We start from the raw sequence: 144,179 nt of genomic DNA on the forward strand, positions 1-144,179 counted from the left end.
CTGTGCTTTTGAATACAAATATACCAAAGTCACCTCCAATGTACATTTTCCATCACTTAGCGGCAATAAATAGTGTTGATAGGGAAGCATTTGTCACTTACTGCCTTAGCAAGCATTAGCATATAGGTGTTCATGGCATTTTTAAACTATAAAATATATAGAAATTCATAAAACTTATGAGCACATTTTAATAAATGGTTGTAAGGGGAAAATCTGTAAAACCATTCTTAAGTCAAGAATTAGAACTTTTCAGAAAAATATTGAATGCTTCGTGAGTTTGTCATTCTTGTGCAGAGTTTGTATTATACTCTCTTCTCTGGATCATTCCAAGTAGTGGAACGTATGCTTCCTGGCTCTGTGTGTTTTTGGTGTTGTTCTTGGCTACTACAGTCCCACTTGGTCATTTCATTCAATTGCCAGAAGTACTTATTCTGACTTAGTACTTCTATTATAACTTTGCTAGGGAACTTTTTTGTCCACCCAAACACTGGGGTTATCACATTTAGCTAATGCATTTCTTTGAGAATATGCTCTAAACCGGCGCCGCTCAAATTATGGCCCATCAGTGCTGAGCTGTAAACTGTGGGTTACTGGCCCACCGTGCAATTGAGTGTAGAAATTGAGAGAAAGCTCTTAAAATATTTATGGCAATTTGTCAAAGAAATTTTATGACCTTGAATCTAGTAATAAAAGACAAAATAGAAAATTGTATTTTGTATGTCATTTTTATTTTTCTAGACACTCATTTTTATACTATTTTACAGAAGTATATATCCATGAAAAATTGGAAGTAAAACAAAATGAAACAAGCAAACATCTGGTCCTTCATCAGGATAGTTTGGGAAGCGCTGCTGTTAGGAAAAGAAACCGCTTGCAGACTACATTTCACTCAGTGGCTCCCGTGAGAAACAGGCACCCTGAACAACCAAAATTCTTCACTTAGAACAATGGGAATTTCCCAGCACAACCTGAAGACCTGGCCTTTCCAACCTTGTCTTTTTTGAAGACTCAGCTTCCAGAACAGGATGGGCTGCTTTTTCTGCTTATTTATACCAGTGCCTTCCTTGCCTAATAACTACCAGCTCTGTGCTATTTACTAATACCATAAGTAGTGGTTAAAAATTACTAGATTTACAAATACCCACAAAAACAAGGACACTTGTCCTAGCACTGCTTTTAACAGCAAAAACTATCAAAAATACATAAATACTAAAGAACAAGCATTAGTATACTAAATTATGATGCACGCAATTATGGTACACCTGCAACCATTTGAAATGCTGTTGTAAATGAATCACTATGGATACTCTACATAATGCTGTGCTAAGGAAAAAAAATCAGGTTACAAAGGAGTATATTTAGTCTGTTAAGTTTTGCTCAAGAAAAAATATGGTTCAGATGCAGAGAAACACATGCATGAAAATGTTCTCAGTAATTATCCTTGGGTGGTAGGAGTATTTGTAAATTTTTTAGTTTTTTCCTTTGTGCTTTTTTGTGCTTTGTATTAAACAAGCTTTTTGCCGTTGTTTTACATGTTTGTTTAAAGTATACAAAAGAAATTAGATGACGGGTACAGTGGCTCATGCCTGTAGTCCCAGCTACTCAAGATGCTGAGGTGGGAGGACAGCTTGAGCCCAGGAGCACGAAGCTGCAGTGAGCTATGGTTGCACTCTAGCCTGGGTGACACATCGAGACCTCGTCTCTTAAAAAAAAAAAAAAAAAAGTGGAATAGGAAAATCACGTAACCATTGTGAGAGACTGAGAGTCAAGTAATCCAAGGGAAAAATGTAATGAAGGCAAAGAATGTGGGAGGCTGAGTGGAGAAGAGGAAAATAATCCATGCAATGGCATCAGAATTTTGGAAGCTGTTAAAAAAAAATGATTACTGGGCCCTACCCCAGACCAGATTAATGAATTGGGGGTGGGGGCACATTTGAGGTGGGAAGGGAGCCAGCAGGCATCAATATTTTTGACACTTCCTCAAGTGATTCTAGTGTTCCTCAGGTTTCAGAGCCCCTGGGCAGATGCCAGCCAGCCTATTCTACCAAACAGGCCCTGGTGGCTGGCTGGCTTTCAGGAACGGGAGTTACATTATTCCAAAGCAGAAAGCTAAGAATAAAAACAACTGGATTCCCCTCTGACAAAGCACTTTATCCTCTCAGTGTTGGTGGCATAATCCTGAGGATTATTTGTGTGTGATTACAAGTTTTGGAGACACCAGTGGAAATAATCTAAGCATTCTGAATATTAAAAGCTAATTCTTTAATGAGATAAACCTATGATCTGGAAGTTGAATGGAGCGATTGCTTTGGGGGTATACAGAGCTGCATCTAAGTCAATCCTCTTGAAAATGTTAATTAGCACCAAACAAAGAACAATGGAAGATGTCTGCTTTTTTCCTTGGAGACCAAGATAGGGACAAGTCGTTTTGCATGTGAGCAGAATGTGGAAATGGCAAAGAGACTTAAATAACGAATTTTAATAGGTTTCATCCCACTGGGAGAGACACTTCTGATTATCTATGACCTATACAAATTATCATGGTTCTCCCCACCGGCCTACCATAATTTTAATAACTAATCAAACTGAGCCTGAAGGTTCTGTGAAATGCCAAATATATACAAGCGCTCTTGCTAGTTACAAAGCTAGTACTTGCTATCTGACCTTTTTCAATTTTTCCAACTACTTATTCACACCCCAGCCACAGGTTTAAATGCTCAGTGTTGATTTGGTTCTTATTGATCCTAGCCTGCTACCTGTTTGGGCTGAGAAATGACCTTCTGTGGACATCTAGGGAGGCCTGCCCTGCTGTGAGAGGAATTTCAAAAGAAGTTTGGTTAGAAATTTAATGCAGATCTAAAAAGGTTGCTAGTGAAGCTACATGTAGTGGAATGAGATACGATAAGTCCCTGGTGAAGGGCCAGGCCCAGGTAAGCACCTGAGCACAACAGGGTGAACCGATGAGCTGGCATAAGGTTCATAAGGGCAGAGCAGGTAGAAATGGGTGCTTCAGGCTCCTAGGCGATACTTCTCTCTCTCTCTCTCTCTGAGTTTCAATCTATTTCCTCACTCCAGCCTTGCTCCCCAGATTGTAATTTTACATGTTTGGAGCCTAAGCTGAAAACCTCATCAATATCCTATTCTTTCCTCCTGCTCCATGATTTGGCTTTTGCATACTTGCCTCTATACTGGTACTTTTAAAACCTTAATGTGCTTACCAATCACCCGGGGATTGTGTTAAAATGCAGACTGTGAATAGGTCAGTAGGTCTGGCATGAGGCCTGACATCTGAATTTTTTAATGAGCTCCCAGCTGCCTCTGCTATTGTGCCAGACCACAGGATGAGTAGCAAGGCTCCAGTTGCTAGATCCTACCCCCAGAATTTGTGATTCAGATGTATAGGGTGTGTCCAGAAATTTGCATTTTTAATAAGTTCCCAAAAGATTGGGAAAGGTTGGGGTCCACACATAGAGAATCACTGCCTTAGGCTGCAGCTCCCAGCTGATTTGGGAACCACTCAGAAGGACAGTTTGCTGCCCCTGACTTTGAACAAGTGCTGGTCCCTCCTGCCCTCTTGGCAGTTTATTCGGGGATGAGATTGAAAAGATAATCATCTTTGTACTCTTCAGGTATCTGTAAAATATAAAGAAAAAGAAAGCCTACCGAAGTAGAAGAGAGTCTTTCAATCTTTCAGGCACTGAAATGCTACAGTTATAGAGAAGAAAAATATAACAAAACAAAGCAAAACAAAATCACCCAACCACTCCGATTAGAGCCTGGAATTAAAAACTGATGGATGGCCGGTCTCCAGCTACCTTCATCTCTCAGTCTGTGTTATCAGTGTCTGCTCCACAATCATCCTGCCCTTACCTGTGCCTGATCACAGACTAAGGGTGCTGCCTGGTGCTATATGGCAAAAACACCACTTTGGTACCCACTGCCACAGAGCCCAAAGTGACAGGACTCAAGGTCCTGTCCATAGCAGGGGTTCTTATGGGCTCAGACTTTCACAGGCATCAGAATCCCCTGCAGGATGTTAATACACAGACTGTTGGGGGAGGGGCCTGAGAATTTACGTTTCTAAAAAGTTCTGTTATTCAAGTGACTGGTCCTGGACCACACTTAGAGAATCACTCAAATTAAAGGACACCCCTGCTTTACTTGCTTGAGTTTTACACCAGTTAAGAAATGGCAGTCACAGAAAAAGAAACTAAAATGTTAGTTTTGCTGATGAGACTGATATTGGAGGATATGACCTAGACAGAGGTTGATGATCGCATGCTTAAAGCTTAGCCCCAGAATTAGATATACGCTTGCAGCCATCCACACGCAGCTCCAGGTCCCGCAAACATCCCCTTAAGAGAAAAATCCCCTATGGAAAATGTAAGGCAGGGAGAAGCAGAACAGAACATACACCCTGCGGGCAGCTAGCTCCTGAAGGGAATGGAAAGAGAAAAGCACAGAGGTAGACAAGCTCGATTCCTTCTCTCAAACCCATCAATCAGGCCAATTACTCCTCACTCCCAAAGAAAGCTGGAAATGAGGAAACAGAGAGAGAGAAAGGAGGAGCTGATGGATGTCCTTCCCTTAGAAACAAGAGTGGGCAATGAGTACCCCTCCCTGACCCCATCCTGGAACCTAAGGCCCAAGCTTGCCAACCCACCCATACCCCAAAGGCAGGGCTAACTTTTCCCCCAGAGTTCATGTGGGGTGGGGAACCTGTGGCCTCGGGGGCACATGTGGCCCTCTAGATCCCCAAGTGTGGCCCCTTTGCCCTAATCTGAACTTCACAGAACAAATTTCTTTATTAAAAGGATTTGTTCTGTAAGATTTGGATTTGGTCAAAAGACCACACTCAAGGATCCAGAACAACGTGTAGCCCCAAGACTGCAGGTTCCCCACCTCACTAAGAAGATGATTTAGATAGTGCCTAGTGAAATGCTTAGTGCAAAGTAGTTGCTTAGTTCAAGATTAAGAAAAAAAAAATGGCAGTTCACACTGGAAGATGGGAAAGGAATCTAGAGATGTCCCGCAGTGGCTCCTTCAGAGCATGGTGGCTTTGGTCGGCTCCAGGAGGGAAGACAAGCTGTTAATAGTGGGCAAGGGGAAGAGCATTTTAGGGATGGGGAACAGCACAGGCAGCAGCTTAGTACAGAGGTTAAAGAGGCCAGTGAGACAGATGGCCAGACTGGGAGGGTGATCACTTGTTCTGCTCACAACCAGTTCTAGTCCTGAGCCAATCACCTGGCTCAACAGGGCCCCAAGCTGGAGGCTTTTATAATATATCTATTGCTCATTCGGTTTGCAGTCACTGAGAACACAACTGGTAGCAATTTCTCTGCCTTTTATATATAACAACTCGATTGATTTGAATGTCAGGGCATCTCTCAAAGTCTGGAGAGCAAGCAGTCCATTCTCTGCTGGAGCATAGTTATTTATCTTTCTTTAAGTCAATGATTCTCAACCTTGGCTGCACATTCAAATCACCTGGGAGCATTCAAATTAGTAGCAATACCTTGGCTCCACCCCAAATCAATGAAATTCAGATCTCAGAGGTTGGAACCTGGCATCAGTAGTCTCTTTAAAAGCTCCCCAGGTGATTCTAACATGTAGCCTGAGTCAGGAAAGGCTGTTTGAGGTCAAGGTAGCCTGTTCCCTCATGTGGACATGGCATTTCTATCATTGATTTTTCTCAGCAGTGATTAGGAAGCAATTAACAACAATTAACCCGACCGTCAGTATCCCATGGATAAGCATCAAACCTGCATGGGGATTATAAAATGAAATAACCAGCAACAACATGTTTTTCAGATACAAACTGGGACACTAGATTATATGCAAAATAAATGGTTTGGCAAACAAGTGGCTATCTTTATATAAATGGTTAAATTTTAGTCATGTTACTAAATTATGTGAGTTATTTTGCCAAAAAAATTATGGATACAGTAACAACTTAATAAAAACATTGCTGTGACTAAGTTTGGTAAGGTCATTTAATGTAGATTTATCTTTTTAAAATGATTAATAGTTAATTGGATATTTTGTTGCTAAATGGTAAGCTGTTTCAACAAATATAATGGAGAAAATTTATTTTAGTTAGCAAGACTGGGAAATGAATCTGTGTTAGTGTCCAGTTTCCATTCATTAAATCATTAGTTCATTTAACAAATATTTTTGAATCTCCTCCACTGGGTACCTAGCATTGGACTACAATATGGTTACACTATTTGTGACTAAAGTAGATTTGGTCTCTGACCTCCTGATACAGGTACTTACAGTCTAATGGAAGAAAGACAATAATACAAAATAGGTGTACTAAGTGCAATACAGAAAGCAAACAAGATATAGTGATTGGAGAAAACTGGGGGCGGGGGGCCTGGGGCAGGGGTGTAATCTCTACTGTGATAGAACCTGAAGGTTCTCTCCACCCTCCTGAGCCAAGGCTGCAGTAGGAAGTGGAGCCAGTTGTCACACTTGGAGGGCTGTGAGGCAGAGAGCCTCAGGTAGGGAAGGACTTAACATGTAAGAGGCTCTGAAAGATAAACATGCTAAACAAGGAGTTGTCACAAATTTACATTCATGATCATTCCTTTTTTTTTTCCAAGTTTGTTCTTTATATCTTTTTTGTGTCTTTTTTTCTTTTTAATATCAACTGAGGTCAATATTTATTGAGTATTTCCCATATGTCAGGAGTTACAATAGGCTGGGTGGATGTAAGAAAGGAAAAAAGAACCAAAAAAAAAAAAAAGACCTCATAGGTAAAGAATCTTGATGTAAGAGAAGCATGGCATATACCAAGGTGTGTGGGTTCAGAAAAAGGCAAAAAAGGGTGTCTGGTGCTGCTTGGGGACCTGAAACATCAGGCAGGGATTTATCCATGAGAAGGATCTTGTAGACCCCAGGGTATCATGGTGATGATCCAATCTTGTTGCATTGGCAAGCAGTTGAAGGTGATGAGGAGAAGCACATTAATTAAAGTAGAAAACAAGTAGCTATGCCTTGTTGATGGAAAAGGAGCCAAATTCTGTAAAATAATTTTAAAGAGATTTATTTTGAGCCAAATTTGAGGACCATGACCCAGAGCCATGCCCAAGGAGCCTTGAGCAAGTGGATTTGATATGGCTGGGTTACAGTTTGGTTTTATACATTTCTGGGGGACAGGAATTATGCGTAAAGTCATAAATCAATACATGGAAGGCATACATTGGCTTGGCCCGAAAAGGTGGGCCATCTCAAAGCAGGGGCTTACAGATTATAGGTGGGTTTAAAGATTCTTTAACTTGTAATTGATTGAAGATATGAAGCTTTGTCTAAAGGCTTGGGATGTTTTAAGATAAGGAGGTCTGTGAATCAGAGACAAACCACCTGACATACATTTGTTGTGTAAATTGAGGACCTGCAGATTTGTCTTGCATACCCTTAGGCCTGTTAATACGTTACAAAGGATGTCTCCAATAATGGAGGAGGTGTGCTGAGGCACCTCTGGTCTGACTTCCCTCCTTGGGGCAGGCAATTTAGTTTTAGGATATCCCCTTGGCCAGGAGAGGATCCATTCAGTCAGCCAGTGGGTGGGGGAAGGCTTAAGATTTTATTTCAGTTCACAGCCCAGATAAGAAAACTGGAGAACCAACTCAATTCGGCTCTCTATTCTAGTCTTCTAACCCGAGTGCTTCTAGTCATCCAACCTGAGTGCTTCTAAAAGAGTTTACAATCAAAAGTAATTTCACAATGGTTCTCAATTCTGGCTATATATCAGAGTAAGCTGGGGAGCATCAAAAAGCCCTGGGGTCTAATCTCCACCACAGACAAATGAAATAGAGTCTCTGGGAGGCAGGGCCAGGGAATGACAGGGAACACTGGGAATACATTTAGCAAGATTATAAGCCAGTGTCCCAACCTTACAGGGCTTCACTCTCCCTAAATAGTGTCAATTCAATATGGCAGCATGGCAAGATCACAGTGTCTCCTTTCTCCATATTATTTCCCCCAGACTGGAAAACTCTACTCAAAGAATCAGTTCAAATATTATCTCTCAAGTGAAATATTTATTCATACTCCTAAGAGAAATTAATTATTCCTTTTAAAACAATTGAGGAACGCTCTTTTGAGGCATGGCTGCTCACATTGGCTGTCATGTGACTACTATACATATCAGATGACAAAGTCGTCAAGGGTTTAGCTGCATTCAAATGCAAAGCACCTGGCCTAACACATACACTAGATCAAGTCTCCTGAATACAGGAAGGAAAGAAGAAAGGAAGAAGGGAAGAAAGGGAGAAAGGAAGGAAAAGTTAGTAAGAATAATTCAACTAATTTGCACATTAGGGTTTGCCTTTGTCAGCTGGGGGTGTTCAGGTACCAAAGACCTCTGAGAAGGGGTACCAGAAGGGAAAATAGGTGTGCTAGGAAGACTTTACTTATATGAGTGGTTTCAACATTTTTAACTTATCACTTGATCTTTTTAACTTTAGAATGCTTAGTAGGTGGCCCAATATATACATAACAAAATTTGGTAGACTTCAAAGTGTGGTCCCCTGACCAACAGCATTTTGGAATTTCTTAAAAATGTAAATTCTCACAACCTACCCCAAACCTATCACATCAGCAACTCTGGGTGGACAGCCCAGCTTTCTGATTTTACAAGTCTTTCCAGGTGTTTTTTTAAAGTGTGCTGAAGTTTGAGAACCACTGGCATAGATAAAGGCAGAGTACTCTGGTTGAAACAATGTAAGGTTGGCTGGTCAATAGCTGTTAGCCCTGTTCCCTGTACACAAACACACACACACACACACACACACACACACACACACACAGTTCTATGAAGACTGTCTCCATAGAGTCCCTATGTCCCCACAGAACAAAATTGAATAAGCTGACTCTGCAGGTTTGAGTTTCCTTCTGTGTTATACATAATTCTCAATGTCACCTGACTCCAGAGTTCCAATGGTCTTTCACATGCACAGTTTAAGAGGAGTTATTTCTGTTGATTATTAATAGTTTTAGATCCAGACTTTTGCCAGTTCACACAACTCCATGTCTAATGCCAGGATCTGGGGGTTCTGAAACAAAAAGAGTCAATTAAAGCAGTTACCAGTTTGATATGTGCCAGGCAGTCCAACCCTGTTCACTTTCTACCAAAGAATTCATTCCTAACATTGTAACCTTCATGACTGGTCCCAAAGCCACACACAATTCTGCAGGTGCCACTGACATAGTGTTAGGTCCGGAGCCGAGAGAGACACATGAAGCCTCATGTGGAGCAAAATGCTGTTTATTTTGAGCATCTGGGTGCAGATGGGTGGTGGCCTAAAGAGCATCCACCCCAAGGGAGGGGAAAGCCTTAGGTTTTACAGAGGGTTTCTCTGGGGGCACTGAGTACCTGGGCAAGAACAGCCACTGTAACAAATTTTTTTTAAACAACCGATTTCTGGGAACCCTGCGATGGTTTGATCCTGCAGAGATAAGAGAGGAGGGTAGCTTCGTCCTTATCAGGGGGGATGGAAATGCTGGCACAGCTCTGTTGTACAATCTGTGGTCTTTCCAGACTACTGTGGCTATTGTTTTACAAGCCTAAGTTTTCCATTAACCGCATTCTATCCCATGCATACTTTTTGGGTTCCCACCTGGAACAAACTTAACACATAGCATATGCCGAACACATCCCCAAGCCACCATTTCAGCTAACCGTATTTTAAACAGTTGAAGTCCTTATTCTGAGAAGCAGTCTAATCTGAGTTTTTTTCCCTCCTCTACTTAAGAATTCATAGCTGTGTTAATTTAGCATCCCTCCTCATTACATAGCTTCTGAGTAAGTTATATAGTAACGATGAATGATAAATCAGAGGGCCAGGCCTATATTGCTCATGACATTTTAATAGTATTAATCTGAGTTAGCTTTTAATTGTCCGTTCTACAGTCTTTAACGCTAAGAAGATATAGATGTTTCCATTATTTGAATTGTATTTCAAATAAATGTATGGGCTCAAATTTTCCCTTTAACCCTGTGGGAAAAAAAGAGGCTAAATTAGAGATGTCTTTACATGAAAAATGAATTATTTTACAGCAAAACCTTGATTAATCATTCTGAAAAATGGCAGAAACTTTGACTGTATGTTGTCTGTACTTAGCTTGTCAGAAAATGACATAAAGGACAGGGAAATAAGTTTCATTATGAAATTTAAAAAAAAAATTTAAAAAAGCATTCAAAGCAATCCCTTATGCCTTTCATAAATGTAATCTAGTTAAGTGAAAATGGATGTTCATATAACCTTGTGGTCCTTTTAGTTATCAAACAAAAAGTCGATTTTCTTCAAAGGCTTCATTTGCAAGACAAGAAATGGACTAATGTATTTTCAAAGGACTTTTGACAAGACTATGGAGACAAATTGGGTTAATTTTGCAGTTATTGAAAAGACCACTTTCCATGTATTCTACTTAATCAAACTTTAATTACAGTAACTGTATATATTGATCATATTTAGGAGAAAAAGGGAGTTACCCAGAAAAGTGAAATTTCCAGATAATTGATGCTTTCTGTATTAAGTCCCAAAACATTTGGGTATTAACCATTTTGTTTGTACTTAAACCATTTGTGATCTGATTAAACAGAGAACAATGACTGTCTTTTGATGTTCCTGATGGCGGTGGTATCAGTTGGTATCATTTATATGAGCACAGCTAATATAGTCTACAAAGCATTCTTATTTTTCAGACAGCAGAACTCAGTATATTTCTTTGTTTCTACACTAAGTAGTTCCAGACTGATGGGCTGTAAATCTTTAAAAAAAATACAGAAAACTCTTTCGTTTTATCTTCCCCTCCTACTATCTCTGAGTGCCACTACTGTCTGGAGCAAGACTTTCTACAAAGTTATTTGGGTCTGAGCCTGAAAGTGGCTCTGTCTACTCTACTTCATAACTGGAAGGTTGTGGGGACAAGGCAAGTAATTTGGACCAGAAAAGCAGATCACAGAAGATTTATAAGTGTTTAGGCAGCAGTAGGTCAGAGATCAGGAGAATAAATTGAGATCAGAAGTGCAAAATGAGAGTCCCAAGTACATGCGATCAGACAGAGCCTGGGAAATTGCCAGGATCTGGGGGGTAGGAACAAAATGAAGTCAAAGTGCCAGACAAAATAGTTAGCAACTAAGAGATTTCTGGAAATTGAAGCAGATGGAAGAATTTGAAAGGAAAAACAATATTTGGAATCAGATAGAAGGAAAGGACACCAACAGAGAGGCAATTGATATGTTAGCTTCAACATTCCTTATTTCGTAAATCCTGAATTCGCCCACTTCTCACCATCTGCACCATCACCACACTCATCTGAGCTCTCACGTCTCTTTCATAAACTCTAGTAGTGCACAAGTCTCTCTAACTGGTCTCAGGGTGCATGAGATGCTGTTGCTGGCCCACCCAGATCCTCTGTACCAGGCAGGAGTGCACATGCCCCAGCAACTGTGAGCATTGGCTGCTAATGGCCGGCAGCTGCATCCTGCCTCTAGGAACCATCTTCAGCGCATAGGGAAATACCGGGGATGCCGCATCCTCCCCTTGGCATGTATCCCCCAGCCAATGTGTGATCCATACAGGGATACGAAAGGCCAGATCCCTTGTCTTGAGGTGAGACAAATCTGTGGTGCCAGGCATGCTCCATAGTTCTTGTGGGATCAGGCTGAGTGAGATTAGATGTCAGTTAAACTGAGCCTTCACAGAACTTCTAAACTGGCAATATTTCACTTTCCTCAATTTCTTACCATTTTTTTTCTTTTTCTTTTCTTTCTTTCTTTTTTTTTTTCCTGAGTCCTCTCTCAATTGCACGAGTACTTCTTTTGCAAGCCCTGCTTCTGGGAAACCTTCTATTAATATAAGAAAGACTGACTTCACATTTGCTACCCAGCAGCACAAGTAAATATAGTTATTTAACTTAGGATAATGACATCTGATTTGCCAAAATTGTATTTTTAATTTCATTCTAGGGAGAAGAAATTTGATATCATTAAAATGAGTTAAATTTGTATTAAAAATGAAAAAAGGGTACAACTCAATTTCTGACTTTGTAGAGCTTGAATATTATGTTTCTTATAGGTTTTGTTTTGAAAACGTTTGAGAAACTCTCTGAAAATCAAAAAATACCAAAAAAAAACTGTGAAAATTAAGATATTTAGAAACAAAAAAGACTTTTTTGGAAAAGAAGTAACATAGGGGAACTCAAAATTCTTATTGATTATTTTGACTTTTTACTGAGTACATCACATACGTTAGTAGATTCTTATAATATTTCAATGTTTTGTTATTTTCCTCATGTTGCAGCTAAAAACATTTCGTCTCAGATGATTTAAGAAACTTGCTCAAGGTCATGTAACTAGTTAAGTCTTAAGTCAATTGAACCAAGGTCTTTGACACCAAGCTCTTTGTATGTTCCCCTCCACCAGCATACAGATTTCAAAAGGCATTCCAAGGAGGGCTAATTGGGCAAAATGCTTACATAGCAGGAAAACAAAATACTACATATTATATCTCTATTGGGAGACATTTCTCCCTGGATCTCTCATGTTTCTTTATAGTCTGAGTCTTCTGAGCAAAAGTATTCATATTCAATTTAAGAATGTTTTTATGAGGAGACATTCCAGAATAGTAAAGAAGCTTTTCTCCCCTCCCTGATGAGATCTGCTTGTATTTCTGGGTGATAGAGACAATATCTCTCTCTGTAGGGCAAGGAAGATGGGTGTTTAGCAGGAGATTGGGAATTTCCTACGCTCAGTGTTCTCAGATGTGACTCAGACCCCTCTGTGTGCAGTACCCACCTCGTCCTCTCCACATCACCCCCAGGGGACTCGAAGGGGAAAAGGAACTGATGACAGCATGGATCTCACGTTGCCTGCTGTGATGAAAATAATAAACTGTCTAAATCCATTTGAGCTCACTGGCTCCTCACCAGCCAAATCTGTGGAAGTATGAAAACCAACCCAATACCTTCCCACCATGCTACAGTTTAGGAACTACTTGACCACTTGACAATCCCCCTCCCAGGAATTCAAAACTCAGGCTAAGGATTCTAAGATGACTTCTAATAAGCAAACACATTTATTTGCCATTTTACCAAATGTAACTTCTTTTCTTCTACTGCCTTCCCACAGAGACAGAAAGACAGGCAGAAGAGCTGGTTTGAGGTCTCTGTAATAACACTGTGCTAGCTGCTACTTTCTCTGTTTCATTTGAAGGTTGATTCTCCCCTTTCTAAGCACAAACAGAAGAAATTCATGAGGCAGATGCTTCGCCTCCTCTGAGTCACTGCTTTTATTTGCTTTTCCTGTATCTACCACCTTCCTAGCTTTAATTACATGGCTTGGCACATTCTTGAAGTAAGGATAAATTCATAACAGAGATTTTCTTCTCTTAAACAGCAGCTCTGGAGGAAGCCTTAATCATTAGATCAAGAATCCACTTGGATGTCTCTGCTTCTTATACATCTTTTCTTTTGCTTACTCTAATTGCTATGCAGTAGTATCTAACTTCTAAAAGAGAGTCTGACTTTCTCCCCCCTCCTGTTGCATTCCTTGGTATAACGGTATAAACAACCAAGAAGCTGAAATAATGTGCTGTGAATTCTTCTAAAAGCCGGTCTGAGAATTCTGCAAGAGGAACTACCAAGTAATAAAAAAGAACTCAGCTGGAAATATGCATGGAAAAAATAAATTGGAAGATGGCTTTAAACGCTTTTGAGTGGTCCCAAGGAATATAAAAGGAAGCAGAATACAGAAAATGATAAACAAAACTTTCAAGACTGACTCAGTAAGTAGCTCTTAAAATAGCTGTGCGTTTCCCTCTGAACACCCAGCAGGTTGCCAATAACCAGACAGACAAATCGAACAATTAGATGCTATGAGGGAGCATCAGAACAGATCCATAACAAAACATTCTGAGTGGAGCCTAAACCGGTGTCTGGATAAAATAGTGCCAGGTACGAGATATTATTTCTGACCTGGGCAAAATAGTGAAAAAACTCTGTGAAATATATTCCCTTACGTCTATGATGTGTCTGATGATCGGATGAGTACTAGCAATACTGAGATGGGAGACACAGGCTTTCCCAAAATGTAGAGGAGGAAACAGGTGAGTAAAATAGTTAACAGAATATGGCTCGATAATGGTTATGAAAGTGATACACATGTGCCCCTGGAGATTGGGGAAAGGCATTTCACTCAGATATGGGGTGACTGAGTCCTGATGTGAGCCTTTGTGGACAAGCAGAACTTTTCCAGGTGAAGAGGAAAAAAATCAGCAAATAGAGACTCTGGGAAGATGCAGTGGTGTATTCAAGGGCACCAGGCCATGAAAGGGCTGGTGCTGAGGGAGACACTGCAGGCCAGTCTGGCTGGCATGTTGCAAACACACGAGGACAGATTGTGAAACGAATCTGGAGCCAGAGAAGTGGCGAAATCATGAAAGGCCTTTTGTGTCACGCTAAGGGACTTGGATTTCATCTGGAGAGTTAAGAAGAAACCACTGACATGATTTATAGTCAGGTCTCACTGTTTCTCTTTTTTCCTCCTATGGCCTTCTGTGGGCGCTACCACTGGTCCGCTGAATGGCCAATTCATAATTTATAGATCAAAGTGTGCACTTCTGATAAAATAAATTCAAAGTTGGTTAAAATTTCATATATATATAAATTTACAATTTTACAAAGTAAATTTTTCCAATTTACAAAGATTTTTAACAAGCCAATGAAAGACAACTGCATGGTCAATTATCTATGACAATAAGTTCCAATCAGGAAAAATTTGGTAGGGTTAACAAACAATCCTTAAAACCAAAGAAAGGATCATGTTTAACTGGAATATTTATAATGCCACATATCCCAGTGGCGATGGGAAGGGGAGAGCAAAAATAGGCAGCAGATACTTTAGAATTTGGTGTGTGTGGCCTCTAGCTTTACACAAACTGACGAACTTCAGCTAAGTTTGAGTATGGCAGTCCTGGAAACTCCTTATCCTATAGATTATTCTTTCAAGCTATCTCATCATTGTCAGCCTTTCTGATAAGATCCTGGATCCTGGCTACAACTTGGTTCCAGAGTACTTTTTCCTTTATATTGTCTCCACAGACATGGCTCTTTTGCAGGGAGAAATTATTAAGTCTGGGACACTGCAAAGAGCACATAAACAAATACTAAAAACTGTGTTTTGTGAGAATCAAAGGCTTGCTTTCTTTATGGAACTACTTTGGGTAAATGCTGCTTAAATAGTTACTTGGATGCCTTGAACTGTATCACTAAATGGTACTTCAGTGAACATCAAAAAATGGGAGGACAGTTCATTTAATCTAAAAAGCTGCATATTTTTATATTAGTTATACTGTAGTACTTGACATATCTCACTGTGTTTTTCATTTCCTTGCAAATGCTGGCCTCTTAAATTGCTGTTTTTTTTTTTTTTATCATGTTTCTGTTACATTCAGACTTCTTTCTAGCTGAGATATTCTAAAAAGAAAAAAAAAGAAAAAGAAAGAAAACAGTTTTGATTTCAAATTTACTGGCATTAAGATTTATCCATACAATTAGAAACCTTAAAATTTAGGCGTTAGAATTCTTTCAGATTTTTATAGCCCCAATTTTCCTCAAGTCTCTACCATTGCTTAAATTTGTCACCCAGTAATGTGTATGTATCAGTAAATTAGAAGTGTTGGTATTTTTATTTATGATGAAAAGTTTTATTTAATTAATGATATTTGTCCCCATGAAGGCCAATAGTGCAAGATTACGTATGTGTGTGTGTGTATAAAAAAAAAAGAACATGAGTTCATAGCATTTATTTTGATTTAGAAAGGATTGTTGCCACATATAAATAACATCTTGATGTGCTAAGAAAGAAAACCACAGTTAGATTGAGTAGGAAGTATTTCCATTCTGTACCTGTTAATGTAATAATTTAAATTTGTGATTTATTAATGTTATTCTAGAGAAGAAAATACTTCATTTATGCTGAGTATTATAAGAATATTGGGGAAAAATTCCTATCTGCTATAACCTTGAAAGGTTAGGCTTTTGTAATATAACAAACACACCATCTATACTGAAAGGGAATTCTATCTTTTGAAAGAACATGGTTTCAAATGATTTGTCTATATTGGGCCAGTCATTTCAATCAGGAATCACTGACCCTATATATTCAAAAGGTTAGTGGCCTGTAACATGGAACATTTTCATTTTTTTCCTTCTGATTTTTATTATTTCAGAAGAAGCTAACATCTGGCCATCAACTTTTAAAGATTGTACTTTATACATTTGATCTATTTTTACCATACCATAATTGTATTGCTGTGGTGGTAAAATTGTATGTGTGTGTTGGGGAATGTGTATAAAAGTTTGATGTTAAAAATACCATAGTGTCACTCAATTTTTTGAAGGAAAATTTTCTGAGCAAAGGTTGTCAAAAATAACCTGGATGGAATTGGAAAACATTCTTCTAATTCAAGTATCACAAGAGTGGAAAAACAGACACCTCATGTACTCACCATTAAATTAGAACTAATCAATAAGCACTTATGTGCGCATATGGAAATATTCATTGGAAATTGAGCAGGTGTGGGGGGAGGAGAAAATGGGTAAATTCACACCTAGGTACAATGAACACTATCTGGGTGATGGGCACACTTATAACTGACTCAACCGGTACAAAAGCAATTTATGTAACCAAAACATTTGTACCCCTGTAATATTCTGAAATAAAAATAAATAAAATAAAAATGTGATCTTGATACAGTCCAAAGAGGTTATGAATTGAATTATTTATCTACTAGCTGATTTATTCTCTCTTTTGTTCATTCATTAATTAAATGAGCATTATGTGAATAACAGAGCACTGCTAAGGGGCAACCACAACAAACAGGACCAGTGGAGCCAAGACAGTGTGCTTCAGATTTGTGACATAAGAGAGGCTAACAAAGACTCTCCCACTACAGTCAAAAAATCTCAGATCCATTATAGCAGAAATATAGTATATTTCACTACTTTTCTAATAACAATATATTTTAGTACTTTTCTAATATTTTAAGAGATAAAGAGAATTCTCCAATGACCTAAACACACTCACAATAATAATTAGCTAAACTAAAAATAATAATAAAAATAATATTAAGCAAATTTGGAAATTCCAGTTTACTTTGGGGCATTTATTGCTGTAAATGCTGAGATTGGGAAACTAACCCGGGAGCCTCACTTAAAATGTTAGAGGTGAAACTGAGATGTTTCCCTTTGGTTTGGTCCCTGAAAGAGGAATAGAATAGTCTCAGGTCAGCAACAACCTTTGGCTCTCAGTATGACTAATCAAAAATCCTAACTGGAGGAAACCTCCGTTTTTGCCTTTCAGGAGTCATATAGATTAAATTCAATCAAATGTAAGCTCACAATAAAGATCGTGTAATATATAAACTACCATGAGTGTCTGTAGAAATATTGGCAAACATATCTATACTCTCAAAGCCTTAAGAAATTGAAATTATTATATATAGAATATAAAAAATACATATGAAATAGTCAAAGAAAAGCTAAAACACAAAAATTAGCATGGAATAAGAAATTATTGTAAATATTTGGAAAAGACCCAAATAGAACTCTCAGGAATCATCATTACTGAAATTAAAAGCTCTATGAGTTATTATACACCTATTACAAAAGCTAAAATAAAAAATAATGATACTACCAAAGGCTTGCAAGGGTTCAGAGAAACTGGATTTCTCATACACTTCTGGTGGGAATTTAAAATGATACAGCCACTCTGGGAAATTGTTCTTCATCTTCTTGTAAAAATTAAATATACAACTAATATTTAACCCTGCAGTCACACTTTTGGGCAGCTATCCTAGAGAAATAAACACTTATGCTCACACACAAACCTGTCTACCAACATTCGTAGCAGTCTCACTAGAAACAGCTCATATGTCCTCCAGTGGATAAATGGTTGAACAAGTCCTAGTACCTTCATACAATGGAATACTACCTGGCAATAAATAGGAAAAATTTGTTGTTACATGTAACAACCTGAATGGATTGCAAGAGCATTGTGCTTGGTGAAAAAGTCCATCTGAAAATGTTACATGTGGTATGATTCCATTTATAAAACATTCTCGAAATAATAATAGTATTTTTAAAAACCCATGAAGATGGAGAACAAATTAATAGCTGCCAGAAGACAGGGGTGGGAGTAAGATTTGAATATAAATGAAGTTCTTTGTGGATGATGGAATACTTCTGCCTCCTGATTGTGTGGTAGTTACCTGAATCAGCATGTAGGATAAAATTGCACAGCACTACACACACACACACACACACACACACACACACATGGATTTATATAAAAATGGTGGAAACTGAAAAATGTCAGTAGTCTATTTAACAATATACAAATATCAATTTCCTAGATTTGATATTGTACTACAGTTAAGTAAGATGTCACCATTGGGGGAAAATAAAACTACTGACAGTTTATGGGACTCAATATACTTTTATCGAAACTTGCCATGGATCTAAAACTACGTCAAATTTTTTTTAGAAGCCAAAATAATTTTTTAAAAAGCATCTTTGGGATATATCAGGACCATATTTGTACAGCCTATACCCAGGTGGGATAAAAACAACTATAAAAAAAGAGTTGTAAACTGAAAGATTAAAAGATAGATTTGAATAAAATGATCAAAAATAAAGAAGATAAAGAATGTGAAAGTGATGTTAAGAGATGTGAATGACAGAATTAAAAGTTCCAACGTAGGCCTACTTGGTGTCTCAGCAGAATAGGGAGAATAGCAATATTAAAAAATAACAAAAATTGATGGTAAGTCCCCCAAAATGATGAATGATATGAGTCTCCAGATAGGAGCAATAAAAGGATAAGTGTGCTGTAGAAAAAATGTAGAACACCAAAGGGAAGAAAATGAGATATTAAAAGCACTCAGAGAAAAGGGAGATCTCTAAAAGAGCAAAACCATTTAGACCAGTGGTCCTTAAAGAGGGCTGCACATTATAATTACCTGAGGTGATTTTAAGTATCAGATACCATATTCACCCCAATTAGACTAGCCTTTCTGGGAGTGGGTCCAGATAGCAGAATTTCTTTTAATACCCACCATATGATTCTGCTGGTTAAGAACCACTAACTTAGCTTGAGAGTAATCTTTTTTTTTTAATGTAACCAGGTAGGACAGAAGCTGTTGTTGAAATCACAAGGGGGTTTCAGTTCTGGTCCAGTTTCTCATCACACAAAGATCCAATTACTGAGACAACAAGGATTGCCAAGGAAGAAATAAATTTTGTAATATGACAGACACCTTGTTGGGACAATGAGAGAAGAAGCTCTCTTCAGTCTCTCTCTCCCACTAAGGGAGGTCATAGGTTTTTAAAGGAGGGGCCATGTTCCTTGGGGAAGGTCCTCGTGTAACTAACAAGGGGCTACAGGCATTGGGGGCAGGTTGTGGGTGATGGTGAGTCTTGGTGTCAGGAAGCCTTCCCTGGGCCTTCAGAATCTCAACTCCTTTGTCTTGCAAAAAATCCACTATTTGTGGGAAACAACTCAAAAGTTCCAATAGTTAGTTAAGGGAAAGGATTACAAAAATGACATAGGGGTTATTAAAATTTGTTCATAGAGTCAGTTACAAAGCCAGTGGAATATAATCTTCAAAGTTCTCAAAGAAAGAAGAAAATCAATCCAGAATTATATACCAAGAAAAATGATGTTAAACTAAGGACCTTTTTTTAGTAGACAAAATGGTGGCTTTTTAAACACAGAAAACTTGTATAAAAGGAATTTCTAAAGGATATATTCCAAAAGAAGAAAAATGATTACAAAATGCTTGATAGTTTAATAAGAATGGAGAATAGAGAAATTGGTAAGTAATTTAACATGCATTATCCTTAAAAATAAAAGATCACAATGATAATATTAATCTCTATGTGAGATTTAAAAATGAGTATATGCTGAATGATATTTTATGTGATTCAGAAGGGGCTGATCAGTGTTAAAGCATTTTAAAGTATTCAAATCATTTGGATTTGAAGTTGGATAATTTGGATCTGTCAGGTTTCGGGATCTGAAATGTTGGTTCTGGGCGCACTCATGGCTGAAGAATGACCAGACACACCACAGTAAGTCAAGCACAAAAATGAGGTTTACTAAAGAGAGAAAGATAGGACTATAGAGCAAGAGCAAGATACAGGTTTACAGAGTGAGATACATATGCCACAGATGGCAACCAGGCCCACTGTCATAGCAAAAGAGAGAGAGCAAAAAAAAAAAAAAGGTTGGTTATAAGGTCTCAGTCTTGTTTTACAGTGTCTTGATTGGGACCTTCTCTGTGGCTCAGATGTCACCATGGAACCACTTTGATTGGATAGTTGGGAGTTATATAACTGAGTCTTACTATGCATGTGCATCTCCCATGAGCATCTCTGAAAGCTGGTTGTTCTAGTTCACTTTCTGGACTCTATCGTACCTACGGGTGCTTGGCCTGTGGGCTAGAGAGTCCTCTGAATTCTTGGCAGTTGGTGCGAAGTTCTGATTGGCAGGTTTGTAAGGTATCCCCTCCTCCTCCAGGTTTGGCAGTCGTTTGGGACAGGATTAAGGTGGGGCAGGACCAAGATGGGCCTGGGGCCCACCCTTGTCCTTCTTCCTAGGTGGGGCAATTGCACTATGGCAAGGCACCCACTTTTGTCCCTAGGAAACCTAGAATTCCCCACTATCTACCTAACATATCTCTGAAGTTAGAGAAGTTAACCTATTGATTGACTTTAGATGTTAATAAGTTTGCATGATAAATCCTCAGGGTTTCCCACTGTCGTAGTCAACTCAGTCTCTGGGTGGCTTAAACAGCAAAAATTTATTTTCTCACAGTTCTGGAGGCTGGAAGCCTGAAATCAGAGTGGGTTTCCAGGAAGGGCTCTTTTCTTGGCTTGCAGATGGCTGTCTTCTCACTGTGTGCTCACGTGACCTCTTTGCACACGTGCGGAAGGAGAATGAGCAAGCTCTCTGGTGTCTCTTCTTATAAGGGCACTAATCTCATGGGACTAGGACCCCACTTTCCTTCATGACCTCATCTAGCCCTAATTACCTCCTAAGGGCCCCATCTTCATTTATCATCCCATGGGAGATTAGGTCTTTAATATACAAATTTTGAGGGAACACAAAAATACAGTCTATAATACCCACTAAAAGAACAGAAATAAAGGGAAAACGTGATTTATCCCATAAAGATAAAACAGGAAATGCAAAACAATGAAAAAGTATGAAATAAAGAAAAAATTTAAATTAATGGTATAATGTTTCCTTGATCTTATAAACTATCTTGGGAAGGCATATTCTAATAAGCAATTAAATAAATGTACTGCCTAAATGAGTGACAGAGATGAGACAGCAATGACATCCCTATGGGATAAAGAGAACAAGGATGATCTCTTGGAAAAGATGGCTTTGGGGCTGGTGGCCTGAAGAATGGGTTGCATTTGAATAGGATGGGAAGAATATGGAAAACTCTACAGAGCAGATTCCTGGCATCTGACGAAGGGGCCTGGATCAGTTTTTTATTACTGCCAGACCAGGTCAAGCAAACTTAGCAGCTTAAACAACACAAATGTACTATCTTAAGTTCCGGAAGGCAGAAGTCCAGTGTGAGTCTTACTGGGCTAAAATCAAACCATCAGCGGGGATGTTTTCTTTTCTAAAGGCTGTATTGGAGGATTCTTTTTCTGCTCATTAGAGTTATTGGCAAAATTGAGTTCCTTGCAGCTATAGGGCTCATGCTTCCGCTGTGAAGTGAGCTCCATTCCTACCTTCTATGAGGCTGTAGCATTGGTTGGCTACTGGCCCTCTTCCTCCAATAGGAAAGCCAGTGGTTTGAGTCGTTTTCAAGTCACATTTCTCTGACAGTTCCAGGAAAGGTTCTTTGATTTTAAGCGCTCATGTTATTAGATTAGACCCTCTTGAATATTTTAGGATATTCTCCCCATATCAAGGTTCATAACCTGAATCACATCTGCAAAGTCCCTTTTGCAACATAAGGTAACATTCACATTTTTCAGGCATCAGGCTGTGGACATTTTTGGTGGCTATTATTCCACCTACCAGAGGGCCATGTGGCAGAAACTGAGGGTTCAATTTAAAGGACCTAGGATAATGCAAGTCTACCTGGGATCTGTCTTGAAGAAGGACTCCAAAATAGGCAAGACCATGATACATTTCAATATTTGATAAAATAACAAATATTCTATATTTTTATATTCAGATAAAGTTTTTCTCTGAACCTGGTAGGCCAGGTGCTATGAGATTGTAATGGAAACCACATTTTAGATTCTGGATGGCATCATACACCACTATAGGAGTTTAAATTTATTCTGAAGAGCAATGAGGAGCCTCTAACATATTTTTATGTATTAAGAGCAAGATCATTATTAAGAGTCACATGTTAAGATCATCTCTCTGCCACTTAGAGGATGGATTAAGAGCTAAACTCTAGAGGATAGAATTAACAAATCTACTTTGAAGGCTTAAATTGGAGTAGGTGACATGAATGAGGAGAACACCTGAAGAGGAACTAGGGTGTGGCAGAGTAAAAGTCTGTAGTCACAATCAGAAAACTTGGGTTGGATTAGTGTGTTATTTTGTTTCTGCAGTGGGGTGCTGCTTGTTAAATATTCAGGAAGTCTGTGAGCTGGTGGTTAAACTGTTGGCAGCTTGATGATACCTGCAGTGGAAATGTTTACACCAGGAAATCTGCAAATGCTCTCCCGGTTTCCCTTCAGAGCCAGAGGCCCAGCATGCTAGTGGTGGTGTGATACTGAAAAAGCTCCAAATCCTTCATTTTTGATGCAGGGAAGCTAGTGTAAGTGCTGCTCACTTCGTAAGATTGATTTAAGGCTTAAGATGAAAATGAGGTAGTATACATGAGGAAGCAAGGTGGTCAGAAGTTGCTGAATTTGTTTTGATGCTTTTGCAGTCAGAGAAAAGTAGTATTACTAGTGGGGTCCTATGACTAGAACCTTAGTAGAATTTCATGTCATTAACAATTTTCAGTAGCTCAAACATGTTCTTATTACTAGAGTATGACTCAGTTGGAGTTCAGGAGATTGACAAACTTCTTTTGATCTTTCAAGTTTATATTCAAGCAAGAGATTGGAAAAAGGAGGCAGTGGAGATTAAAATGTCAGTGTCATTCTCATGACTGATTGGCAAATGAAGTTTGAGCTCTTTAACCAAACGTGTTAGCTCACTCCACCCCTGAAATAGACCAAAATAACCACCCACTCTCAATTGTGGGCATTACTATAAAACTATAGTCATCCCCAAAATTGAGTGAAGCCTTCCCCTGTGTGCAGAGCAGGATGGTTCTAACAGACTCCACGCTTTGTTATTGGGCCGGTTCTAAAAGACAAAGAAAGACTACGTGATACCAAAACATTCATGCAAGTTTCCTTCCTCTAAAATCAGCAATCATATGGAAAGCATCCCTCCCTCCCTGGGGAGAGTGAGCCAGAATAAGGTAGCCCTCTGATTCCAGCAGTGGTTCAGTGCTGGCTAAGGGGACCTCATATCCCTAGGAGGCTCATCGTAATAAGGAAAAGGGGGAATTTACCTCATGGAAAGGAAAAAAAAAAATCTATACTATTGTACTGTTAATTTATTTTTAGGAATGACATTAAATTTTATATCAGTATAGGAATCCATATACATGTTAGTAGCAGTTATTCAACTACATGGAAACATGAGAAATGAGGATATTCACACCATGTTGATAAAAGAGTGAATTGATCCCGACTTTTGCAAAACAAAAATAACACTGTATTGCAAAACCAAAAATGTTCTTTCCCCTTAATTTAGTAATGTCACTTATAGGAGTTTAATTTATATTTAAATAACAAATAAATATTAAAGGAGGACATAATACCTGTGAGTGTATATAACGGGGAGCACATGAACTACAAAAGATAGAAAAATCATTTGCATAAAGCATAACTTTGGCCTTGAAGAGCAATGCCATTCTTCAGTTCCAAATTTCTTTTATAACCTGCGTCCCACCATAGAATTTTTGCTGTTTTTCTTTAATCTGTAGGTCACTTCTCTACAAAGAATAATCAAGATTTCCAGGAACTACTCACATATTCAAAAATTCTGTAAAAAGTGTTCTGTCTTGGCCATGTCTCTTTGAGAGCCTTTAGCAAGAAATAGGTGATTATAAACGCAAATGAAAAAATACGACTGTAATGGTGGAAGATGTTTTAGTGGCAGACACAATAAAGAACTTTGAATATGAATGTTATGTTTAATTTATGTAGTAGTCTACACACTTACCCACTATGTTGTGATTATGGCCAGTAAGTGTCATTCTTCAGAGCTAATTCATTTAGAATATGCTGAGAAAAAAATCCTGTGAGCATTAATAACTGAGGAAAATTGAACTCTTGAACTTTTGCCAGAGATTTGGCTCCCAACATTTTATGTGTTACCCAAGAGGAAGCTGACAACTTGCTACATCCTGAAATTGTTTCAGTTAAGTTTTTGGTTGCATAGGACATTAGTGATTAGCCCAACTGCAGAGGTATGCAGTGCAGCCAACTCATGCCAGTGCTCAAGTAGACAGCAGTCACACCTCAGAAGTAAGTCCTTCCTCACCGGGGCTGCTCTCAGAGCAAAGGCACCTGAACATCCCTCATTGTTTGCCTATCAGAGTCATCACCTGCTTCCTGATTCAGCAACCATCACCAGCCCTTACCTGAGAGAGTCCATCCTCCGAAGAATAAAAGACTTGACAAAGCAAAGTCAGCGTGTGGCTGCGTCTTCAAAGAAGGCAAAAGATTTTGTGAAAGCAACAGTTTGGATACAAAAAGGAAGATTAATTATTTGTAAAAGGATCTCTTTCTAGTCAATTTAGTAAAGGAGACTGCATCCTAGCAGTGGGGAAACTCACTTGTCTAACACCATTTTGAACCTCTGAGTTGAATGAGAAGGGGGAACATATGATTTTCAATACTAAGAACACTTCCCCAAACTGCATATTTCCATAGTCATGCACAATCTTAATCTAATTTAAGGCTAATAAACACTAGAAATTTCCAACTTTTAAAAATTATAAAAGTCCCGTGGCCTGAGCATATGGTAAACACTTAATAAATAGTTGTGATTTTTTTTCAAGGAAGCAGATTAATTTTCGTAATATCCTTCACTCTCAGACAATACAGTAGGGTCAATAAGAAATATCAAGTAAGATGGAAGAAAACCTTTTCTTTTCTAGAGTCTAAATAATTTCTCCTGGGAGCATTTTTTTTTCTCCCCAATTCTCACATTGTATCAGGATTCCCCTAACGTTCTTTGCCGAGATGTAAAATCATCTTTTAAAGCTGAGATTCATAAAATTGTTTTTTCATAGTATGTAGCTCCAAATCTTTGTCCCTTTTATTTTATTTTCTTTAAAAAACAAAACAAGATATATTGACTTAGGTCTTATCAGACAAAGAGAAGGATGCACGTGCCTTGGCTGGTAAACAATTGTGTCATCCTCATTTACAGTATGGGATGTTTCTCCATAACTATCGTACTGTGGGGATTAATTTTCCATATTTCATGTGTGTTCCTTAAGTTTTCCACCTCATGCCTTATTTTCAGTTGAAGCAAACATGGATGAACTGACTTCATTTCGTTTGAAGAGGCAGGGTCAACCAGAGCCTTAGGACCATCTCATGGTGACTCACCATTAATTGCTTTTCTTAATAATTTTTTTTAAGCACACAGTGACCTAGATGCTAAGATTCTGGAACCAGATGTAGCTGACCCAGTAATATTTCCACTTATGTTCCAATATGCCAACATTATCTGGGTGTGAGCAGATACTTAAGTAATGAGATTTGAGCAACACCTTCTGAAAAGGGTCATCCTCTTTAGCCTGTAATAGTTTATGAAATTTCTGGGATTAAAACCTGGCTTAGAGAGAGTAAGTTGCTTAAACTCTCAAAGCCTCCATTTTCTCATTTGTAAAATGAAAATAATACTTGCCTCATAAGGTCTAGTAATGATTAAATTAGAACATGCAGTGGAAGAAGTCACACAGAATGGCTACATGCTCTATTATTTCTTTTATAGAATATTTCTGGAAAGGCAAAACCTCAGGCACGAATCAGATAAATATTTGCCGGTGACTGGCAATAAGGACACAAGACTGACTAGAAAGGGGCACAGGGGAATTTTTTTTTGGGGGGGTGGTACATTTATTTGTTGTGTATCTCAATCATCTGTGGTGGTTACACAAGGATTTACATTGTCAAAACTCATCATGGACTTTTAATTTATAAATTATGACTCAACAAACCGGATGTTTTTTAATGAACATGTGTAATGGGTTTCACACACAATTCAGAATCAATAAACTGTAGCTCTTTTCACACCTCCTCTCAAAGGAACTAAGCTTAATCGTTACTTAAATTAATGTCCTTTATTTTTGGAGGTATTATTAAAAACCAAAGCAAGCATTTTCATGTTTAATGCACTTCTAAGGCCTTTACATTTCCATAAAGAAGCAACAAAGGCTCGTGATCTGATTTTAGGAATCTGAACTTATTAAGGTCTTTTGAAAATAACCTCAAAAAGCCTAGCTCTAAAATATACTAAAATCCATATAAACTCAATCATAGAGTGATTCATATGGAAACAATCCCTATTCTTTATTGCTTGCTCTTTAAATGGTTATCTGCCAATGAACCAAAAAAAAAAAAAAAATCAAAAAAACACCAAGAAACAAAAAGAAAGTGAACACCGGTAACCCAATGTCTAAGAAGGACCATGTGTTTGTATGTAATCATTCAACACACTCACTGTGGGTTGTATTCTGTTCCAGGAGCTGGGGACCTGGGGATGAATAAATAGAATTTCTGTCCTCAAGGAGCTCATACTTTACAGTGATCGAGAGACACGTATGGTGAAATTGACACTCTAATGTGAGTCTGAACAGTCTCTAGGCACACAAATGCTCTTCATGCACCACATTCCATAACCAACCTATGCATAATAGTAAGTGGGGCCTTTGGGACTTGATTTTTGTTAACACATTTGTTTCAGAGCAGCATGTTTGAATCTCTGACAAATAGGAAAAAGTGATCTTAAGTGTTGGCCAGTTGGAGAAAGACATAGAATAAACAGTCAGGAAATTTGGGGGAACTCTATTATAGTCAAATAATTTTATTTTAAGGAAAACACCTTAATACTAGCTAAAGATTTTTAGAAGAAAATGTCAGAAACTTTTATAAAATGTTTAATATAATTTTAAAGTTGTGAACACATCACTGTCCAGAAGTTGACCATGAAGCAGAAATGATAATATTTGTCACAATTATGAATGATGATATATATTCTGTAATTACATTGCAGTTCCCATCAATGGGTTGGTAACAAATGAACAATAGCAATGACTGAGTAACATTATTATCCCAATGTTATACAGGTGGTAGCTAAAGGTTATAACATATCCAAGGAAAGACTAGTATTACGTGGCATATCCCAAGAAGATCTACTTCTAGAGTTCAAACTTATTGTTTAAGTTGATATCTGTCAAGATAGATATCTAAAAATCCTTTCCAGTCCTGAATTTTACTGATTTTAAAAGAAACTTTCTGATTCCTTTAGCTGGTGGTTGTAGACTTACATTGCTACCAAGTTTAGAATTGCTCTAAAGCCATGCACAGCAATTCAGGGATCAGCATTTCTGTCCCACTTCTGGGAGTCTTGGAAATCCTTTCTTATCAGCTTTCTTATAATCTTGCTTGAACTGAGCTTAAACTGGGTGGATTTTGGCTTCAGGGTAAGTTCTGGCAGGCTGAAGTGGACTAGTAATTTTCCTTCTCTAAGCAATGTTAGTATGAACTCTTAGCACTCATTCCCTTGGAGTGTATGGCAGTAGCAATTAGTAAGGTGAAGCCAGAAAACAGAGAATATCTTCATTTCCAACAATTAGAATCCCATTGCTCTTTGTTCAATCTTTTGAATTACAGTCAAAAAGCATCTCATTAATTCAACACAATTCGTAAGTATATGCTGAGTATCTCCAGTGTAGCTTGCACTGTTGTTGGCTCTGGCAATACAAACAATAGAAGGCAATCCTAGATCTCAAGGAACTCTGGGTGGCAGAGAGATGCATGTAAACAAACACATTTATGATGTTGGTCATAAGTGCACAGAAGCACATGGGAATGACCCAGAAGCAGAGCAGGTTCACTGTACTTGGATGCACGTAGCAGGAGCAAATGGGAGTGACTGAGGAAGTGATCAAGAATGTCTTCCCTGCGGAGGTGGAAAACAAAATGGGTTTTGAAGACATGGTGAGATTACACACTGATTTTAGATATAGCTGTGTAACTATACCAGGTTCATTGCCTGATGCATGGTAAATCAATACACTAAGACACCAAGTTGCAACAGAGAAAAGAGGTTTAATAAATAGTAAGGCAGCCAAATGAGGAGATGGGAGGAACCCTCAAATCTGCCTCCCTGAGGAGTTTAGAGTTAGAGATTTTAAGGGTTTTGGACAGGCAGTTGGCTGAGGTGAGGGGATCATTGATTGGCCATGGATTCGAGGAGGAGTGCAGGGTGAAGTCATGGGAAGGGAAGATGAGGCAGCTGCATTCTCATATTGACTCAGCTTCTCTGCGGGGGTCTTCTGACTGGTTGGCATCAGCCACATCACTGGAATTCTGGATCTGAAAAACATCTTAAGCAATTCTTAAACAAAAAAACTTATGATTTTAATGTCAGAGATCTTGTCTGTAGGAACAATGGGGTTGCAAATGGTTAGTATCTAGTGCTACCTGACTTTCAGTTAGTGGAAGCTACAAGGCAGTGGGCCAAAGTGCAGCCTGATTAATACTTAATTATGACCATATTTCTGTCCAGAACGTGGCATGTAATTCTTGTAAACCCTGTGGGGACGGTTTCAACTATAGATATATATGAAGATTTAGACAAAGTTTTAGGGATAAACCAGATGCAGATATATCTTAGTCTTCATGGAGTCTATCCAATCGAGTGAACAACTAGACAACAATTAGAGCACAGAAACGCCTCCAGCATTGAGGCCTGCTGAGCTCTCCTTTCTGACAGCTCCTTCAGTGTACCATGGATAAAGAATGATGCCATGACATGCCAAACCTCCATGCCTCGGAGCACGCTAACTCCTCTGTTTGAATGACCTTTGCTGCTTATGTAGAGGAAAAAATAATTATCCTTGTCCTTAAAGTTCCAGAGTTTCAAGTACCTTGTTAAAGAAATTGGACTATTAGCTTTCTTAAATTGAATGCCTATCTTCCTTACCAGGCCATCAGCTCCTTAGGAGCTGGCACGGGATCTGAATAACATTGCCAGTGGTGTGATAGTGTTGACTTAGACAGGCTGAGGAAAACTACTGCTAAAAATACAAAAATTTTGTGCATCTTTTACATCTTTGGAAGCTTGAAGTCATCTTTGGTAAGAGTATTTACACCATGAAGATTGGCAAACACTACATAAAAAATGTTCAAAAAAGTTTGTTGGATAAATTAATTATGTTAGACTAAGTTTTAATGTAACACATTTAAGTTGCAATGATTTTAAATTAAATAAAGTTAGTGCAAAATATAAGAATGATGAGTAGTAGAGACAGAGGTGAATAGAGACACTTTTCTGGGCACAGTGCGTACTGAAAAAGAAATCTAAATTATCAGAGAGGAGATAGAGTGATAATTATAAAAGATATAATGGTAGCTAAAAAGACTCTCTAAGGCTCAGTTTTCTCATAATTAAAAAAAAGTAGATATAATCATTTCTACCACACAGAATTTTGCAAAGATAAAATACAATACATAAAGTTATTTTATAAACTATATATTAATAATGTATATAGTTTATAAATTCTGGTTGCTATTACTGGTTTAAAAGCAGTTGATACAGGCTTTATGCAATGTAAAGCCTGTATCAACTGCTTTTATTCAGAAGCAAAGGGAACATAGTCTGTAAGAATAGGTAAATAGGTCTGATGACCATATTGTCATCTATGTTGTAAAATTCTTTTTAAAATAATAAGAGAGAAAAGAAGACCAATAAGTCATGTTCAAACCTCATACTTTTATGCCCTAGGCAACATTGCCTTGTGCTGGAAATGGCTTTCTCTCCTCTGCTTCAACTCCCTTTGTACTTCCCATGGGTTTTGCACCCTACAAATCATGATTATTAGAGACATGCTACCTACAGACACTTGTGAAGAGGTTTTTCAGGGCCTTTTTTTGAGTATTGTTTTTTAGATATATTATTCCTACTAAATTATATTTCTTCTAGGAGCAGGTTCGAAAAGTTGGCAAGTGCCCCGTTTCAATCCCGCGTATTATCCCACTTGTTACAGCTATAAAAAGCAAGTAAAGAAGTTTGACCAGATGCAATTGGCTGGGGAAAAGTAGCTATTTCAGAAATGCAGAATGCCTTGTGCTGAAATCCTTTATGATAGAACTTAAGAATTAAATATAAGGAGGTATTTAAATCCTCATCTCAAAGCTGCTATCAGTAATAAATATGAAGCCAAAAGCAGTAAATATTGAAATGACTACCTTACATTTCTTAAAGGCAGTATAATGTCCTGGCTATATGGTAATGACACCATTAAACAGAATCTTTCAGCTGCAGCCCCAAGATGCTTTACAGTAACTTCTGTCAAGTTACATACTCATGGAGTTCCGTTCTTTAGGTAGACTCATGCACACCCACAATGCATGACAGGTTCTGCTTAAATAATTGTAGGGAAGTGGTAAAGCAGGGACTTTAGGGTCAATAACCTGAAGACCTGAATTCAAATTTTTCCTCTGCATTTTATTGGTTACTCAACATTTTTCTGGGTTTCAGCTTTAACACCTTTAAAATGGGAATAACAGTGATCATTCTGGATATGTCTGAGATAGAGATAATTAAATAAGTTACACATGTTACTTATAAGCACTATAATTCAATAAGCTATTATTGATGTGATCATCATCATTATCAGTCATTGTCACCATAATTATTATCGTATTTAAACAATATGAAGGGGTGAGCCTTGTAATCGTAAGATAAGTCTTGGCCTCTGGGTCAAGAAGATAATTTCAAAAGGCAAGCCACCAAAGTATAATAGGTATGAAAAACATTTGGCTTATTAAAACTCATGATTGTGACCTGTACTTTCACATAATGTGATTTGATTATATAAATCATATTCAAAAATATCTTTTGTGTCATAAAACATTAGTCACAGTGATTAATTTCTATAACAACAACTCAATATTTTGGTTGCTTAACACAATAAAGGTTTATTTCTTATTTATATTATAGTAAATTTAAGTTGGCTAGAGTGGAAGATTGTTTCTGCTTCATGCAATTATTTAGGGTTCCAGGCTTCTTCCATCTAATGGCTTTGTTAAGGTCTAGAGTCTTGGAGTGCTCCACTGACCCCCTTAATCTGACAGGCAGATGAAAAGGTCAGGAGAGCGCATGAGCCAGGCTTAGAAATGCTATATGCCACTTTCATGAAAATTCTATTGTTTCAAAATTGGTCACGTGGCTGCACCTAATCCCAAAGGAAGCCGGGTGATGTAGTCCACCTATATGCTCTGGTGAAAGATAAAATGGATTTGATGAGTCTTGGTAGCCTCTGTCACAGGGTTCTAGGATAATAAAATAAGTCAAGGATTTAACTGATTGAAAGATAAGGTATTATATAATTTAATAGTGTCACAGTCTCTTATGGCATTTATAAAAAATAATGCATAATCTATTCCCCCCTTTCTTGTTACTGTAAACATTAGTAGCACTTTGGTTATTCCAATGCCAGACAGCAGTTGTCTTGGGGTCCATGGTCCTGAACTCTCTGTGCCCAGCCTCTATTTTTGGTCCAATGGTGTTAGTGCCTCTGGGGCCTGAATCATCCAGTGCTGCAGAGAACGGAGTTCTTCTCTGGCAACCAGGGTGATGGCCTTCTGATTAGTGTATATCACCATGCAACTTCAAGACGAGATAAAAGGGTTTCCTCTCCTGAATGTGGATGTGAAGACTATATCCTCATTATTTAAGTGAGAAACACTTTGTTACATAAAGATTAAACTAAATATGAGAAAAAACAGCCAACCAGATTCTTCTGAGATTTTCTCTCTACATATAGATATAAATATAGAAACAGATATACGTTTCAAAATGACCTTTAGTGTTAACAGAACAAGAGCCGGGACTCTGGGAGCTTCCCAAGGTCCTAAAAGGCTTCTGATCAAAGTTACCTCATATCTAGGGCAGCAGATGGCTCCTCATCTTTTATAGGACCTCTTTCCTTCATGTCTTATAGAATTTGACCTCATGATTGAATCCTTGCATATACACTGCTAATTTTGACATGATCCAGTCTGACACCAGTTTACTCTCAGGGCTTCTTTATATAACAACGTAACTTGACCTTACATCTCGTTTGCTCACATGGCCTGTTCACGACATTCCCTGACCTGTGATAACCCTCCCTTACGATACATCGTCGTTAGGGATGCCACAACCTGTACTGAAATCATTTCATAGCACCCTGAAATGCGGCCAGTACTGTTATTTTAACAAATGGGATTTAGTTATCAATGCTTCTGTGACTATGTTTATCAAAAATTCCAAAACTACTTTCTCATAAGGATAACATGAGACAGAAAGAGAGAGTGATTTTCCCTTGTTATTGATAGGATCAAATAAGACAATGCAGATGAAACTGTTGTAATGATGCAAAATATTTTTGTCATCTAACACCATCATCAACTATTACTGTAACTTGGTTTTAAGAAAACAGGCAAGTGACACATTTTCATGCTTTTATTTTTTACCCCCATAGAACCTCCTTTTTGTGTGAGCTGTACATCCCTTGGAAAATCCAAGACTTATAATTAGTCAAAATAAGCACCAACCTAAGTTCCAATCTATTATAATTTCAGAAGTTTGAATCATTGTTTTAATGCTATAGGGTACTGAAAGTAATTCAAAATTTAGTCATTTGTTGTCATCCAATGCCATTTAATTTTCAGTGTTCGCCTACTGTTACAATAACCCACCACTGAATTATGACTGCGTTTATCTAGAGTCCACATCCCCTAAGCATGTTGCTTTTGTATTTCAAAGGCACTATTATTATGATTCCTGGAGAGAAATTTTATTAAATTGTATTCAAGATGTCTTAAATGTTTACCTAATTGTTTGGTTGATTTTTTTGACATAAGAGTAGACTATTTCAAATTAGTAGGCTACTTAGTTAAATTATTTTAATGAATTCTTATTTTGAGTTATTATGAATGAAAATTTTGTACATGCTGAGGGTGGAGATGAGAGTCTTTAAGTCAAGAGCATTACAATCTTATTGGGAAGATTATTCTGTTGAGTATCATTTGTCAGTCACTGTGAATAGAATGGTGAATGAGACATTTAATTTGCATGTGCTTGTCATAGCTCTCCTACTAGGATATAAGTTTCAGAAGACGAGAAATGTGTTTAACATCTTTCTCTCTTTTTCCATCCAGCCCTTTAATTCTCACAAAGTACTGTCTATATACTTGTAGTTATCAAAAAATAGTTTAACTAAATAAATAAATGAATGAACACAAAATAACTTTTTGCAGAAAGGACTTACCAGTATCTAGAGACTTCCATTTAACCGATAAAATCTCTGCACACATAGAGTTCAGAGGCAAAAAGTCCTGGTTTTCTAAATTCTTACAGACACATCACTGTTGTCAGTTTGTCACATAGAAGATTCTAAAAGCTCACGGACGCTAGATGCTTTTAACTGTGAATCTCCAAATACTTGAACATTTCTGAATGAATGCAAAATGCTGTTGGAAATATCAGCAAGTGATTATTCATGGATTATGGGATTTGTGGTTTAATGTTTATTTATGTATTTATTCTTTTTTTTTTTTGGCAAAGGAGAACAGATAGACCCAGTATCTGTGACACAAGGTGTAGGCATATGAAAAGATTCATTCAGAGCAATTTCAGAGCAGATGATACAGAAGCGCACTTTGTTTTTTCATCAATGATACGTTGGAACTAGCAGAGCTTGACGTGCTTTGAAAAGACTCCTGGTGAAGAATCCCATGGCTGTGGCAGTTACACATGTAGAAAAAGGGAAGCAGGGAATATTTAGGTCAATATACAATAATGGGAACATCCTGGGAGAGAAAATGATCTTTTTAAAAGGGCCGAGGCTCAGGAGCTCAGCCTCTGGTATCTGCCTGTTCTTCTAATGAGTTCCCTCGGATCTGCAGAGCCAGCTGGTCGCTCAACCACAGCAAGGCAGAAGGGGAGGCGTGTCCAGGGCCGTCCTCATCTGTCTCCTTACCTTCATCCACTAAATTCCCCATAATCATCTTACATCATTTTCTTAATATGAATATTTGATTTTTTGTTTTTACAAAGTATATTAAATTTTGTATGATATTTTTTATTCTTTAAATCTCTTTCACAAATGCATCATCCCATTTTTATCTTTAGAATAACTTAAAGTGGTCAACCCCGGGTATTCCTGACTCCATACTGAGGAAATTAAAGAGCTGTGAGATGTCGTGGTTCTCCTAAAGTCATTCAGTTCTTTAAAGTCATTGCTTGAAGCTGAGCTCCAGCCTTCTAAATTATAATTATGTGTGCGTGTGTGTGCGTGTGTGTGTGTTATACACTCCTCATGGCATTTTCATACTAATCATGAGAACGACTAGCATTCTGCTTTCCTTTTCATTTTGTGGATGAGGAGAGAGGAAAATTAAGATAGAATAAGCAAATTGCTGAATCCAAGAGGTCATATAGTTAAGAAGTAACCTAGTTTAATCTCTAATGAGGTCTGTGGGACATATACATGCATATTTAATCATGACAAGTCCTTCTATTTATATTTGATTCTCTTACAAAAAGTCAGAGAGAGAGAGAAAGTCCCTATAATGAGTATAGTTCTAATTCTAATGTATACAAATTATAATGCTTTTATAGTATCTGAAGGACCCATTTGAGTAGAAGAGAGTTATATTGACTGCTCCTGAGAGGCAATGGGAATTAAATGGTCAATTGCATGGTGTTGTCATCAAGAACCGTTTAACTCTTCTTCTCATTTTATAGTCACATTTACAGATTTAGAGCATCTAAAGCCACAGTAAACAGATTATGAAAAAATAAGTAAGTGGATAGTGACTCTAGTAGCATTTTATGTTAAGTGCATCCTTAAAATAAGTGTTACCATATCCCAGGTTTTCTTGAGAATAATTTCAGTGATTTCAAATCAGTTTGGTTCAGTAATTTCACACAATGCATAACACAGTAAGAAGAACACAGAGTTAGGGCCATCAGACCTCAGCTTAAAAACACTCCTCAGCTTTCTGGTACAGAAAAAAGAATCTAGTATAGTTCTTCCCTGCCATTTCTACCATTCAGTGCCTATATAATGATCAAATGAGGCAGCACTGATAACATATGCTAATCCAAAACCATAAACTATTTTATTTACAAGGGAAAATTAAAATACCAATTGGAAACAAAAAGGATCTATGAAAAAAATCATTAAAATTAAAAGCTAGTTTGGTAACAATTGAAAGAAATGTCATGATTTAACATAAAAGCCAAATTAAAGCTTCTAAAAGTAAACAAGATTTGAAAAGAGTCTTAACTCAGTTATTGGAAATCTACAACTGCATCAAAGCAAAAATAGTAAAAACAGAGTTCATTGAAAAGGAAAAGGTATTTAAAAGAAGTAACCTAAAAATCAATGATAAAATACAATGAAATGACAACAAAATAAGCATTTCTAAACTAAAATGCAAAGAAAAAAACATAGTTAAATTATAATGATAGCTATCTTTTGTACTTTATTCAACAAACATTGACCCTCTATACAGTCAAGAACAGGTGTGAGGAGAATGAGCTAGAACAATTTGCCTGCTCTCCTAGAGTTCATACAGACAGCAAACAGGTGGTTAATAACTAAACGCATAAACACAAAATATGTGTTTTTTGGCATTTCTTTTGTGCCACATAAAATATCCCCCATCCTATTCTTATTTCAGTCACTGCTATAGGGACCAGTTGTTCCCAGACTGCCACCACTCACTTTCAGGTGCAAACTGGCAGTATCTCCTTTTGTCCTCTGTGCCTCCTCCAAAGACCCATTACTGCCCTGGGGTTTCTCTAAGGCGATGGAGAGAAACGCCGAGAGCCTGATCTGCATTCCCACATGCACAGCCCAGAAGTGCCAGGGACTTAACGCCTGTGTGGCCACTCTTGAACAATGGAGGCAGGAGCTGATGTGGACATTCTGAGATGTATTACACAAGGGTTCTCGGAAGTCTCAGTGGGATCAAGAACCTCCTAACCTGATAACATAGCACTATTTGGGCTTTCTCTTCACTCCTTTTTCACCCATTCATATCACCCACTTTACAGATAAATTTTGGGGTTCAAAGAGGTTGTATAATTTACTGAAGGTCACCCTGTTTACAAGGAACAGCAACACCCATCTTCAATGCCTTTCTTTAGAAATTAGGCACTTTCCTAGCACTCTGGGAGGTGGAGATGGGTGGATGGTTTGAGCTCAGGGGTTGGAGACCAGCCCGAGTAAGAGCAAGAGCCCGTCTCTACTAAAATAGAAAGAAATTATATGGACAACTAAAAATATATAGAGAAAAATTAGCCGGGCATGGTGGCACACGCCTGTAGTCCCAGCTACTTGGGAGGCTGAGGCAGAAGGATCACTTGAGCCCAGGAATCTGAGGTTGCTGTGAGCTAGGCTGACGCCATGGCACTCTAGCCCGGGCAACAGAGTGAGACTTTGTCTAAAAAAAAAAAAAAAAAAGAAAAGAAAAGAAAGAAAAGAAATTAGGCGCTTTCCAAAAAAAATCTTTTTTTTAACCTCCTTTTAAACCTACCCTCCCTTCTTTCTTCCCTCCAGTGCTCCAGTAACTTCAAGATATTCATGCTCATTCTGATGTGAAGATACCACTAGTGATTGCTTATTATATATAACCCTCTCAAATATATTCATAGGAAAAAATATATTATTCCAGATAGCACATAGTTGATCCAAAGGAGCTTAATCTCTAATGATGGAATTTTAGGCATCTTCATTCTTGAAATTGGTCAAGTCTTTTTTCCTCAAAAATCTTTTTTTTTTTTCAGATAGGGTCTTGTTCTGTCACCCCAGGTAGAGTGCAATGGTGTCAGCCTAGCTCACAGCAACCACAAACTCCTGAGCTCAAATGATCCTCCTGCCTCAGCCTCCCAAGTAGTTGGGAATACAGGTGCATACCACTACACCTGGCTAATTTTTGTATTTTTTTTTTTTTGTAGAGACGGGGTCTCACTCTTGCTCAGGCTGGTCTTGAACTCCTTGATCCTCCTGCCTTGGCCTCCCAGAGTGCTAGGATTACAGGTGTGAGCCACCTCGCCCGGCCTCCCAAATCCTTAATCACAGTATGTAGGTTGCACCTCAGGTAGCTCCAGACAGACACCTATGAAACCTCTCTGATAACAAATATTAAGAATATAGCCACTTGGGTTGGTTTCAAGTACATCAATAGAACAACTTATAAAACTGTCATATTTTAGGGAAAATTGCAGAAAGCAGTGTTTCCAGTCATTTGCTAACTGAGCCAGAAATTATAATGGCATACCAAATTAGACGGAGCTGTAAAAGAAAGATACTCACATTACTCTTCTCTGCCCTCATAATATGCATAAGAAACTGAGTGGCTTTTATTTTTTTTTTGCTTTACTAAACTTATTTCAAGTCTTCCCCATTCTAGATGTTATATTTTTGCTTCATTTATTTTGCATCCAATCACCTTACAGCTGTGAAGACTTGGTGGCTCTCTAGGGACAGTGAAGTTAGACTCCTTTCTGGTCTGTGAGTGGTTGACGGAAGTACACAACTGAGCTGTTTACCCACACCTCATCCCTCCCCGTTACACTTTTGAGCTTTGTGCGTTTCATAAAGTTAATAAAAATAGAAAGCTTGCTGTTCATTTGGCAGAGGCATTGAGAATAGCACATGTTTTGCTTTGTTTTTTTCTCTCCCCTGAAGTCTCCCTTCCCCAGTTGCTGCCTGGTCAGAGGTGAGAAGTGGCTGTTTCTGTCTCTCTCTCTCAGGTGTCCTTCTGTTTATTATCACTTAGCTGCTTCAGGCAGCTCTGCCTGAGAGAATCCCACTGTCTCCTGCTGGGAGGAGGACATCCAGCCTGACCCTTTCTTTTCTGGCATGGAAAGAACCTCTTTCGTGCAGGAGAGAGGACACTACTGAGAATGCAAAGTTAGGTGTCATCTTTGAGCCACATGGATTTCACAGACATGAACAGCTCCTTACATGAGAACATCTAGAACACAGGCCCCGGTTTAGGAGCATCTGTGTCTCCAAATCACAACCCTTGTGCTCAAAACTGTTTACTGAGAAGTTACTCTAGAAAAAATGTACAAGTCTCCGGGAGTTTATCAATGAGTATGATGGAGTCCCACCCTTGAGAGGTGACAGTCTAAGGGGGAGCTAAAGAATTTGTAGACTGGATTTGAAATTCAGAATGAAGTTTGCTTTATTAATGCAATTAGGTTCGAGGCCCGGTTTTTCCATGTTAATCTATGAAAGTTGCCTTAAACTATAAAGAGGTTAAATAAACCACTAAGGGCAATAGTATAAATTCCAGATTCTGGCAACAATGAAAATGTGGAAGAAGGTAATTCCACTTTCTTTCCCTGAACTCAAGGCCAATAAGCAAAATTTTAAAATGCTGGTTTGTTCTAGCTCACTAAGCCCCATGTTCATTTTCCACGTCCTCTGGCCTTCTTGTGCCACTGCCCTGTGCCCAGGTGCTCCTATTTGGAGACAAGAGCAGCAGCTTTTTTTGTAAAAAATTACTCATTTCTTCTTTCTAGGAAATCTTAGAATCTTCTAGAGCAGCCAGTCTCAGCTGTGCATTAGGGGGAAAATAAGCTGATTAAACTAAAACACTTAATGGTGCGAATGACTAATAGAACCTTTGTTCTCCTAGAGACATTAGCATTTTAAATGTAAGTAATCCTTCTCTTTACTGTTTACCTGAATGACTCTCAAACTCGTGTTGTTCAGGACACCGTATCCCTTTCGAAGGACAGACATTTTCAAGGACTCCTAAAAATATATCTACGCACCCTCTAGGGTAGGAGAAACATTTCTCCGCTTCAGTGATTTTTCAAGGAACAGGAGAAAGGTGTCTGCCCAGATGGTGAGGCATGTTAAAATGGGGCCAGGTTGTATTTCGAAAAGAATTACAGCAATATTGAAGCGTACCATCGTGTTCAGAAAATGAAACACACACACACAATGTTTAGAATCCATATTCTCTAAAGTAAGTTTTTATTTTTTAAAAAATAAGACTATGTCAAAAATACAATAATTTTCGGGTAGTGAAACATCCCATTAGAAGCTCATTCCAGAACCTCCAGATGTGTGATTGTATTAAAAATAACACAAACCAGTATTAAGCACTGATCTGCTTACTGTTAATTTAGTTTATATCAAGTCAAGTAAAATAAATAAACAGAAGAACCAAAGCAGTATGATGTTTTGGTCAGGAAAGTCTCTGGGACCAGCTCCAGCTGCGACTCTGGAAAATTGGGATCCGTGGTCTCTCCCTCTTGTCACAGGCACAGTTCTGAGAATTGGGGACACATCTTCTCTGTCTCCCTCTCTCTCTCTCTCTCTCTCTCTCTCTCTGGTTCATATGGAAATGAGGGGAGAGGTAGAAATGGTGATATGCACTGGGAAGAAAACAAAACATAAAAAACTGATGTGGTAGGAAATGACTAGGGTAGGAACATGAGATAAGACATTATTTTTGTCTGGTGGTTGGAGAACTCTGAAGAGGCGACATTTGAACCCAGGTTGAATGACAGATTTCTAGCCTTGCGAAGATCGGGAGAAAGAGTATTCCTGGGGGAGGGGACAGCACGTGCAAGACATGGGGGCAGGAAGGAATTTGGCCTGTTCCAGAAACAGAGAAGAAGCCAGCGTGAATGATGGAGGGCAGCTCTGGAGAGACAGGCAAAACCCGGACCCTGGACGGCCTTCTAGACTCTTGTAAGGAATCTCATTTTTATGCCAACTGCACTGGAAATCCTTGGAAAGTTTTAAGCAGGGGAGTGACAAGAGCTTGTCATTTTTAAGCATGCCCCTTATAATAAATGAAATGTCTATAAATCAGTGATTGCTCAGATTTGATGTGGATGCCTTGAGAGAACACATGCCTGGAGAACGGTCTGTCCTGCCGCTCTGCAAAGCTGGGGCCCAGCGGAACGCTCGGCTTTGCTGTTCCGTCCGCTCCCACCAAGCCTTACGTTCCACGCTCCAGCTGCTCTGTGCGTGCGCCTCCCGGACTTCTGAGACCACGAAGTCTCGCTCTACCTGCTTAGCATGCACACTGCGACGCCTCTGAAGTGTCTGTGGGCTACCCGCTTTGCTGTGATCTTCTTTTAGAGTATTTTAATGGATTTTAGAAGAGTGTTAAATCTCTGCTTTGTAAAGCCTTATTCCCATCCTCAAATTATCTTAATTCATTACCTTCTTGCTATGATAGTTTAATTGAGTGTAGGATATAAAGCTAATTTATTTCACATTTTTGCTTTTAATGGTTTTTCACTTTCTTTATTGAAAAAGTAATTACTGAATTCCAACACAATAACTGGAAATGACTTTTTCTAATAACACATATTATCACGTCATCATCAGCAGAAAATTCTTTGAAGTACCCCAAACTTTGGGTTACTGGAAATGAGCTTAAAATTGCTAGTTGGTTCAATGCTGGCCTTTTTATTTATTTATCTTTAAATGACACATTTGTGCATGTTTATTAAGAGAAAAATTATAAAAATATAGAAAAACAGAAAGGCAAATATAATCCCAATATTGGTATATAAGTACATTTGGTGAAAAACCTTCCATACATACATGTTTTCTATGTTCATGTATACACATATGTGTACATTTTAATAGTGTGCTGATATTCCATTATTTGCATGCAGTATAAATATTAAATGAACTGTATGAAAGTGACTTTTTAAGGTCATAGATGATCTAATATCAGTTGTTTCAATATGGTTCGACCTAATGTAACAATTTCCACATTTTTAAATATTTTATTTGCTTTTAATTTTTAATATATCAGGAAATGCCATTTATACCTATCCCTGTTTATCTAAATATATGTATATAAATTATTTGTCACATTTGCCTAATAATTTCTTTAGAATAAATTTTCAATAGTTGAGTTATTGCATGTAGAAAAGAGCATGAACATTTCTATGTATTTAATATATATTTCCAAATTTCCCTCAAACTTGTTCATACAATAGTATTATTGTTAGAAATACTGGATACTATTCTTTTTAATTTTGGCCAATCTTATAGATAAATAAAAAAAACATACTTTCATTTGCATTTCCTTGACTTACCAATTAAAACAGTTGAGCATTTTTCACAATATTTTTTCACCACACCTGGTCCTTTAATCCTTTTTTAATAGCATCTTTTCACAGGCTGCCATGGATCCATGCACTTTGCTCCATCAGGAAGGCATTTCCAGACAGGGTCATCCCTAAGGATAAAAAAGTAGATGAAGTAGGTGCCATGGGACAGTGGGATAAACTACAGGGGTTAAAAGGGATTCACCATTATATATTTGGAAAATTAGCTTGCAGTTTGAGAGTCACTAAAAATCAACCAGCCCACAGTACAGACTTCACCAGCCTCTTGTCTAAATGCCCCTCAGAGACTTTCTGGAAACAGAATCTTTACTGGGTTAGGACATTAAGACATCTGGGTTAAGAGCCATCATATACAGATACTTGGGATTAGTTTTTCTGAAAAACTCATAAGCTTTCATGATCCTCTACCCCAAAACAAGGACTTGGAAATCTAAGCTCTCTTACTAGAGTAACAGAGGCATATCTTTTTATGCCTGACCAGCACTTTTCCAGCTTAATAGGGAAAAAGAGTAAGGAACAATGACAGGAATTGTTTTCTAAGCAAAATGAGAAAACACCAGCATGTTGGGATTTCTTCCCGTGAGCACATTCACAGATCAGGCCTCTGTCCCTCTCATGTAGCCAAGACAGTGACCAGGGATGGGAAGTAAATGATCAATTCTAGAATTGTTGAAGACTTTGCACTTCCAAATGTCACTGAATCCACAGCATTGCCTGGAAGCTTGTTAGAAATGCAGGCTCTCAAGACATACCCCAGAACTGCTGATTCGGAATCTTCATTTTAACAAGAGTCAAGGGATTCATAAGTACCTTGAAGTCTGAGAAGTCCTGATTTAGGAGATAAAATTTGCAGAACCTGGTGGTAGATGAGATATGGAAAGTGAGAGAGACAATGGAAAAAGAAAACCACAGACTTTCAGTCTTCCTGATAAATAAATGTATTCATTAACAACTGGTGCACAAGTAGATGGAGATGAGTAGTTAAATAATGGCTCAAGGCAGTGTCATGTACAACAAATGAGTGTGCAGGTCCAGTTCTTTGTGATGCAGAACTCCAGAGAAGACAAATTGCCCATGAGTTGAATTAGTTTGCCTTTGGTTCATTCGGAAATATTTAAATAATATTCTTGACATCATTAAATGAAACAACACATCACAAGTGCTTACAGTGATGCCTGGCATGGTATGGAGACAACCAACCTTAGCTATTGTTAAGGCTATTATTATTGTCACCATTTTTATCTTTTGTCAAGTAATTGGACTATTAAATGAAACTGTACATTTAGAGAATAATACCATGATGATGAGGGTGTGGTACGATTATATAAGGCCAGTTTAATTACTGGAAAAAAAAATTGAAAAGAAAAAAGTTGTCACTTTTAAAAAGCTCAGCAACAGAATATCCCACATCAGCACTTAGTGGATATGCTTGCAATTAAAGTCATAGTGTGGAATTCCTGATTACTCAGCTTTTGCAAATTGAAAGAATAATAAATAGCACAGAAACAAAAATGGTTACTTCTTCAGAGATGTACAGAAACAAACATCTAATTTTTGTGTTATGCTTGTTTAATTAGGTAATTTACCATAACATATATTTATCAGACAAAAGTACAGATAAGATGAGGCTCTTTTTTTCCTTATATTGTTTTATGAGTATTAATTTATTCTGCACAAAGGGACTTGCTGATTCCCACATAACAATGCTGGTGATTGAAATTTACAGACAAAAGACATAAGTGTGAGTATAAAATATAAGAAACAAAAAAGAGGAGAGAAAAAATATATTTAAAAAGAATGAACTGTAGCAAAAAGAGGCATGAAAACACTATTCTGGTTTAGTACAGTAACCAATTCCACATCCTGGGAGTAAAGAAATCTAAGCTCAAATGTTAGGTCACACCAAACAGGAAAGAAGACTCATATGTGTCACCTAACCTCTCTGGGGCTCTTTTTCTCCATCTCAGGGGAGACAAGCTGGGGTCAGTAGAAATCAACTCAGAAACAGTGAAGACTTCAATATCATCATACTTTATTTAAGGAACAGGCTTTGAAGTCAACTGTCCACTAAACTGGCTTTGGGGCCTTAATCAAATTAACTTGTTTGCATACTAATAAACAAATAAATGCTAGAATGAGTAGAGGAAATAGTGCTCAGATTAACTTCTAGAAAGCTGCTCTTGTCACTCAGGAGCTGCTGGGAGTGGAAAATGAAGACAGGAAGTGAGTGTCCTGTTGGATCTCCCCCATTTTTCACTCTGCAGTAGCTGATTTTTACTTTTTATCTCAGTTTTCAAGTAAAAGTTTGTTTGAAAATAGGTTTCCCCTAAAAAAAAAAAAAAATTGCAAACTATAGTGCCTATTGCGATATCTCACATAAAAAAAATACTTCAAGTCCTCAGCCCTCCTCATCATGGCCACCATCTGTCTTCATTGAGGAGAAGCAGATGACTATAGGTTATCAAATGGGCACTATGGCTTGGGTTGATGACCAATGAACACGGTGCACAGGAAATAAAAATGGACAGTGAGTATTCAAGTGGAGTCAAACACCAGAAACTTGCTGCAGCATTCAAATAGACATAGGTGGCAGGTATATTTAGTGGTAAAATGCAAACGTGTTTAGCATTATAATTGTTAAGAAACTTAGAAAAAATCCCTCTGATAAAATGCTAAACATCTGAATATTCTAATAGTTGTGTCATTTAATTAATATTTTCACTCTTCTTCTAGCATTTGATGGTATCCATTCATGTCTTCAAGTTTGTCATGCCTTTTTTGAATTTTTTTTTTTAGGAGAAAACCACTTTTAATTAAAAAATAAAGCAATACATTTCAAATAAGACTCTGTGTTTAACAACATAAACTGTAATTTGCTGAGAAAAATAGCTTTCCTAAGTGGTATTGTGAAATTTAGGTTATCAGAGTATCAATAGTTTCCAACCGTTATCCTGATTTAGCTACAATATTAAAAATAAGAACTTTTCCCCATAAATTTAATTTCCATAAATTAAATCTCTATAGCCTATCCCTATCCCCAATGGACTGTCAAAAGGGGAGATTTTAAACAATCATTTCTATGAGTTCCCAGATAAAAGCAAATAATTTTCCTTATAAAAAAGCTTGAATGTGAGACACACAAAACTTAGTATTTAACTCAATTTCCACAAAACTTCCAAATACAATTTCATCAAGATGATCTTTACTACAATTTTCCCTTAAAGTTCTCAAATCCCAGAATGGTTTTAATTTGACATACTGGACATATTAAACTTTGAAAGAAATTACTGAAGTTATTGCTTTAAATTAGAAAAAACTATGGTCAAAAGTCTCTTTAAAGAGAGTTCATTATACAGATATTCTTACTCATGTAACTGCAGAGAAAATGTTCAAGCACATAGTAAACATCACTCTTTAAAAATGACAGAACAAAAGCATATGTTAAGATGTATGGCTTTTTTTGAGATTATTACAACTATACGTAAAGTCATTACTGTTTGATTGAAAGCCCGGACCTGGGCCATCACCGTCAGCTCGGCCGCCTGGGTCTCCATCGCCCTGTTCCCCCGCCCCCACCATGGCCGAGGAGCTCTCTGCCACCACGTCCCACACCGAGGATGATTTCTACTGCCCGGTCTGTCAGGAGGTGCTCAAGACACCGGTGCGGACCGCGGCCTGTCAGCACGTTTTCTGTAGAAAATGTTTCCTGACAGCAATGAGAGAAAGTGGAGTACATTGTCCCCTGTGTCGTGGAAATGTGACTAGAAGAGAGAGAGCATGTCCTGAACGGGCCTTAGACCTTGAAGTTCTCATGAGGAAGTTTTCTGGTAGCTGCAGAGGCTGTGCAAACAGGTTAAATTCTATCGCACGAGACATCATTACAAATCTTGTAAGAAGTATCAGGATGAATACGGCGTTTCTTCTATCATTCCAAACTTTCAGATCTCTCAAGATTCAGTAGGGAACAGTAATAGAAGTGAAACATCCACATCTGATAACACAGAAAGTTACCAAGAGAATACAAGTTCTGGACATCCCATGTTTAAGTGTCCCCTGTGTCAAGAATCAAATTTTACCAGGCAGCGTTTACTGGATCACTGTAACAGCAATCACCTATTTCAGGTAGTTCCTGTGACATGTCCTATTTGTGTGTCTCTTCCTTGGGAAGATCCTAGCCAGATTACTAGAAATTTTGTTACCTTTTTTGAATTTTTTATGAGTTACAAGTGTAGGTAAAAGAAATTGACAATTTTAAATTGACGTAGCCTATTTTCCTGAGATTTTAGATAATTTTGCCTCTATTTGGTTATTGTGATCTATTCTTGTTTATATGTTTTTCATCATATACTATGAAAGAAGAACCATTATTATTAATATTATTGATAAATAAGCATAGCTCTATCTTTACGATATTGTATCAGTATGGGAATATAATGCATGGAGCATCCTTTTAACTTGTATATTAGCAGCTAACACAAGGGCTCATAGTGGGCAATGATGGATATGGTGATATAACTCTACTCTATGTTACAAATAAGGCACCTCTATGAAGTGTGCCCAGGCTGGAAAGTTATGCATACATAAATTAGCTAAGAAAACACCACATTTCTTTCTAGGATTTTCATCTCTACCTAAAATCAGATGTTCCCAAAATGGAAATAGGTAGAACTATCGTGCAGAAGAGAGTTAACACAGCAGGGCTGAGTCTGCGATCCTTAAGCCCACTTGCAAGGTGGTCCCATGGCTGGCATCTGAGACAATGGATTTTGAGAGTGTTCCTGCCATTCTCTGGTAAGAGTGGCTCACTGTGCCTAAATTGTTTACTTAAACAATATGGTTTAGGCTGAATACCTGCTTTCCTTTGTGTGTCTAAAATTTTGGTAGTCAAAATTCCAGATACCCAAGGATGGCAGAGAGTGCCTATATGACCTGTTCCCAGCACTGAGGCTCTAATGCTTTTCCCTAGTAGACAACATTTTATACACGTCACAAATGACTGTTGGAAGAATTAAGTGTGTCCTTTGCGACCCCACTTGGAGAGGACTCTCAGAAACTTGTGCCTGGTTTCCTCTGAACTTCAATCCATGTGTCTTTCTTGTTGAAGATTTTGCATTTCATGCTTTCACTATAATATATCATAGCCATGAGTATGACTATGTGCTGAGTCTCATGAGTTCTCCAAGCTAAACATCAAACTTGGGCTTGGGGACCACCAAGGCAACTATATTATTGTGTGTTTTTAAAATATTCACTTAAAGAACAGATTGCCTACTGCGTGTCAATTGCCTACTATGTGTCAGACACTGTTCTGGCTACTGCGGGATAGAACAGAGTTCAAAACAGAATATTCCTCTGCCAAAACTAAAAGATGTCCTAATTGGTCTTAGAATACCAGAATGTCCTAAACACTGTTTAGGCTCAAAGTGCCTACTTTAGCATAAATAAATTAGAATTGTATAAGCAAATTAACAAGATGACTCCTAAAATACTACTTCACTTGATATGTGCAGAGACCTCTCTGTCCATTTCTGATAACATGCTAACTCCTTCATTCTCCATCCTTTTGGTGCCAATTTATCATGACCAAACTATGTAATTTTGCCTGGATGTTTTTGTAATTATTCTCTAGTGCTTCAAAGGGGTATGTTTCACTTTTCCAGTAAGTTGAGAACAAATAATACATTTTTTTGTTTGTTTTCTTATCCTAGGGTTGCTCAGTCTGATGTCCTGCAGACAAAGTGTGTTTCAAAAACATTTGATAAATTTTTAATGTGTTCAATGAACTGAAACTATTGCTGCATTTTTGCCTTTGAGCTTTACTTTTTAACCTCATAGCCACAATAAGTTCATATTAAATTTTACTGTAGGATTTTTCCAAAAGAACTATGACTAGAGGGTAACACTTTCACCTGGGGCTTTGTCTAACTTGTCCATGACTGGCAATTACAGTTTTTGTCCAGATGTGACTTTTGGTCCAGTTCCTGAGCCTCCACCAAACCCTACAACTACAATAACACATGATGTTCAGGGTATTCAATGCTTCAACCACATGGCCATGAAAGAGAACCACCGACATTTGGCTCAAATGAAAATGGAGGCGAAGTTCATAGGCATAGTCACTGTCACACAGATTTCATAGAACTTACAGGTTCAGAAAAGTGAAGACGTTCTGTTCCATTGTTCTTGCTTGTTTTTATCCTTCTTGATCCCAAAATAACTTTAGGATGAAAAGACAAGGGAAAGCAGTGAGTGGCAGAGGCGTTTGGGGAGCGAAGGTCTAGAGAGGGGATTCTGACATTCAGAAACTTGTTAAAATGATTTGGAAAAGTTCTACACACAAACTAATAGGCAAAGTGTGTCTTTGTCAATAATGAGATAATCTATTTTTCTACTATAGTAATCAATCCCCAAACAAAAGATTGTGATTTCAGGTATTGCCTTCCTTTTCCAATCATTCCACGTCATTGGGTGAGAAATGAGATGAGTGTATGTCAGAATCAGACCTACAGATTAATCAGTGCTTTCCTGGGCTACATTATAAACATATTCTCAGTCCTAAGTCAAAAATACAATTTTACGTTACCTTTTTATTGGCATCATTACACATTGTTTGGATTCTGAATGATGAAATGGATTAATAATATGTCTAGGAATGATAGTACAAGCTTTAAGTACATTGCTTGAGGAATTTATCACTATGAATAATCTTGAATTGTGTAGTAGCCATTAATATTTTTTTTCCTCCTGTGAAGCTGTCAGTGTATTTTGTATACCATACAGCTACCTATCTTTTATTTGCTTGGTTCTGATTTGAAAATTTCTTACATTTATTTTTTATAATTTCTCCCAGTATTTGTGGATTTTTTAAAAATGAAATGGAACTGTTAACATTTAGAGCTTTCTTCTCTTGGATAAAGAAACTATTATTCACTCTTCTGAGTGAACTGCTAAGGCATGGTAAAGATTAGTGCACTCAATGTGGTAAGTTCTTTGTCTCTAAATTAATCTAAGTATAATGCACTGTTCTAAATTTATAAGTACAGTTGACCCTTGAACAACAGGGACTTGAACTGCATGAGCCCATTTATACATGGATTTTTTTCAATAAATATATTGGAAAATTTTTTTGAGATGCAACAATTTGAAAAAAACTTGCAGGTGTACCATGGAGCCTGGAAATATTGAAAAAACTAAGAAAAAATTAGGTATACCATGAATGTATAAAATATATGTAGATAATAGTCTACTTTATTATTTACTATCATAAAATATATCCAAATATATTATAAAAAGTTAAAATTTATCAAAACTTATGCAAAACATGGCACCATTTGCAATCAAGAGAAAGGTAAACAAACCTAAAGAAGCAGTATTAAATCATAACTGCATAAAATTAAGGAGCACATGCTGTAGTACTGTAATAATTTTGTAGCCACTTACTCTTGCTATTGTGGTGAGCTCAGGTGTTGCAAGTATTGGCTTAAAACACCAGGTAATGCTGGTCATCTCCATCTGAGCATTTAGTCTCTCCAGTAACTTGTGCATGCTACTAAAATGTGATCTCTTGTGGTTCCCCGTGTTTAATGCAATGCTATAAACCTTGACTAACACCAAGGTGCCCTTATGAAGTGCCACTAGTGATGCTGAAAGTGTTCCTAAGAAGCAGAGAAAAGTCATGACATTACAAAAAAAAGTTGAATTTCTTGGTATGTCCCATAGATCAAGGTCTGCAGCTGCTGTTGCCGCCATTTCAGAGGATCTGATAAATAGATGACATAAACTTATGGTATGGATAAATACAGTATAGTATTGTCAATATATTTTCTCTTCCTTATGATTTTCTTAATAACATTTTCTTTCATTAGAATATAGTAAATAATACATATACAAATAGGTGTTAGTCAACTGTTTATGTTATTGGTAAAGTTTCTAATCAGCAGTAGGCTATTAGTGGCTAAGTTTTTAGAGAGTTAAAAGTTATACTTGGATTTTCAACTGTGCAAGGGGAGTTGGTGCCCCTGACCCCCATGTTGTTCAAGAGTCAACTGTATACCATTATATGCCTACTGTAGATATTTTGTATACATACCCCAATATGAGCATTTGCATCCTGCATTTAGGAAAAGTGTGTTGACTCATAACCATAAACAGCTCTTTCCTGTGTTCAAGTGATAAATTCTCTTATGACTATTTGTAATACAGCAATCTGGCCAAACTAACTTGAGTTGGAATGCTTTGGCCAGCTAAAAACAAAACCTGTTTAAATGTATAACTGACAGATCAACTCTGGGAAGTCACCTTCTGAAAATAATAATCCCTTTCTCTTGACTAAAACCTGCAGTGGAGGCAGAAATGGGCAGAAGCTTAGCTGGTTTGATCATAGAATTCTACCGGAAGAGCAACATAGTTAACCAATCCAGATACATAAAAGGAGAAAATAAAATGAGGAAAGAAAAACAAGTCAAGAATGGTTTTGTGTGACCCCAACATGTGCATAAGAGCACTAAACTGTCAACAGATCCCAGCTCCTCCATAGTTCCTTAATTAATTTCAGTTCTCAAGATTAATGTAGCATCATGTACTCAAGTCTCCATCCTGTTTCCAGGGGAACAAAGGCCAGAAAGCTGTTTCTGAGTTTACCACGGATGTTTAGTGGAGAGGCTGTCTTTACCTGGGTGGGTCCTGACACTGGTTGGCCCTAATTATCTTGTAAGGCAGGGGATATATTGCAAAGAACTCAGGGACTTGGGCATCCGTGTTTCTGGGTTTAAATATTAATATTAGTTCTACCATTTACTCCCTCAGTGATCTTGGGAAAGTTACTGAGCTACTACTATAAGCTTCAATTCTATTTTTAAAATGACAGGCAGCATTACCAGATAATGTTGGAACATTCAAAAGAATACCTGTGCCGAAAAGTAAGGAAGCAGCCAATAAATAAATAAATAAATAAATGAATAAGATAGTATGTCAAAGGGACACAGGAGACTACTTGCAAGAGCTCCCAAAACCAAGGGAAGAACAATTAGAGGAAGAAAACAAATAACATAGTACTAGATTACAATCTAAAGTAAAAATAAATACAGTTTATTAAAGAAGAAGAAAAATTGGACTTGTTAACTAAGGTGTCTGTCACTCAGTAAGTGACAGAAGGAAAATAAAAAGTCAGTTTTTCCCAGGCACCAAAGACTATGCATTGTATAATCGCATTCATGCGAAGGTCAATGACAAACAGAGCTAAAGTGTGGTGTTGGAAGTGAGAACAACAGGTATTCTTAAGGGGTGTGACAGTGACCGGGTAGGGGGTGTGGGCATGAGAAGACTGCTCAAATTATGGAGGTGTCCTGTTTCTTGCTCTGGGTGCTGGTTTCATGAAGGTGCTCCCTTTCTGAAAACTCATCTGCAGGTAATACAACAGCACGGTGCTTAGACTAGACATAGTTCCAAAAGCTCCATGCTAAGTCCACTTTCATGAATCCATATATGTTTTCTTTCAAGCTTCAGTCATGTTTAGATTCTTCATTTCAGGCTGGGAAAAAAATAAGAGAAAAGACATTTCCCCCTTTCTGAGCAATTCAATTAGAAAATGAGGCAGTCATTTTTTAACACAATCTGGTATTATCGGGGGTTGGTTTGTAACCAGTAGCAGACAACTAGAAGATGTTGCCGTTGCAATTTTGACTCAGAGGCACCACACACTTAGAGCAGGCTCTCTCCTGAGAAATACCTATCAAGTAGATTTAAAATAAATTAGAAAAAGAAATAGGAAGAAAGGTGGGGGGGTGGGAGGAAAAGGACTGAATGAAGAGTCAGCGAATGAGCAGGTTTCCACTTGAAATTTAAATTGGCAGCTGGCACCATTTGAATCATTCTGCATTTAATATAATTTGAATGGGGTAGATGATAGTCTTGCATTTTGAGAAAGCAAAGCAAAACCTTGAATATGAGGAACGTACAAACCTCTGTTATTTCCCACAGCTCAATTTACCACACTTCCCTTCACTATGCTTAGAAGAAAATGAGGTGTAGGTACTTGAGTTGTTTATTCCTTGTCAGCACAATGCATAAATGATGTAAGTTTAAGATTTAAACCACATGATCTGCAGCTATACGCTATTAAATGGAATTAATGAAATGAGTGAAAACAAAACCTCAAACTTGTGGTTGATTGAAAGATAAATATCTATAATGTGGAAACTAAGTTGGGCTTAAAAGATAGTCATTAACAACAAAGTTACCATACTAGTAAAGGTTAATCAGTTAAGAATGATATAAAGAAAGGAGAATTTAATTAGCAACAGATATATATATAAATAGCTTTTTATGGATTTAAGAGAATGTCCTTTATTTCACCAGAACACTGATTTTGTATATTTATTTCAATTAACATTCAGGACACAAACATCTCAAAAATACAAACACTTCATATACAAGGAACATTAACATTAGGCTAGAATATGGTCAGAGAACAGAGAAATGAGTGCAAAAGAATCTTATGAGCAAGGTATTCTGACAGGCATATGAAAATACGTACAGAGATCTGGACATATGTGTGTGTGTCATCTCACAAGTTAGAGAAGGGAATTAATACTTATTGCTCTTTTAGAGAGATTGGGTATTCTTCCTGTATTATCACATTTATCTCATGACACTGAGAGATCTGTGTTGCTTTTCATCTTATACATGAAATAACTAAAACTTGGAAAAAATATGTAACTTTAGGCTCAGGAAGCGATAGAAACTATCAGAATTTGAACACAGGTCTTATGTGATCCCCAAGCTACTGTCCTTGAACAACACTTTGCTGACATCTCTTAGTGAATACTAATGAAAACATACACATCAGAAAAATCTCAGAAGAATTTTAGATGTATAGGGGCATGAGGGAAAAATATGGGGATTTAAAAAATCCCATTCTTACCCTGAAAGGGCCAGGTTCTGGTACAGAAGATAAAAAGAAAAAAACAAACAAATGATGAGTAATTCTAGGAGGTGCAACTGATCCGAAAAGAGTTGAAAGCTTCAAGCAGACATATTTGGCTCTCAACTGCCCTTCAAGCCATCTCTGTGGTGTAAAGAGAAATACAGACTTAGGGATTATCCTGGTGAGGTTTGAAGTCTGGCTCTCCACAACTCTTTGTGTGACTTTGCCTACAACTCTTTGTGTTTCTGCTCATTAATTCATGAAGTGGGAGACATGATGTCTGCACCATTGGGGTTTATTGTGAATATTGAATATTATGCTACATATAAAGAACTGAAAATGGCACCTGGAATACTTTAAGCATTCAGGTGTAGTTCCCTCCTCATTTCATAATATCTCTTGAATAGAATTAAAAAAAAAAAAGGACAGCAGCAAGGGACTCATGTTACTTGCTCTGCCTATGGAAAAGAAGAATTTTAGAATCCTGACAATTATTTAACCTCGTGTGGATCAAGCATATGTATAGGTATTGGTTCTATTCATTTGCTTCTGTCCAGATGCTTGGATTAATATACATAAAGCTATTTGTTGCTTAAGGGGAAAAGAATAAAACATTCAAAGTAGAGTTACTTATTGATGTGGATCCAGTTCACCAGTTTCCAAATTTCTACTTTGCTGTGTTACCAGAGATCATGTGGAAATGTCTCCAAGTGTCTGCAGTTCACTCAACTTCTCTAAGTATTGACATGGTGTTAGAAATGGAAAAGCAAACAAGCTCAACAATCACTCAAATATTACTCACTCCCCATTTAAGCTGTCAGCTTGGTGAGGACATTTTATGTAAATTCAACAAGAAGTAAAAGAATTATCTAGTAACCAATAACCTAAATACACAGGGTGGAAATATAATCAGGCATGAGGTTCCAAGAAGGGTGTTTTCACAGTTGTGCATAATTTAAAAGGAGAGGGCAAGTATAAATATAGGTGACAAGGGATGAAGTTATTTACACTTTAAAAATATTTAAATGTGGTTTGATTACATCCCCAAACAACTTTTTCTGCCGGGTTGTGTGGTGTAACTAAACATAGCCTTGCATTCTGGTAGATCTGAAATGTAGCTACTCGGTGGATAATTAGCCTCTTGTATTAAAAATAAAACCTATAAATGTCACCTCATTAGTAGGATCATATCCTAACTATTACCTGTTCTCTTCATGATCTGGAATAATCCACAGAACATTTAGAAATCTAATGGCCAGAATGAAATAACCAAGGCTGGTTTTCAGGTCTATTGAGTGTTGTGGGTCAGTAATGAAAAGTGACTACTCCTGGATTTTATATCAATGAGCTCTGAAGGGAAATGAATAAAAGGAAAAGAACTTGGAATTCAGGAATTTTCTAGTTGCCTCATTTCTACTTTTTATATTTTCTTCTTAGCTTTCCTTGCACATTACAACATTCTATTCTCACTAAGGATATGATAAGTATTTGATTCTTAGATCTTTTCTTCCCAGGGAGTCCATAATTTCATCAAATAATAATAATAATAATAATACCATAATCCAATTTTTCTAAGCATCACCTGTCATTGGGTTCAAACATGGTCATATTAACATAAATGTTCAACCGATGATAGCTCTTAACCATCGAGGAACTTATTTCTTCCTCCAGATTTTTTCCAGGAGTCACCAAGAATACATTCTTTCACTATTCGCCCTTCCTGAGAACACAAGAGCATGGCTTCTCAAATGCTGAGCATTCTACTTCCTTCTCCTTTGGACCTAGTAGTGCTCTTCAGGATGCCCCCGTGGTATTGAGAGGTACCAGTGCAGTACTATGAACTCTGGGACAATAGGGATGAGGCTTGGGCAACTCCTCCCTTTAACCAAGTCGTTCTTGGTTACCTGTCCCCTGAAGCAGGTGCTTGGCCAAGACACATACAAAATGCAGTATGACCAAACTCCCTTAGTACCTACGCTATCCCTTTTCTCACGTATCCCTTAGGACTGGCTAAGTTATGCTACCCCCGAATCTCAGTGGCTTAAAACCAAAAAGTTTATTTTTTTTTTTTTCTCTCTCACAAGATATCTATCAGGAGTTAGCAAGGGAGTTCTGCTTGCTGGAGGCCCTCAGAGACCAAAGTGGGTGGATCTGCCTTGATCTCAAATTCTGCTGCTTCTTATGCCAGAGGGAAAGGGAACTATTTAAAGCACAATTAAATGTTTGCCTTGAAAGTGACACATAGCACTTTCACTTACAACTTATTGGTCATAATTGTCACATAACCCTACTTGGGGAAGGGGAAGGTTCAAGAAATACAATTCTACCACATGCCCTAATGGAGGGGGAACTGGAGATCGTTGGTAAACAGAAGTACCACTTGTAAAGAGGTAGTTCAATACCAGGTAGAGTGAGGACCATTAACAGTCTGTCATCAGTATTATCCTCCCCGACTTCCAATCCCCTGCCCACCTGTTCCCTGGCACCTCCACACCAGACCACTACTCCTTCTTCAGGAAATAAACAAAATCATCCATCCATTTCAAGGAACTAATTCATGCAAAAAGATGCCTTCAGAACTTCTCTACTCCTTAGGTTCACTAACAATCTAATCTGGATTCAGCTAGGACACCTGACCATCACACATTTTTATTTCTGAATAATGTCCATGTTACAAGCTCCTTTACAAGCTGATTTCATTCTCACAAAAACATTGAGATGTAAGTAAGCCATGTGTTAGTATCTCCATTTGACAGAGTAAAGCTAAATCGCAGAAAGATTGAGTGACTGGTTTAAGACTATCGAGCTCGTTAATGGTAAAGTTTGGTTTATAATTTTAGAATTCAAGCTTAACTATTTTTTTCTAACAGGGCTATTTTAATTTCTTCTCACGATTAAAAAGGGAATAAATTTAATTATACCCTATAAACTCTAGGGAAGTTTCTTTGCTTTAGTTGTATTGTATTTTTTCATAATAACTGGGAATGATACATTCAAGTGTGAGTAAAAACAATTTGTTTTTAAATCTTAATGAATTTTTCAGGAAGGTACTAACATGTGTTGATAAACTGAGTAAGTGGTCACCAGATTTTTAATTTTACATATTTACTAACCCCCAAAGCACATATCAGGAAAACTAGGCATATTACAATAAAACCAAATACTGGTTGGTAATAATGAAATGAATAATAATCTCAGTTAATAGTATTGTAATCCAACAAATTGCTCAAGTCAAAATTTATAATCCTTCTTGAGTCTTCTTTTTCTGAACTCTCCAGCCCCATCTAATTGAGAAGGAAATCCTATTACCTCTTCTTCCAAAACACTGCAAAACCAGCCTCCTCTGACCGTCTGCACAGCCAGTCCGATCTGCCAGCATCCTTCCCATGGAGTGCAGACTCAGCCTTGAGACTTATTTCCCTACTTCCGCACTTCCTTACTGGAGTCATTTTCTGCCCAGCAGCCAGAATAATCTTTTAAAAAATACTCTTCAAAAGTTATGCAACATAATGCATATACAGACAAGTGTATAAAGCATAATTACACTGCTCAATTAATTATTGGAAGGTGAATATTCCTGTAGATATTATCAATGAGATCAACAAATAAAATATTACCTGCACCTAGAAGCATCAGGGAAAGGGATCCATGATCAAAACCATTGTATCTCCCCTAGATGTAATCTTTTTTGAATTTTTAATTGATATATAATAGTTGTACATATTTTTTAGGTACATGTGATATTTTGATGCCTATATGCAATGAGTAATGAGCAAATCAAGGTAATTGGGATATCCATCCCCTCAACCGTTTTTTCTTTTCTTTGTGTTGGGAAGATTATAAGTCTTCTTTTCTAGCTATTTTGAAATATACAATAAATTATTTTTAACTATAATTTCCTTACTGTACTGTTGTGTACTATACTTTTTCCTTCTATCTAACTGTATTTTTGTTATGGTAATCATTTCCTTGCCTTGCATTATATGTATCCACAAATAATACAAATTTTCTAATTTCTTCTTGAATAGTACATAAAACAAATCATGCAATTTTTATTATTTCTATATCTAGCTTCTTTTATGACATATTTAACCATGTTGCTGTGTGTTTCTGTGGTTTTGTTGATATAGTTGTTTCCGTTCTCTATTGCTGTATAACAAACCACTCCCAACTGGCACTCCCAAGTGGCATAAAAAGAACAACAAAATAGTTGTTTTACCATGTTCATAGATTCTATGGGTCGGGAATTCAAACAAGGCACAGCTTGGAGATCTGTCTCTGCTACGTAATGTCTGGGGTCCCAGCTGGAAAGGCTCAAATGACTGGGGACTAGAATTGTCTGGAGTCTTCTCCACTCACATGTCTAGCCCCTGGGCCAAGCAGCTAGTACTACAGACCACGGTGCCTGCAAGTGCCCTCTCTGTGTGACTCAGGCTTCCTTACAGCATGGCTGTGTCAGAGGAGTCATATTCCTTATATACTGGCCCAAAACTCCAAGAGTGAAAGTTTCTGCAGTACTGGGCAGAAACATGCCCTTTTATGACCTAGACTTTGAAGACAAGCAGCATAATTTTCACCAAACTCTGTTGGTTAGAGTTGCCACAGCTCAAATAGATCCAAACGGAGGATATATGGATTCATCATATTTCAAACAGCACAATAGTATTCCATTGCATGAAATATACTATAATTTATTTATCCCTTCTCCTCTTAACATGTATTTGAGTTTTCCCCATTTTGGACTATTATGAACAGTGCTCCTGTGAATATTCATTGGTGTATATTCTGGTACATGTCAGCATATATTTCTAGAAGAAATATAGGTAGGGATACAACTGCTAACACTTAGAGAATTCAATATTTAGCTTTACTTGATACTGTCAATGTGTTTATTAAAGTGGTTGTAACACTTTACACTGTCCACAAGCATAAAAGCACTCTTGCCAACCTAGAGTGAGCTCTTTAAAAATATGACACTTTTTGCTTAACACCCCATGGAGATTCCAACAGAACTTGACATAAAAATAAATCCCTTTACTGTAGCCTGCAGGTCCTATATGACCTGGTCTCTGCACTTCTCTGTGACCTGTCATCACCTTGCCATAAAGCTCTAGCCCCACAGGCCTTCTTTCTAGTCCTATAACATGACAAACTCATTTCCTACCTAGGACCATTGTGCCTGCTCTTTCCTCTGCCTGGAAAGCTCTCATCCTCCAAGCCAAACACCTGGTCCTTAGGGAGGACTTACTGGACCCCCAATCTAAACTGCATCCCACTCTCCACCCCTCATTTCTCTCTTTCATGCTGTTCTGTTTTCATTAGCTCACATCATCACCACATAAAATGATCTTTTTTATGTGCTCATTCATTTATATTGTGTCTCTTACCCTTATAATCCACAGTGATTTGAAACATGCAAAAGACTATTTTTTTAATTAATGAATTTTTAAAATTATTAATTAAATAATTGAGCAAACTCACCTACAAGTGTGATAAGAGGAGCTGTGCTTTAAATTCTTCTTATACATTTATTTATGCCCAGCACGGTGTTTGGGACAAGTGGATGCTCAGTAATACTAAACTTTGAATAGTTTGGCTCACATTAATGGTGGAATGGAATGAAATTTCATGGCCAAAATTGGCTCTCCAAGTTTTATGTTGAGTTCCCTGTCCTGGGGTCTGAGAGATCAGTAAGAACTATGTCTATTCCTCAGTGCAAAAAGGCAGTTTAGAAGGTATAACCCCTCTGACCCTCTCATTACCAGTTTCTCCCTTTCAGTTTCTTCAGTTTCGTTCTATTTTCTCTCCCCCACTCGTTCATAGCTAACGCTCAGTCCTCTTTGGCAGGCCATTAAGATGCTGAAATTTAACTGTAATATTTGTGAGGCTGTGATAAAAGTGGCAGATGCTAGAAAAACTGTTTCTTCAACACAGTGAGCAGCTCTGTGTTTTGCAGTAAATGGAGACTATAAAAAGAGTGTGATTTTATTGTCCCTTTCTGTGTGACAATACTGTGAAAGGGTCAGCTAATTATGTGAATTTAAAACTTCTGAGATTGAAGCCAGTTGAGAAGCTGTGTATGAAGAAACTGATCACCCTGCAGAAAGGTATCCCAGTCCTTTTCATTGGAGACAGTCACATCTCGGCTGAATGTGCTACCTTCAGTGCTGTGCATCTCAAACTTTAGCTGCATCAGGCTTGTTAAAACATACGTTGCTGGGCTTCACGGTCAGAGTTTGTTCAGTCATTCTGGAGAAAGGCCTGAGAATTTGCATTTGTAACAAACTCCCAGGTGATGCAGATGCTACTGGTGTGAGTGCTGCACACAGAGAAACACTGCTTTAAGACAAGCTGTTCTTTTCTCCCTGAATATCTGAATTTTTGCTTTTTAATCTTCTTTTTAGACTACAAAGTCCTATATAAAAAAAAATTCATTTTATATTCAGCCCCAACCTGTTTTTGGCATGCAACTTCCACATCTCTCAATGATCAGCAGACTTTTCTAACCAAATGAGATTTTGCTGGCTCAGACTCAATGACATGGGGAGCATCCCCTAAACTCTAGCTCCATCCCCTCCTTTCCTAGTCTGGTAAATAATGGGCCTTTGCTTCTCAAGTTACCAAGATTTAAGTGTTTTTTTTTTCACCTATTTTACTTCCTTTTGATTTTTACTTTTGGTTTACTTTATTACCATAAATACGAAGAATGATTTCTAGGATGATAGATATGTCTATCATTGTGGAAAAAACACCTCTATCAGCTCTTTCTGGATTCTGGTGCACAGATCAAATCTTGGTAGTCTTGGTAGGCTGAACGAGAACCTCCTACAGAAGTTGAAATGTGAAACAGTGATTTCCAAGCCCACCCTAGGTTTACAATTTGGAAACAGAAATTGTGAAGATGTCCAAGAACTGACATTTTTAATAAATAGGCCTTAGACCAACTTTTGCAAACCATTGACTTAGGTGATGGTAGTATAGGATATTTTAATACCGTTGGTCAAGTCTTGAGTCACTCAACTCTATACTAATAGGGGCTAAGTCAAAAGTCACAATTTGCAGCAATATGGGTACTTCCAACTCTTCTTTTTCTGATAGTACCTTGATGTGTGTGCAAACCAATGTTAGTTTTATGGTGCTACATTGGTGTTATTTTCTTTATTCTATGCTGACAGCCACTTTGGGACTGTGCATGCAAAGTGCCTGGCTGAGGCTGTGACACAGAGAAGGGTCCTCACCTTGGCTTCCCTGTAAGGCACCTCTGCCAGCGTTCCTCAAGATGGCCAGAGCAGTTTATTCATGTAATGGATCTTTTCTTTATTTATCAATGAAAGCAGTCCTGAGCCTTTCCCCAGAAGACCATTCTGACACTAGGGAGGCACAACACAAAGGATATCTTGTTAAAAATAGAATAGATATTTTTCAGGCAAAATGATTGTGTCTGCCTGCTACATCTTTCTCATCCCTGGGTCTCTCCTTTGGATGCATTTTTTTTTCCTCCCAGAGATTTCTTCTAAGGCAGAACCAGCAGGGAAGAAAACAATCAAATGTTCTGCAGCCTAGAATAAAGTTTCATGGACTAGGAGAAGCCAGGAAGAGATTCTCATCTTCTCCCCAGTGACAGCAGCAAAAACAAAGCAGTATCTCATATTCAGATTTCAACTGACCGGAGTGGGGGAGACAGAAATTCTGCAAATGATTCACCTTAATGAAAGGAGACATATCAAAAAGCTTAAATAGCTTAAATTAATATGGCAAGGGAGGAACTACAGCAGGGACTAAAAAGACTAGAAAAGAGTCTAGGTGTTTCTCTGGCACCCTCACTGCCCCATCTCTGCACACATGGGCTGCCACCAACACCCCCCACCCCACTCCCACCCACCAACCCCAGCTTCCCAGCTCCCTCCTGCTCGCCTTCCCCTCTCCCTTCTGAGCAAAGGATCTCATTGACACTAGAGTTTAAAGAATCGATGAGATCTGATCCGTGAGCTCTCTCTACAACAGAGTAGAGAAGATATAATTTCTATTCTGGACTCCCATGAGTGATTCCGAGTCCCCGTTTTCCTCAGGCCAGGTTTTCAAGAACAAAAGCTGTCAATGGCAGAGGACGTCCCTTTCCAACCCCAGTGGGAACTGTTTAGGGCACCACTCAGCTTCGCCCTGGGCTGCCTTTTCTTCTATGCAGGTTTCCAAACTGAAGTCAGACTTGTTTAAAATAAAATCAAAGCCTTTGTGGAGGAGCAATATCAAAAGATGCCTCTTCTGCCTGGAGGTAGCACCTAATTTTAAAGTATTTTATAGAAAACCATGTAAATCTATACAATGTGCAGAATTGTTGTTTGTGGGAACTGGTGGTCAGCACAGAGGGAGACTGGAAGTTAGAAAGTCTCAAGGCTTTGGTTTGCTGTATTTTAGAAGCTTCAGTTTTTCTCAAAATGACTGTTTGAATCTTTTTCTCCGGAAGCATAACTCAAATAAAAAACCAGGCAGCATCAATGTCTTCCTTCTCTATCCTTACAACCTCCTCTGTCCCCGCCTTCCACCCACCACAGCCTTTAGGATTTTTATTTTTTCTTTTGTAAACATCCCAAGATGAAAAACTGAGTGACTGTCACAAAAATGAAATGAAAAAGTTCACAGCTCTGCTGTCACAGATATATGGTTTTGGGGTTACATAGGCCGGATCTCCAGTTCACAGAACAAAGAAGTACATGCTTGACTAATGCCCACGGGTAGAGAACGGCCTGTGGGATCTGGTTTTTTAGGGTGCTGTGGCTCCTCTGGACACCACGGTTGAATTGTGCACATGCAGCATGTAGCGTACAGCGTGTGATCCATACACAACTAAGCCCTGGAAGACTGATTTCCATACGGGAATCTCGTCATCTAAGCTTTTCCTACTTCGTGTATCATAATCATGATTCCAATAGGCTGGATATGATCACAACAATCCCCAAAAGGATCTTTAACTTCAGATTTCTTGAAACAAACAAACAATTTTGATAATGAATGAACAAATACTCTGAATTGAGAATGATGTACAATTTACTATAAATAATCATATATGAAAAACATGCACATATAGACAGGAAGAAATTGTACAGACTGATTATAGACATATTTGATTCTCCATCCTGACAGAACCACACACTAGAGATGTGAACTCTGATGAGTTTGGCTGAGTTTCATTTTCTGAATCTATAAAATGGGAATAGAAACACAAAATGTACAGACAATATTTGCAAAGTGCTTGGATCATGCACTCAGTAACTGGTACCTCTGCATACTTTGGGTTCTGTTCTTATCCTTAGCTCCTCCTCTATAGCCTTGTACCTGAGAAATAGGTGTGGCTGGTTGGCATGTGCTACACTGTATCATCTATGCTGTTCATTCTTTGTTTCAAAGCCTTATGCTTTATCTCAGTTTTGATTCTTTGTGAAAGGCACAGCTGTGTGGTTCTGTAACACTCCAAGTCTTTAATCCAAGCACTTGTTGCCACCAGTGTCTTTGGCAGGAGCATTATGTCTATGGAATTAACAATTTTCTTCTCTATACGTTCTGGAGTGGGAAGGGAGAGTAAACCACTTTCAGTGGGAAGCAGCTTTCTTGGCCTGGAGCGGAAACAGAATATGGATCCCTCATCGGAAATATGGCTGTCATAACACTTCTTGTGTGTTGCTAGTAAATATTTCCCTAGCAACAATAGGTGGGGAGGTGGGAGTCATGTTCAGTGACTCCATGCCAAGTAGTCTGTAGCTTACACTAGCACATATGCATAAACACACACATTCCCCGAGCTGACCATTAACTCAATAACTATTTTAAAAATCTACTCTTTATTTTATTTTGGTTAATCAGATAATCAATATTTATTGAGTATTTATGTTAATCATCATTTTGGTAGAGACTATGATAGATAAAGAAAACTAATAGTCATGGTCTCCACCTTTAAAGAGCTGACAGTCTTTGAGGGAGCAAAATAGAATCACTCGATACCAACTATAAGTAAGTTTTGGTTTGGAATGGTCGTGATTTTCAGTAATGCGAGCTTTCAAAAGATGGCAGTGGGTTAATGTGCTATTCTCTTTGAAAAAGAAAGCTGTTGATGTTGGAGTTTTTTCTATGTCCAAATTGGGAAACTGGGCGAGGAGTGTTTATTCTCCTTCTGTTAATATCTTATCTCTTCATCTCTCTGGAACTCCAGCTTTAATTTCTATCCTCTAAAGCAGCACCATACAAATGTAAATATAATTTAAAATATTCTAATAGCCTCATTCTTTAAAGAGGTAACGATAAGTAGGTGGAATGAACTTTAATGATATGTTTTATTTAATCAAATATATGCAAAACATTGTCACTTAGCCATGTTGCCTGAGCACATTTGAGGTGCTCAGTAGCCACATGTGGCCAGTGGCCACTGCAGCAGATCAGGCAGCTCTGGGGAATCTTCACCCCATGGCTGCAGGGAGAACTGAGCATCACCGCGTCGCTTGTTAAAGAGAAAATGCTGACGCCCTTGATAGAGGTTGGACTATGTGGCAAGAAGAGGGAATTTATCCTGTCAAGACCCTTCTTTTCTGATTCATTTGCAGGTTGTCCACATGGTCCAGTCTAGAATCCTGTCATAGTTCTTAGCCCTTCTTTCCTTCCACGAGTTGCTGCCCAGCTAGAACTGAGGGCAGAGCCAAGCTTGGAGGAGTTACCCTGGGCATTTTCAGTCTGGGGCTTTGGTGTGGACAATCCACAGGGGCCTGGTGGGAATTTCATTAGGACTGTAGATGAGGGAGGGGGAGGAAAGCAACGGCAGGAGAAGGTGGCAAACCTGACCAGAAGGATGCCACGGCCTCTGCTTCCTCTGGCTTCAATGCTGGATTAATGTGATCTGCCAAGTCCCACTTCCCCGCGTGGGAATGGTGCTAGCAGGTGGTTGGGTCAACCAGTAAAGAGAAGAGAAAGAAGCTTATGTAGGCACTATCAATACCATCACATAATTTTACTGACATTTGCATACAAGTCAGAGTCAAGAGCTGCTCTATTTTGGTGTTTGATCTGGAATTATTTGTATCTAAGACATTCAGTTGCTCCAATAACATCACCTCAGCATCTAATGAATGTCCAGGACTGAGCCAAGGCTGACGTACAAGAATGGGTACAAGGAGGTCCCATTCTCAAGGGTGTTTGTCACACTCTAGCTAGAAGTGTTGGCAGTGTCATCAAACTGAAACTTTCCAAAAACATCTGTGTCTGCATTGAGGGTGTCTTCAGGGCAGAAGGGCTACAATTGTGCTTGCCTTGTTTTTACTTGAATGTAGTACACTTCTTTAATTGCTTTTCAGCAATGAGCAAAGCAAATGGGAACACTTATTCCATAACCTAGGTAAAACTGCCTCATGGTTGACTCTCTAATAGTGGAATTTCAGGCATCACTAAACATGTAGAAGATGCATTCAGGGACAAACAGTCTTTCTGCTCACCCAATTATGTTGTTACCCTATCTCAAAGCAATCGAGTTGTGCAGGGGGAGCACTCAGAACTGTTGATTGGGAGTAAAACATCTCTCAGTTCTCAGGAAATTGTCAGCCTCTTGCATTTGAGCAGGTCCTAGTTCAATCATCTTTTTTTTTATTTTTAAATCTTTGGCCAGTCACTTAAACTCTTTTAGATTTTATTTTATTTTTTCAACCTCTAAAATGAGACCGATAATTTGATTTAGTTAGATATTTGTTGGGAAGAAATGCGGTTAAAAAAGCTATCTATGAAAACACATCTCAAATGTGTTTGTCATTTCAAAAACAAACATAGACCACCTTACCCTCAGACTAAAGGCCAAAACAAACAAACAAACAAACAAAAAAACAATAAAAAGAACTTTTTCCCTCCCCCTGTAGAATAAAACCCAGTCAGTTCATCACAGTCTTGACCCTGTACACTGAGGACATCGTCCTCAGCCACTCTCCACCTCACTGCTGTACACCAGTCACCCTGGCCACCAAGCACATTCCTCCCTTAAAGCTTTCATACTAGCCCTTCTTTTTCTTTGGAATGTTCTTTCTCAAGGCCAAAGATCAAGAATTTTTTACCATAAAAGGTGGCCATGTAGTAAATATTTTCACCTATGGGTCCATGTGGTCTCTGTCACAACTACTCAACTCTGCCATTGTAGCAGGAAAGCAGCCATAGACAACACATAAGCACATGAGCATGTCTCTCTTCCTCTGTTCCAATAAAACTTTATTTACAAAAAACAGTGGCAGATTAGACTTGGTCCATGGGCCACCATAGTCTGCTAACCTTGCCCTAGACCTTTCCATACTGGTGTTTTTTGGTCATTTTGGTCTCAGATCATGTAGGATCTAAGGCATACCTGGCCACTCAATTGAAAGTTTCCCTTCCCTATCTCTTGGTTGTATCACCTTGTTTTATTGTCTTCCCCCTATTTCTTTACTTCTTAAATTATTTAAGTTATTCATTTGTTATTGATTTGTTATACACATCTATTTTTTGTACCACCATGATCATTTTACCTAGAGCAAAGTCTAGAAGATGTTATGTGGTGGGTGCTCAAAAAATAATTTGTTTTAAATGTGAAGCAACAGTTTACCCAAAGGAATGAAATTATTAGTGGAAGATTAAAATTTTGGGCAAGATCCATTGGGGCAGTCAGATGCACATGAAGATCAGAAACTTCCACAAATTATGAATCCCTTCACATAATCTCTCACAAACAAAACCTCTAAACAGCCAGACTTATATGATACAAAGTGATTTTTTATTGTTCGTGTCTAAGCACACTATAAACTGGGAATAGTGAATACCTTACTATTTTTTTTTCTGGCTATGAAATAAATACTCTGGTGTCACAGCACAAATCAAAGGTATAAATAATTCTAGCTGATTAGCAGACCATGTGCTCTGAAATGGTTTTGAGGAAGACTTTTAGAAGCAGTTTTTAATAAGAACAGCCAGTCCATCCCCTATGCAATCAGTCAGTGTTCTCAATCAAATGCCAATTGCATGCCTTTGTGATAGATGCTAAGGATGCTAGCAAAATGAAGTAGCCTTTGCCTACACTGCCATCAAGAGCAATTATGTAATGGAATATAGACAAAGATTAGATCCATAGCAATAGGGTTTTATCAGTCAGTGTCCAGGCAAGGAAAAAATGGCTCACACAAAAGTGATATTCATGGAGGTAGAAAGTATTAAGTACGGAGGTAAGGATGAGGATAAAGAAACCATCTGGGAAATGTGAAGTGCTCTGAGTCCAGCAACAGTTGGAAACCATTGCAACTCTTAGGCCAGAGGAATTAAGGAAGAAAACCATTTTACCAGAGTCCAGTGAGACTTGCAGCCTAGGGGACGAGGCAGCCAAACAGGAGCTCTGGCCTTAGAAAAGTATGTCTTTTACTAGAATCTAAGATAGCCTTTTTATCCTTCCACCCTGCCTTACCCAACAGGAAGTCACAGGGTAAGAGTGCTGGAATATGTAGCCCACAGATGTCAGGCTTTCAGGACACCAAGCAGGGCTGAGAAATGGATCTGGCATTGGGAGCTGGGAACAAAAGAAAAATAACTAGCACAGTAGGTAAGACTAGGTAAGCCAGGTGACAAGAGGGATTGTATGTTGGAAATCTACATTTACTCTATTGATTTTATTTACTTTGCAATATGTCAGTGCAACAGAAAATAAGGGATCAAAGAAGCTTTTAGAAGTTGTATTTTTAATACTTAAAGAAGTAGGCCAGAGAGTTCTAGGATTACTGGCAGAGTATATCTAACTCAAGCCAATCCGTATGAAGTCAACCAGAGTCTTGAGGGATTAGAAAATACCTTTCCACCCTGCTGTCTGGGGAAGAAACATTCAGAACTAAAGATAATCTTTTGCCTGGGAAGAAGAAACAATACAACAAAATTCTCCATCATGAGGGCAACACTGAATCCTCCTCATAGCCCAAAACAGAAAAGAGAGAGATCTGACGTGTTCCTGGTAATGAAGGTCAAACACTTATAAGCGATAGTTCTCTTTTTACTTATTTATTTTGTGAATTACTATCAATCAAAATGAAATCTCTCCTTAGCCTGCCAAAAGAAAAAAAAAATTGTAAAAGCAGGGCGTATTACAGGCTGTATTACAGAACTTTGAAATGTGTACTTAGGACCATGTTGTCTAACAAGGCCATACGGGTTGGATGCAGACCCATCTCCTTTACAGATTACATGCTTGTCCAGAGGACACATGCCGTGTTACTTCAATGAGCATTTTCTGCTACCTGCACCATTTTTGCCACCCCCCTCCAACCATTATGCCAATGCCCACGCCTAATAAGTGAAAGTATTTTTTAAGTATTTTGCACCAAAATTCTTCAAGCAACTAAAATTGAACTCTTATCAACTAATGAGTTTGATCCTCCCAAATAATTAGTTGTTTTTATGAATTGTCTTAATGACATGTTGCCTAACCTTGTTACATAGTCTTTGTTCACTAAGTGGCCGCTGAAAGGGAAGAAGTAAAGTGCTGGGCCTTCCCTTAGGAGATTTCAGGAGTACAGCTCTTAATGCCAAGGTGTTTATCCTTTGTAATTTTCATGATTGTCTTCAAGTGATCCAAACAACTGGTTTTGTGATTCCCTCACCATAGACCTTATTAAGCTTCTTCTTAAAGAGAAGTTTTGAAGACAATGTGAAACCTACGTGAAATAATTTCAATAGGTGTCTCTTTGAAATGCAAGTTGATTTTGATGTCATTCTGGCCTAGCTAACTAACTAACTTTGAGACCTCGGACAAGCCACTTACCCTCTGTGGTCCTTAGTTTTCTCATCTATAAAATGAGAAGGATGGGCTAAGTGGCCCCTAAAGCCCTTTAAAATTCTACAGACTTTGATTATGAGTCTATGTTATCCCTGGAAATATCATGAGAAATAAAAATAAAACTGATTGAGTTGAAAATGGTCCAACAGTTACAAAGAAATATTTGACATTGTAATCATGAGCTCACATCAGTTAGTCTTCTGGCTCTTTAATTTTGAAAGCAGATGTTTGATTGCTTGTTTAAAGCCTATGCAAAAAGCCCAGCCCAGCCTTGTGAAAGCTCAAAATATTCTTAAGCAGGGATGTCAATTACATAATTTTCTAGACCTGGCAGATTGGTTGAAATTAACCCACAGCATATTTGAAAGCCTTTTTCTTTTGTGAGCATCTAGCCTAGCTCCCATTGCTCTCCTCCTGGGTGTCCGTTTGTTATCAGAACCAGAAACACAGTGTGGCATCCAAATTATAGTTCAGTGTCAGCAGAGGTTACATTTGTACATTTCCCAGAAAAGGAACAATTATTGTCATAGGAGAGGATTAATGTGTGGCAATTTTGGGTCTTTATTATAATCTTTTCTTTAAGAATGAGGAATTGGAATGTTAATATATTCAATAATCTGTGAATTATAAAGGTATGCTATCCTGCTTTGACCTTTTCAGCATTTGGTAATTTTGATTGAGTGGCTGTTCTGAGCCTGTTCTTTTTAACAGCTCTATTATCCTGTGGGAAAGAAGAAAGCTAGCCAAATTTTGAAAATACATTTATCCTGAAGCAAGAGTACAGGAATTAGATCCAATGTGCCAGAGAGAGTGCTGGGTGTTTTATAGAACTTCTCTCATGTAATCCTCACAGTATCACCATGAGATACTTATTAATAGTATTATTATCACCATTTTACAGATGAAGAAATAGAGGCCCAGAGAACTGGCCATGATCCTTGAAAAGTAAGGGGCATAGGTAGCAAGAAACCCAGTACTGTATGATACCAAAGTCTATGCACTTTCCAGTGTATCATGGTCTTTAAATTTTGAAAGTTGCAAGTATATCTCTGTGCAGTAAACACTTGTAGACATCCTAAAATCTTGTCTTACTCCACACTGAACTTTCAAGGATTTATTAGTACTTAGTATGCCCAGGTAATCGTTTGTGTCTGGTAGAGATAAAGAGATGAACAAGAGCAAAATCCCCACCCCAAGGAGATTACAGCTGTGGAGTATATTGACTCAGGGATAAGGGAACACAAAAGGGATGGTGACGCACTCAAAGAGATGAGTGATTTTGGAGAACTAGTACCTAACCCTTCTGCTCAGGTCTTAAGGGATAATGGAAGAAAACAGTGTTACTGGGGACCTGTAAAATTTGAACACTGAATGAGGGTCTACCCAGTAGGAAGGATGTTCCCAGATGGCTCAGCCACATCCAAAACTGAGTGCTATGGCTAGAAAGGAGGGAAAAGAAATACCCCCATTCTCTCTGTTGTCCTCTGTTCTCCAACCAGTGCCTCCCATTAGCTGAATCCAACCAGATGTCAGCCATCACCAAAAAACCACAGTCTCCAAGGGTCAGACTTTGGTGACTCAGAGCAGAGTAAGGAAGGATGGAAAATGGATTGGGGAGAGGCATATAGAATCACCAACAAAATAGCTTTCCAAAACTAAGCTATAGTGTATCTCAAAGACAGAGAAACATCTTCATTTCTTTCAAAACAGAGTAATTACCTACAGTTTTTAATTGATTCCTTTTCCCAGTTTCTAAACATCAAAAACCTCTATGAAGTTTTAACTAAAGCAACCTTATATGTGGAATGCTAAGGGTATAAAATGGTACCAGGGATAATAGGATGAGCTCAAATAAATCTGTGCTTATGACTAAATGCTAAGAGTGAGAAATGAAAGAAGTACTATCCTTCTTCACTTTGGTGTCAATTCTAGTCCTAAACTCCTCCTCAGTTACTGAGATAATAGCACATAAGTGATGATGAATTCCTAGATAACACTGGGAGCTGTGTGCCCTTGAAAGATTGAGAAAAAGACTCATGGTATTGACAGTCCATCAGAATGAAATGAGATTTCAAAATGACAGCAGTAATGAGGGCTCTTTATTGGCTCCAACCTTGATTCAGTTCTATAGAAGGCAAAGAGATAAATACATGATTCCCGTGAGTGATGTTTAGGCAAAAGGTGATTCTGAGCTTTCAAAAAATCAATGCATTCAACAAGTTTTAGTCTTTTCAGATATTTGGTAGATTATAGTTTTATATTAGGTTTTTATTTTAAGAACTAATTATTAGAAATAAGCTTACTTAGAATGTTGGCTGATGGAAAGAATATTAGGAAATTTTGTTATGGTTAGGAAGATGCTAGAAAAAGCATTAATAGGTTAAAAAGTAAATACTTATATGAGAAATCATATCATTTAGCACTCATAAACCCAATGCCAAAAAAATGTGTATAAAGGCTTAATAAAATTTCAGAAGACTGGGAGAAAATAGCTTTGTAAGAAAGCTCTAGATCCTCTAATAGAGATGCTTTTGTAAATTAAAAAAGAGATGTGCTTCAGTAATTAGCAAGACGAGATCCTAGTATCCCTTCTGGAGTGGTTTCCTCCAGCAATCAGTCCTGCGAGTAGGTTTTGGTTTGAATCACTCAACAAGTATTCATTGAAAATCTTCTCTGTGCAGTTAACTCAAAGCTGTGGAAGGTATCAAAATTATCATAACATCAACTATAGACCAAGGAAAAGGAAAGCAGTTATTAACAACTTCAGAGAAGTACGCTTTCTGCTGAGAGCTTTGGTAACCTCATCTGTTGGCATAAAATCGATCAGAGGTCTTCCCAGTAGGCTCCAAGACTGACTACATATTTCTCCCTCCAAAGTATTTTATCCAAGAATATAATTAGTTTAACATTTAATATCTGAGACTTCCTCACAGGAGGAAAATGTCACGAAAGAGGGAAGCCTTGGAAGCCAGGAAGGGATGATATAAAAGTTGAAAGAGACATATTTAACCTGCTATGCCTTTGATACGAAGTGTATGCCTGTGAGTTCTATTCCCTTTACCTTCATGTGCTGGCTGGTTGAGGTCTTGGCCAACTGGGACCCAGGATGACCACCCAATATGGTTATCCAAGGATTTTCTTGGGTTATGGAATATTTCCAAAACATAAAGCAGCTATCTCTCTTGCTTCTTTCCTAAAGAATTACTTTATCAGCTTAGGCATAAACAAAAAGGATGCTCAATTATATGTTGCAAAAATAATGATTCGTTGATGCATTCTACAAATTTTATGTTCCCCCTACTCCTAACACAGACCTAGAATTTTAGATGAATAGATGTATATAGTTTAATATTATTTTCTCTTTTGTAATAGGTGGTGAGTCTGATGGGATAGATATTCAGCCCAGTAACCTTGAAGTACTAGTGGCCAGTGTGAACAGTTTGCATGTGACACTGTATAGCCTAAATAACAGAGAGTGTAAGAAGGTAAAATAAGGAAACTTGTGATCAGCTTCTACTGGTAGGAAGGGACATGATTAATGATGTGACAAAGAAATTATCATGACATTTCTACTTTCTATAAAGCTGTTTTCAGCTTCAAATTAGAAGTGGGGTATAAGCCACATTCCAATTTCTGCAGTAGTTCCAACAAACTAAAAGGCACATAGCAAAGCATCTGGAAATGAGAAGATTAAAATTTTATCTTGAAAAATAGAAAAATAACCTTTTCTATGGATAAATATATACTGTCAAGCATTTTGCAGTATTTGTAGGGTATAAAGTAAAATTTATGCCCTTGGTAATTAAGAAGAGAGGTTTCAAAAGGCCATAGAAATTGTTATTGAAACTTAGCATTTAAAATCTGAACTTTGTAAAATTGCAGACCAGAGACTGAGAAGTGTCCCTAAATGTCGAGACATGATCAAATATAGATACAACCACCCCAGAAAGATAAATTAGGAGAACCCAGATAATAAAGTAAAGTTATATATGTACATAATAAATGCTATTTGATTGCAGTATTGTTAAATGACATTTCAGAGTTTTTAACAGACATACAAAATGTTGAAATAGAGATAAATATGTACAGTATTGTAGGGGATAAATAGTAATACCTTTACCTCACCCATGGCAAGGGTCGAGGCTGACACTGCCATAATAAAAGGTAAGTAAGAGAAAAGAATACAAAATCTACTTATCAAAATTTTTTGTGACACGGGAGCCTTTAGAAATAAAGATCCAAAGACCCAGAGAAAACTATTTTTATGTTAAGTCTGATGAAAGAATTGGATAGTTGTGGAGAAACGTGATTGTACAAAAATGGTATGATTTAACACAATAAGCTGGGGGGTGGGTTGAACAAGGCCATATTCTTTTCTGTCTTTCTGTAAGACATTCAATCCCCCAGGTATGGGGAAGGACACTTGAAACGTGAGGACCTTAGAGGGGAGGTGAAATTCAGAGAGTGATCTTTCTAGGTTTTACAGCTGCTGTGGGGAGAGGAATTCTAGTTTTGTGACCTGCTTGGGGGAGAAAAGTAAGAGGGAGAAAGGGATGCCAAACAGGTAGGAGGTGAGTTGCTTCCCAGGTTCTCCATTCTTCTTCAGCTCAAAGCACTCAGCATGTGAAGGCACCATACTTTGGGATATCATGTTCTGAGCTCTGACAATACCCAAACTTAATAGACTAACAAGTATTTCTCCTTTTATTCCTCAAAGCCTGAAAGAATAAGAGCTTTTGCATGTACACTTTGGGAAATGTTTTTACAGGATGCATATCTGACTCAGGTAAACTCTAACTGGTAAGCATTATGGTTCTGGAAGGGGCAGGCTGGGTAGTAAATGCCATCCCTTTCAGAAATTAGTTTGGATGACTCGCATGATGAACACATTGAATTCAATGGGCCCTAAAAGTAGAAACCTTTCACTGAACTGATTTAACAAAACTTTATAAAATAAATACAAATAAGGGTTCAGTCATCAAAATTGGGCCTATGGAAATATTACAGAGAACCTGGGGTAAGTTCTGTTATGTGAATTTGCAGATATTGTTTTGACCCTGAATGTAGAGATTCTGTAACTAGAAAATGGTTCCTCAAATGGAAGGTGACCAGGATATGGTAATCTGAAGAGGTGTGTAATAATTACTGCTGTGGAATTAGAGCACCCTAACTGTAATCCATGTCCATCAGTTGATAGCAGATGTTCTATAGCAAAGGATTCAGTAATGTTCCAATTATCAAAACTCTATGTAAGAGAAAAACAATTGTAGATACTGATTTGTCTATGGTTGTATAGAAGGAATTGGGGCACTAGCTTGTTGATCATGGCTAGTGGGGGACAAGGTCACAGTTAATCAACTAGTTAATAACTCTCTATATTTAGTAAATATGATATATATGTTTACCATACCTGGGCTCCTATTATTCCCTTCAAACCACCTTTTTTGGTCTATTTCATTGTTTGTGTGTGTGTGTGTGTGTGTGTGTGTGTGTGTGTGTTTAATCTATAAAGTCTCTTAGCATATCACAAGTTTCATTTTGTGAAATGATAATCTACCTATTTAGCCTGGGTGGTGCAGGGGGATAGAGGAGGTAGAACAATTACAGCTGATAATTTTGTGATGATTCAAAGGCACTAACATTTTTGCTTCCTGGTGAGACTTCCTACCTTGAAAAGGTCAACACGCTCACATCACTGCACCCCTCTGGCAATGGTGTTTTCAGATATGAACAAAATATTTTACCTTGAATTTCACCATTTCCTCTTTTTAAGCAATAATAAAGAGCAGAATTTTACTCACAGTGCACTGATAGTGGCTTTGTTTTTCTCACTTTGTAGAAAAAGCTGCGTTTACTTATTTATTCATCTTTTGGTGTTGTCACAGTCAAAACGAAATTTTCTTTTTCCATTTGCTTTGACATTTCAATGCCTATGTGCTATTTTTGAAAAAAAAAATAAGTGGCATAATTCTATGAACAGTTCTTTCAGAGATAAAAAAGAGAAAACATATAGAATAGTGCAAGTTTCGTCTGACAATGGGCAGATATTCTCAAAAGGCTAGTTATTAGTTATACATAAAACTTTAATGCAAGAAGGACAGAACATATATTTTGTATACAATTATACAATTCAGCGTAAGATTCATCATCATTAATTTATTTTGTTAGCACTTCCTTCTGTCATTTTTAGATATAGAAACATAGCAATACAATTATATATATGCATATATATACACATTAATATATACATAAGCACACCACATATTTATACATGCACACATATGTGGAGTCAGTATTAATTAACAGTCTACTAATTTGTTTGTGGTGGGACTACAAAGATGAATTATACCCAGTTTTTCTCCCAAAGATCTTATAGTTTAAAGTGATGAAAGTGATGAACCACACATAAAATTCTAAAATAGTGCCTTCTATGAATGAGGTACTCAATGGAGAGTTGTGCAATAAATGAATGCATGAAATAGCACCAGTGCAAAGCGGGATGCACTGTCTGGGGAGCTAAAAACACACCAGAAAATTCAAGACTTAAAAGATGTGGAAGAGTCCAGAAAGGCATGGAACTAGTGACGTCTTCACAGAGAAGTGAGCCACTGAAGGGCCCAAGCAGGAGAGGTGCGTGCGGACTGGAGTGCAGGTTTGCAGGTTGGAGCAGGGAGGCTGGGCAGAGAGGGAGAAGGAAGAGGCTTATTTATTTACTTTTTAAGAGAGAGGAAAACATGAATAAATAATACAGGACATAGAAAATTTTATGCAGTAAGAAAAAAGTAAATAGATTTGAAATGAACAGGTGGCTTGTAGATGGGGGAAATCAGAATATAAAAAATATATCTAAGTTCTTCTGTAAAAATAGACCAGTTACTAACGAGTGTAGCTATTTACAAATTGACATATAGGACCTTGTTTCGAGAATGACAGAAGTGAAGACATGTCTCTTCTTAAATAGGGGAATATATTTTATTTCCTCAATGATTCATTAATGCTTTTTCAAAGTCCCTAAAATAATTGAGGCTTTGTACCATGTTTTCTAAAACCTATTAAAAATATTGAAATAGCAACTGTGTATTTCCTCAGTAGAACATCCATTTTAGAATCCACACCCTCCCTTCTTCCTTTTCCACCCCTATACCTAAGCGATCAAGTTAAAGTCATGCCACCATTGTGGTCTGTCGTGAATCCACCCATTCCCTCCTCCCCCTGCTGCCTCGTGGCCTGCAGACTCCTGTCCTCACACTACCTTGGCTGCTCTATTCTCCTGGGCTGTTTGCTGAAAATGTATCCTTTGTGGTCTCCTCACCCTAGGCAGGTAGACCTCTTCCCTTTTCAATTGAATTTTCACAGTCTCATGAGAATTTTCTTTCTAAATGCTGATCCGACTACTTAAGTTCGCATGTTATTGCCCAGAAGATAATGCAAACTCTGTAATATGATATTTATAGCCCTCATAATGGGCCCATCAATCACCTCTCTTATGCTAGTTCCCATTTGTTTATCGCCTTTATGCTGCTGTTCAGTCAGCCTGCTTTGCATTTCTCACATCTTGCACATGTTTTCCAACCTCTGTGCTGTTCAGTCATGTGTTCTCTTTGTGTAGAGCACCCTCTTTCCTTCTTTTAGCTAGAAAATTCCTACTCACCTTTCAGGACCCAAGTAAAATGTCATGTTTTATTTACTCACTTATTGTAAAAAATTGTACTTGCTTAACTTTTCTTCTTCTATGTGTACACCACTTACACTTATGTGGATATGCCTCCTCCCGTCCCCGCTGTGTCCAGGACACATACGGCCTGGAGCAGAGTAGGGTCTTGGGAACTGTTGAATGGGACTGTTTTAAAATTAAGGCAGGTATAACAACCTCTTATTATTTAAAGCCACTTTTATATTTTGTCAATTTCCTAAAACTAATGGATATTTTTCTATATCTTTGTCATATACTTAGAAAGGTTTATACATGGTTTCTTTATTAGACTTAACAGAGAATCATTTTTACTCTATTAACACAGTAGCATACTCAGCCTGTCAAATTAGATAAGCAACTGATTTGAGCATTAACTCTTTAGCTTGCATTGCTCAAGATGGTTAGTCATTTTAAAATTTATTGTTAGTTCATCATTTTAAAAAAACCAATGGCAAACATTGCTCAAGCCGTTTGTGTAGTGCTGCACACCCTGCATCCTTTTAATAAAAAGTTTTGCTTTTCAACCTACATTGGAATATTTAGACATCGATACAAAGATATTTTTTGCTAAATTTTCAAAGGACATCAGAAATGTATTAAAAAATAGGTGATGGAGCAATAGAGGCATTTTTATGTGGTATTAGAAAGAAATGGGAAAAATAAAAAGTACTAAAGTTATAATTATAGCACTCCATTGTTTCTTCTTTCTCAAATTTTTATACTGAAAGTCCTTCAATAGAACGTAACTTTAAAAAAAGTTTTCCTTATAATAGGTTCATGTATTTGTGTTTCATATTTCACCATAGGGGATGTTCGTAATATAGTTTTGGAATGAGAAACGGGTCAAATATCCAGCCATCCCGTATTTCACATTTATGAACACAGCCACCAAATTGAAAATTAGCTTTGGGTGTTTCATACCCTAGGACCAACTCAGAAACATAGGCTTTTGGAAAGCTAATAACTGTGACTCAATTTTTATAAATTACATTTATTTTTTGTGACAAAGAGGACTTACCCAAGTTTTAATTACAGGCATTGCGTGTCCCTAGCCAAAGCTGTCAGTCTGAGGTGTTCCAGCGTGAAAGATCATGTGGGAAAGCTGGGTTTGCAGAAAGATCATGAGAAATAAAAACATAAGATATAAAGAGTTAGATATTCTGTGCATAATATGCAAAATCTTAAGCTCGTTAAAAGAAGAGATCAAGATTCTGTTTAATGAAATTGGAGATTAAATTGCAGAGCACAATTTAACTGAAATACAGTAACACATCCATATTTCAAATCCCTTATCAAAAGAAAGACTAAAAAAAGACTGATTATGTATCTAGATAAGGTGTGCTTTCCTCTTTCTCTCTCTGTAATAATAATAAAAAAAATCCTAAATATACAAGTGATTCTAACCAAGGCAAAAAATAAGACTGCATCTCATTGGTGATCTCTGTTCAAGTCTTTCTCCCTCCTTTTTTTCCCAACATATATTTATACTTGATATATTACTATCTTTTCAAGATTTAAATTGTTTAAGAATTTAATGTGTACACATTTAAATGAGTGGCATCTTTGATTAAATTTGTTTTTGATGAATTATTTCCCATTTTTTCTTACTTTCCAGAGCTAGGTTGGTCCTAGGTATGATATGCCCAAAGCACTTCACAGAACTCCTTGAAATATCTTTTTACTTCACAAACTAAGTCACAGAAAGGTATGTTTTCAAATAGAACATAACTTCCCCAGATCTTGCTCAGAGTTAAAACTTAAGCATGCTCTGCATCACCTTATCATTGCCTTAGAAAAAAAGCCTCTTTCTGGAAAAAAAAAAAAAAAAGGCTGGAAAAGGTCTCAAAGTATTCTACCACATACTGCTTAAAGTTATAGCAGATTAATTATAATAGAAACCTTATCTAACAATAGCTAACATTATTTTTTCCTTTGATCTCTGGTTCTGCCTGGGTGACTCTGTTTCAGGTAGACAATTCTAGCAATAGATTTACGCTAATAATACAAATTTGGATGTAAAATCTTCCACCAAAATAGTGAGAGCCTTCATATAGACCCTAGGGTAAATGGGCAAATATTATTTTTACTATTTACAGAGATACCTGGAAACTCAAGCAAATATTTGAAATCACAGTTATATTTCAATGCATGTGTGGTTAGATGGATGGATAAACATAATAATCTAGGAAAATATTCAAACGTTATGTCCATTGACCTTGTGCCAAAAAACAGTGACATGAATCAAGACTACCTAAGCATATTTCTTATTTCTATTTTCTAAGAAATTTTAAGTGATTTAAATGTTTATACTTTGAATAACCAAAATTGTCATTTGAAAACAAAATATAGCTAAATGTGTGTGTGTGTGTCTGTAACACAGATGCACAGTGGTTTATAACCTTGGGAAATACAATATTCTAATTTTGTTGAAAATAACTAAGATTTACTTATTCATAAGTTGTGGAAGCAAGGAACAATTTTTCTTAGACTTGTGTATGAAAACCTTTCTTCAGCTGGATTCTTCTATGGTATTTTCATTCAGCATAATTTTTTTATATATTTTCTAGTAATATCATATTGGCTACATATTTTATTAAGTCCATTGAAACTTTAGATTTCAAGTCTATGGAAGAAATAATTTATGATATAAGGATTATATTTATATATCCAAAATAAATTAATTCTTAAAAAAAATGGATCAAGCTAAAAAAATGTACTTATTGGAAAATTTCAATTGTTTTCAATTAAATTATCTAGATGTTTCCCAGGTTCTATTTGATATCTTTTTCTTAGGAAATAACCTCATTAAATCATTTCTCTTGACTACCAAAACATCTTTATTTAGCAATCAGAACAATAAAAAAAAGACAGCTTAAAAGCAATAAGCATTGTTCTTTCTCTTCCAAACTTACAGGTAACAGTATGTGCTGTCAAGGAATATTGTGTGACATCATAATTTGGGACACAGAACTTTGATTGCTTGAATTATGTTCTTCAGAGTACAGCAGCTCTAAGTTTGCATCTTGACATTGCCTGCTGAAGTCTCTAATCCCTCAGTTTACACATCAGCAAATGTGACCACTGTTTCTTATCTCATGATGCTACTATGAGGGTTACATAAAATGAGATGCTGCATATCACACACTTAGTCCAAAGCCTGGCACTTAATATACAATAAATGGCATTTATACACAGGGCAACAGAGGAATAAGAATTGATATGGTCAGAATCTCAAATTGTCTTTTGTCCTATGAAAGCCACTGGTGAGAAATTTCAATGGCACATGGTGGTGCTTCTCCTCTTATTAGTGACCTAAAACCAATCTGCCAAAGCATAATGACTAAGTTTGTAGAGCTGTTGCTAGGACATATGTGTGTGTGTGTGTGTGTGTGTGCACGCACAAAATATTTATATGCTATTTTTCTATCACATTAGTTTTTAATCAAATAACATTAATGACAAAATAAATATATGTTTGTTTTATTATCCCTTCATCTGGTTCCTGCCAGCACACTGGATTTTCCACTGGTAGGTTGATCACTTTCTCCATAGATCTATCTAATCCAATCAGTCTTGGTGGGATGGAGGCATGTGCTCAGTTGAGGTCAAGATCTTGTTTCCTGGTCACTAATAACATGGGATAAAATAACCTCTAGAACCACTTGTGAAAATCTTGTCAATGAGACAGAAACAAATACTTGTTTTGTGCCCAATAGGCTATTGAACTTTAGAAGAAAAATGTGACCCTTATCACTGAGTTTTCAATCCTATCAGAGAAAAAAAAGACTATATGTAATGAGCACTTAGTTGTACGATGCAGTATATAATTAGAAACTCTTTCACTATGAAATCAGGTGATTTAGAGAACCTTTTAGATTGAGGAGTAGTAGTCTTATCCCCTTTTGTCATTTATCACCTTTCCAGGAATAAATAGGAAGAGATCTGAAATCAGTCACCTGTGCACACCATTGGACAGTATTGGATGCTGTTCTGTGTGACATCTTTGCCCTTTCCGGCAATGCTCTCCTTCAAACCCACCCTCAACTTTCCCCAAACACCCCTGGCAATTCCATTCTAGGCCACCTAAAATATTCCTTTCTCAATGAAGAATTTCCAGAATCCCCACCTAAAAATACTTTCTTTGTCTTCTGCCTCCCATAGCACTTTGTGTGCACTGCTCTATCTGTGACATATGGTGCTTTCTGCTTTAGTTATTTCATTAGTTTAGCTGTTTTATAGTTATCCAGTTGTTCTTTTTGAGGGCAGGGTCTTTATCTTTCCCCCACAACTGTGAGCAGACTCCTGGAGATAGAAAGTATTTTAACAACATTGACTGAATCCATGAATACTTTTCGACAACTTGGTACTTCCATCTGGAACGTTAAGCGCTTCAATTCCACCTCTGTTCTCTGTCAAAAGAAGTGCAGACCTTGAAAAACTAGTGGGGAACATTGGGGAGCAGCTGAGCAGCTAAGAGTCAGTCATATCAGACTCATCTATGCTGCGGAAATAAAAAAGTCCCCTAAATCTCAGTGGCAATTAATATTTATTTCTCACATGATCTGCCTCCAAGGTATTGCAAGAAACAATGTTGCCAATGTTTTGCCACCTCATAGAACATTCATTTGTGTTCTCTTTTCTGTGATATCAGTTTACTCATACCCTACTGCTCAGCCCTTGAAACTATGTCACCTATTGCAAATTTTAGATACTAGAATGAAATAAGCAATGCTGTGGTAACAAATAAATGCTAAAATCTCACTGACATAACAAATTACAGATTAATTTCTTATTGATGTAAATTCAATGTGAGTGAGCCAGGTGGTTATTCCACCTGTGGCTGTACCATCTGAAGAATGGCCTTAAGGGAAGGCCCCACACATGAGAAGAAAGAGCTGAAAGACCACATGAGTTGCTTTGAAGGGCCAGACCTGTGGGTGGCCATATCCTTTCCACTAAATCCATTGGCATGAGCCCAGTCATAGGCATCTGAACTTCCAGGAAAGTCGGGAGAGCATGTGGATGAGTACTTGGTGAACAATGATAGGCTCTGCCACAGATCCTGCAGTGACATTAGAAGTTCTAATTCCCAAAGTAAATCTGATTTTAAAAATACTGAAAGGTACAACCTCCAATTTCTCCTGAAAACCATGCCCTGTGTTAGTCCAGCAGATGCTGAAGGCATATTTCAGGGGTTACCATGGGGCATACTTGCATCTGATCACAGCAAATTTCTTCTGGAATCTGTCAGTGTAGACTGCCCCACCCCCCTCGATACCATTTACCTCTCTGGTCTTGGGTTGACTGTTCCTTTTGGGATACATCCTTAGCATTCCTTACGTCTCTTCATGGAGATGTAGCTTTGGGTTTTAACATCTCTGAGAATATTTTGGTTAATGTGTATTGTATTTTAGAACCATATTCTGTGTTTTTGAATATTATGATATGTACTACAATGCCTCTAACATGATCTCTATTCTAATAACAGAATTTTGACAAGTATATTATTGAACGCCAGCCTCATAATTAACAGAGATATTACTTTATTTCACTGCAATTTAATTGTTGTTTGCTTTATCTTAGCAATTATTTCTGGGATGACAGAATTGGATAATCTGTGTTGCTACATGGGGAATATCCACATAAATGAAATTGAATACATCCTATTAAAATTTAGCATGTGATAAGTTGGAAAATAGCTTCCCTACATCCTTAGGGAAATTCTTGATTGATAATCAGGTAAGTCTATGATAGATGCCAAAGGAGGTAGTATCAATTTAAGAGACTTCATTAAGCTAAGCACATATACTAAGAAGGGAGACCATTTCCATGAACTACTCTATACACCAAATTCCATTAGTGGTCATCACCAAATTTTATTAAGATAAAAATAATAGAGCCATTTGAAGAATAATTATTGCCTACTGGGAGAGAAAATAGAACCTTGAAGAAAATGAACTCTGGTAACTTAGTGATTTTTGTTAATTAACCAAAGATTTCTTTTTCACGTCTTCCAAGGAAATTCTGACACTTATCAATGGTCATACATACTCTTTGTCCTACAACTGCTTCATTCTGCTGTCATTCTGTAATTTTGTTTCCAAAGTTTTTCCACTTTTTTCTTAATCATTTTTAGTCTCTTCTCTTTGTGCTTACATTGAAATAAAGTCAATTTTAGGACTGCAAGGCAAGAAAGGGGCAATTTGAAAGATGCAAAGTTCTCATTTATAGTAGACATTTCAGAAGAAAAGATATAAAATTGTAATCAATTGAAGACTCAGAGAGGGTATAGGATTTTAAGAGTTATCTTTAATGGACTATTGGGTAGCATTGCATACTCAGGGCCTGCAGTTGAAAGACGAATCTCGCAATTTTATGCATGAAAAATGAAGGAGAGACGTGGTGGTCTATACAGTACTTCAGGAGGCAGGTTCATTCTTCCCAAGTTTATATAAAGCCAAATTGAGGCAATATCTCTCCCTTCCACAAACCTCTCCCTTGGGCTTTCACAAAGCCTGTTAAACTGCAAACAAATATTTTCCTAAGTAAATCTGTAGCTAGTATCAGCTTTACTGAAACACCTTAACATATTCATAAGGCATATGTTGTGAGCTGGCCCCTGAAGAATGGTTAAGAATTGAATGGACAGGGAGAAGATTTTTCATTTTATTTTATATTGTCTCTTCCCCTCACCCCCACCAACTGGAAAGACTAGTAAGAACAATGTAGGAAAGGAAGAAGGAGTAAGGTCAACAGAATGGGAAGAGTAAGGAAACCCAAGGCTCAAAAAAGAGGCAAGCATATAGGAAGAAAGAAAAATTACGTTCGGGCAGTCATCTTGCTTGAGTTGAGGAGTTTGAGTTACAGAGTTGGGAATAAACTCCAGAATTCTCTGGTTCTGTGACCCACACTCCTCACTATACCCTTCTCCTACCAATTAAAAATACTTTAAATTTTAAAATAAAGTCATCCCCCTAAAACTCAGGAAAATGTACTACCTTTCAGCCATTTAAAAAATAGGGAAACAATGAAAAAAACTCCTTTGGAATCTCAACATTCAAATCTTTCAGTTTAATTAATAGATTTATTTAAGAACAATTACCATTCTGTTTAGTTAGAGGTTGACTATTATATTTCTTCCTCTAATTACATCTGATACCAGGAGTCACAGAGTATTTATGGTTTGTGGTTGTTTTTTCCCCCACTAATCAACATAAGGGAGAAGGTTTGCATTGTCACTCTACTAAACAACTCCTTTGACAAGTTTGTGGTTTTACTGTGATTTTTCCTGAACCTTCAATGTGGCTCATTTTCTTGCGATTAGAATTCTGGGCAGATGGATTTTTCTTATTCCTCTCTGCATCTGTTCCATGTGCATACAAGATCATCTTCACATATGCAAAATATATTAAACTAGTAAGCTTCTCTACCAGACTGGACCCTGCAGGGGATGGAGTATATGCCATGTTTATTTTTGTATCCCTCACTAAGCCTAACCCAAGACCACACAGCTGAGATTCAATAGCAATTTTTGAATAATATTATGTTTTTTAACCACACTGAATTTAAGCAATTGCTTATCATGAAAACAATAGTGATTAACTACAGAAAGTTGCACACCAACAAGGAAAAAAACAATCTTTTCAAAACTGTTGTGTGACCAAATTGAATTCCTGATACATATATTTTTTTCATACTGGTTTGTAGATGTATTCCTAGCTTAAATACTATTGAGATTCAGGCAAGCTTACATTTGGCAAATTGGATCATTGCACAGGGCTGGCAGCCAGAAAAAAAAAAAAAAATTGATGTCAAATAAGATGCAATAAGACTAAAGAATCTAGGCAGTCCAGTGAGGTTGACTTGGAAGGTTTAGAGTAAGACTGGTTTGAGGCAAAAAAGCCACTGCGAAAAACCAACTCAGGCATGATCCAGTCAAAGAGTAGCTCTAGGAGACTGGCTGGATTCAGCAAATGATACTGAGTGATTTCAAATGGAGGTTCAGGATGAAAGTCTGGAATGGGGGAAAGATTGAGTTGATATTTTTCCTATGCAACCAAGTTGTGGATTAGAGTTTCTCCCAGGAAGAGAGACACTGGCTGGGGTTAAGAGTCAACTTCCAGGATTGAAGAAAAATTGGAATATTAGACAAGTTAACAGATCTACCATAAAATTTAGAATCAAGGTGAAAATCCAATCCTGTGGCCTGAACCAGCACAGGATGTGGATGTGGAAAGCCATGGATCAGGGGCTACTGGGAAATCTGGGAATTGCCGTAGTCTCTCAGGTCGAGGTTCACATGGCAGCAAAGGAGCCTTGGATGAGTGGGGAAAATTGAGAAGCCGGCAGTGCTGGGCCACAGCAAGTCAGAGGACTATGGCTTTACTCCAAAGTGGACTGGCCCAAGGGTAAAGAAAGAGACATTAATATATCACTTCCTGTGTCAGGCTCTGTGTGTGAACTAGACTAGAGCTAGGGTGACCATATTATTTATTGTCCACACTAGCTCATTTCTGAGAATGGAAGGAAGCACTTTGATAATTATGTCAGGACCACAGATAAAAACTTGGATAGTCCTAGGCACACTGGGATGTATTGTCACCTGACATAAAACAATGTCTATAAGAAGGTAGTGGGAGCTGAGTTCCAAGGATCTTCCTAGGAGAAGTGGAGGTGACAGATGTAGGAGAGATCAGGTTAGTTTTTGAAGCAATTATATACATGTGAAGATTATTTGTCCTTCCTTACCAGAGGGCACTGATGACTAGACTAGGTGAAATAAAGGTGAAGATACCTTGCCAGTGACTTTCTGGAGGTTTGTAGTGGGTCCTTAGGAGGAATGCTGGAAGGAAGTTCTTCATGGCTATAACCTTTGGGATTTCTGAGTCAATTATGAATTATTGGTTAGGAGATGGGTGACTAAGAAAATGGGACCAGAAGAAAGAGACCATTAGGATGTACTGTGACTCCCCATGATTAACGTCATGGGAAACCAATGCATACTGACCAGGATACAGGAAGATAGAGGTCTTCCTTTCCCCAAGAAAATCCCTAAAGTGACTGTAAGAATTTTTAAAGTCTTAACGATACACATTTGGGGCAAATAAATTTGCAGATTTTCCATCATTGCTAATCAATCCACATAATTGAGTAAAAACATCAATTTTATCTTATCGTTTATTTTATTCACTGAAAGATTCACAGACATTCAATAGCTTGTGTTTCTAAGCAATATGGACAGTTGTTTGACAAATCCAGAAATGCTAAATAAAATATCACATTCTTTAAATGAGATTTTAAACTGCTAGAATGTAAGAGACCCCTGCAGAGACAAAAATAGACAACTGAAAACCTGAGGCACACAATGACAGCAGATTAAGCCTTGAACAAGGCAAAGGAGAAGAGTTGGAAATGGAACTTGTTTGGGCAGGGTCCATAAAGATTGACATGCTTAGTAACGGGAAACCTGGAAAAAATTGTCAATTGTCAGAAAGATTATAAAGATGTCTGGACTAAGGTGGGGAACAAATCAATAAACAAACTAAAACTTGTTGCAGGCTCATGCCATGAATATGTCCTCATAGCATTTGCAATTTTAATTTACACCAATCCCTTGCATGGCTCTGAATCTCCCAAGATGATAAATGAACTTCAAAGTAATCCCAGAATGGTAATACTTGTATGAATATTGGTCAAAGCAAATTCAAAACTTCATTAGAGGAACAAAGTTCGTAGGACTTTTAAATAAATCCACATATTATACATGTTTCTACCATTGGTTCTCTGAAGAAATAAATGTGCAGCCTCAGGAACATTTTGTAAATTGCAATTTTAATTCTGGTTTGAATCCCTATCTACTTTGCAACGATGCATGATGTTTTTTGAGTCCACGCCTTCCTGTGCTATGATTGTTCAACAAAATAAAAATAATTTAGAAGTGGACAGAATATGCAGGGTTTTACTGAACAACAGAAAAAGTAATCTCCTTCTATCCACTGTTTATTTTTAGAATGTGTTCTTAAATTTCAGTGTTTGTCATTATCGTTCACAAAGCTTATCTATTTTGACCTTTACTATCCTTTTTAACATCTTAAAAGCTTCAATCATATCTCTGCTCTTCAATGTCTTTTCTTCAGCTATTGTAATCTCAGTTTTTCTAGCTCTCAGAAGTAATATAACCTCCTTGCCCATTTATCATTCTGGTCCAGTCAATCCCTTCTGCCTGCTCAATGTCTTTCCGGTGACATTATTCCTTTCCCTACTGAGGGAGATTGTCGCAAATGGAAGTCACTGAGTGTATTTAATCAGCTACCATTATAGTGCCAGGCTTCCCAAGACATGTTTGTAGCCTATTTCATAAATTTATTGTTCTTAAAAGCAAACCTAATTTTGCAATGAAACTTCCCAATCCCCTTTTCATCAAATACCAGGGTAAAAAATGTCTTTGGTGTAAACAATGACGTTCAGAGGCTGTGATCTAATTGGAATTAGTTTACACTGTGTGTTCTCTAAAACCATTCCTCTTAGACTTCTTATTACAGTGAGGATTGCTTTTATCTCTTTTCAGGCCCTTTTTTTCTCTATTTCTTCCCTGTTTTGTCTTTCCTTCACTCCTTAGAGTGGGTACATTCCTGCAACCTGAAGCAGGCAGCTGTCCACTGCCCCTAGTATGCTGTGCACAATAATCTTTGTGCAGTGTTTCTATTCTTTACACTCGATCCTAGGAACAGCTCTGTGATGCCTACTGATGCCCAAATGATACAGCCTCCTCAAAGGCCAAATGCCTTGCCCAGGATTAGATTACGTGTTACACAGGAACCAAAATGAGAGCCCAGGTCTCCTCACTTGAACTTTTCTCACTAAACCAAGAGTCTGAAAACTACAGATACTTTGAGGTCTGAGTCTAGCACGGGGGTATTACCAAGTTCTTGCTAAGGTTGAGAAATTCCCTTTTTATGAATATAAGAGCTATATTTGCATGTCACTTACGTAATAATTTCAAAGAGCCACTATTCAAGTACACAAATTGAAATGAGGTCTACATGATTCTTCTAAAAGCTTCTTTTTAGAGTGTCTAAGAACATCTCTCATCATCTGAAACTTGGAATTTCTAATTCCTGTTTTCTATTTCTACTTTCCCTATGATCTCTTGGTACCAATCTTCCTTTCTTTTTTTCCTCCTAGCTTCATTGATACATACTATCAATTTATGTATTTAAATTAATACTCAAGCAAAATAAAAGTATATGTATTCTGGGAGAGAATTGGAAAAAAAAAAAAAAAAACAAACCCTGATCTTAGGTAAAGTCATGGGTGAGAGAGGATAATAGGAGGAGACTGATGTTCACTAAGTTACTTGTACTAGGTAAGTAACTAGGTACCAGTCTGTACTAGGTAAGTAACTAGGTAGTCTGTGCATACACATTCTCAGTAGACACATTCTCTTATAACATTCATGAAAGCAGTAGCATTTTGCTTATTTTACATGAAGCCAAAACAGACTCTGAAGAGTAAATTTACTTGTTCATAAACGTAAAGAGCAGAATCCAAACCAGATAAGTCTAACTGCAAAGTCAGCACCATTTCAAGTGGTTTCCTGTGATAAGGCATCTGCACATAGGACGTGGTCTCAACGGGCCACGAGGGCCTGCGTCTTGATCAGTCAACCAACCTGCATTAGGTCCCTCCCAAGTATGGGATGCTGCAAGGACAAGGCACAATCTTCCTAACCCAGGAACTTAGCAATCTTATTAGTAAAACAAGAATAGCAGAAATAAAATGATTGATAAACACTCCATAATAACTTCATATGTGCATATGTGGGTACAAGGTGGATACAGGAAGTCTCTAAACTTTCCGCTCAATTTTTTTGTGAACCTAAAATTACTCTAAAGAAATAAAGTTCATTAGTTAAAAAAAAATCTGCCAGAATTAAGTATACTTTGGAATTCTTACAACTCCCAGAATAAGGACCCTAATCACCAACCCTACCCAATGCACGTAAAACATCATTGTGAAGCAGAGAGGGCCACCAGCTACAGGCCTGGGATCCAAGCAATTTTTAACAGCATTTTATTTGTTTCTCAGCAACTTCCATGTCAGCAGGCTCCCCACGAGTGTTGCCTTGCTCAGCCGGATGGTATGTGAACCACAAAATGAAGTGCAGCAGCTTTGCAGGTTGACTTCTGCAAGAGGTGTGAAGAAATATCTTTGGATTGTCAAGAAGTGTGAAAAATCTAGCAATCAGAATATTACCAGTCACTTCTAAATGGACACTTTCTCAGGAAGCATGTTTCCTTTCATGTTTCTCACCTTCGCTTGTGGCTGGGCTAATGTCTAATAGTTTAGGGCGTTAGAAGAGGCAAACTCCATCTAAACCTGTTTATTTCCCTAGCTGAGACTTTGAAGAACAGACCATGAGGAGCCTGAGGAGATAACTGCTTTTTTTTTTTTTTATGACATCTTCTTTCTGACTCACAACAGAGATTTTTTTTCTCATACAAATATATTTCTGTATATTGGATCTCACCGAGGATATGCTTAAGAAACAAGCTTTGTTAACATAACTAAGCTGGGGGCCATTACAACTTAGTGTTCTACTAACAATTTCAGCATAGTTTATCAAAGGCATAATGTACCTCTCATGGTATATTGATAAAATTAGTCATTAACTTGAAAAAATTCCTAATAGTGTATATTTACATTGCACTGAAGCTAAGAACCCATTTTCACAAATGCTATCTCATTCCAGTGATATATTATATTGAAAAATCAAAATACCAAGCCATGACATTCAAGTTGTTTTCCTGAATTTAAATATACTGATCCATTACTCAAAAAATACCCCAGAGGAAGGCTATGGGGGTCTGATTATAAAGTATTAGAAATATGGATCTTTAAGAAACAAAAATCATCCCTCAATTGCTAAAACAGATCTGAAAGTCCATGGCAGAATAATTTGCAGAAACCTTACCTATCTCTTCCTTCTCTTCCATAACTTAGACCCAAATAGGTAAATAACAGTTTTGCTGTTTCCTAAATGTAAGCTCCATGCTCAGATTCTGGTTTTCCTGTTTTAAGATTAGGATTTGAAGTTGGCCAGTGTGAAGCCTTCTGGACTCCATCGTGCACCAGCAAGTACTGGGCTATGTTGGGCCCTCATGAATACTACCTGATCGCATAAGCACCACATTCTTTTTCAGCAGGCTTCAATTTCAGAGTCGTCCGTAGAAATGTGAAGGAGAAAAAATATCTCTATTGGCCGTCCTAGTTACTTTAAGCTAAATTGTCTTCAAATTATGCTAAATGGCAGTCTGGAAGAGGAAAGAAACTAAGACATGTTTCTAAGTCAGATACTAGGGTCTGATTTTCATAGAAGCCAGAAATTCTCTCTAAACACAAAATGTATGCAATTCTCTGCTTAAGAAATTTCATTAGCCTTATCGCTGCTATTTGCTTTCCAAACCTTCCTGTGGTCTGGTCCCTAGTTACTTTCAGTATCTAGGTTCCTGCTGAGCCTTGCTTCAAACTCTTGTCCTGACACACCAATTTCCAACAACTCTGCTATCTATAGGCACCTTCACAATTTCACACCTGTTACATCCACCTCTCTGTTCCTCACCTCCAATCTCTGGTCACCCTGATCTTCTCCCACCCATGTTCCTGAGGTTCCAGTGCTTGAGCCCCTTCCATCTCCAGGTAAAAGTACCCCTTCCTCCTTGTGACTTAACTGCTATCTTTGATCACTGGAACCACTTACTGTATAAATTCCTTGAGAATAGGGACATACTCTTATTCACTTTATTCATCTTTTTACTTCCGACCCCTAGAGAGTGCATAACACATTTGAGGCAACAGATAAATATTTCTAGAAATGCTGTTCTAATGGATGAATGAACAAAAGGCAGTTCATCTGTAGAAAATAGAGACCATGTGAGTGCACCTAGAGATATCCTTTTGCATAAGTGAAATAAGAAACTATCTCCTTTACTTGCATGGTGTAATTTTAACAGTCTCAGTAAAAGTTTATCTGCATGAAGGTTATCTCCTAATGCCTGTACTGCAATAATCACTCCTTTTTGTAAAGGCACTGGTTTCAATAGCTAAAATGCATAAAATAAATGGAAGGCCATTATTATAGATAGGGAAGAATGTTGAATCGTGGCTCAGCGAACTGAATCAAGGACTGGCAAATCTTACACGTACCCAGTAATAATGCATCATAATGTTGATAATAATAATGCCATAATGCCATATCATAATCATACCATAATAGTGATGATAATAACAATAACATCTAGAAAAGTTTAAAGACAATGAGAAAAACATCAACAGGTATTATAAATAGTTAACATCAAAGTAATTACTAATAACTTCACTTACACTGCCAAAAGTATCTCACCTGAGAAATTGTCATATATGGCTAGAATACTAAACCCCAAAGAGGTCAAGATACATGGCCTTACACCCAGAGCAGGCAGAAAACTGGAACTGATTTGGGACCTTCAAAGGATATCCCAACTCCGTAAAAGAGAAGCTAGATGAATTTGGCCAACAAGTGGAAGATGACAAAGAAGCTTATCATCTGCCTCACTGTGAAGAAGAAATTTTTCATGAGAAGCTAAAACTCCCTACTTTCTGCTGTGCATGGAAATGAGACCCAGATTTACTCTAACCAGCCAAAGCTAAGAATATAATATAGACATGGGCTCAAGATGCATGAAATTCTTGGGGCTCTAGCGAAGGAAACTTACAATCACTCTGCAGGGATACCTGCACCATCCAGGGCACATGTTACTCAAAGAGTAAACAAAACAACTACAGCCCAAACTGAGTTGGAGCAAAAATTGCATTCCCCTCGAGGAGATAAGTAACAATAAAAAGGAGTCATCAGATGCAAAAGATGAGAAAAATGATGCCCCAAAGACTATAAATAATGAGACATTATTTGATATTTCAAATAGTTGGGATTCAAATACATAGAATCACATAGATGCTACAACTTTCATTGAAGACAAACTTGCTGTGAAGTTGAAGTTACTGTGATAAATGTCATGTCGCAGTGACTACACAAGGCTCGGCTTATCTGAGATTTGTTTGATTTGAAGGGAATTGAGAAGGCTTATGTTTCAAAGGAATAGGACTTTAAAGGTCAAAAAGTTTCTATTTATAAATGACCTCTGGCATAGTCTGTTTGTGCTGCTATGACAAAAGACCTTAGACTGGATGGCTTATAAACAATGGAAATTTATTTCTCACAGTCCCGGAGACTGGGGAGTCCCAGATCAAGGGCCAGTGGGTTCGGTGTCTGATAAAGGCTGACTTCCTCATTCACAGGCAGCGCCTTCTTACTGTGTCCTCACATTGTGGGAGTGGCAGACAAGCTCCCTATGGCCTCTAAGGACACTAATCCCATTCATAGGGCTCTGCAGTAGCTACCTCCAGGACATTTTAAAATAGTATCTACAGGATATTGGATCCAGTGAAAGCCTCTTGGTGCCGGTATTTATTATTGTTGCCCAGTCAGTCCTGGATGGACTGGTCTGGCTTCAGTCTGATGCTTCACACACACATTTACTCAGCTGGTATTGATTGATTTCTATGCGGCTGAGTGGTACCGTCAGACTCTCTAAAATAATTGCTCTGAGTCTATGTTCTCTTTGCTTTGCCATCTTAACGCCAGGTTTTATGTATTTAGGATAGGACAGGAGGATTTATAAATACCTTTTGCTTAAAGACACTTCTTAAAAGAGATCCATGTTCCACAGGAAAGTAGATACCGAAACACAAGTAAATATTTTTCCCTAGTAGCAACAGCCAAGAGGTGGTTCAGGAACATCCCTAAGCGTAATCACATTGTGCCAAAGTATTCTAGACAATAGGACCATTTGTATCTTACTATCCTTGGCCCTGATCTCAGACGCCTTTCATTTTTAGGAAGTCAGTTGCGTTATCCTGACATTTTTGAAAAACATGATTCCAAATTCACCTAAAAATAAGAGATGAACTGTGAGGTTATTAAAGTAATATTCTTTCTTTTTATAGAAAAGAATCCCATAAATGTGAATTATACGTAGTGAGAATTAAGCTACTGCTGATTCTTTTTCTAAAAAAATGCATTATTTGACACAAATCATTTCTAAAAATCATTATTATCATGCCTTATGAGGAAGATATTTCATTGTCCCCAATCATATATACATACACACATATATATTGTAAGCTGGTAAGGATCTCAATACAGACCCCGGAAACGAGCAGCAAGAACACGGAGATGGGCACGAACTCTGTGTAGGACGCTCAGGCTGCTCCTCCGGGTTCTGCTGCCTGACTTGAGAACGGGGAGTCGGCTTCTCTGTAGGCACCGGGACCAGTGCGAAAGGAAGGGCAGGCTGTGGGGAGTGGGCCTCCTCTCGCTGAGATGATCGCACACCAGACACTTCCTATTGCTGTTTGTTGCATTTAGTCTTTGGAATATTTTCTTTCCTGCATTGTATGCAACATTATGTTAGTGTATTTTTTTCTCATTTTTTTTTTTTTTTTTTTTTTTAGTTTCTTTGGAAACCTTCCAGATACTGTTTTGTTTAGAATGTTTTGTAGAAAAGGAACATACATCATGCATAATACTTAGAACCAGAAATGTTTATGTGATGTGGGTGAATCCTCTAGAGAGAATTTTGTATAACTGCTTCATTTTGATTTAGTACCTTGACTCATTTTTTTCCTCATTATTTTTTTTTATTATAGAGAGGATAAAAGGCCAGTGAAGGGAAGATCAAAAGCTAATTAAAAGTAATCAAAAAATTTCTTTCTAACTGTATTCCTCACAGCAATTTAGGCTCTCATCATTGGTAGCATTTTTAAAATCAATGTTTGGCAAATTATTACCCTGATCTTTATTTAGGATTTAATGATTTCCCCATAGATATTGTTAGATGGGAGTTTATGTGTGTTATTGAAGGCAAACCTAATGCAGTTAGCAACTGAGATGTACTATTACCTATTCTGTATCATGAAATACCAAATACATTCAATCTATATAGTTTTCTTTAACTTAACCCTTACTGTGACATTATGAAAAAAGTATTAACATCACATCCTACAGTAGCTGTTTGTACTTCAGGTTACTAATTTCATTCACTCGACAAGATGTTGACTGCAAAATATGCTCCCTGCATTGTGCTAGATTTTAGGAACTTAAATAAAAACAAGTAAAATTCCTACCTTAAGTAGTTTCTCAGTTTATTGGCATAGCAACAAAATCAATTTAAGTATTATAAAATAATTGGATTATTTGGAAAACAACTATTGGGCTTAGTTACAGAGTGTTTTATATAGTTCTGTCTTTCAACTCAATCTGCATTAATGATCCTTTAATACAATGGTTTCTAACCATGTGGGTCACGGACCTCAGCTCAGGAAAAAAGCACATTCCCATCTCCATATGCATGTGCCTGTAACTAGCACAATTGTATGCACAGTGCCAGGAGACTTGGGGACCCCAGAATGTCATCTGCAAACTCCAGCTCCCATTTTCTTCCTTTTCTAATTTATTATCTTAATAGCTTCTGGAGTTATTTTCATGCAAATCTAATCATGCCATTTCTTTTCTTAAACCCTTCCAAAGGCTTTTAAACTCTACAGGATAAAATATAAGCTTATAACCAAAGTGTGTACAGAGATTCATGATCTGGACACAACACCTTTACATCCTGATCTTCAACCTTCATCCTTCCATTTATGCCATCTCCCAAATATGCTATGCCTATTTTTTCTGCAAATTTTTATAGTACTGCATCTTTTTTTTAGTATAACTCTTGTCTACAATCCTTGTCTCAATATCAAATTCCTAGTTACTCCTTGGAGCCTTCAGGTTGTAGTTCAAAGATCACCTCTCTGTCCCTTCCAGACAGCAAAGTTCCCTGCTCTTGGTCGGCTCACTGCCATTGTAGAACAGTTGGCTCTCTGTATGTATGACTTCTGTATCTGTGGATTCAACCAACTGCAAATTGAAAACATTCAGAAAAAAATGGATGGTTGTGTCTATATTAAACATGTATGAACTATTTTCTTGTCGTTATACCCTAAATAACTATTTACGTAGCATTTACATTGTATTAGGTATTGCAAGTTATGTAGAAATGGTTTAAAGTATATGGGAGTCGTGTAGGTTAGAAGCAAATACTACACTATTTTATATCAGGGACCTGAGTACCTGTAGATTTTGCTATCCACAGGGGGTCCTGGAACCAATGGCCCACAGATACCAAGGATCGACTGTACTTGTATAATTCTATTATGATCATCCCTGAATCAGTGGGCCAGAGCTTCTTTTGAGCAAAAAATATGCCTACTGATGTTTGTATTTCAATCATATATTCCAACACCTGGCACATAGAAAGGACAGACATATGTGTTTAATGAACTGATATAAACAAGGAGTTCTTTATCTGGAAAACAAATTCATAGTTTTACTTTAGGTCCCAAATTTGCTACTTTTCATAATACTTTGAGGAATTAATGCCTGATCTCTTAGGAAGTGAATTTTTGTGATAAAGATTTCAAACATATCTATGCAGGCTGTATTTTGATCGGATAATTTTCTGTCTGGAGTCAGGATAAGTGCTCATACACTTAGGTGTATTGAGCTAAAGAAGCTGGAGAAATAAACTTTCAATGTATGATTCTATACAAATGAAGTTTAAAAACAGGCAAACTAATCTATGGTGATAGAGATCAGAATAGTGGTTTTCTCTGGGGGACAGTGATGTCTAGAGCAAGGGGCTTAAGAGAGCCAGTGGGGTATTGCAAATGTTCTATAACTTGATCTGGGTGGTAAGTTACATGGATAAAAACACATATAAAAGTTCACTAAGCTACTAATGAAATATTACTAATACTATAACTATGAGTAATAATCTTTATAAGTAAGGCTGGCTCTAAGATTTTTCAGTATGACATACATCAGGAAGGCCACCATTCTGATCCAGCACTAGGAGGAGGAAGTGGTTAGTGGGCTTTAAATATGTTTAAAATCAATTTTTGCAAAATTTGAGGGTTTTCAAGAACCCACTGAAATTCACCCATGGCCTACACGTTATTAATTTTTGTAGATGGTGTACTGTCTTAAAGATGTGTTCCCATATCCAATTCCTTGATAGGCCATCCCTCAAGAGTAAGGTCTAATTTATTTCTACTTAGGTGGTGGCTGCATTTAGTGACTCATTTCTTTGAATGGAAAAAAGCTAGTGAGAAACAATGAAATGCAACTTTGCAGACTAGGTTATAAGGCATTGAGGATTCTGTCTCATGTGCTCTCCTTGGATCACTCTTTGTGGAGCAGGTCAGCTGCCCTGTTATGAAGGGCCCTGGCCAGAGGGCCATGTGGTGAGGAACTGAGGCCTCCGGTCTTCCAACCACCATGTGAATGAGCTTGTGAGCAGATTCCCCAACCCAGATCATGCCTTCGGACATCTGCAGCCCTGGCTAATATCCCTACCCTGAGCCAGAACCACCCAACTAAGCCATTCCTGGATTCCTGACTCCAGAAACTGTGAAAGATGCTAAATGTTTGTTGTTTCCAACTCCTGCATTTTAAGACAATGCATCAGTAGACGACTAATACATATTGGGAAATTAAAGCCCAAAGAGGTTAACTGACTTGTGTGGGATCACACAGAGAGACTCATCGAGATTAGAGTCCAGATTCCTCTCTTACAATGCCTCACTCCTAGAGCTGTTGTGAATGTTAGAAAGGATATTTTTGTCAAGCATTAGAAGAGTTTTGACACATAATGAGTTGTCAACAATGTTACATTTTAACTTATCGTTATCCTTCACAATTGACCTCGACCAATTATATTAATAATTTAATACGAAGTAAATGTTAAGAGTTTATATCTCCATCCGTATTTTCAATTGTCATTAAGTATTTTGCATAAAAGGATGGATAAAGAGATCTTCCATCCAGTGTTCAAAAGCCTAAGCCTATTCACTGTATATAAGAGCAGATTGAGAACACAAAATGCCTCGGGCAGAGAGGCTGGCATTGTGCTGCCTGCTGACGCTCAAAAGCTTCATGAAGACTTTACCATCTCAGAGGGATGAGAATAGGTATTGTAATCAGAAGGCAGATATGACCTTGAGAGCTGGAGAAACAAGGTTTGAAGAAGCTCTCAAAGAAGAAAAGCTTGTCTTTCTCTTTGTTATGGTAATCGTAGAGAACTGAAGGAGAAGGCACTAGAGTATTGCTGTTGAGTAGTGGAAAAGTAGAATTAGGTATTGGCTAACCCACAGGGGCGTCAGTGGAGCTTTCATTTCTTTTATGTTCTTTAATTTGGCATTGGAAAAAATTTGTATTTTGTCTTATTTAATTTTGGGGGCAGAAGTCTGGGAGTGGGTACCTGATTATTTCACAGTGTAAGTGCACATACACATCTCTGTGTGTGTATTTGTATAAACCTTGACTTTATCCACAAATAATTGAATGCAGAATGATCACTATCTATGTGAAATTTCTGGTTTTGCTTCTACCCCTCAAGCCTTCAGTAAGTTCACAGAGAAGAAAAAAGATGAAAGGTACCTTTTGATATACAACAAACTCTTTTTTCCCTTCCAGGTAGATTCAATTTAGATTTTGGTTAAAAAGAGGGAATGGTCTGGAGGAAAAGGGAAGGGAAGAGGGAGGGGAGGGAAGAGGAAGAAGAGGAAGAGAGGACAGGACAAAAGAAAGAAAGGAGAGGGAGAGAGAGAGAAAAGAGAGAGAGACAGAGAGAGAGAGAGTTTGGGAGGGAGTTAAAAGAAAAGGCATATTATAAGAAATGGTAGGAATATATATCTCCACTGCAGAACCTCATGGAGAACACCAAGCTCATTTGACATAAGACAGACATACATTTTAGAAATCTCTTTGGTCTAGTATATGTTATCCAAATTAAAATGTCATCTTTGAACCTTCCCAAAACGTATTCTTAAAACACAGAAGCAAACAATAAAGATAACAAGTGCACTTTAATGGCAAATTCACTTAATATCTATTGTTACACTCGAATTTTATTTTATATTCTGTGATTGTTTCTAAACAGCCCCTGTGGCAGTTTGAATTATTGTCTCATTTTTCAAGACCTTAGAATTTGGGGTTTTTAAAAGGAGATTAACTATCTGTAGCCCACATATAAGCACGACTTCCTTCTCTGTATGACAACATTAAATTGTATAAATCGAGAAAAAAATGTTGGTGCCTTTTTCTCATAGACTCTCAAGGTGATTCTGTCATCTAGTGTGCATATGATGTACAAAGCTGAGTAGAGACCAGTAGGGACTCCTACCACGCCAAAAGATTAGCATCTCAGACTATAGAAATAATTTACAAGAGGAAATTTAAAAATCCCCTAGGACTATGTAAATGATGGCTGTTTTTTGGCATTTCTAGTTTTTTAGTGGCTTTTGTTCCTTCGTAGTCCTAGGTGGGATGGTCTGTTATCTTGGGTCTGACATAAATAAGCTCCAGACAATTTCTTGAGTATTTGTGTTGCAAGGAGCCTTTGACCAAAGGTTGCAACTTCAGGCATCCCTGAGGCTAACGGAAAGACCATGGAACAAACTGCTAACATTTTTTCTTCAACTGACTAATAATTTATACACAGACTATACCAAAAACATTTCTAATAAGCCAGCAAGAAAAATGCTACACCAATAACAAAATAATAAAAATAAAAAGAAATCTGACCACTTGAACAGGCACTGCACGTAAGAAAATACTGAAATTGGAAGTAAATATATTAAAGGGAGCTTGACTTTATTAGTTATCAGTGAAATGCAAATTAAAATCCCATGAGCTATCATAACACACCAACCAGAATGGCTGACTTCTTCAAGCAATTTAAATACCAAGTGTTAGTGAAGATGCAGAGAAATAGGAATTCTCATAAGGTGTTGGTGGAAGGTAAATGAAAAGAATCCCTGTTGAAATTGTCTTGCAGTGTCTCCTAAAATTGAATATTCTCATACCCATCACCAAAATTTCATTCCTAAATTTGTATAGAACAGAATTGTGTCAATATGTCACCAACAACAAGTATGAGAATTTTCAGAATAATGCTAATAGTAAGTAACTAGCAACTAGAAATATTCTAAATGTTCACTGACAGTATAAATATCCATTTAAAATAAAATACTATATAGCGATGAAAATTAATAAACTACTGCTGTAAGTACTTGTGAGCAGATCTCACAAGTGTAATATTTTGTGAAAGAAGCTAAATACAAAATGGGACATAGATGCACAAATTTCTACATTTGTAGAAATTTCAAAAACATGCTAAACTAATCTCTGGTATTAAAAGCCAGAAAAATGACTCCATCTGAGCTGGGGGAGAGAGTACAGGAGGATTGCTTTTGTTGTTAATCTCAGTATTGGCTATACGAGTACGTTTGCTTTGTGATAACTCAATGTAGCTCTACACTTGTAATGTGTGCATTTGTCTGTTTTTCAAACTACAAGGCCCAATGGATGATAATAAAAATAGTAATAATAACAATTTTTGAATGCCTTATGGCTGTCCATTATAATAAATACAATATATTGTATTTGGTTATTGTATATTGTATATTGGTTAATTCTTACAATAATTTTGCTAGATACACATTATTATTCTCTTTTGAAGTAAATATACTGAGAGTCTGAGAGAGGATTTAACTGAGTCAGGGAGGGGAGGTAAGAGCTCAGAATCTTCCAGAGCTATAAATTGAGAGGACCAGGATTATGATAATACATTTCTCATGACTTAAAATTCCAAGCTCATTAGAGAATGTCTAATGAAAAGACTCCCTTCCAGTCCTGTCGCTGAGCCACTGGGTACCCCTCCCCAGAGGCAGCCAATATTTCACTTTTAAATTTGTCCTGAAATATTTTATGTTTATATAATCAAAATTTTTTGTCTTTTTTCCCCATCTATTCATGTGATTCCATATTTTCTACATGAGGAGCTAGGAGTTAAATTCAGGTTTATTTTAATCACAAGACCATGCTTTCAACCTCCACAACATACACCCTTCTTCTTACCAATACACAATTTAAGTGTAAATATTTCATTACAGAAGCAGAATATTTGGGTCCCGAGAGTACCCTTGACTTTAACTCCATTACTTCCTCAGATCCTGGATTGCTAGGCGCCAAGGCCCTGCGGGAGCAGAGCATGCAGGCTGCATTCTCCTTCTCACTGGCACACGTCCCATGGCCAAACTGCCCACCTGCAGGTGAGCACACAGTACCTGCAACAGCAGATGCTGCACTCCAGGAAGTGACCCCACCCAACTCCCACATGACAATGACACCACACCTTGAGTATTATGGATAATGATCTAAACCATAAAGACTGTGCAAATGACGTGGAGGCCCTTTTCTCACAAAAATTAAAAATATGGTTCTTAACCAGCTGTAAAGTACCATATATTTTCTAAACAACCCAAAATATTGTATTTAGATTTAACAATAGGGAAATAAAATATCATTATAGTGGTGTTTATTTTTTCACTAAGTATCAAAGATACTCAGTAAGTTTAAACAAGTTGACTTTTGAACTAAATTTATGTATAATTTTAACTCAATAACACATGAAAGAGTGTGCCAGATAAGGTTAATAAGCCAGCAGATTTATTTGTCTAGCTTCTGGGGCCAGTCCCTGGGTGGCTTTGTTTATCCCATAGTTTGGCAAGTTTGATATACCTCACTAAATAGGGTCTGATTTATATAGGTCTTTTTCTTTTTTTTCTGAAGTAAGCTCTCCTCAAAATAGCAAAGTAACTTTGGGTAAGTTTCTTAATGACTACGTTTCTGTGGTCATTCTTTCCAGCATGTATAATACGAGGTGCTAGGACTAGATATCTTTTTTTTCTTAAATGTCCTGAAAGTTTAGTCTTTGGAACTTAGAGATAGTACTTCCAAAAAAAAAAAAAAAAATGTAGATAGAGATAGGTTCCTTTACTAGAAAGTAAGATATCCCTGAAAAAAAAAAAAAAAAGAAAGAGAGAGAGAGAAAGAGAGATTTTTGTCTCCACCATAAAAGCAAAATAACTACTAAATAATTTTTAAAGCTTAATCAATTCAAATGGCTTATATTATATGAAATTAAGAGTTTAATTAATATTTTCATCCCAGGCACAATGACCTTCATATGTGTTATATAAATCTCTACAAATCCACAGTCAAACCCAGAATTTTATTACTCATTTCAAAATTCTACTTCTCAATATAACATTATTATAGACAGCAGCACAAGACATAGGTTGCAAAGTCCAAGAAAACAAAAGCGAAAAAAAATAGACTTTTAAAACTGCAGCTACAACTTTATCTGGAAAGCTATCACATACAACTGTCCAAGTGGAAAAAAAAAAATGGAAAAAGAGTGAGGACTCACAGCTCATGTACGATAAAATGAATTTCTTTCTCTAACCTAAGATTCTGAAATTGCATTTTGCTATTTACCCCAATGTTAGAAGAGTGTGATCCAGCATTGGTAGTATGTATGCTAGCAGAGTGGAAAAAAACCTCCAATCTCACACTCGGGAACCTGATGCTGACAACATTTTTGGCAGATGGACTATGATTTTCTCTCCTGTGAAACCAAACATTCCAATTAAAATGGTTCCCTGATTTTTGGACAATGATAAAAGGAAAAAGAAGCTACACGAGGAGCAGACAGAAAAGTTAAAACTAAAAAGAGCAAAAAGAAAAGAGAGATAAGGACAGGTGAGAAAAAATATATCAGAAATAAACGTGAAAGCTATAAAACAGACATTCAGATGGGAAAGAAGAAAAAGGGGAAATGTGGGCTGAAGATTATTTAAACAGAAGCAATGTAGAAGTGGCAATGATATTTGGCAAAAGCAGGCTATGATGCATGAAGTTTATTTATTCTTTGGAATATACAAATTTCTCATTTTAAGGGCTGTTTTAAGCTCAGTTGTTTGGTAGTGTGTATCGAGAGTGTTTAGGACAAAACAAAAACTCCTTCTTTTATTTTATAGATTGTGTGGTTCTCTCAGCTATTCAATAAACATGAATTAAACACCTCATATGCGCCAAAGACTGTGGTAGAATTCATGGTAGGTAATTGTTTCCCAAGGGAAAAGTGTGTGTGTGTGGGTGTGGGTGCACATGCGCGCGCGTGCCAGCGTGTAAAAAGCATCTCAAAATCAACATATCTCTCTTAATGTTTTGAGTTAACTAAGTGTTAACTCAGTGTTTGATGTGTCTGCTTGAAACAGGCATTCCATGCCTTGATGGCTGACCACTCTCAAGATAATCAACCAGTTTGTGGATAAATGGTAAGGAACAGGCTTGCCAGGATCTGACTCCTCATGGGAGAGGATGCTGGGTTGTTCTGCTGTTGACTTGGTTATTCCGCGAACCACATTTCTAGGAATTCCTTTCCTATACAGTTTCCTTTATTTCCAGGGTGAAAGTTGGTTGGAAGTAAAGTTTCATGAGATTGGGGAGATGAAGGGAAGTATCAGTCATTGTGTTCTGAAATTCCCATTAGTTAGTGGTGGTGAGAGGCCCACAGGGAGGTGTTGGTGGGTTCCTGTGTGTTCACTCTTCCATTCTGTATTCCCTGCTCTCCTTCCCGGTCGCCGTTCCTGCTGACCAATAATGATTGATTTCAGATCCAACAGAAGACACATTGCTGCAAATTTGCAGTAGCTGCAAAGCACCAAAGACTTTCATGGCCTTCTTCATCAGCCCCTTTCAACATCCCAATATATGTATTTTGTTTGCAAGTTCTGACTTTTCACCAACGTCAGAGCTGGTTAGTGATTTTGCTCTCCTTCAACTCTCCTCTTTGGACTTTTACTTCTGGCTCCCCCCACAGTTGCATAGGATCAAGTTACTAAAACAAGTTTATAATTTCATAGGAATCATGGCGGTTCTGCTTCCCTGATTTAACCCTGATGAATGTAGACAGGACCCATACTGCTGTGTGATTTGACACAGGACAAAGCTGAGTTGAAGGTCAACTAACACTTTTTTAGGTACTGAAAGGCTATGGCCATAGTTGAGGATGGCATGTCTGTAGTTCCATCTACTTGTTTACAATTAAAAGGAGAATATATTATTTTTCTTAGCAGTGCAATACCCCTTCCATTGCCTACCTTCTCCCTGTCCCTGCCCCTTGTACACTAAGGGAAAGATGTGGATGAATAATTGGATAAACTGCTTGCAGCAGGAGCTAAAAGTCCTAAAGTCCAGTTTGCATTATGTGTCTGGCTGCTAATCTGCCTTCTAGGGAGTGAGTTCAGCTACTTGTGAGTTCAGCTACTTGAAGGAGTTTTATATTGCTAAGGGGACACGCAATTTGGGGACAGAATTAAAATGCTAAGACGATAGACAATCTGGATATTACAAATACTGATTTAGAAGAAATAGAGTAAAAATAAGGTATAGCCAATGGTAGTAGAAAAATACGATTGAGAAACAGAAATGTCAAATAGAGATTTTATTAAGTTGTTTGCAGTATTCTAAGAGATATAAACTCTCTCTTTCATTTTCCCATGGAAGCCTGTAAAATCTAAATTTCCCACTCTTTTGTGGTATAAGTTTACTTTATCAATGTGACATTTGCCATGAACACAAGGATAGATAAACAGCTCTTAAGTGCTTCTCCAGTCATGACACTAGCACGGGAGTAGGATGTTGCCCAAGAGAACCACATCCTCTCCCTATCAGCCCTACAATCTTCATGACAACATCACTAGCAACTCATAGCTCAGTTTAAAACAACAGCTATTACAGGAAACAGGGAAGAAGATCAAGAGAATGAACCCAGTCCAAGAAGCTCTTTTCAGCCCAGTGAGAAGTGTGCTTGAACTCGTCACAGCTAGACATCCCATGGATTGTGGTCCTAGAGAGGGAAGCCACCCCTGTGCTGCTTATTGTCAAGGAACTTGGGAGGAGTGGGGAGCATGTAGTCCCCCAATCTGTAACAGTGGGAGGTGTCTGGTCTGTGAAACACCTTGCTGGACAAGCTAATATCCAGGGCTTAGACCTACCTACGAAAAGATGCATTAATTTGAATTCAGAGAGCTACGTCATGATGTTGTCCAACTGCACAATTGACCCATCTACTAGATGATGTGAAAGTCCCCACTATTAACCGCTGGATTCAGCTTGGGTACATGGTGCTTTTCTATGAGTAACATCTTGCCCCAATCTTCACAAAGCAATTCGCACAGATTTCCTCTTGAGCGATATCTGGTCATCCTAAGAAACAATGTAAAAGATTTTTTCTATGAGAAAAATAAAGGTACCTTTCTCATATGAGAGGTCATTCTGAAAATAATAAAATCTGGGGAAATATACAAAAAACAAGAATTCATCTAGACTTGCAGCGTGGGGATGGGCGCTTTTTACATTTATTCTGATTGTAAGCCTAAGTTGCTGAATATCGGATACTATGGAAACAGTGACAGATGCTATTAAAGTTATGCTGTGATTGTAAATTATATTTTCGTTTTGAGGACCCCTAGGTGTTTACATACCCAGGGAGAGTGCAGTTTCACTGCAGGAGTCTCAGAAGTAGGGTGAGGCATTAAGCCCTGAATATTTTAATTGGTCTGAATATACTAATTGGTCTGAAAATGACAGTTATGTAAAAATATCAGGGTCAGAGTTCTGCACTATTTACTGGAGAAACCAGCTTTCAATTCTTTAAGTAGAATGAAGAAATAAGTATTTGCTGCACGACTTGCTTGCAGAAAAGGTGAGATAAATTCATAAATAAACCTATTACAAAGCCTGACTGAAAACTAATGGTCTACTTTACACATTAGGACTTAAAATGCAGCACTCCATAATGGGAAAGGCATCCTTAATCTCTTCATTGTTTTTTAATTTAACACGTTGAGCAACAGGTTCATTAATCATTTCATATTAATATTCAAGTGAGAGTGACGATGCTGGGGCACGTTCTAGAGTAATAGCGATTCCATTTGGTGGGGCGTTGTCTCAGGTGTGATGGGGAGGGGGCAGGAAGGAAGATTAACTTTCTGGTGCACTTATTTCTACTTCATTATCCTGGAAGTCTTTTCTGAAACATCAGGAAGACTTAACCAGGGTAAAGCCAGTTTTGACATCCGCTTAATTCTAATAAATAAAACTTCTTCTATTCAAAAATTTCTAAGTTTGTTTATTCAGAACAATCACATTTAGCAATCGTGATAAAGAAAGAATGATCATTAACTTCATCCTAGGTTTTCAATCATCTTTGGGACATATGGTAGCTAATGAGAAAAGAAAAAGAAAACAACTATTTATTGAAATCTTCAGCTGGGCTTTGTACTTGCTTTTTAAAGTTATCTACTAAGTTAACACACATGTGAAAAATGCCCTCTATTTTATATACTCTATGCAAAATGGAATGTATATGTGGAACTGTAATGTAAGAAAGGCAACATGTAATTTGTAGTAGGTTACCTGTTCAAAGATTAGATGGTTACTAGTAAATATTAAGCTTTATGAGATATTAATGGTAATGTGTTGAAATCTTTAGAAACTTAATCTTATTTAATTCTCATGATGACTCTGTGCTGTAAATATTTTTATCCCTATTTAATAGTTAAGACAGCTGAGGTTTAGAGATGTTAAGTAGCCTGCCCAAGGTCACACACTCCTAAGTGGTGGAGATGAAAAACAAAACTTAAAGCCTGTGCTCTAAGTTACATATGCAAAAAATGGAATGAGTAGTTTCTTCAGTAAATTTACTACTCAGCATTTAGTAGCCTGTGACCTAAAAAAGGTGAAAATATGCTGTGCTAAAAGTCCAGGACTTCCCTGTGACCTCTTGGTTATAAGTGAAACCTGGAGAATCCCCTCAAGGGTATCTATGGCTTATTAACAGCTCAAACAGGATCACAGTCAAATAATGCAGGCTCTGTCCTTTACTGGCTTGTTAAGATTCCTTTTGAGCAGCTAAGTCAGGGGAGGTTGTCACTGGTTCTCGCCTCGACCCAACGTACAGTCATCATTCATTCAATGATGAATTTTCTGTTCTGTAGTAATGAACAAGTACAGAAAATGAAACACAGGGCTCATTAAATTTCTTTATTTCCTTCGAGCTTTTTGTTTAATTCTGGCTTAAATCAAAGTAAACTGTTTCCCCAGGTCTTGGTGCCACCTCTAAAATAAGGAGATTCTTGGGGGAGCTCAGGCTCACCATTAGAAACCAGGGTTGGAGAGAATTTGTAGCTCACTCCTGCTTCTCATTTTTATTACAGAAGATACTCACCTTTTGAGTGATCTTACTGAACACAATTTGAGTTGTGTGAACTTTTTAATTACCCTGTCTGGAAACCTTTGTTCAAAAACCTTCATTCTAGTTTTCAAAAGATAGTGCAATCAAAACTGGACTTAGTATATTATTTTAAATATCTTTCTGAATCCCTTCCTTTTAGGAACACAAATATGCATTTTAGCTTCTTTTGCCCTCTGGGCAGAAGGTGTCATCCAATTATGTCACTACAAGTTTCCTTATGCCTCTTTCCTTATAAGTTGGAATCTCATTAAATTTTATGAAAAGTTTCAGTAATATGCAATGTATTACAATTACAAGCTTTGGCGTCTGTCTGAATATGATCTTGCACAAACGTTGAGAGTATGTATTTATGGCTGTATGTCTCATTATGCACCAAGCTGCAGCTTGCTAAAACTGAAACTATGTTTATGCCTCCATTATGTCATGGAAGGAAGTAAGGCTCTCCTGGCAGATTACTCTTTTCTCTTCTAAAGAAGTCCAAGAGCACAGCAAGATGTTGCTGAAGGCACCTAAAGGAAAAGGAGATCATGGTGTCACCAGAAAAGGTCATTGGACTGGCTTCCCTGAGGCTTCACATCTGACACTCGGCTCCCCAGGCTCAGAAACTCAGTCTTGTCAGGGATATCCCAGACTTGATTAGATTTGAACTTGGAGTCACATTAACACAGCTCCCATGAAATGATATTCAAAACAAGAATGATTAGGTATTAATTTGCCATGAGCTGAAAAACTTCTAGAGGCATCAGACACTCACATGTCTTGGTTAACATTCTTTTCTTGTGGCGCAGTACATTAACGCCAAAATATGGTCAAAAGTTACTTAGCATCGAAACAGGTGCACTCATTATGATTTGAATATTTAGGTCCCTCAAGATAGCATAGCTTGATACATTTACCTAAAAAACTACTTGTTCTCAGACTATGTAGGTTGAATACTTGATTAGGACCCCTTCTCCCAAGGCACTGCTTGAACAGACATTGCCAGTATTCCCATGTTCTATTAGTAACCAATCCATTTTTCTGATAGACACTTGATTAAAAAAAAAAATAAGAGCTTTTGATGTGTCCATAGTTAAATATTGCTAGGCTTGAAACCATTATATTTCAAGAGGTTTTTGTAAAAAAGGACCATTATATACTAAGGTGACTCTGATTTCATCCATAAGGTGTTGATTTGTAGTTTAATCCTCCAAGGGCAATTTTGTTTCCCTTTTCCCACCTTCACCTCCAATTCTGTCCATGATGAAGTACTGGGCATGATCAGTTAATCACACAGGAGTCAAGAGGCCAAGTCTGAGAGATAAGGACACATACTCAGGGTGGTCAAATGACAGGACATTAAGCCTATTATTAGATTAAATTAGGATAGTATCCAGGATCTAGGGTAGATCTCAAAGATGAATCCCCCTGGAAAAGAACAAAAGCCTATACTGGGACCTGGCAGGAATTTCAGAGGCACTTGATCTAGTACTCAAGATAAACTTTACAATGGGTGTAAGCTGGAAAGAATTGTTAAATAAATCTTGAGGCAGCAGAGCATGATGTTCATGGGCATGAGTTTTGGGATCAGACAGAGCTGAGTCTGCCACATTTTAGCTGTGTGAGTTTGATTAACTTACATAACCTATCTGAGTCTCTTTTCCCTCACCTGCAAAACTGGAAAAATAATAATACCTACCTCACAAAGCTAAGTGGATTAAAAAACGCAGTTCTTGAAAAGATTGAATTCAATTCACCATACAGAGCTCTCGGTAAATAAAAGCTGCTATTATATTAATTGGATAAAGTGTTGGTTTTATTTTATTTAAGAGGGATTATCAATTGATGCGTAAGAGCAACACTGTGCTTTATTTACTAAATAAGAATATGCAATAAAGAATGAGTTTAGACCCTTATTGGACTATGAAATATTGTATATATATTAAATATATAAAAGATATTATATATAAATATATATAAAGTTTATGCTTAATTGTAGAATTCAAGCATATTTTCCTTAACTGATTGTAAAATAGGTTCACTGTGCACTGGCTCCCAACCTGTCTCCCTCGAGACAGAGCACACCCAGATGCAGCAAGTTGTAAGAAGCCAGGGACAACAGAAGCCTAGAATTCATTATGAGCTGATCCCCGAAGGCACAGAAACATGCTCGAGATAGATGCTGTCTCAACTGTATGTGCCCCACTTGCACTGAAAAAGAGGGACCTTGAAAGGTGGCCCACCCTAGGTTATACACCTGGGGATCACAAGACTCACTGAGCTAAGATGTTGAAGGACATCCTGTTTCTAGAGAAGCGCTTGGCACAGAGCTTGGCTGTTCTAGTCTGACCCTCCTTATCTCCTGATGCTACATTCCCAGCACATTCAACAATCAGTGCTGAGAGCTCCATGTGAGAAAGGGAGGAGAACGGGGGCCATTCCCAGGACACCCAAAGAACTATTTAGCAGCAACAAACACACATGCCATAGAGATGGAGCCGTTCATGGCACAGGCTCTGGAGCCTGCATGGCTGGGTTTTAAACCTGGCTTCTTTCCTTGCTAGATACATCACGCACTCTTCTTGTACACACAAAAGCCTGGTATTTACCCTGTAGCCTTCCATATTTGGACCATGTCAAATAATCACCAGGTAGGAAAAGAGTCACAATTATATAAGAACAGTCAGAATAAAATTCATTCCTGATGTTTGTGGGAATCTAAATGAATCTTAACTCAAATCTTGTAGCTCTCTGATTCTCCCTCTAATATTGAGTGGTGTTCTCAACAGAGAACATTGCCATCCTGGACACATGATCTTTGTTCTTTGACATAGGAATGTAGCATAATAGTTAGCTTTGGTTCAATTTCCAGATCTGTCTTATTAAATTTGTGACCTCAGACAAACTTCTCAAAGCCTCAATTTTCTTGTTAGTAAAATGATTATAATAGTAATGCCTCCTTCACAGATTTTTTGCAACAGGTAAATGACATAATGCATGGAAAATACTAAATACATATTTGACCTGTAGAAAATATTCAATGAATTATTTTTTTCTATTTTAGTACAGAATACACAACAGTGATTCTAAATAGGGTTGAGTATGTCTGGAGAGTGTGTAGTTTAAAAAAATGTCCACTGTTTAGTAATAGAATATTTCACATGGGGAAGAAAAAAAAAAAACAGGTCTATTGTTTGGGCAATAGAAACTACAGAAAATAGTAAAGTAGAAAAGGGAAACTCTCCACTGGAGGAAACATACAAAAGGCTGAGAAGACATTAAAAGGTGGAGATATCACTCTAGGGGTGGGTGTTACAGACTCTCAAGAAAATATAATTTGATTATTATTGCAACAGAGTATAGGCTTCCATTTTTGCTAAAAGCAGGCACCAATGATCAGGTAAAATAGGATTAGGAATAATGGAACATGTTTATTAACTCATGGAACTAAATGTAAAGCTCATTTTTTTACCTCAAAATGCCTGTTTTACATACATTTCCTCTTAATACAGGACATCCATCAGGGTCATTCCAAGAACAGATAGATAGTTGGGGAATGAGAGATCTAGCAAGCCTAGTTGGGCTTTGGTGTAGAACTTGTTTGTCCAATGACTGAATCCTAAAGGGGCAGAGGCAGCATCCTCGCAGTCAGAGTTGTCAGCCACATCCGACCTCCTTCCCTTTTCTTTTTCTTTAATTTAAGCAGCACCCATCTGCTTTTTTTTCTCTACATTTATTTCCATATGAAAGATAGTAAATATATGGCTTCCCCAGTTGTGGTCCTCAGTGCTTCCTAGGGGAAGGCTGATGTTTACCCTCTAGCTTTCCAGATTTGGAACATGTCAAATAACTACCTCGCCCCACCCAGCTCTTGCTCTTTTTCCGAGAAGTTGCTGCCATGGGTCTCTGTAGAAAAATTCCACCATTCTCTATAATTGGGGGAGGATATTGGAGAAACAAGACTTATGGCCATGAAATAATTACAAAGAAATTCAAGAATTTGTAAAAAAAAAAAAAAAAAAAAAAAAAATTTTCAGTAAAAATGTACTATACACATAAGGACAGGGAGGATCTAAAGTAGGTGGAAGAGTCCAAGGGAAGATCTAATAAAGGAAGAGGAGTTTAACTTGAACTTTGAAAGATTAACAAAGCCAACCCATCAGACTTTTAGTCATTATTAGTCTGTGTCTGGAGCTGTACTCAGTACTTATTTTTAAACTTTAGAAACCACAGCACCTCTGTGACATAGATTCTATTACTACCCACATTTTACAGATGGGGAAATTGATGCTTATTATTGTTAACTTGCCTACAGCTTGTAAATGAAGGAGCAGGCTTTTGAACTTGGACACTATATCTCCAGAGCCCCTCTTCCTAACATCTCCTCTATAAAGCTAGAGAGGAGGCAGGCTGTTTCTTTGCTGTTCAGGTATGCCAGATCCAACAGTCCTCAAAGTTACCTCTTTATAAGACAACAGCAGCAACCAAAACAAAACTTTCATGCCACAATGAGCTTGTAATCAGGGTGTTAAGTCCTAATCTTCCATGAGAACATTGCTAAAAAGGATATAATTTTGTGCTTCAAATTGGACTTTTATAGTTTGCCTTTAATTCACATTAATTTCAGTGACCTTGAGTCAGAAGAAGTAGCTATCAAAGGTTTGGGAGTTGTCTGTGCCAGTGATAAAAGGCTTTTCTTCAATATTCATTCATTCACCAGACATTTATGGAATCCTACATTGGGAATGTCATTCTAAAAGGGAGGGGGCACAGGGAGAGAGGCTTGACGTGATTCCTACTCACAAAGACCCCATAGCCATTTGGGAGAGCAGACACTCAAATGAATAAATTACAGCCTAGCACAGTGAGTGCCATAATGCAAGTTGCTAGATTTTTTTCTTACTTCAGCTTATTGCAGAACTAAAACCAATATCTTTATTTTGGCTCTGACTTGGAATAAATCTTACTTTGCCTCCTGGGACAGTGAAAGCTCTGTTGAGAAACTAATAAGTTCAGCTCAAATTCTCAGCAGTATACTTGATGAGAAATAACAAATTTTGAGAAGAAAAGGAGTACAGCTTACAAGAACTTGATCCAAATATTCAAAGAAAAATTCTGGCTCTGGTTATCTAAACAAGTAGATGGAGTCAGTTAAGAAATAAGCATAACTTAAATAATGAAACATTCATTATTTACATCTGAATTACTAAAATCCTTGGCATAAACATACCTCTATGTCATATGCTATTTTATTGTTGCTAATAGAAGGGAGTCATGTATAATTTAAAGAGATACTTTAATTATAATATCAATTATCTTCAAATATATATATATATATATAAATAACAAAAAACAGACAAGGGCATCTTTAGAGCTATGAATTTCAACAGCACTGTATGTTTAGTGGAATATGACATTTTAGAATGAGTTTTCAGACATTCCAATATATTTCTGTACTTTGGATTTTTATAGATTGGAATGTCTTGGTCATTTTTTAGGGTTTTGATAGTATATTCAATATTCTTGCAAACTACAGATAAAGTAAATGACTGCTCAAATATTTGACAAGGAATTTATAAAGAAAAATATGAATGATATAAAATACAGAATATAGTATAATGAAAAGACACAGCAAATACTTTCTGTTTCATACAGTCATATTTCTCAATTTCTATAACCATCCTCTAAGATATTATGCAATATTGGGAGACAGATGAATTGACAAGACATAGTGAAAAAGATATTCATTATGGCATCACCAGCAGAGCAGGAAAATCCACAGATCAGAGCAGATGAAGAATAAAGTCGTTTGCTCTGTTCAACAGGCTCTTGCACAATTTGCTCCGTAATTTGTAGGTGGACGGCACTCGGCCCGCAGCCTCCCTCTAATCACGGCAGGCAGAGCGGCCAACTGGACAAGCTCTCTGTGAACGCCAAGGGCTTTGGATTTGAACTCTGGCTCTGCCTTTTATTAGCTTTGGAATTTTGAACAATCAGTTGCACCCTTCTTTTACAAAATGAAAAAAATGATATATATAGTTCATAATCACTGTTGTAAGGATTACAGCATTAGACGATATATGCCATGACATGATTTTCTCCCCACTTTACCAGTTGCTCAAGCCCCAAACTAGCCATCCCTGCCGTGGCTCAGTGCCCTTGTGTGATCCCCTAGAAAGTCCAGTTAACTGTGCTTTCAGGACAAATCTTGTATCTGCCCCACTTTTCTCCATCTTGCCTGACACCCTCTAGACCAGGAGTTCTCAGTCTTGGCATTATTGATATTTAGAGCCAGGATCAGCTACATACTGTTCAGGGCCCCGTGCAAAATGAAGAGGTGGGGTCCCTTGTTCAAAATGCAGAAAAAATGTGACACCAAACATGCTAAAGTATAAAGAATTTTCCTTTCTTTTGCAGTCTCTCCTTTGACTTGTCATAGTATTAATATGCTACTTAAATGTCACTGTAAGAAAAAAAAATGTTAATTTATTAGTATGATTGTTGACATTCATCTTTATATTGTACAATGCCAGTTTTAAGTGCAAGGATGAGAGCATTTAACTTGTATGCAGAATCAACAAAATTACACAATTAATATTTCACAGCTTGTGTATGTATATGTATTTTGTTCTTACCAGAGCAGTAGAAACGCTGCACAAAACTGACTCCACTGCTTTCATTTCACTTCTTGATATGTGCACATTCTGAAGTCGTTCAGAATAAGAAAGGTGAGAAAGTAATAGGAACAAAGGTTGTCCTATCTTTCTTTCACTTTCGTTCAATACTGTTATTTTCAAAGTAGTTGGTTAATATAGGGGCATAACATAAGTAGGAAAAAATATATAAGATTCCTAAGTATGTTTCTTAGAAAGCCTTTGCCTGCCTTCTGCATTGGAAGCAATTTCAAACAGGAAAAGTGGATACTTGAGGCTTTAGGCCCTGCTCACTCAACCATAGATGTAACATATTACCTTGAACTCACTTTGAGTCTCTGAAATCCTACGTACATGGGTCCGCTGGAATTCTGTGCTCGTCAGTTATGACAAACACTATGTGTCAAAGGGTCGGCAAGGAGCGGGAGTCACACAACGCACCTGTCTCCACTGCTCACAGGTATACTTATTGTCCCAAAGGACTTCACTGATAAATTACAAGTTTGAAGATACAATTTTTAAGAATTTCAAGATGGTAGCAGCAGAGCAATAAATCTAGTGTAGTGGCCTTTGAATGTGGGCAGGGCCCTAAGGGGTTGTGCAGGTCACAAACCCACGAAGTTGTCACTGTTAACACCAAATAATTCTTTTTATGGGAGCTCTTCTGCACATTGTAGGATGTTTTATCAGCATTTCTGGTCTCCACCCACCAGATGGTAGTAGCAACACCCCACCCCAGCCCTTCCAGTCATGACAATCAAAAATGTCTCCAGACATTGCCAAATGTCCCCTGGGAGGAGAATGCCCCCAGCTCACAATCATTGCTCCAGATCAAATCACGCCTGTCTCCTGCTTGATCTCCATACAGTGTGACTAGCCTCCCTGGCTCCCAAGAATTTTATCTCACATTCCATTTGTTGCGTACCAGAGTGATCTTTAAAAAGAGCCTGACATTCTTCTGCTTACAGACTTCAGTGCACACCCCTTCATCTCCCTCACGGATGCAAACACAACTATTCCCACATCCTTGGCTCTAAAAGCCTTTGAAAGCATTTCCCTGATCACCTGGTCACCTGTCCTTCTTCCATTCCCTCTACCTTCCTTTCACTTCCTGCACTCAGCTCACCAGCTTTATTTATGGTTCTCAACATGCCAAGCTAGTGCATACATTGGGACACTTGCACTAGCTTTTTCTTAGGCCATAATGTGCTCCGCTGATCTCTGCATGGCTAACTCCTTTTTATGTTTCAGATTTTAAAAATTACTTCCTCAAAGTGAGTTTTCTTGGCCATCTAAATAATGCAGCTATCAGTCATTCTCTATTATATCATTGTATTTGTATTTTCCATAAAACTCTTGTCTCTATTACTTATTTATTTATTCATTCATTCATTTGAGACAGAGTGTTGCTCTGTTGCCCTGGGCAGAGTACAGTGGTGTCATCGTAGCTCACTGCAACCTCAAACTCCTGGGCTCAAGAGATCCTTCCGCCTCAGCCTCCTGAGTAGCTGGGATTATAGGTGTGCACCACCACACTAGACTAATTTTTCTATTTTTAATAGAGATGGGGTCTCACTTTTTCTCAGGCTGGTCTCAAACTCCTGACCTCAAGTGATCCTCCTGCCTGGGCCTCACAGAGTGCTAGGATTACAGGCGTAAACTACCACACCTGGCCTTCTATTATTTTTTTCTTGATTAATTTTGTATTTATCAACTGCTCAACTTCCTTCCTTACTAAGATAAAATTCCATAAGAGCGGAGACCTTATCTATTTGCTGTTGTTTTTGATACACCCAGTGCACTGAACAGTGAGTGTCTGCTCTGTAGTAAATGCTCAAGAAATAGTTGTTGAATGTCTGTGGTGTAGGAGTAAAATGCCTGTTACATGCTTCAGTTGACCCTTGAACTATGCAGGTTTGAATTACATGGGATTAAAAAAAATAAACATATCAGAAAAATTTTTGGAGATTTGCAATAATTTCAAAAAGTTGACAGATAAACTGCATAGTCTAGAAAGATCAGAAAAGTGAAGAAACATAAAAGCTACCATATTCTACAACAAGCAAGATTCTTAGTAATAGTTTAGGAGCTATTTGAAGAATTTGATTGTTAAAAGTTACTGTGACTGAAAGACATAGAATCATGAGGCTTTGTGTTGTTTTATTGGCAATTGTGAACTTGTGAGTTTGTGATCAATTTTTAAATAGCTATAGCAGGACTTATTATCCCCTTTCATCGATGGGAACACTGATACTAAGATTAAGTAACAAGAATAAAAACTCATGGCAGGAAAGATTTGAGCCTTTAGATTACTAATTCAGTTTTGGAACTAACTTTTTTTTGAGCTAGGGCTACTCTCATACTCTTAGTTTAGAAAGTTTTCAATCAATAAAAAATATTTTTAAACATTTTTCCTATTATACCACATGAAATAATGCTATAATTCTTTTAAATATTTGTTATAAGTCATCTGTGAATGGAATATTATATCACCTTTAGAAAATGTTAACTGATTAATAAAAGTTGTCTCTGTAGAGTAAAAAAAAAAAAAAAAAAAAAGAAAAGTGAAGAAAAAGTTAGGTATGTCATGAATGCATAAAATACCTATAGATACTAGTCTATTTTATCATTACTATCATCAAATATATACAAATCTATTATAAAAAGTTAAAATTTATTAAAACTTATGCACACAAACATTTACAGACTATACATGTCATCATTCCCACTGAAGATGGTGAGGTTGAAGACCTTTATTATGATCCACTTCCACTTATACATAGTAAATATACTTTCTTTTCCTTATTATTTTAATAAAATTTTCTTTTCTCTAGCTTACTTTATTGTAAGAATACAGTATATAACACATATAATATACAAAATATGTATTAGTAATGGTGATGGAAAAGAAGCCAAGCTCTGTAAAATAATTTAAAGAGGTTAATTCTGAGCCAAATTTGAGGACCATGCCCAAGAAGCCTTGAGCAAGTAGACTCCCTGTGGCTGAGTTACAGTTTGGTTTTACACATTTCAAAGAGACAGGCTTTACAGGTAAAGTCATAAATCCATTGGTTTGGCCTGAAAAAGTGGGCCATTTTGAAATGGTGGAGGGGAGCTTACAGGTTATAGGTGGGTTTAAAGATTCTTTGACTTGTAATTGTTAAAGACATGAAGCTTTGTCTAAAGGCTTTGAGTGTTTTAAGATAAGAAGGTCTGTTAATCAGAGATAAGCCACTAGATATATATTTGTTGTGTAAGTTGAGGACCTGCAGGTTTGTCTTGCATAGCCTTAGGCCTGTTAATGGGTTACAAACGATGTCTCCAAGAAGGGAGGGGGGCATATGAGGCATGTCTGACCTCCCTCCTTGTGGCAGGCAATTTAGTTTTAGGATATCCCTTTGCCAGGAGGGGATCCATTCAGTCAGCCAGTGAGGGGAAACCCTTAAGATTTTATTTTAGTTCACAGTAAGCTTTCAGTTGTAGGGGTGAGGGAAACTCTCCCTTCATCCCAGAAGGTTCACTGAAAGATCAATTCACAATAAGGCAGATTAAGAAGAGAAAGCTGTGTATATACTATGCACGTGGGAAGAATCATGGAGTGATTGTTCAATATCCCAGTGGGATCCAGAAATTTATATACCCTTCTTTTAGAGGGGAGAGGGAGGTGAGGAATATAGGTGATTCTGTTTCGGGGCAATAAATGCCTGCTAGGAGGAATGAATGGAGGGGGTAAACAGATAGACTTGTAAATGATTCTCTTTGCAAATTAAATTAACCTGAGAGACAGGTATTATATTTAAAATGATTTGGGCCAGGTCTGGTGGCATTCTTGATCTTCTTTCCTATAATATATTGAGATAACAGGGAAGTGAAGGGAAGTCAATTGTTTTGTTGATAGGTCTGATCTGGTTTTATTCAGATAGAGGGAAAGCTCCTTCTAAGGCCTGTTGATCTTTAAGCACCTTTAATTCAAAATACTCTTTATAGGCCCGGTGCGGTGGCTCACGCCTGTAATCCTAGCACTCTGGGAGGCCGAGGTGGGTGGATCACTCGAGGTCAGGAGTTTGAGACCAGCCTGAGCAAGAGCGAGACCCCGTCTCTACTAAAAATAGAAAGAAATTATCTGGCCAACTAAAATATATATATACAAAAAAATTAGCCAGGCATGGTGGCGCATGCCTGTAGTCCCAGCTACTCGGGAGGCTGAGGCAGTAGGATAGCTTAAGCCCAGGAGTTTGAGGTTGCTGTGAACTAGGCTGATGCCACGGCACTCACTCTAGCCCGGGCAACAGAGTGAGACTCTGTCTCAAAAAAAAAAAAAAAAAAAACTCTTTATACCAAAGAGTTATATTTTGGAGTAAAATTTCCTGAGCTCCTTCACAGTCAATAGTAGGTTGTTAGTGGTTAAGTTTTTGGAAACTCTAAAGTTATATATAAATTTTATATTGCACAGGGCATTGATGTCCCTAATTCTTGAGTTGTTCAAGGGTCAACTGTAGTTGTTGATATATGGAAAGTTAAAAGTTTATATCTCTTTTCTTTCTTCTCCTATTACATAATTGTTTTTGGCCCACCACTGTGAAATTTGAACCCAGCCCATCCTGGGATTTCTTTCTGTTCAACAGACTATGATAGCCACTCTTTGTATGTTTTATTGATTACTTTAAAAGCTATCTTTTTTTTCTTTTTTTTTTTTTTTTTTTTTTTTGGTTGAGACAGAGTCTCACTCTGTTACCCGGGCTAGAGTGAGTGCCGTGGCGTCAGCCTAGCTCACAGCAACCTCAAACTCCTGGGGTTAAGTGATCCTACTGCCTCAGCCTCCCGAGTAGCTGGGACTACAGGCATGCACCACCATGCCCGGCTAATTTTTTCTATATGTATGTTTAGTTGGCCAGATCATTTCTTTCTATTTTTAGTAGAGACGAGGTCTCGCTCTTGCTCAGGCTGGTCTCGAACTCCTGACCTCAAGCGATCCACCCGCCTCGGCCTCCCAGAGTGCTAGGATTACAGGCGTGAGCCACCGCGCCCGGCCTAAAAGCTATCTTATTTCACCTTATAGCTTGTACAAACCTGGAAAGGAGGGGCAGGAAGCTACTCTACTGTGTCCCTAACACTAAATTTGATGCTACATACACTATTGGAAACTCAGCTAATATTTGTGTTATCAGAGATGTTTTTGTTATTGTGATGTAGTAAGGACACTACTACATCAGGAAATTGAGGATCAAATTCTTGGGTTTGCCTTAACTAGTCATTATGTTTTAAACAAATGCCTTCTCTTTCTTCATCTTTAAACATGGACTGAGTCTTTAAATTTCCTCAAGTTCTAAAATTCTGTAGCATTTAGAAAACTTACAAGCATTGTTTTAGGATTAAAAAAATTACAAAATTATCAGAAAGATGCTATGGTAAGTAAATAATAGAAAATGTTCACTGGTAATGTGTTTTGTTTAATAAAGTCCACACAAGTTGTAGTGGTTTATAATCTTAAGAATTAAACATTTGAGAAACATTCTCAAGAAATGTGTACCCCAAATTAAAACATTACTTAAAATATGTCAGACATGTTAGAGTAAATTGATCAACTCATTGCCCAAATTAAAATCTCCTTTTTAATGACCACATTGTTAGGCATGGCTACTTGAAAAGGACTGGTCTTGCTAACTCTGAAAATTAGACAAATACAACCTTATCTCCAGCATAGTTCTCCAATGGCTGTGTGTGAAGAGGAAGGGCAGTATGTATACAAATGTATTCCTTCAACCCTTAATGTAGGCAAGACGTAGTGCTTGCCCTTGGCAAAACTGTGGTTGACCATTCGTCTTGGTGCCATTCTGTCAATTCTCCATCACCCCAATCTGCCTTCCATTCTCTGACTATCAATTTCTGCTTGCAGGACGAGATTTATAAGTGTCAGAAGCACGCAGCCTCCTTGAGGTGCTGCAGGGCCATAGTTATCATTCAAGTAGGGGCTGCAGAAAAGGACAGAAGGGCGGCCTGGTATTATTCGGCAGATTGCCCTTCTGGTCATCTCTCTCTACTCTCCCCTTACCTGATCGTGCACCTGGTTCTAATATCAGCACCTTCCTGGAACAATGGGTACAATAACCCCTTCATGGATTTTGTTGACTCCTCACAAACACCACTACCATCCTCTCTGCCTCCTGATCACTGATGTAAGTGATGACTGCTTGTGGGTTATTGATAAGGGCCAACCGTGCCCTACCATTGCTGGACTTTCAATTTGCCAAAGTTCTCTGATATTTGTCACATTAGATTCACGACTTTAGAGTTGGACAGTTTTCTGGCATTCATTTTTCCAAAGCCTTATCCACTGCAGAAATTCTCCAAAAGATAATCTATCTTATAGTTTCTGCTTGAACCATATTCAATGGCAGAGAAATTGCTAGTTTTTGAGGCAGTTCATTCTACTGTTAGACACACCTAATTGGTAGACAGTAGCTTCTGATTTTTAACTACACTAACTTCCATTTCACTGATATCAGTAATATCTCATCTGAAGCAACACAGAATATGATTATTTATTTTTTCCTAGGGTATCATGTGAGATATGTTCCGCTAAATCACAGGTTCAAAATGAGTGTCATGCAGCGTGGATGGAACTCACCATTATGCTTTATTTGGCTTATGCAATGATGCACCTACTCTGTATTTGAAAGTTTGATTGGTTTATTTGTATTTAGCTATCATTTTATAGTGCTTACTGTGTATCAGTCATTGTTTAAAGCATTCTATAAATATTAACTCATTTGCTATTCATAATTACTCTATGAGGTAAAGTTCTATGATTCTATCATTATCCCCTCTTAATGGTAAGAATACTGAAACACAGACAGCAAGTCAGTAGTGAAGTTGGGATTCAAACTTAGGAAAACTGGCTTTAGAGCCCACACTCTGCTTAGTCATGATGCTGTGTTGTGCCCTTTAAAATATTAAGATTGTATAGGGCAATCTAGATTTCTGTTTTCTCTTGAAACATGGTATATTCTAGTTGTACTGGGATTATAGTCTCATAAGACAAGAAAACCATAGGAAGTGAGGACTAACTTCCACATTGAGACAAGAAATGAGCTACTCAGTGCACTACAGTTTTAAACCATTCTTCTGTACTTGTTACCCTAGCCACTTCTTAATGCTTCCTGACTATCTCCTCTTAAGTATTTGAGTTTACAAATCTGAGTCAAATTTTGTCATTTCCGTGTTAAATGTGTTCTCTTCAACCACTTCTCATAGGCTCAGAGTTTAAAGTTATTGGATGAAAAAAGACAGCAGAAAACTTAGTACAGACAAAACAGGTTTTAAGAGGCTCATTTGTACTTTCTTTTTTGTGCACTTATATGAAGGATCTTAAGGAGAAAAATAAAAATAACTTAACCTGATAATAAAGCAATTCATCAAGATCATGGTATATGAAAGAAATTGAAGTCATATAGAATTTTAAATATTTGGATAAATTTTAATAATGTCAGTGATTTGGGAACCCATGGGGGACATGGCACTATGAATACTGGTGAGACTTTCCTTCCCAGTTGGGGGCCATTCTCTGATTTTGCTGTATTGAACAAATGCCTTTGCCATTGAGAATGAAAGAATAAAAAGTGCCTTTTAGAAATGTTACAAGAAGAAATGGCTAAGTTATATATAGAATCAACCAATCAAAACTATGCATTATATGCTTACTATTTACAAGATAACAGTGAAAAGTACTATGCAGGAGAAAGGGGTGAGAAATTTCCTGTTTAAAGTATAGGCAAATTCCAGAACAATACACTTAAAAACATACAACCTGAGCATTTAAGGACCCATTATGACTTTGTTAGAATGATTTTTTAAAAAAAAACTGGATGTTTATGTACCATGGATTTTGTGTAAAAATCGCCTTCACACATCCTTCCTCCTTTGATTCATGCAACAAGCCACTGCGTAGGTAGAGTATGTTGCATCAGTGCCCTCGTATGCTACGTGGCATTCGCTTAATTCTCTTTGAAAAACTATTCTCCTTATGCTACAGTATTTTCATGTATACAAAGCATTGTAAGTATCTTAATTCCAGCTCATGAAATTCTTCCACATTTAGCTTTTTTCCTATTTGCTCTGAACCACTTAATACACTGACACCTCTTATTGTCCAAATTTCTTTGGCCCCAAATCTTTGATTAATTCCTTAACAAGCCCATATAAATGGAAATTCTGGTTTTGAACCATTTGCATTGAATCCCACCTGGTGTTCCATGGGACGTTAAACCCATGTGCAGATCTCTCCTGATATACATGGTCCAGCTCCAGGACCAAGACTTCACCAGGCCATCACTGTAGCCTTCCTCAGTCTCAGCTTGGCAAGGTAAGAAACCAGGCAACATAAGAGAAAACTAAACAAGTTAGAGGATTGGGCCATGTTCAGTACAGTGATTGCAGATTTATAATTAGATTTGACTACAGAAAAACTACAACTAATATTCGCTTGATCGTGAGAGAAATGTCCAGCGATTGCCTGTCCAGGAGCAGTGAGGTACAGGGTCAGTGAGCTAAGCTCCTTCCACCTTATGGTTCCATCATCCCTGCCCCCATTCCCCAGGTCACCTCAGAGGCCAAGATAGCAAAGATAGCACCAGTCATTTCATTTGAATTTCAAGCTTGCAGAACAGAGAAATGCACCCGGAAGGGCCTGGCCTCTCCATTTAAGAGCCCTTCTTAATCCTGGTTTCTCCAGCTGTTTAACCTTGGGTGCACATTTTAACCACTCGGAGTCTCATCTTTCTTATCTGTAAAATCAGAACATGAATTTATCAACCTGATGGTAGTTTTTTGACATTTAAATTAAATAGATCAATTTAAGGCATGTAGAATTATCTGTGCCTGATCCAGAAAATTATCACCATTATAATCATCAGAAATCATTACCATTACTATTATGACTATTATTGGCTGATTAGTTGTAAAATTTTCTTAAACCCCAGACTTTTAGTATTAAAGTCTCTGTTTTTTTTGTATATTACTTTACATGTATTTAAGAGTTACTACAGTTTAAGTACCTGTAATAAGTTTAACAAAATCAGATTTATTCTTCTTTTAATGCCCAACTATTTAGTGACCAGGCAATTTCTTCTCCTCCTCCTTTGTAAGTATTTTTGTTCAACTGTCTCCGTAGCTCCATCTGCTCATGTGTATCTCTGACCCAAAGTGAACATTTAAGAAGGGAAGTGTTACAACTCCACTGTCTATTTGGCCATTTTTAATACTGAAAGAGTCAGAGATCTAGAGAGAGAAGATATTGGTTACCTGAATACTCCACCCTTTATTTGTGCCCAGATGAAAAATTAAAATGAAAATGACATTACTAAGAGTCTGTAAAGACAAGCAAAGAAGAAAAAAAAGTGTTTCATAAATTAATCGATAAAGACTTCACAATAGGAAACGTTAAAATGGTTTAAAAATGGGTTAGTCAGACATTAGCCAAGTGGGAAAAAAAGTCACTCAAACTGATTGATTAGCTGGATTCACTTAAGACAGTTGAACTCATATCCTTGTAGACACATGAAAAAAATCCATTGTGTACTCACTTTCTTTTTTTAAATATTTTCATTTATTTTTTATTGATACATAATAACTGTGCATATTTGTGGGGTATGTGTTTTATTTTGATACATGCATAGACTATATAATGTTCAAACCAGGATATTTAGGATAGCCATCATCTCAAATATTTATTATTTCTTTGTGTTGGGAGCATTTCAAATATTCTCTTCTAGCTATTGTGAAATATTCAATAAATTGTTGTTGCCTATTGTCTCCTATAGACAGTAGTGCTATTGAACATTAGAATTTAATCTTTCTATCTAACTGTATGTTTGTGCCCATTAACCAACCTTTCTTCATCCTGCCCTCAACTGCCCCCCCACATATACTCTTCCCAGCCTCTGATGATCCATGACTTTCTCCCTCCAAGAGATCCACTTTTTAACTCCAGCAAATGAGTGAGAACATAAAATGGTTGTCTTTCTGTTCCTGGCTTATTCTACCTAGCATAATGACCTCCAGTTTCATCCATGTTGCCACAAATGATAAGATTTCATTCTTTTCTTTGGCTGAATAGCATTCCATTGTGTATGTATACCACATTTTCTTTATCCATTCATCTATTGATGGACATTTAGATTAATTCCAAATCTTCACTATTGGGAGTAGTGTTATAATAAAAGTGTGGGTGTAGGTTGTATCCTCATTTTCATAACCAATTATTCCTTCATTTGTAACATATTTGCCTGTAATCTCCATGGGAAAAAGAATAGGATTTACCCAGGAAGATATGTGATTCTCTTTTCTAGAAGTTAGTGGCAGTTTGACAAATAATTTTTGTTCATCTAGAGTACTGACTTATTTATACCTTTTGGATTTGAAATATGATTCAAATAGTAGATGACTTCATAAGTAAATTGCTATATCATATTTTTTCTACATTCCTCCTCACTTCTTTGACCATTAAACTGAAATTAACATGTATTTATTGAACACTTACCACAGTTCATGCAATGCATGCCTATTAAATATTTTATAAGATACTGTCCCTGCCCTCAAGGCATTTACTATGTAGCAATGATTAATGCTGTTATTTCACTAGTTTTCTGCTCAATAATCTGTCACTATTATTACTATGATTATCGTCATTTCATGAATATCCTCATTTCCTTTCAGTGCTGTATTATAAACCTACCTGACCAATTTACCTAAACTCTTATATTATTTAACTTAATAGTCTCTGAGAAATTTCAGGAATTAAAAATAATGGAAATTAATAACTTTAGATTTGCAATGTACCTTTTTGTCACTAAAAAAGGACACTTTGCACAACTTTCAGATGATTGCAAAATGTAAATGGGAAAGCTGCAACTGAAATGAAGAAAACTAAGTCAAACATGGTACAAATATTGTAACAAAAGCCTTTGTTGTGGTGGGTGCATGTGTGTCTTTGTGGTAATTGAAATACTTGACCAAAAAGGCAAACAGAAAATGTGGCTGAGAATTGATTTAAGAGAGCTCAAAAGAGCTTTTAAATATTTTACATAAGAAGTTGCACAATGTGGTGACCACTTCCTCTCACTGACAGGAAGTTCCTTGTTCTGTCAATGTGGTTCACTGCTGGCTAGTTTAAATAGACTCTGGGGTCTTTTTAATTAGGCAGGAGAGCATGCTCAGTAACTTAGAGAATTTAGCACTAATAAAGACTAGGATGATTTTATATAATGGGATTTGGAGATTTTAGCAACTCCAGTTTAAATGACAAATGCCACCACATAAAGTATTTTATGACAACATGTAATCTAATAAATTATACTAATTCCTAGTGGGACTTTTTTACCTCCCTTTTAGCTACTCTTAGGATCTGTACTGAATAAGTGAAATAGTTGAGGCTGTGAAATTTGATTCTTTCCAAACACTAAAGGGAAAACATTAAATAAATCTGCATAAAAGACATTCACAACACAAAGTTGAGGAGCTTAGCTTACGTGTTAATCATTGCTTTGTGCTGTTTGCAAAACAACCACGAAATTTGGCCCAAGACAAAATAAAGAATATTGCCTCATTAACAAATTTGGCAGTGCTATAGTGACAGTAATCACATTTTTATTCTATTTTCATATTCAAGACTTCAAAGCAGCTTAAAAAATATTCATTAAAAAAGCAGGTTGTGGCATGCCAACCAGTAGCTGCATCAGCACAGTCATACATAATTTCGTGAGCATTATCTAAGAGGGCAGAGTTTAGCTTTAACTGCAGGAAATATACACACACAAAGAAGCATGCCAGATAAGATTAATGAAAACGTTCTCTTAAAAATAAATGAGTTTCTCAATGAAAGGGAAAAAAAATCCTGCAGCATAATTTGTTTTTTGGATTTTTAAGTGCTGTGGTCAGTCATTAATGAACAACATTCTTTAAGGAACTTTCCAAAGACTGAAATTTTGCTAAATACAATTACATAAGAAAGTGAGGAAGCATATAAAATGTGACAATTTGTTCAAACTTATTAAAAAATGAATCAAGGACATTAAAGCATTTACTTATATAAGTAAAAAATGTAGCAGTATGAATTATTAATGGATAATGAAAGAAATCAATTTCAAAACCAAGAGTGATGCAGATATTGTGAAATTGTATGCATTCGTGTTGCTGCCCAACCAGATTCATTTGCCGCGTTGCCCAAGAGGAAGCCCATATGCTGAGACAGGAGTGTTTACAGCAGAGAAAGAGTTTATTCCACATAGTGCTAAGCGGGGAGATGGGAGAAATTTTTCAAATTCACCACTGAAGAATTTGGGAGACAGGGTTTTTAAAGACAGTTTGGTGCAGGCAATTGGGTCTGCTAATTGGCTGTGTTCAGGGTAGAACCATAGCATTGTAGAAATCGTCTTCTTTGCTGACCAGGTTCTTGGGTGGGGGGGGGTCACAAGACCAGTTGAGTCAGTTCCTCGATATGGACCACTGATCTGAGTGGGTCAGCTGTTCCACTGGAATCGGGACCTGGAAGCTATCTCGGAAACTACCCCTAGGTTTCAGAAAGAAATGTTATCTATGGAGAAAGCTAAGAATCTTTATGACCACCAGCTATGTGGCTCCAGAGTGGCAATTATAGGGGAACAGTGGCTAATTATTGTCATTATTTTTAGCTAGGCCTGTGCCTTATTTTTAGGTAGGCCTTTACCATAGTTCTCGCCTTGCACCCCATTGTTAATTTGTGTAAAGGGCAGTTTCATTTATATTGGAAAAGGTATGACAGTGAGAAAATCAGAAACTCAGGTGTCTCAAAGAAGATTTAGGCAAAGGGCCAGACTGGATCAGGAACACGGGCTAGCAGCTGCTGATGGTCAGTCCTTGCTTATGTTTCTCATGTTGGTGTGACTACAAGTCTCACTCAGGTTTTACTCAGGTTTTTGTCTTTAATTACGTGTGTTGGAAATGAATCCATCTTACCTATATATTTTGTGAATTCTGCATTCATCTGTATTTATAGACAGGAAGATCCTAGAAAATAATTTATTTTGACTTCAAAACTATATCAGAAATGTCAGTATGGAGGAAGAAGAGTGGTCCATTGTGCCTTTGATGATGGGTGACATGTCTCACTCACAGGTCTGGCATTTGGCTGGGGTAGTGGGAGCTATTGGGGGCCCTAGTGTCCAGCATCTAGCAGATACCTTAGGCTTCTTCATATGACATTTGGATTCCAAAAAATCATGATCCTTTTGTACATTTGCTGTAATTGATTATATTGAAACTATTTTTAGCCATTTAAATAGATTATCTATTGGTCAACTAATATCAATTAATAGGTTCAAATAATGAGACAAATTAATAGTAAGTGAGGAGTAATTGAGTGCCCTAGGCTAGGACCAGATTAGATTATAGAGATCATGAAACAAGTCCTTTGCATCATTGGATATTACTGTTTCTCACTTCTCTTTTAATGTCACAGTTGGTGCTGGAAATGTTCTTTCTTCAGGTAAATTCAAAGAGGCACTAGAGATTTTAACAATCGATACCCTATATGCTGAGAGAAAGCAAACTGAGTTAGCATATATAGAGAATGACAAAATCCTAAAATTGATCTGCAAGTTCACAATGTTCTAAAGCTATCTGGGGCATGCAGCCCATTTGCTCCCCTGCAACAAGTATGTAAGTATGTGCATTTATTTGCACGTTTTCTTTAAAATATCTTGTCTCTTTTTCATAAAAACTTAGCGTCATTTAAAAGTAATACATATAATGAAATACAATAAATAAATAATAAAATAAATGCCTAAGAAAAAATGAACAGAACATATCTCAAAATCAAGAGCAGGGAAAATCTGAATGATAATAAAATGCCAAGTAAAAGGAAAGAGAAAAAAAAAAAAAAAACTTATTCAGGAGTGCCAAATATTCACAATTGCTCTAGTTCACTTTCCTGATGCATAAAGCTAAAGGAGAAAAACAAGCCAGTTTTATCAGTGCTATTCAGTTCTAAAATGCCAAATTTCATTCTCACATCCACTCTTTGAGAAAAGGAAGACAAGTTTTTACTTATCAGACTGTAAGGGAAAGAAATGCAGGCATAGAAAAATCAGATGTCAAATACAGAATCACATAATTGCTTACTGGAAGATTTGGGATTAAAACCTAGCATATTAGCTCTTGGTCAAGTGTTATGTTTCTTAACATCCCAGGTTCATCCTTTGGCTTGAGGACTAAACCAGGAGCAACTACACACTGTTTAGCAATACAGTGATGGACAAGGACACGAGGGTTCTGTGCTTGTGTTTCTTATAGGCTGCATTCACAGTATCATACATGGTGCACAGAATCTACTAGGGGCTCGACAAATGTTTGTTGATTGATTAAATACAGTTTGCCTCTTATAGCATTCATGATTTCCAATACAAAAGAATAGGGTGGAATACCATGAGAGAACATCATCCTTCCAAGAAGCAGCTAGACTTTCATTTTTGTTCAGCTAGGAGTATGTATGAATGAACATATTGTTCATCATTGAAACATGCTCATTTCAGTTTATTTGGCCATGACTCTGTCTCACTTTTCCTGGCCTCTTTTAATGCATTAGTAAAATCTTTCCTTATTCCCTTGATTGATGATAGGATATTTCTGGGAGTTGTATTTTGATGGAAAATAAAAAATACATGTGTATCCAGATTGCTAATCCTGCTATTAAAAAAACAACTGAGTATTGAATGATAACTTAAGATGCACCAAAAGCCAGCCTACTCTCACCTGAGCTCAGGCTGGGGACTTAGATGGCCTCACTCACGCGTCTGGCATTTAGGTGGGATCATGGGGACCCCAACTAGCAAATAGTTGGGTTCTTCACATGGCATTTACATTCCAAAAAAAATTTAGAAGATTAAAAACCAAACAAACAAAACAAAACCGAGTACTTTCAAGCCTCTGCATGCATAACAATTGCTAACAGGAGAAATGAGAATTACTGGTTTTTTTTTTTTTTTTTTTTTTTGCAGCCTTCTACAATGCTAGCTTAATTTCAGGTTTTCCTAATTACCTTGTAAAATACAAATGAATTATTAAACTGACTTGGCTCTTTTTCCTGTTACTATATTAAAGAGATCTTATAAATCAAATAAATAAGAATATAGTAAGGCACCATTACATCCAGCACACTGCACTAGGGGTAGAAAAAGTGCCTCTGCATGCTTCAATTACTTCATTATACATGATGGTCTCCTTGACCAGATCATGCAATTGCTGTCAATGTCTTAAAATTTTTTTACATGTTGGACAGATTTTATAGAAGAGAAACCACTGCTCCAAACTGTCCTCTTTAGAGCCAAGCAACCATTGCTTATAGAAGGGGCAAAGCAACAATGTTGACAAATCTCTGTCAACCCAGAGCTACTGCTAGAGTGGGGGTTCAAGGCCAAGTTCAACCAAGCACATATTCCCCACAAGGGAGGGAATGAGGGATTGAAGGCTGCCCCTTCAATCTTATAATTTCCAACTGTTTGTTTAACATTTAGGGGGCATGGAAAGAAATTTATTTCTACTGGAAAATCTTTACTTTATTAAAATATGAGGAATTTACTACACATACTCAGTGTAACTTGACTTTGAACTTACTTTAGTTTGCCATCCTTGTACCTTTTCCATTGCTCACAAGTTGATATTGTTCATCACTGATATTCTAGATTATCTCTAGACATCTAAATCCTTTATTAAAAAAATCGAGAAGGTATAAAAATACATTTAGAAGTATGTTACTCAACAAAGACTGTAGAATGTTGTGGTTTCGCACATGGAATATAGAATTGCCTCGTTAATTGCAATCCAGGTTTTTCCACTTGCTATTTTTGTCACCATAAGCAAGTTATTTAACATTCTTATGCATCAAATTTCTAATCTGAAAAATAGAGATGATAATTTCAACCTCCAAACATTGATGTGAGCATTAAAGGAAATAATATGCAAAAAGTTTTTAACATAAATTCAGCAGTGAATAAATTGGAGCTGTTATCACGGACATTACTTATGTCGATGTTATTTCCATTATAAACTTATATGTCTATGAGTCTGTGAATTTAATCAAATGATCTTGCTTTTGGACAAAATTTAAAATAACATTGAGGAGAAATAATATAATAGGAAAAAATTTATATTTTCCCATTTTTTAAACTGCATTTTATATGAAAACCTTCAGGAAATATTATTCTTAATAACTGGATAAATATGTTTCTGAGGCTATTCTGAAGTTTGGACTCATCGTATTTTTTCAATTTCAACTCTCATATCACAAGTACAAAAGCAAGTTGTCCAAGTTGTCCAAGGCATCCTTTTTCTCAAACACATCACTGGTGGCAACATCCCCTTTTTCTAAGCTCTATTTGATACTTTATCATGTAAGGATATGAATCTCAGGTGGTCATTGAAAATCTCATATTTTTCATTAATACTATGATATTTAAAAAACCCATAATAGTGCCTACAAGATAGATTAACTTTCTCATCAGATTGGTCTATAAAGCAATTTATATTCTGAAAAATACCATGATCTACATGCTGAAATTTTTTTGGCTGGCACTTCTTATAAAAGTATTTACCTACTGAAAATATAGGCTCATATATATCTGTTATATCTGAGTTAGCATCTACTGTTTCATTAATTTTTTTCAAATATTTTATTTACACAAATTATCAAGAGTCTGTTGCAACGATGTGGAAACAACCCAAGTGCCCAACAATACATGAATGGATTAATAAAATGTGGTATAGGTATACCATGGTGTACTACTCAGCCATAAAAAACAATGGTGAACTAATATCTGTTGTATTATTCTGGATGAAGCTGGAGCCCATTCCTCAAAATGAAGTATCACAAGAATGGAAAAACAAGTACCACATGTACTCACCATCAAATTTGTATTAATTGATCAACATTTATGTGCTTATATGGAAGTAACATTCGTAGAGTGTGGGGCAGGTGGGAGCAGGGAGGAGAGGATGGGTAAATTCACACCTAATGGGTGCAGTGCATGCTGTTGGGGGATGGGCACACTTGTAGCTCTGACTCAGATGGTGCAAAAGCAGTATGTGTAACTAAAGTGTTTGTACTCCCATAGTATTCTGAATTTTTTTTTAAAAAGACATATTTTGTTTCCATGTATAAACTTTCCTACCTGGGCATCCTTGTAAATGCTTTTCTCCCTTCAGCACGCAATGCCAATTCAGCTGTCATGTACTTGGAAGCCTTGTCCTGGCTGTATTGACAAGTGATATATAGAGGGTTATTCAGTTGCACATAATACTGAGCTGGGTCAGTGAATGGTTTCTCATGAGCTTTCTCCTCCCCTCCTTCCACCTGCCTTCCCACCCTACCCCTCAGTCTGGCATTCCCCGGTTTGACTCACTCTCTCTCATGTTCTATCCATTAGTGTGGATTATTTATTTTATTTTGCTTTAATTGCCATCCACAGTAGTTTCCATTTCTCTCTCTCCTCCTTGATTTCTTCCATTCTAGCTTCATTATTTCTACCCTTTCCCCAAATCTCTCCTGAGGCACAGATTCACCAGCCTTTCCTTTATTTTGCTAAAACATTTAAATATGTTTCCTTTAAATTTTCAGTAATGGCTTGTGCCTCTGAATAATTTGGGTATTGAGATTTCAGGTTAAAGTAGATTTAGTATATAAATTACAAAGAAATAAATTAGTTCAAAGTTATTAGATTAATAACTCAGTGAAGACTAAAATTTGAGATTACTCAAGATAGGTTCAAGGAAAAAAGATACAAACTTAACCACAAAAATTTTGTCCCAGAATCATGTACTCTTAGAACATGTTCATCATTCCCAAGACACCTTTGGGATGTAAATATGGATAATTCTAGTTTCATAGTTTTACAGCTATTTGGTTAATTTACGACTCCTTAAGAGTGAGGTTAGTGTCTTCTATTGAGAAATGCCTCCAAAGTGTTGGAATTTAATCTTCTGTCTTTTAATATTTATCCCACCATGGAATAGGTAGCTCACCTCCCCTAAAGTGGAGATCCTTCATCTGTAAAACAGTGGTAATTATGTGTACTTCAGATTCTATCTGAGGATCACAGCAACAAGATCAGATACTACCATAAATGATTACTAGCATTTGGAGAAAAGTATTCTATGGTTCATTAGAAAGCATAGGTGTTGATGTTAGTGAAACCTGGGTTAGAGTATCAGCTTATGGGACTTAGTAGTGGTCTGACCTTGCATTTATCACTTATACTACTTGACCCTGGCCTCTTAACCTAGAAAATGAGTATCCTAGTAGTTAGCTCTGTATTATAAGACATCAAATGCCTCTGTTTAGCACAGCAATGGTGTCCATTAATTCTCCTTTTGAGCATAGTTTTGCAGCACAGACAGTAGAACTTACCAAATGTGTTGATTGATTGATCCCTATAACTTTGAATGAGTCATTAAAATACACGAACTAAGTAGGTCATAGACTATAGAAGATAAAAAGAAAAGGAAGATACAATTAATACAGATGTTGACACAAAGTGACAGTTCTCAAAAAAGATGTTCATGAATCTGTATAATGATCAAGATTAAAGAAAATTTTACTTTGAAAACTAAGTTTGGTAATTATATTTAGCTGTCAGGAAAAAAAAGATGATCAAAACACTTCTAGTTAACACAAAGGATTTAAAGTTGAAATTAGTTTATAGATAGAATTTGAATTTCATTTTCAGAGTGATTGAAACTTTGGTTAAGGTCCTCAAGATGAAACTCAAACAACAATCTCCCTACTTAAAAAAATTATTGTTATTTTTTTATATTAAAGCATTTCCTTCTGTGATGTATTGAGAGATTGAAAAGAAGGTCTTTTGGGGGGCTTAAAACTCACACAGGATTCCCAGATTTCTCTTCTCAGTTCCTTCTTTTGTGTGTGTGTGTGTCTTTTTAAAAGATTGTATTAAACGTCTTTACAGAGGAACATCCAGACTCCAGGTACAGCTGCCAAGGAAACCCTGTTATGCTGTGGACTCTGGCTTCCCAGCCTTCTGTTCTGAGATGGAGATGGTAGGCAGTATCTCATCTCTGTGTTCCACAATGCTCACGTGGTCAGGCAGGGGTTTCTTAGGGTCAATCTTACCAGTAGGGTCCCAAGGTAGCATGATCTTCACCTTGATGCCCAGAACACTCTGTCTGAGCAGCACATGGTGCATGGCAGTGTCAACATAGTAGTTAACAGGGTCCCCACTGTGAATCATCAGGCCATCCCCAAACTTCATGGACTTAGCTCTCTGTCCTTGGAGTTTCCCAGACACCATGACCTCACAGCCCTTGGTTCCACTCTCCATGATGAACCGCAGCACACCATAGCAAACTCTCCGCACAGCAAGCCCTCCAAGGAGTTTGTAACACAGAAATTCTGCCTGGGCAATGGCACGCAGACCTCTTGTGGCCACCTTTTCAGCATAAAGCTCCACACTGCCCTCTGGGAAGGCAAATCTCTTCTGAACTACTGCAGTCAATTCCCAAATGTGCAGCCCTTCTCACCAAGAACATTCTGTGTTCTGGTGGCTAAGATAATGATTTCTGTCCTGGGTGGTGTAACTCGGACCTCAACTCCAGAGTAGCCATCTTCAGCCAGTTCCCGAGTAAGAAACTCATTCAGTTCAGCTTTGAAGATACCATCACCAACAAACTTCCTCTTCCTGGAGATCTGCACCGCCATCTTGCCCCTCAGTTCCTTCTTATAGTGGGAATGCTATCATGAGATAGTCTGCTACAGATAACTTTACCTAGAATTTCTTCATTTACACACAGACTGTACAATCTGAAAGTATCTCATAGCCCTTGTCAGGGATGAATTGTGTTGGTCCCCAATTCATATATTGAAATCTTAATCCTCAGTACTTCAGAATGTGATTGCATTTGGAGATCTGATCATTAAGAGATAAAATGAGGTCATTAGGGTGGCCCCTGATCCAATATGATTGGTATCCTTCTAAGAAGAGGAAATCAGGTCACAGGCAGAAAGTGGAAATAATGTGAAAACACCAGAGGAAGATGGCCATCTACAAGACAAGGAGAGAGCCTCAAAAGAAATCATCTCTGACAACATGTTGATCTAGGACCTCTAGCCTCCAGAATTGCAAGAAAATAAATGTCTGTTGTTTAAAACATGCAGTCTGTGTTATTTGTTCTGACAGCCTTAGCAAAATCATGCATCCCTGTTCATGCTGCCTCTAGCACTGGATTTAGAAAAATCTCCAATATTATCATATTTCATAATCTGCTCGGTATCTGAAAAAGGATCTTTGGATCTGGTTTGTGCGACTCTAAGCAAACTTTTAAAATTTTATGCATATTTTTACACATATTGCTAATAGTATAATTGTGACTTGAACCTATCATTTCTGTCTTTACTACCAATAATATTACCTCTGAGTTTGAATGGACAGAAAACATTGTTTCTGAAATTTCTATATAACATTGCAAGCAGTTTATTTTGTATGGTAGTTTTATAGAGCCATTCTTTTATCCTCATGCAAAACATTTGTATTTTTAAGGGGATCCCAAAGAAAATCATTGTTTTAGGAAAAATGGCTTTCTAAACTTGTATCTATCTAACTCCAAAATTCTATATTAAAACTGATGAATAAAGTCATTATAATGGTACTTTAAGACATCTGGAAATTTGACAGTTTGTGGTCACAATAGTTCCACTTTTTATCCTTTTTTTGCGGTCTAAAGGAATATTCTAATTGAGAGACATTTGACAAAAAGAGATATGACACACTATGTACATCTTTTTTGTGTGTCTTTTGAGATGTTCTTAAAGTGAGCATTCATTTGCAAGGCCAAGTTCCCCAGAGTCAACGTGAGAGCACTTTAGATACAATTCCACAATTGCTTATTGTGCCAACATTTGTAGTAGTTGCTCTGATATCAGGTATGGATATTCAGATGAATAAGTCATCTTCCTCACAGATTTCAGTCTGGTGGAGAGACAAGCATGCCTAACCTCATTTAGCTCAGTCTGTGCTACTAGAGACACCTGCATATATTCCAGTGCTGATCAACAAGTTAGAAGAAGTGATCTCAGATTGACCGATACCTTAGCACAAAGTAAAACAGATTTGAGGCAGGAACACATTATCTAAATGTTTTTGTGTGCTACAAGGCAAGGAGAAAACATACTGCTCCAGGAATAGAAGATAGTTGGAAAAAGGCAATCTGAACATGAAATGTATAAGAAGCAATATTGAAAGGAAGAAGGAGATTAGGAAACAAAGCATAAAACTATCCCCTACTAATCTCCTTCCTCCCCCAAATAAATAAATAAATAAGTGAAGGTCAAGAGCAGGGGCCTTGGCAAGAGGAGAACTTGAAGTAGAACATGCACAAAGGGGAAAAAGTGTTTGAACTGGATCCACAAATGCTGAACAGTCCTCCATATCCCCAAGCCAACTTCTCAAATATTTGTAAAAATAGACCACAATCAGAGCAATTTAAATTATCACTCATTTGTTGTTGCAGCCAACATTTGGGTACATATTAGCATCATTCATTCTTGAAGCATGTATTGAGTGCCTACCATGTTCTCCATAATTCAGTAACAAATGAAATCAAATTTAGAGCCAACTGAGGCTCTAACATTGGATATTGACTTAGAATAACAATATCTTCATTTACCATACTTATTGAGTATAATCCCCGTGTTGAGCACTGTAGCAGAGTACAATATGGCCAAATGCTATATGGTCACGCTACTCAGGAAAACACACCAAATTTTATCTGGTACCTGTTTGCAGCTGCCAGTAGTTCTGGAAAATCACATCCTGATGAGAGATGCTGATTTTTTTTAAACATACAGAAGGAGAACTAAGTTTTAGACAAATTCCAAAGCATGAAAAAATGCTAATCCCAACCAATTCTGTGGGAAGAATATCTGTAGAGTGGTTGGCAGCCATGTAGCCATGTAACTACGTAACGGCAAGCTGAACAGAGAAAGAGCAAGTGCCACAAGTGGGAGACATTCCAGGGACATATTAAAGTAGAAATTCATGGGGGAAAAGGCACTACCAGATCACAGAAGAAGTCTTGTCACAAATTCTATGATAAATGCTATTTGCCACGTGTACTTAATGTCTAATTGGAAAGATAATTGTGGCTCTCTTTACCTCTCAGGGCTATCATGAGTTTGATGTGGCACACAGGTGTTAAAGTACCTTAAAAATGTTAAACACCAGATAAATGGAAAGGTTTATGATTCAAAATTAAGTTTAACTGCATTGAGAAATGCCACAAGTAGACAGACGTGCAGAAGTGCTGTTTTCAAGCACATGGTATGAACTATGAGGAATGAACCAAGGATAACACATTCCTCATAATTGTGCCCACACGTAAAGCCATCACCACCAGTGGCACTTTTATCAAAAAGGGGCATAATCAGTCACTAGCAAACAATTTCAAATCACTGCAAGAACAACACGTGACCTAGCTGAAAAGCCATTTTGCGACATCCTTAAATGTACTTTTTTGTTCCTGATGGATGATTAAACAGGCTGTTAATCTCCTTTTGCCATGAGTGATTGAAGGACACTGAGTCAAAATTACAATTTAGATAAGAAGAAGAAATTTGCACCTATCTACTAATATCACATGATTTGTAAAATGGTGATTTATACTCCAGTCCTTCTTGGCAGGATGTGCTGCCTGCTGAGATTATCTGTCTATCTGCCTGATTAAATAACACACTCCTTTTTGTCTGGAGCTAGTAAGTACTAGCTCTCCATGAGGTAGAAGCCTTAAGGTAGAATCCTTAACTTCCTTTGGAGCTAGAAACCTTTCCTTCACCCCCACCATCTCTCTGGGATGAAAACCAACCACCCCACCCAAATTTTGGCCAGAAGTGGTTGGAAGACTCTTCTTTTAACTAATGTCCTAAAAACTTCATACTTGTGCAACAAACATTCATTAGATACCATCTATCTCTGCTAAGTACAATGGACCACACACCACACAAGGATAAAAGTCAAGGAATGTATCAACCACTAAGGGAAATAATTCAAGCACATTAGTGTGATAAGATATTTTGTATTAATTATCTGCCTCTGTTACCCCCTCCTCCCTAAGGCCCCACCCCCACTCTGTATAGTCAATTAGACTCCATATACCAATTACCTTGGGGAAGTTCTCAAAGGAGAAATGAGGAACAACAAAGTGGAACTTTTGGCTCTTAATTTTGAATGCTATATTCCATTAAGGTCTTGGACCAAATAAATAAATAGTCTGTGATCCAATTTATCTCCCAACCAAAACTAGACAAAGCCACAGAGTAGGTGGAAGAATGAGGCAAAGGTCCAATTAACTAGAATGGAGTCTGTAAGAACAGATCTCTGATCTCTGCTCCACGGGCATGGTTGGTCGCCAGCCTTAGGGAGTCAGTGGAGCTCTTCAACTCTTGGAGAGCTTCATTTGTTCATTCTGATAAACCCTGTACATTGCCTGTGAAAAGGATTTCTATTAGTTGTTCTTCTCCCTGTCATTTGATGAGGACTGCTACCCATGTGGCCTTTTAATCAATTTAAACTCCCAACTCCCACCACTATATCTTTTCTGTATAGATATGCCTCCTTTCAAAAACACAGGACAGAGGATGGAGCCCTGGACCCCAAAAGAAATGACAGGAATAGGAAGGAAAATGGCCCCCAAACCAGGAAACATTGGATTAGCAGAACCAACTAAAAATCTCCCACTCAGTTGAAGCAGTGGTAAAACAGTGATATAAGAAATATTAATATATACCAGGGAAAAATTACAATTCCCCAAATTTAGATGATCCCAGAATTCTTTTTGAAGAAACACCAATCTCATAGCATACTAATGTTCTATGGAAAATAGTTTGCAAAAAATGTTATTTACCATGAAATATATTTCACATCCACTATGAGTTAAATATGAATCTAAAAGAATAAACTAGAAAACAAATGTGAACCTTACCAGAGATGCAGATTAAATGTTGAAATGGTTCAAAAGGAGGAAATCTCTTTCTAGTCAAGGCATATCTAGTGGTTTCAGGAACATGGTATTTAGGCTTGGTCTTAAAAATCAGGCAGATTTTGGACCATTTGGAGGTTAATGAGGGAAAGTTACTCTAGGATGAGAAAATAGCACAAGAACAGGCATAGCCATGGGAAAGAGAACCAGCATGAGCAAGAGAAAGTAGCTTATCTTGGCTGTGGAATAGGAAACTCAAACAGGCTGACAGAGATAGCAAGGCAGCAGAACCTGGTTGAGACCAAAATATGGACAGTAGAGATTTTCAGAAGAAGTTGAATCTCTACTCCATAGAAATAACTGGAACCTGCTCTAGGTTAATAAGCTAAGTAGTAACACTTTTAAAGCTTGAATAAGATATCATCAAATTAACATTGCATGATGGAACATATTATCATATTGCATTCATGAGTAATGCAGAATTCACTCTCCAGTTAAAATTGTGAGGCAGGAAAATAGTTATTTATTTTTGGCACTTTCCTTTGTTCCTGCTCTATACAACTTTGCCAGGATTAACTGTGGTCCTATTTTCTGACTAGATGCTAATTTAGACTTCCTGCCACCTAAGAGTCTTTGCTCTGCTCATTTTTTCTTCTCATGGGTATATTCCATATTTCCTTACCTCTCTATGCTACTCTCTATGTACCTCTCCACTTTTCAATTATTCCATATATTTAACAAAGTCCCATGAGAGAACAGTGTCCACCTAGTACACTTTAACAATAGCTTGTATTTATGTAATGAGCACTGCTATGTGGCAATTATTTTTGCATAAATTTATTTTATCCTTATAAAAATATCATGAAGTAAAGCACACATTAATATTTCCATTGTGCAAGTGACGAAGATGAGATGTCAAAGTACTTTGCACAATATAACCTAGGGATTCCAAGTTATGCCTGCCAGACTCCAAAGGCTGTACAAATTCTTAACTCTCTTGTAACAATTCATTTCTGGGTCTCCAGAGACATGGTGCTTACCCCTTAAGTAACTCCACAACAATAACAAATTTTAAAGGCGGTTGAGGATGTAAATTTATTTTTAATTAATTTATTTATTCTTTTTGTAGCGATGAGTTCTTGCTATATTGACCAGGCTGGTCTTGAATTTTTGGCGTCAAGTGATTCTCCCACCTCAGGCTCCCAAAGTGCTGGGATTACAGGTGTAAGCTAACAGGCCAGCGGCCCAGCCAAGGATGTAAATTTACCCTTAGGAAAATCCACAGATCATCTAATGTTGGCCTATTTCCTCAGTGCAATAGGCCACTATGCCTAACAATTTAGGAACTAGCTGAATCTCAATCCAATGTGTTGATCAGTATGCCCTGAAACATTAATGTTCCATTTTTTGTCTAAAGAATATTTGGAAAGAACACTGCAGCAGAATAGTAACTGTAATAGAGTAGTTACTTTTCAGAATAATACTCAGAACAGATAATTTTCTTAAGAATTGTTTAGTAGATATTTTAATATCTGACTTTATAAGGTTAGTAAACTTGACTTAATAAGAAATGAACCAAGTCTGAAACCAACTCACAATTTATCAGAAGAAAACTTATGAATATAGATGTGACAATATTTAGTATTTTAAAAAGCATAAATTAGGCCTCCATAAAAATGTAAAAATACAAAATAATTAAGTCCTAATATGTAAAAGATGGAAAAAGACATAGTTTATAGCAAGGAGAGATTAAATATGGAAAAGGAAGTATGTGATGCTAATTGAGTAAAAATTCAGTTGTTTCTTGGTTACTAGGAATATGATAATTAGATGAGTTACTTAAACTCTGTGCCTCAGTTTCCTAATCTACGAAAAGAGATGATAACAGTTTCCATGTCATGTATAGTCGTTGAGAGGCTATAAGTAGCTCATAATTGTGTGGGATGGAGGAAGTGTTTAGCATGTAGTACAGGCCATGTGAGTACTATCATTACCAAAGGAGCTGAAAATGGGGGATATGAGTATTTACATTTTGCTTGAAAAATAAAATAATGACATATCGATGCTAAATATTAAGTATTTGCAAAATCGACAATCAGTGAAGAATTACACAAATGTGGCTGACAATAGTCTTGAGAACAGAGGCATTGTGGTGATGGAAACTTATCAAACCCCTTCCTTCTTTCCCGTGGGCGCACAGTAGGTTTCATTTTTCAGTCTTATTGCCGTTAGGTGAGACCATGTGACTGAGCGCTGGCCAACGGAATATGAACAAGAGACATGTAGGCCATTTCCAAATGTAAAATGTCAAGTTTCCCACAGAATCCCGGATAGGCTCTCTCAGCCCTCCTATTCCGGACAGACACCAAAGGATCCAGCCAACGGCTGCACCAGCATTGGGAGATCCCGGAGACAGAGAGCCTGGGCGCTCAGCCCCCATTACCCAACTTGGCATCTCACATGTTTTGATCTTGTTATGAAACATGAACATTTGTTGTTTTAAGCCACTTAGATTTTGAAGTTGTTTGTCACAGGAGTTAGCCTACTGTAACTGACACAGTAATGAGAAATTATTCAAACAGGAGTTGGGACACTTGTGTCCAAATTGCACTTCTTACATTTACTAGCTGTGTAACCTCTGAATTTTCTGTTCTTTACGGTAAAATTCCTATTATAAAATCTATAAGAATTAAATAGGATTGTTACAGGGATTGGAACAGAGTGAGAACCCTGTAAAGGATAGTTAAATCTACATTTAACAATGACTTAGTCAATATTTACACAGCACTGAGATATCTATGTTACACAGAACAATTAGTTAAATCATGTTTTTAATACTAATACAACTGTTGACTTGACAGAATATTTTACTTTTCAATAGTTGATTTCACAAAGATACAGATCTCAAAAATATCATGTTTCCTTTAACTACTTTCTCCAGATACATATTGACATACTGAAGAAAAGAACAGGGTGTTATTTTCTTCTTTATGTCTCTGCACCAATTTGCCCAATTTCTTCTCTGATAGTGTAGCCTGTATTTAATATGCACAACAACTGCAGGTCATTAATTCTCTAAGTCTTTCCTAAATCAATCATCCGGATGTGGACTAGAATCTTAATGTAGTTTTGGTAGTTGGGAATCTCATCTAATTTATTACATGGAGAGAAGTATGACAAGAAAAAAATGTATATTAACTATTTAGATGAATGCATTTTTTTCTTTTCAGGAATCTATATTCGTTTCAAAATAGTCATGAACAGATAGCTATCAAAGGAAGGGTATACATACTAGCTTAATCAACATAGAAATTCTATAAATGAATATGCTATGAGGCATGCATATATTTTATAGCTAATTGTCTTCCATTTTTTAGAGTCAGCTAGACAATAGTTAAGAATAAGTTTTAGCTTTTGTTTTTTAAAAACTTTTTATTGGGAAATAAAATATACAACCAGAAAAAAATGCATTAAACATTGACATAAAGTTTAACAGTTTGCTACTAAATAAGCTGTTGTACAACTACCATATACAACAAGAAATATAATAACAGTGCCAGCACTGCAGAAGCCTTCCACGTGTCTCTTCCCAATTAAAATTCCTCCCCCTCTTCTAGATTAAACCACTCTTTTGACTTTTATGGTAATGAATTCCTTGCTTTCATTATACTTTTATCATCTGACTATGTATCCTTAGACATCATAGTTTAATTTTTATGAGTTTTTGAAACATATAATGGAATATCAATATTCTTCATTTCTAGTTTTCTTCTTTAACTCAACAATACATTTTTATAAGATTTATTCATGTTAATTCATGTAGCTATAGTTCATGCATTTTCAATGCTATATGGCAATTGCCTGAAGATTTCACAATTCTTATACTTATTTTATTATTGATGGACATTTTGGTTATTTCTAATTTGGGGCTATTGCAGTCATGGTGCCTTAACATTCTTGTGACAGTTGATAATATACTATATACAAAGTTTTGTTAAGAGGATGCTTCTTATGTTAGGTGTTCTTACCACAATGATAAAATAAAACAATAAAGTGAAATAAAACAAAATAAAAATTCTTTTTTTTTTTTTTTTTTTTTTTTTGAGACAGAGTCTCACTCTGTTGCCCAGGCTAGAGTGAGTGCCGTGGCGTCAGCCTAGCTCACAGCAACCTCAAACTCCTGAGCTCAAGCGATCCTCCTGTCTCAGCCTCCCGAGTAGCTGGGACTACAGGCATGCGCCACCATGCCCGGCTAATTTTTTTTTTTTTCTATATATATTTTTAGCTGTCCATATAATTTCTTTCTATTTTTAGTAGAGGTGGGGTCTCGCTCTTGCTCAGGCTGGTCTCGAACTCCTGAGCTCAAACGATCCGCCCACCTCGGCCTCCCAGAGTGCTAGGATTACAGGCGTGAGCCACCGCGCCCGGCCTAAAATAAAAATTCTTATACAAGTCTCCTGGTAGCCCTAGTGCTCATGTGTACACCTTCTATTGTATGTTACCGGGAGGTGGAATTGTTGGCTCCGAAGTACAAAATTTACCTTGCTACCAACAGATTATGAGTGATCCAATGGCTCCCCTTCCTTGCTAATTCATGGGTAATCTGGTGAGTGTGTTATCTTATCGTGGTTTTAATTTTCATTTGCCTGATTGCTAAGGAAATTGAATACATTTTCATGTTTATTAGCAATTTGGAGTTTCTCATTTGTGAAGCACCTATTCAAGTTTTTGCTCTTTTTCAACTAGGTTATTTATCTTGCCTTTATAGATTTGTGCAATTGTTATGTATATTCTAGATACAGCTTTAATGTACATGTTGCATATATTTTTCTCTCATTCTGTGTCTTCTCTTTTCATGATCTTCGTGTTTCATTTGATAAACAGAAGTCCTTAATTTTATTATAATATGATCTATCATCCTTTTCTTTTGTGACTGTTGCTATTTGAGACCTATTTAAGATATCTTTTTCAAACTTGAAGATTAAAAGATATTCTCCCATGTAATATTCTTGAAACTTTGTAGCTAAATATCTTTAAAATTTAGGTATATGAGAAGTCTTCAAAAAGTCCATGGAAAAATGAATGTTATGAAAAAACTATGCATGAATTTCAAATTTTTTTTCCACTGAAATCAGCTCATACTAACTTGCTATAACATGTCTGAACAGGATCTAGTTTGAGGCACTGAAAAGGATAAAATATCATTTGGAAATAGTCCTTGTCAGAATAATATGAATCTGCTTAAATTGGAGCAAGAATAGACATCAAAGTTTTGGTGAAGTTTGGATAGAAGAATATTGAAATCATTGATACTTTATGAACAGTTTATGGGGAAAATACCCCAAAGAAATCAGCAGTGTACAAATGGATAACTCATTTTAAGAAAGGACAATATGATGCTGAAGATGAAGCCTGCAGCATGAGACCATCATATCAATTTGTGAGGAAAAAATTCATCTTGTTCTTGCTCTAATTGAAGATGACCAGTGATTAACAGCAGAAACAATAGCCAACACCATAGACATCTTCACTAATGGAGCTTACACAATTCTGAAAAAAATTGAGAAAACTTTCTATTCCATGGGTACCAAAATCATTGTGCCCAGATCAGCAGCAGACAAGAGCAGAGTTTTCAAAGGAAATTTTATACAAATGGATCAAGATTTTGAAGGATTTCTTTGAAGAATTGTAACAGGAGATGAAACATGGCTTTAATCAGTACGATCCTGAAGACAAAGTACAAAGCAATGGCTACCAAGAGGTGGGAGTGGTTCAGTCAAAGCACCAATGGACCAGTTAAGAGCAAAGGCATGGCAACAGGATTTTGGGATGCTCAAGGCATTTTGCTTAACTTCCCGGAGGGCCGCAGAACAATAACATCTGCTTATTACGAGAGCATTTTGAGAAAGGTAGCCAAAGCTTTAACACAAAAATGCCTGAGAAAGCTTCACAAGAGAGTCCTTTTCCACCACAGCAATGATCCTGTTCATTCGTCTCATCAAACAAAGACAATTTTGCAACAGTTTCAATCGGAAATCATTAGATGTACACCCTATAGTCCCATTTTAGCTTCTTCTGAATTTTTTGTTTTCTAATCTTAAAAAACCTGTAAAAGGTACCCACCCATTTATCTTCAGTTAATAATGTAAAAAAGACTTTATTGGCATGTTTAAATTCCCAGGACCCTCAGTTCTTTAGAGATGGACTAACTAGTTGGTATCATAGCTTACAAAAGTGTCCTGAACTTAATGGAGCTTATGTTGAGAAATAAAGTTTATATTTTTTATTTTTATATTTTAATTCCATTTTCCACAAACTTTTTGAAGTACTCTTGTATAATACATTTGAAGTTAATTTATTTATGTGATGTGACGTAGGTGTCAGATTTCATTTTTTTCAGATTGATATCTAATTGTTCCCACACCATTATTGAAAAACTGTCCCTTTTCTACTGCTCTGAATGCTATCTTTATTGTAAATCAAGTGTCTACAAATGCAACAATCTACTTTCAAACTCTGTACTATTTCAGTTGTCTATTTTCAATCCTTATAGTAATACCACATTTTCTTGATTACTATTGCTTTAAAATGTCTTGACATCAAGTTAAGAAACTACTCCTATGTTCTTCTTCTTTATTTATTTTTTTTCTTTAAAGAACCTTGGCTATTATTGATCTATTATTTTCAAGTACATCTTAGAATCAGCTTGTTAAGTTCTACTCCATTCCCAAGTAAAAAGCATGCCAGTATGTTTTTTAATAGACTTTATTTTTTAGAGTAATTTGAGGTTTACAGCAAAATTGGTCAGACTGTGCAGGGATTTCCCTGCCCCAGACATGCACACTTCCTGTGGTTATAAACATTCTCCACCAGAGTGGTGCATTTGTTACAATTGATAAACCTACACTGACACATCATTACCATCCAAAATCTATTGTTTACATTAGGGTTCACTCTTCGTATACATTCTATGGGTTTGGACAAAGACAAATATATAAAGATATGTGTTCATCATTGTAGTTTTATACAAAGTATTTTCACTGTTCTAAAATTCTTCTGTGCTCCACCTATTCATCCCTCCCTCCCCTGACTCCTGGAAACCATTAATATTTTTTTTTACCATCTCCATAGTTTTGCGTTTCTAGAATGTCATAAATTTGTAGACTATTCAGATTGGCTTATTTCACTTTGTAATATGCATTTAAGTTTTCTTCGTGTCTTTTTATGGCTTGATAGCTCATTTCCTTTTAGTCCAGAATAATATTTCATTGTTTGGATGTACCACCTTTTATTTATCCATTTACCTACTGTTTGTTTCCAAGTTTTGGCAATTATGAATAAAACTGCTGTAAACATCTGTGTGTAGGTTTTTGTGTGCACATACTTTGGGTCAATACCAAGGCATGCAATAGTTCGGTGGTGTCAGTGCTTTGGATTTGGGCCATTTTAATGGGTTTGTAATGGTATTTCCTTGTTTTAATTTAATTTCCCTAATGACATATGATATAGAGTATAATACCATATGATTTTTTGCCGTCTGTATATCTTCTCTGATGAGGTACCTGTTTGTATTTGAAGTTAGATTGTATTTAATCTCTACATGAATTTGGGGAGAATGTGGCCTTTATAGTATTGAGCCATCTAATCATTGAACATATACTATGGAGTAAATTGTATCCCTGACAAAAATCATACCCTGAAGCCCTAAACCTCAATGTTACTGTCTTTGAAGAGAGAGTTGTTAAGAGGTAATTAAGGTTAAATGAGATCATAAGGTTAGGGTCATAACTTGATAGAATTGGTAGCCTTCTAAGAAAAGAAAGAGTATATCTCTCCATGTACACACACCAAGTAAAAGCTAGGTTAGAACACAGTGAGGAAGTGGATATCTACAGGCCAAAAAAAGAGGTCTCAGAATAAAACCAACCTTGCAGGAACTTTCCAGCCTTCAGAGCAGTAAGAATAAATTTCTGTCATCTAAGCCACTCAATCTACAGTTTTTGTTATGACAGCCCAAACTGACTACTACAGATTTTGGTATCAGCAGTGAGATCCGGCTGTAACAAATTTTAAAATTGTAGAAGTGACTTTGTAACTGGGTAATTGATAGAGGCTGGAGGAGTTCTGAGACTCACGTTAGCTATATGCACATTAAGAGTTCTGGATAGGGCTCTGAAAGAAAAGAGGAGCGGTGGAGAGAAACATTCTGTTTTCTTAGAGAATATAAATAGTCATGAACAGAATATTTATAGAAATATGGATGTAAAAGGTCATTATGGTGAGGTGTCAAATAGAAATAAGAAACACAGTATTGGAAACTAAAGGAAAGTCTATCCTTGCTATAAATTGGCAAAAAACTTGGGTGAATGGTGTTTGTGTTCTAATGTTCTGTGGAAGGTAGAACTTGCAAGCAATGAAATTAGATATTTAGCTTAGGAGATTTCTAGGCAAAATGTTGAAGGAGCAGGTTGGTTCCTCTTTACTGCTTATAGTAAAATGTAAGAAGAGAGAGATGAATTGAAGAAGAAATTGTTAAGCAAAAGGGAATCAGAACTTGAAAATTTGGAAAATTCTCAACCTATCTATATTTCAAAAATTGAGAAAGTGTGTTCTGAAGAGAATACCAAGGGAGTTACTGGACTATCACTTGATAAAGAGTGTATGGGATTATACAAGCAGAAACATAGCCAGTATGAAATGAAAGGGACAGAGATGGGATGTGAGATGAAACGAGGGAAGACTTTCAGACTCCTTTGGATTTCATAGAATGAGATGATAGAGGCAATTGGCTGCAAAAATATATGTTATTCTTTAAGAAGAGAGAAAAAAATGACCCCAAAATATAATTTAGAGATCATTAGGGCCATTACCTTGGTTGCAACAGGCCAGATGGCCTTCACTAAGAGCCCTGGGAACAGGACTCCCTAGCGGAGACTTGGCAGCAGGTTCTTAGGGATGAGCCTTTAGTGGTAGAACATTAAGGGTGGGAATTTAGGGACAGGATCAACTGGAAGATTTGACAAGAGCCACCAAAGCCAGGGATTTATATTTCTAGATATTTCATATTTTTATTTTATCAATATAATATTTATGTGGTAAAATTTTATTTTTCTTTTATTGCTGAAATATACAAATACATTGTTTTTGCTGACTTCATCTACAATAGTCTCATCAAATTCTCATATTAATTTATTAACAATTTATTTATGATAAAGCTTATCATTGCATTTCCATATGAATTTTAGGATTATTTTGCCAAATTCTGCAAGAAGA

The 144,179-nt window shown here is 37.3% G+C and overlaps 1 protein-coding gene and 1 pseudogene across 1 annotated transcript; one reads left to right on the forward strand and one right to left on the reverse strand.

Moving 5' to 3' along the window:
• Nucleotides 1-45,104: 45,104 nt before the first annotated feature.
• Nucleotides 45,105-88,136, forward strand: LOC138387537 (E3 ubiquitin-protein ligase RNF138-like). The gene is given in 5 exon segments (XM_069474625.1): nucleotides 45,105-45,369; nucleotides 45,372-45,755; nucleotides 70,633-70,745; nucleotides 83,132-83,361; nucleotides 88,034-88,136. Coding segments are annotated over 5 exon segments (1,095 nt in total).
• A 41,985-nt stretch (nucleotides 88,137-130,121) lies between these two features.
• On the reverse strand, nucleotides 130,122-130,638 carry LOC138386767 (small ribosomal subunit protein uS3-like; annotated as a pseudogene).
• Between the last annotated feature and the right edge of the window lie 13,541 nt (nucleotides 130,639-144,179).

This window comes from Eulemur rufifrons, chromosome 1 (assembly GCF_041146395.1).
Source record: "Eulemur rufifrons isolate Redbay chromosome 1, OSU_ERuf_1, whole genome shotgun sequence".
NCBI lineage: Eukaryota > Metazoa > Chordata > Mammalia > Primates > Lemuridae > Eulemur > Eulemur rufifrons.